Below are 121,896 nucleotides of genomic sequence, written 5' to 3' on the forward strand. Positions count from 1 at the left end.
GCCACCAAAGTATCCACAGTGGCCTTGCAGTGGAGGTGGGATCACCACTTAGTATCACGTCCAGCTCTTTGTAGAACCAGCAGCTCGTGGGTGCAGCACTGGAGCAGTGGTTTGCCTCCCACGCCTTGTGGTAGGCGTTCTGCAGCTCCTTCACTTTCACTCTGCACTGCAGTGTGTCCCGGTCATGGCCCTTTCTGTCATGCATCATGATATCTGCCCATAGGTATCATAATTCCTGTGGCTGGAGCGCAGCTGAGACTGGACAGCCTCCTCTCCCCAAATGCTGATGAAGTCCAGCAGCTCGGCATTGCTCCAAGTCGGAGATCACCTGGTGTGTGAAGCAGGCATGGCCACCTGGAAAGATGTGCTGAGACCACTCCTTGTGTCTCCGAACAAACAGGCAGGGGACTTTCAAAATTCCCAAGGAATTTAAGGGGTGGGACTCATGGTTGGTCACCTGAGGGCAGGGCAGTAGAGTTCAAACCGATGACTAGAGAGGCGAGAACAGGCATTGTGGGACACCTCCTGGAGGCCAATTGCAGCTCTGTAATCGAGCGGGGTGTCAACACTGGCACAGCGGTGCTGTAGCCCCGGCGCAGAAAGCTAAATGCCTCTCATCGGTGTGTTTTTTTACAGCACTGCAACTACCCAGTTTCTTTGCACTCAGTGGCTTGGCAGTGTGAACATCTCGGGAGTTACACCACAGAAACCTGCTTTACTGCGCAGAAACTAGCCAGGATAGACAAGGCCAGAGTTTTGCTGAGAAGCTGTAGTGAACAAGTCCTTAGAGTGCTTCCATCATTTAAACAGCAACATGAGATTTGCCCAGAGGCAACATGGGATGGGGGAGCTGTCAAGGCTGCTTCCACACTCTGAACTTTAGGGTACAAATGTGGGGGCCTGCATGAAAACTTCTAAGCTTAACTACCAACTTAGATCTGGTCCGCTGCCACCATCCCAAAGCTAATTCCCTTCCCTGGGAAGCCTTGAGAGATTCTTCACCAATTCCCTGGTGAATACAGATCCAAACCCCTTGGATTTTAAAACAAGGAGAAATTAACCATCCCCCCTCCTTCCTCCCACCAACTCCTGGTGGATCAAGATCCAACCCCCTTGGATCTAAAAACAAGGAAAAATCAATCAGGTTCTTAAAAAGAAGGCTTTTAATTAAAGAAAAAGGTAAAAATCCTCTCTGTAAAATCAGGATGGGAAAATAACTTTACAGGGTAATCAAACTTAAAGAGCCCAGAGGACCCCCCTCTAGCCTTAGGTTCAAAGTACAGCAAACAGAGATAAACACTCTAGTAAAAGGTACATTTACAAGTTGAGAAAACAAAGATAAACTAACACGTCTTGCCTGGCTGTTTACTTACAAGTTTGAAATATGAGAGACTTGTTCAGAAAGATTTGGAGAACCTGGATTGATGTCGTCCCTCTCAGTCCCAAGAGCGAACGACTTCCCAAACAAAGAGCACACAAACAAGCCTTCCCCCCCCACCCCCCAAGATTTGAAAGTATCTTGTCCCCTTATTGATCCTTTGGGTCAGGTGTCAGCCAGGTTACCTGAGCTTCTTAACCCTTTACAGGGAAAAGGATTTTGGAGTCTCTGGCCAGGAGGGATTTTATAATACTGTACACAGGAGAGCTGTTACCCTTCCCTTTATAGTTATGACAGGAGCAATGCGGGGTCTTGTGCTTCCCCAGATTTGCTGCTTGGCTTGTACTGAGCATGCTCACACGGACTGGGCATGCTCAGTAACACTGCTGAAGCAGGCTGCCCTCACTCTGCCCCCTCACTATCGGCAGACACAGATCGTCTCTGGGTTTGTCCCAACAAATCTTTCTTGAATTTAAATGATAGGAACTGCTTTAGCTCAATGCCAGAATAATTGCTGTAAACCAAAGCTTAATATTCGCTAAGATTTCTTTTTTCTGACTGCTCAGCCACAGAACTGAAGTTAAATCCTGTTAGTTAACACGTGGAAAAATGTACCTTTTTTCCTAGTGTGGACATGGCCTAGGAGTCCAATCCTGCATTCATGACAGACCCAAAAGTCCCACCAAAGTCAGCTAGCTTTGGGTGTGCATGAAATGCAATGCCAGGCCTCTAGGTGGAGTCTAGTTATTACCACATCCTTTCATATAAAGGAATGTGAAAGAAATTGCCCAACAAGAGAATTGTGAGTAAAGAAAGTGTGTGATCCACCTCCATATTTTATTGCTCTGCTATAAAAGTCGAAGAGTAATATACCCTATCATAAACACTGATTAGCAGAGGCCAACAAAATGAGTAATCAATCCAGGTACACCTCATAGGATATTCTCATCCCCTCAGTCTGACAAAGTGAAGCCAACCAAAGAGCAACAGAGGGTCCTGTGGCACCTTTGAGACTAACAGAAGTACCGGGAGCATAAGCTTTCGTGGGTAAGAACCTCACTTCTTCAGATGCAAGACCAAAGAGTCGTCTGCAACAACAAGGTAATTCAGAAATTTACAGAATTTCCTCATGTTCTTTTCTAGTTACTAGTTTCCACGTTAAACTGATTTTCCTTTGAAATAAAGAGCCACCAGCCTGATCCTGAGAGGTGCCTCTCCAATTAATGTCAATGTTATAGTATGAAAAAAAAAGCTTGTTCAGTACGTGACAAGCAGACATGGTTCATATTGTGAGTTCAGTCAGAAGGGCAGGGGATCAGCAGCTCTCAGGATCAGGTCCTTAGTTCTGCTCTTCTAACTCACATAAGTATGTCTCAAAGGAGTCCAGGGAATTTCTCATGTGAGTAAGGCAAGTGAGATCTGGTCCAACATTTCTTTCTTTAGGTACACACACACATCCTCCCAGTGAAGCCATGGGAATAAGTGGTGTGTCTGAGAGAAGAATTAGAAGACCAATCTGGTTCACTGTGCAAATGTTCTTTATGCTTTTCCTGTTCAATCTTTTTTTTTAAAGGGTGTGGGGCTTTTTTCACTCTCTTTCCCAGGTTTTGCGGATTCTGGCTCATGCTATACACAGTATTACAGTATGAACAGGGCTCTTCATTCCAGGTTTCAAACCTGGTATTGCATTTCATATAAATCTGAGAGAGGGTTGTTGTTTGGGGGGTGGTGGTGTTTTTCTCCTGTGGGGTTTTATTTTCCTCAATCACTTGTTTCTTCATATGCAACCTGTGGCGAATGGATTTTTCACAATAAATCTATTTTAACTTAAGTTTATTGTTGCAGAGAGAATATTATTTAAAGTGCTACTTACGTAACACTAGGTACAAGCTCTTCTGATACCTGAGGACATACTGCAGTCACTTGATTAACATATTTATTAAATGTTGGATACACATTCTATAAATCTGCATCTCATTTATATTCTGAATAATGGGCTGCATAAACACTGGATGGAAACCAGTACACCTTTACCCCGATATAACGCTGTCCTCGGGAGCCAAAAAATCTTACCACATTATAGGTGAAACCGCGTTATATCGAACTTGCTTTGATCCACCGGAGTGCCCAGCCCCTTCTCCCCTCCCACCCCACCCCCGGAGCACTGCTTTACCGCGTTATAACCGAATTCGTGTTATATCGGGTTGCGTTATATTGGGGTAGAGGTGTATATTAATAACACAAGGAAAAATATATGTGCAAGACAGAAGCCCTGGGATCAGTAAATGGGGGGAAATGGGGCTTTACAGCCAGAGGATTTAATGGAGGATCATACCTGAGTCTGACTTGGGAATTATTTTCTATAACTCTTATCTGATGTTTTGTCAAATGTATTTTCCCAGTAACAAAATGTTATTTTTACCCATACTTTGAGAGAGGGAGGGATGGTCCTGTGGTTAAGGTATGGAACTGGGAGCAGGGAGATTGGGATTTAGTTCCAGGCTCTACCACAGACTCCCAGTAAGACCTTGGGCAAATCACTAATAGCTCTGTGCCTCCGTTTCCCCATCTAGAAAACAGGGGTAATATTGGTTCCCTACTCACAGGGGTACTGTGACAGTAACTTCAATAATGCGTTTGAGCTTCTCATATCTTGGTGAGGGTCATGATGGCAAACAGATTAATTGGAAGAAATGGTATTTTGTTATTCTGCTGCAAAGCAAGAAATTGCACCTTGTATATCACATTATCTCCAATGTCTAATCATTCCCACTTAGAGTCTCTCCCATGATGGCTGAGCCTTGCCTACATTGCAGAGTTTTGTCGACAAATGTTATGTCGACACTCAAAAAGTGCTATAATAAAAATCGGTATTGCATGTTCACACTCGCTCCCTCTGTCAGCAGAGCATGCCCACACTTGGTGCACTAGCATCAACCATGTGCGGGTACCTATCCCACAGTCCAGCTCAACACCTTCTGCCGCTAGGTCTTTTGGGAAGGCGGAGCGGATCGTGATGCATCTTGGGTCCAGGCTACAATGTCCCATGATGCTTTGCTTTCTGTCCCAGCATTCCATAGGCTTCAGCTTTCTTTCGAGGCATTTTTCAACAGCTCTTGTTTGCTGTGCACCTGAGCATCTTTGTGAGAAGGGATGGATCCCACATTGCTCTCCTATGCTCTGATAACTGTCATTAAGACATCGCAGATGTTAATCGCTAAGTTCCCAACTGAAGAAGACTCCCAGTTGCCTGACATGCTGTATTATATGGATAGGAGCAACTTTAGATTGCTTTTGGCATTCACAGAACAGCTGCAGAGGGTGGACCATCTCGGGAAAGAAGCACTGAATGGTGGGATCGTATAATCATGCAGGCGTGTGATGATGAGCAGTGGCTACAGAACTTTTGGATGTGGAAAGCTACCTTCCTGGAACTGTGTGTGGAGCTCACCCCAGCATTGTGGCACAAGGACACCAGAATGAGAGCTGCCCTATCAGTAGAGAAGCATGTGGCAATCACTGTGTGGAAGCTGGCGACTCCAGACTGCTACCAGTCAGTCGCGAATCAATTTGGAGTCAGGAATAGGGTGACCAGATGAGAGGGAGAAAATATCAGGACACATGGTGGGGCGGGGGTCCGCCAGCAGAGGGGAAAAAAAAAAAAAAGCCGAGTGCTGCCGGTGGAGCAAAATATCAGGACAAATTGCGTTCCGACCAAAGATCAGTCAGGATGTGGAACAAACACCTAAATATTGGGACGGTCCCAATTTTATCAGGACAGCTGGTCACACTAGTCAGGAAGTCAACCGTTGGGGCTGCGTTAATGCAAGTGTGCAATTAATCGCATCCTGCTACGAAGGACTGTGACTGTGGGAAATGTGCATGAAATAGTGAATGGCTTTGCAGAAATGGGTTTCACGAATAGTGTAGGGGTGATAGATAGTACACATATTCCAATTTTGGCATCAGACCACCTTGCGATGGAGTATGTCAATAGGAACGGGTATTTCTCCATGGTATTGCAGGTGCTTGTGGATCACCATGGGCGTTTCACTGACATCAACACGGGGTGATCCAGGAAGGTGCATCATGCAAGCATCTTCAGGAATACTGGCCTGTATAGAAAGCTACAAGCAGGGACCTTCTTTCCAGACCAGAAGATTACAGTGGAGGATATTGAAATGCCAACAATGATCCTGGGAGACCCGGCGTACCCCTTACAGCTGTGACTCATGAAACCTTACACGGGAAACCTGGACAGCAGTAAGGAGCAGTTCAACAGGCTGAGTAGATGCCTTCGGCAGATTAAAGGCACGCTGGTGATGCCTTTATGGCAGGTTAGACCTCAATGAGGATAATATTCCCATGGTCAAAGCTGTGTGTTGTACGTTGCATAATCTTTGTGAAGCTAAGTGTGAAAGGTCTGCTCAGGAGTGGAGTATTGAGGCAGATCACTTGGCTGTTTATTTTGAGAAGCCAGATACAAGAGCTATCAGAGGGGCCCAGATGGGGGCAATTCAAATCAAGGAGGCTTTGAGGCAACACTTTGAAAATGAGAACCAGTAATGTATATCTCTGTGATTGGTGCTGCAATGTTATATTACATGTAGTTTTCCTAGGAAGCAATGGTGACATTTGGGGCCTTACATTCCAGTGAACATATGATTAAACTGCCTGTGTATGTATTGGTAGTGTCTGCTATCTCAATTTGTAGGAAACAAATAAAGATGAGTTACCATTCAAAAACTTTTATTGTTTTTATTGTTTTTATTGCACAAGAAACAACTCTCTCACACACAAAGATGCTTGGTGGGAAAGAGGCACCAGGCAAGGGCAGACTTTCAGAGCTGTGTGTAGGTCCTGGTATCATTGTGAAAGTTGTCCAAGGGGGTGGAGTGAAGGTGAAACCGAGAAGTCCCGGCAAGTGGAAAGGACTGTGCAGGTGGAGTTGGGAGGGGCATGGAAAAGAGTTCTGAATGTGCTGCAGGGGAGGGCAGGCAGGCATCTGCTGAGTCGATAGCATTATTAAGGACTTCAGCATCTGCGTTTGCTCCTCCATTACTTTAATCATCCACTCAGTAGTGTCCTTAACAAACTCCTGATTTTCTTTTCTGTCCTGCCTTTCGGATTCCCTCCACTCCTTGCGTTCCCTTTTCTCTGGATTGGAAAAGTGCAGTACCTCCCAGAACATGTCTTCTTTGCTCCATCTTGGGCACTTTCTTATCTAGTGGAGACACTTGGCCGGTGTTCCTGAAGGCCACATCTGCTGAAGCACAAGGAACAATGCACAGAAGCACGATTGTTAAATTCATGCATAGCACTGAAACATTTCAGTAAAATACACCTTTTGTAACATAACAATCACTTTCTCATTGACCCTTGGCAAGCACACATCTCTGCGAACACCCAAAGCATGGTGAGTGTTGACTGGAGGGAGGGGCGCTCTACATGGGGACAAGTGCACTCTGCATGGGTTGCGGTGCAGCCGACTAGGGAAAAAATTATAAAATTCTCCCACACTTTTCCATACGTGGGGGTCATTGTAGCAGACATCTCACTGCTGAGGGTAAGCAGGGAAGTGAGGGTACATCTACTACATGCTTGTGGCTTCCACCCTAGACCCTATGCTGCTGCTCGCCTGTGTGCCGCTTTGGTACCTGCATAAGTATTGCCGAATGGCATGGGAAAGTTTCATGTAATGGGGGAAGGAACAAAGCAGCTCTGCCCAGGAACCTTTGGCAGAGGATTACCGAGTACCTCCAGAAAACTTTCCTAGAGATCTCTCTGGAGGATTCCTGTGAGATCTCGGCCTGCATCAAAACCCTGTTCTGCTGTACTGATTAGCTACACAGGGAAATGTCCAGCTCACAGAAAGACAGCCAGCCTTCCACATTTCTGTGCCCTGAACCCACCTCCGCACTACACAGACCACAGACACTTATCAGGCATCTCCTCTTGCTCTCTGGAGAGCAACTGTTGAGACTGGCTAAACACCTCCAGAGTGGTGAACAGTTCCTGGCTGCCTGCCCCATCGGGCAACCCAGCCGGGAGCCCCACGTTGTCATCTAACTCCACCTCTTCATCAATGACTTTGTCCTCTGGGTTGGGTCCTCTTTCCACTGCCTCCAGGCCCACCAAAGTATTCACGGGGCTCTTGGCGGTGGAGGTGGGGTCTCCACTGAAGATAGCGTCCAGCTCCTTACAGAACTGGCATGTCATAGGCGCAGCACCGGCGCGACGGTTTGCCTCCCTCGCCTTATGGTATGCCTGCCTCAGCTCCTTTATCCCCGCTCTGCACTGCAGCATGTCCCGATCATAGCCCTTTTCGCACAAGCCTCGAGAGAAATCTGCCTGTAGGTATCAAAATTCCTATGGTTCAAGTGCAGCTGGGACTGCAGAGCCTCCCCTCCCCATATACTGAGCAGATCCAGCAGCTCTGCAGTGGTCCAAGCAGAAAAGCATTTATAACCTGCCATGGTCACCTGGGAAGAGGCAATGAGACCTCTCCATGCCGAGCCAGCAGGAAATGGAATTTCAAAAATTCCCAAGGCTTCTAAGGGGGAGGGGCGGATGGTCGTTTAATCTGGCTGCAGGGCAGTGGAGTTCAAACTGCTCACCAGAACCGTCAGACTGGGCATTATGGGACACCTCCTGGAGGCCAATTAAAGCGATAAAATCAAGCGTGGTGTCTACACTGGCACTTTGTCGACAAAAATTTTGCACAAAAAGCTTTATGTCTCTCGTCAGGGCGGTTTTATTTTGTCACCAAAATAGGGCTTTTGCCACCAAAAGTCCCGTTGCAGTGTGTACGCATCCATTGTTTTGTCAACAAAAGCTGCCTTTTGTCAACAAAACTTTGTAGTGTAGACAAGGCCTGAGATTGTTAAAGGAGCCTAAAGGAGTTAGGCATCAACTACGGGGGAGTTAACAAAAGAGATGGCCCAGTGTTGGGTGATAGCTTAGGCCTCAAGAGAACAGGATTCAATTCCCTTCTCTACCACAGACTTCCTGTGTGACTGTGGGCAAGTCACATAGCCTCTCTGTGCCTCAGTTCCCCATCTGTAAAATGGGAAGAGCAATACTTCCCTGTCACACATGGGTGTTATGAGGATAAATACGTTAAGGCTGGTGGTGTGCTCAGATGCTGTATAATTACCTAGGACAGATGGACTGAATTTCAACAATAGCGCATGGTCTGACTCTCCTGTTTGATTTTGTTTTGCAGCATGGCCAGTGATGGTGACAAGACACTTCATGGCACAATGGTTCTCAAGCATGCAGGTGCCTTACTTTTCTAAGCTGTTCTCATAAGACCTTCCAATTATTATTATGCATTAGTATTGCTCAAAGGCTGCAGTCACTATTTGTATATGGGACCACTCAGTGTAACAAAAATAAGTCCACTCACAGGACTGCAGGCTGGAAATTTGCTGCTTTATTTAACTGCATCACAAAAGAGTGTGTGGGAGGGGGGACACTCCCACTGACTAAAATGGGAAGTAAAGAAAGGGTGAACCAGGGCTCCGTCACATAATACGTTGGGAAGCCCAGTTAACCCTCCCATGACCGCTTTACTAAAAGTATCAGGGCCCCATTGAGTTAGATGTTGAACAAACACGTAGACAGGCATGGTCTCTGCCCCAAAGGGCTTGAAATTTAAATAGACAAAAGGGATACAACGTGTGGGCGGAGTGATTGGCGAGACAGGCACTCGGCACCTTAGCCCCAGGTCTTTTGGGATTTTTATGGGATGGGTGGGAGAGAAGAAGGGATTGTTGGAACGGGAGGAGCAGGGAACAGGATAAGGAAGAAGACCAGGGGCCTGATTCAAAGCCCATTGAAGTAAATGGAAACACTCCCATTGATTTCAGTGAGCTTTGGATGAGGCCCAAAGAGCCAAATGGGCGGAAAGTGAGGTTGAAGAGCTATGGTCTGTAGTGGCAGAAGAGGATCAGGATGAAAGGGGTCCAACAACCAATGGCAATACAGCAAATATGGAGGGAAGGGAGAATTCCAGAGACCACTTGTCAGAGCTGAATGAGTGATATCAGGAAGCTGCAACAGCTCTTCCCTGTGGAGAGAGGGGGAGAGGAGGTCACCAGCCTGGTGCCCCAGCTCTCAGACCCAAGAGGAGAGGCTCATGGAGATGATATACACTGTGAGACCTCAACCATAGCTGGTGCTGGTTGGCTGCTCCTGGGGAAAGAGCCCCTAGGGCCTGGGCATGCCACCATCTGCTCTCTGCAATTTCCTCCTAGCTACTGCTGTTGTACAAGAAGAGGCCGCTTGGTCCACTGGGTTTTTACTTCTCTCTATGACTAACCATCCTCTAAACAGAAGCATGTTTGGTTCTCTATGGTACCTTTCATACTCACAAAGAAATGAGTTAACAATGAAGGGAGCTGATACTTAGATTGATAAACCAAGGCTGAAATTACCCAGTAATGCACATGTGAAGAGGCTGCATGGTCTGATGGTTAGAATATAATCTGGGAAGCTGGGTTACTCCCAGCTCTGCAACTGACTTTCTGTCTGACCCTGGGCAGGTCACTTCACTGCTCTATGACAACTGTAAAAAACAGATATTGAACTACTTATTTCAGTAGTGAAGTAATTCATTCAGCTGTAAAGCACTTTGAGATCTTGAATGAAAGGTGGCACAAATCGGCAAAGTATGCTTTTAAATGCCCGCCTTACCCTCTGAAATTATGAGCCCTTCAATCCATGGGCTGCAATGTTGTTAAAATCCCAGCTCCACAATAAACTGGAGAATTTCCCATTTAAAATAATAATCAATAATAATAAATTAATAATAAACGTAATCATCCTGGGACCATGACACAAAGAGCTGCACATTTTAAGGCTTTTGTTTGGTTGCAAAACTCATCCATGCTTTTTATACGCTGCCAGGTCCTTCTAACGCAATATATGAGATCATCATGGTGTCTATCAGTGGAAGTATGTTACTGTTGGCTGTGATTGTTTTTGCAGTGAAAGTTCTCAGAAAGTAAGTATTACCACTTTATCCAGTCAGTGTTACTAAGGATGTTTAAGGACACCAGTTAAAGTCCTGCAGATATAAAATGCAATGCTCCACTATGCACTGGGCAAAGGCAGGATTTGGGGAGCCCATGCTCAGACTTTGCTAACACTCTGTAGTCCATGGAGCATAACTTTATAGAGCCTCCTATGCCCCCATGCAACAGTGTATGAACAAAAGCTGGTTGAAAAACTTTGTGTGTGAAAATTTTTAATTAAAGTATTTTTAATTGTTTTTATTTGTTTTTGTTTTCTCATTTTTGTTGATTTTTTTTCTCGGAAATGTATTGGGTTTTTATTGTTGAATAACAGAAAACCCAGAAAACAATTTTGTTGTATATAGCTGAATTTTTTTGGTGTTTTCGGGGGTTTTTTTATTTTCCACAGAAATGTGCATTTACATATATTTTTAAAAAGCTGTTTTCTTTCTAGAAAAACAAAACAAAACAAAAAAATCAGCTCTTTCGAACCAAAAACTTTGACCATCTTTAAGTTGGATAGGAGAGGGGTGGAGCCAGTGGGTCTGTTATTATACTATGAGGTAGAAAAATAAAAGAGAAACAGCATTGTTGATGGTCATGTCCAGAATTATATGTAAGCCAGAGATGTCTCAAGATTCTTCCTTTCCTAAAACGTGCATTTCACAGTTGCATGTTCTTATTCACTGAAGTTAGAAAATATTATGAATTAGATTGTGGAAGTGTCCAAGCCCAACACTTATCTAGTAGCTAATGTTTGTTTTCTTCTATTTTTATTGTTCCAGGCAAGGTAAATGTTGCTGTTCTTCCAACGATCCTAGTACAACAGAAGTGGTTCTGGCAAATGTTACAATGAAGCACAATAGTTGTGACAAGATTTCAACAGTGGATTTTACTGGTCCTGCGTATATAAACTACTTCTCAGAACAGGAAACTCTACCCAAGGAGCTTTCCCAACTCTGAAAATAAATTGTCCAGTTGAGTGCTACCTTACTCTTCATTCACATCCTCTAGTACACCCCCCGACACCTCGCCAAAGCAATGGTGACACCAAGGTTTCTCCCAACAGCGAAGTTTTCATTCGGAGAGGAAAATGCCTGGAAAGCTCTGGGATATACATGAGCAAAGTGAAGTCTGTTCGTTGCTTAACACAAGCCATCTTCATTTCCTTTGTCGTAAGGGCAAAATGTTGAGACATTGGAATGCGAACTTGCAACATTGCAGGATTGAAAAATGCAGATTCTTTCCAGTGATGAAGAACAGATTCCAACTTTCTTTGTGATATATATGTATGTATGTACAGTATCTCTGTCAATAGCTGTATAAATAGAAGTATAAAAATATTATTGAAGGAAACCCAAGGATGGATCATTCCCTCCACAAATGTAAATGCAAGCTCTCCTTTGCTGAACTGTCCCCCACTCTCTAGAGGTGTCTACTAGGGTTCAACTTGTCGCAGTGCTAGAGAGTTTTGGGATCTGGGAGCCTGGCTCCACTTTGTAGTATCAATTCTTGTAGGATTAGTGCACAGAACTCTGCCTTGGAGTTAATACAGTATTCACACTAGCTAGTTAGCCACCAGAGCTGCACCTGAGCTGCCACAGAGGGACCCAGCCAATGGCAGCAGGTCTTCTTCAGGACACCAGTACTGCTGGAGGCAGAAGGAGGATAGGAACTAAGCAGATGTCTCCTGCACCTTAGAGCTTGAATATCACTTCCCTCTGGTCCCAGTCTGAAGGCCTTAGCTCTGGCTGGCAAATTCTGCTGAGATCTATTCCCTTCCCCCTTCAGCGGGACATTTCACAGGAAAATATGCAAAGGGAACTTTTTGAAATTTTCCTGACCCTCCCCAAAGGCTTCTCCTTCCTTCTGACTCTAATGCATTATTCCCACACTTTTGAGCCACATTCTAAATCTCCTATGTATGGTTTCTCATTGAGCATAGCTGGGCCAATCTGTTGTTGTGCTCTCAGGCATCAGCACCTCCATGCATTGCCTTAGTACAGTCAGGCATTGCCAGACCGTCTATTTTTTTAATCTATCTGTCTATATTTATGATTCTAATATGCTCTATTAATCTTTAAACTGATCCCTGTGACCTCCAGTGTACAAATGAACTATGCTCCCAGTTAATAAAGCTTTGTCTGAGACGGTATGACACCAGCTTGTTAAGGATGAAATATCCATGAGGTCTTCTCTATCCGGGTGGTAGTTACAAGGAGCTAGATTAATTCCTGAGCTGACACAGAGACTTTTGTGGTCAAGTGGGGCCCTTGGCCCAGGCTAGGGTAGTCCTATCTTGTGTTCCTGTCTCACTGGCTTCTCTGTGTGTCACTGCAGGGGCACAGGATGCCCCTGGCACATCCCTTCCCACTATGGCCTGCTCTGGATAGCCTGCAACACATACCCTGGGACTGGGAAGGTGGGCTCTTGAGGAGGTGGCACAGAGAACCTCTGCAGAAGTATTCGCAGGAAGGATCTTATCATGCCCAGTGGCTCTGTTGCACCAACACTCCTCAGGATCCCGAAGGCCTGTGCATACTCAGAGAAAAGTATTAATTACTAATTGACAGCAGCTCGCCCTTTATGTGGCTGTAATCATCAGTGTCAGTGACCTTTGTCTTTGACCATTTCCTTGGCTCGAATTCAATGTGTGGAACTGGTGACACCAGGGTACATTGCTTTCTCCAAATGGGAGGCCTCATCCCCAGCATGATCACCTCATGGAAGAAACTAACAAAACGTTTTCAAATTGTGCATTTCCACACATCCCAGCCCCTGTGGAAATCAAGGTGGATAGTAACAAAACCTGGGGTTTAGTTTACCTTTCCGTGCCCTCATCTCCATGGTGTGAAGCCCCCATTTGGGGGTGTTGCTGTGGGCAGCCATTAGCTGGAGAAGCCCTCACAACATGGCTCCAGTGGAACCATTCTACCAGGAGGGCACTGGAGATCCAGAACTTGCTCATAGATGTAGGGCTTCCATAATGAAATCCCCACACATTGTGGGAGGTTTCCAGGTTTGAGTGCAGACCCATTGCGTGCCCCATAAGGGCTAAGTCAAACCCTACATTAGATCACTGTTGTGTCCCCTCTCTATTTATCCCTCAGAAACTGAGGCCCAGATCCTCAAAGGTATTTTGGTGCCTAACTCCTATTGATTTCAATCAAAAGGGAGGTGAACTATGTCTGACTTAGTTTCTAAAGAGACATTCTATCCCAGCAGCATGGCACACACTATGGTGTGGACTCAGACACAGCTTAGGCGGTTTAAAAACTCAGCCATATTGCCCCACACACAAACGCACACTTGAGCCCATTCAAAATATTGCTGCTGGGATCATTTTCCAGGGTCGTTGCTCTGAGCACATCACTCCCGTCTTTGCATCTCCACTGCACCACACACAAACTTCTCGTCTTTGCCTTTAAGACCTTTCACATTTACCCAGCTTCATCTCTCAGATCTCCTGACTTATTGAGCTGTTCCTTGCTTTCGCTCTGCCAGTCTCAATCACCCCACCACCACCATCTGCTTTTCTCCCAAGCGCCTCTGTTCTTTCTCCCAGGCTGCCCACTATGCATGGGAAAAGCTCCCTGCCAAAATTTGTAAAGCCACCACTATATCCTCCTTAAAACCCACTGCTGCTGTGATGCCTTCAAATCCCTGCTGTTTGTCATTGGCTAGGCAAGTATGAGCTGAGACTTCCACTTCTCTGATAAACTCGGTTCATATTGCTATCTCATCCTCCCCACTTTTTCACCCCATTTGTCTGCTTTGTTCGTCGGTTGTAACATCCCTCACACCAAGACTGGGAAAGAGACTGTCTAGTCTGCAAAGTGTCTGTACAGTACCTGGCACAAGGGGGCCCTGGACTGGGGTACCTGTAGGCACTACCATAATACAAATAAATAACAATAGCATGTGGGGTAGTAGATAAACTTACATATATAGTATACACAAAAATGGCATTAAAAGAATGTTAAGGTTGCAAAGTCAAGCACACACCAACTAGGAAATGCCAGACATATCAGTTTAAAATATTTAACTCTGTTTATTTTTTTCCTTTACTCTTAAATTTCCAATGTCCTTTCTTTAATAATCTAAGTTAATTTTTTTTAACTATTATAACTGAGGAAGTCTAGTAGCCAGTGTTTTTGAAGGGAATGGATCTATGGTCTTTTGGAGACAGCAGGACAAGGCATAAGTGACAGCCTGTCTACAGCTTGTGGGCACAGAGATGGCAAAGGTCTTTCATCCATAGAATTAACAAAGGGGAACCTCCCAGGCACTAGTTAATTTGAAGGTACGAGGCATTATCACATATACAGAACCGGAGAGTTTGGTTCAGTACTTGAAACAATTAACTCAGAGTCAGAGCTTCTGGTTACTAATTTTGGCTCTGCAACAGACACATTGTGTGACCCAGGGAAGGCTCTGTGACTCTATTTACCCATCTGTAAAATGGACATAAGAATACTTCTCTACCTTGCAGGAGTGTGGTAAGGCTCAGCCAATTAAATATTAAAAACATGTTTCGCAGTCCTTGGATGAAATTACTTAAATGTGTCTAGTGTGTGTACCATTACCATTTACTGGCAAGACAGTACGGTTCATCTGTGTGCCAGGGGCCCTATACTAAAGAAGATTCTCCTTTATGGCAAGTAGTCAAGGCCTGTGCTTTTAGAGCAGGAGAATCTGAGTGCTATATCCATTGTCACTCTGAAGTGCTATATGGCCGTGTTACACAGTGTAAGTGGTAACAGCAGAATTAGAGATATGCAGCAACGTGTACTGTCCATCTAACATTGGCATCTGGACATTTGGTTGCTATTCTCAGCACAATTTTTTTAGAAAAAGTAAAGCTTTAAATCATAAAATTTGACTGATCTTTTCAATCTTTCTGCTATCATATTTTCTGGATGGATCTAGCCTTTCCTAGGGGTTTGGTCTCTCCTCGATGCATGCATTTAACTTCCATTAACACTAATGGGAGTTGCACGTGTGTATCAATGGAAGTGTAGCTTGCCTTTATTATATTTACTGCTTTGCATTATATTCAGCAGTAATGCAAGAAACCTACAGGCCTGTATCCTGTAAGACATTAGTTTCAGCAAGTTAGCATAAGGCTTGAGGCCTATAAACTTTGAATAGATAAACTTTGTACAGATAAACAGCCCAATGAAAAACCCCAAGTATTTGGGGAGCTGAAAATAGAATTTAAGGGGAAATTCTGACCACAGGTACATGAATGAACCACAGACGTGCCCTGGCAACGAAATTACGTACATAAGATACATCTAAGGCTACCCTGCTTGCTTGCCTATATATCTTTTCTTATGTTTCTTATTTTCTTATGGGTTTCATTATTGGTTTTATTATAATAGATTTATAAGTTTATATTAGAGTATATTTTGGCTGTAACACAAGGGACCTGCAGGCCACATCCTGTATGTTGAGCTAAGGCAAAGTTAGCATACATATGTTTGGGACCTTTCACCTAAATAGATGGTGATGAGCAAAAGCATAAGGTCTATGTTAATATGTTGATTTAGTTGGGGATTTTGATTTAGTTGGGGATTGGTCCTGCTTTGAGCAGGGGGTTGGACTAGATGACCTCCTGAGGTCCCTTCCAACACTGATATTCTATGATTCTATGTATGGCTGCGACCTTTAACATAGAGGGTGCATTAAAGCAGGCTGGCATAGGGGCTTTCCTAAATTCATTCCCTTTTAAACTTAACAGGTACACCACAACTTGGAACTTGAAAAGAACTGAAATAACCAGTTAGGACAGAAATAACAAATGTGATATCTAATCACAAAAGGGCCATGGTAACGAATTAACTTATATGATAATAAGTTGAGATCATTGATATACTAACCGACAGGAAAAAGACACTCCAACGTTAGTAAGTGAGGAAATACAAATAAGGAAAAGGGGGGAAATCCCCTACTGAATATGCATGAAACATAGCGGCATCAGCATAAAATTTTATAAAAGTGGCATCCCAGCCTAGGAGCGGTAGGAGAGAGAGATGTAGTCCTTGGGAGGTGCCAGAATGATGGCCACTGGTGATGATGGGAAAGGTGATGGTGATGAGGAAGGTGATGGCTAACATTTCAGGTTGTTCTACAGGAGATGGTGTGAGTATATGGACGTGCAGATGTACATTCTGTAGTATTTCTATCTATCGTACTAAGTTGGGGTGTTTGTGACTGTGCTAAATGTATTAATAAACTATAGTTGTAAATATAAAAGAATTCCTATAATGTGGGTGTTGCAACTGTCCACATTGGGGTTCCCAGCTATATAATAATTTGAATAGTACTGGGCCTGATCTTGGGGCAAGAACCTGGCAACCCTCAAAGTGATAACTAGGGATTCTTAAGTAATCAATATAATTAATACATAATCTAAAGATCAGGCAACAGAAGGATATATGACTCAACTCTTTTATCCTTAAGCCTCCATGTCTACGTGACTTAATTCTCCAGTCACCTTTCATGTTTTTCTGTTACATCTGGCTGCACTTTGACCTCTTGTATTCACCCAGCTATTCTTGTAGCTTTCCCTTGCCAGTTATGCTATTGTGGTGCATGTATATTATATACATGATTCACTACAGTAGTATATGCTGTAATGAACAATCTCTTGTTAATGTTGCCCAGTGTGCTTTAATGTAGTACGGTTTCAAACAGCACTATGTTAAAACACATTAGAGAAGTTTTAGTGCACACCAACAAGGGTTTCCATGGGCCTATGAGTGTGCAATACATTAGCGTGCATTAGAAATCACACTCCTGAAGTCCGCATTACTGCTCGGTGTAGATAAGCCTACAGATACAAGTAACCATTTCCAGTTCTTTTCCGGTGTTTACTAGATAAACAATTTTGTATGGGGGGTGTTTTATCAATGTTTATCAGTTAAAATGTGAAATCAGAAGCCCTCAAAATAATGTACTACATTTTGATCTCTATTACACTTGTTAACTCCCATTGATTTTAATATCTTACCAGGTGTTGTGAAGACAAATACATTAAAGACGCTGATGGACTCAAATACTACAGTAATGGTGAGGGATTTATAGATACCTACAACTACAGTAATCAAGAACATAATAGGGCTGTCAATGTCTCTGACATACACAGTATTCAAATAAAAATAACGATTTTTCTACTTGAGGTTTTTCTCCTACATACATTTGGCAAAATATTGAAAATTCTGCACATTCCAAATCCCCATTAACTTCAATGGGGAAAAGGCTGTGAAACTTTCAAAATATGTACTGTATTTTTAACTTTATTAATAATGCAGTCCAATAGGTGTGAATAGCTAAGTGACAATAAAAGCTTTAGCTAGTGAAACACAGTTAAAATGTTATCTGCAGTACAAAATGGAACCATGGAACCTGGTTCTTCTCACACATATACCAATTTAACTCCATTGACTCAAGTGCAGTTACTCCTGACTTACGTTAGTGTAAGTGAGAGGAGAATCAGGCCTCAGGTTTGGAACTGTGGCCCTGATCCTGTACCGTACTCTGCAACAGGGCAAATATCCATTTGTAAGGATCCGACTGTAGGATCAGATCCTAGGTTAGAGAACAAGCATTTTGAACCAGGTTCCCTGACATAACTGTACATCTAGGGTGGACAATTTGCAGGCTGATTAGCTCTGGACTATAGAGTTTCTAAACTTCACTGGCAAAGCAGGTGTGGAAGAATCATGTCCATTAACAAACTGTAGGTTTAAAGAAATAAAAAAGTGTTGGGTTTTGTTAGAATATCTTTCCATTGACTGAAACGGGCTTTGGATCAGGGCAGAAAAGTTACCACAAATGTGTAATAAATTCGTAGAGTCATAGAAAAATAGAAATGTAGGGCTGGAAGGGATCTCAAAGGGTCATCTAGTCCTGTGCTGAGGAAGGACCAAGTAAATCTAGAACATCCCTGACCGGTGTTTGTCCAACCTGTTCTTAAAAGCCTCCAATGATGGGGATTCCACAACCTCCCTTGGCAGCCTATTGCAGTACTTAACTATCCATAAAGTTAGAAAAAATTTCTAATATCTAACCCAGTAGTAGGAGCCTAATAGTAGGAGCATTGCCAGCAGATCGAGAGAAGTGATTATTCCCCTCTATTCAGCACAGGTGAGGCCACATCTGGATTATGGAGTCCAGTTTGGGGCCCCCCACTACAGGAAGGATGTGGACAAATTGGAGAGAGTCCAGGGGAGGACAACAAAAATGGTTGGGGGCTGAGGCACATGACTTACAAGGAGAGGCTGAGGGAACTGGGCTTGTTTAGTCTGCAGAAGAGAAGAGTGGGGAGGAGGGGGTTTGATAGCAGCCTGCAACTACCCGAATGGGGGGAAGGGGGATTTCCAAAGAGGATGGAGCTCAGCTGTTTTCAGTGGTGGGAGATGACAGAACAAGGAGCAATGGTCTCAAGTTGCAGTGGGAGAAGTCTAGGTTGGATATTAGGAACACTATTTCACTAAGAGGGTGGTGAAGCACTGGAATGGGTTGCCTATGGAGGTGGTGGAATCTCCATCCTTAGAGGTTTTTAAGGCCCAGCTTGACAAAGTCCTGGCTGGGATGATTTAGTTGGGGTTGGTCCTTCTTTGAGCAGGGGGTTGGACTAGATGACCTCCTGAAGTCTCTTCCAACCCTAATCTTCTATGATTCTATGAACCTAACTCTCCCATGCTGCAGACTGTGCTGATTATTTCTAGTCCCACCTTCACAGACATGGAGAACAATTGATCGCCACCATCTTCTTTATAACATCCATTAACATTTTTGCAGCCTCTTATCAGGTCTTCTTTAGGTATTATATCACAAATTCCAAACCTTCCTGTGAAGTGGGTTCTAGCCCACGAAAGCTTTTGCCCAAATAAATTGGTTAGTCTCTAAGGTGCCACAAGGACTCCTCATTGTTTTTGCTGATACAGACTAACACGGCTACCACTCTGAAACCTGATAAAATGGATGCTGTCAAAGGACCCAATCCTGAAAGGTGCTGAGTGCCTCCTGAAAGATGCTAACACCATCAATGCCCAGTGCATTGTATTCTGTAAACTTCTGACACTACAGAATAATAATAAATGAACGAGAGCAAAGCTAAAATCATGGAAAAGTATCAGGACTTCAAAATACTTCTCCAGCCGGAGTGGTAAGCCTTTGGCATTTGTAAAGTGGTCTCAAACTCTCCTTTATGATGATTGACTACACTCTTCAGATTGTACCACAGAAATCTACTGTGATGAAAGGTAACATTCCCATTGAGTCAAAAATATGTTTTCCTCTTTAATGCAAGCAACTCTGGTTTTCTTTTCAACCACGGTAATGTGATGATTCAAATATAAGACTTGTGTGGTTGTTAAGTTGCCATAATGGATTTTAGAAAGATGAAAATCATGTCAAATTTATGTGAGCTTTATAGCAGCTGCTCTGTGGAAATACATCTTATTTATGGGGTAAAAATATCAAGCTATAACTTGTATTCTTATTTTTAAAAAACTATTTTTGTAGTACCATACTTCAATGGGGTTAGTATTTATTTATAAGTTGGGTTTCACAGGGATATAACACAGGAAATGGTTCTTGTTGACAGTGGTTATTAGAAAATGCTTTTGACCCTTGATATTTATCTGTATTTCATTATAGAATTGTTACCAGGATGCTATAAGTTATAGCTGAATACAGAAGGCACTCCCATTCTAGACCACTATATTCCAGCACTTGTGATTATATGAAAAATAGTAATGACTTTTGGATGAATTTTTTTCTGCCTAAAGTTGATTTTTTGTTTTTAGTGGAAAGTTTGGCAAAATTAAGATTGGCTATATTTTATTTACAGAAACATGGGAAATAGCTGTTTTTCATGCTTAAAAATATTCAAAAACTTTTGTTTTGCCTTGGATAACTAAAATTGTTTTGTTTTAAAATTTTAAACTTGCAGTTCTCAGTGAGGATGCTGGTGAACCAAGTTTAAAAAATCTAGCTGAAAAATAAAGAAGTTATACACCTCTACTCCAATATAACGCGACCCGATATAACACGAATTCGGATATAAAACGGTAAAGCAGTGCTCCGGGGGGGTGGGGGGGTGGGACTGCACACTCCGGTGGATCAAAGCAAGTTCGATATAACCCAGTTTCACTATAACGCGGTAAGATTTTTTGGCTCCCAAGGACAGTGTTATATCGAGGTAGAGGTGTATTTAAGGCCTTAGTCCTGCAAACTTGCTTATGTTTACTCAATTGAATAATCACATTGACTTCAATGAGATTGTTAATGTGTACAATTAAACACATCCAAAAGTTGTTTGCAGGAGCAGGGCCGAAATTTGGGAAGATTTTAGGCTGTGAGACAGGAAAAACCCATGCTTAAAATTAAAGCATGGATTTAAATCCCATTGACATCAATAGGAGTAAAGCACATGCTTAATTGTTTTTCTGAATTGGAATTATTTATGATCCAGGGCTTTAACTGGCAAACATTTGCATTACTGATTTATTTCTGCAACCCACACCTCATCCTCCCATTCCCCCACTCCAAATGTGACAAATTTTCCATTGTTAATACAAAGAATTTACAGAAAGGAAAAGTTAATAACTTATGATATTCTACACTTTTAGACAAATAGTGATCTCTTTTGTTTTCAGTTCCATCTGGCAATCAATTAATATTAAATTAATATCACGATTATTTAAATCCACAAAACTATACCTTGGACTAAAGTGCTGTACCAAAGACTGAGGTGTTTTCAGGAAATAAAGCTGAGGGAACTCAGAAATAGTCTTTGTGGCAGGCATACAGTTAGAAAATTCTGTAAGTATCTATTGACCATACCTGTACTGGCTCCATCCCTGTAGTAACTGATCACCTCACAACCATTAATGAATATATCCTCACAATGTATCTGTAAGACAGGGATGTACTTGCCTCTATTATATAGAGATGCAAGTGACTTGCCCACGATCACATCGAAAATCTATGATAGGGAAAATAATGGAATCCGTGTTGCCTGAGTCCCAGTCAAATATGTTAAGCACAAACCCACTATATCTATCAAAGCAAAATGACTCTAGCAACTATCAAAATGCAGTGATTATGCAAATCATTGTGCTCTGATTGGGTAATAAAAGCTATCAACCATTCAGACTTAAGGGGTTGGCATACTGTATGATTACTGAGAAATAAAAGTACTGTGATTATGCAAACAGAACTCCTCAGCCAATAAGACTGAAGGATGCAAGAGAGAAAAATTTGTACATTTACACATCAATAACTATACAGTATCCCTGAGCACCAGTTAATATTATTTTTGCTATTTGCATTACAGTCGTGCCCAGAGGCCCCAATCAGTATAATATAAAATATAATTGTTTTATTTTGGAATCTATTAGAAATCTTGACTCCTGCGGACATTATATTTTGGCTAGACAACAATTAGGATCTGAGTTGATTTTTTTATTTCCTTCTAGTGCAAACATTTAAATAAACAAAAATTAAAATTAAATAAATAAATCCACAGATATTATGCATCAAATTAAATATAAATAGCATGATTACTATATTTAGCATTTATACACTATTTAATATTTTCATAGGACTTCACTAAAATGTATTGATTAATGCATGAACACTAATTAAGGCATACTTTCTCTAACCAATTTAAGTGCACTCTAAGGCCCATTCTTGCATTCCTTGCACACCCAGAATTGCCATTGGCTACAACAGGATGTAAAAGGAATGCAGAATTTTCCCTCTACTACCTTTATCCAGTTCTCTAGAACAGCTGAGGCCTCATCAGGATGGTGCTGCGTGTGCAGCTTGCCCATAAGGCCAGGCTGGGTCAGACCAAAGATCAATCTAGCCCAGTATACTGTCTTCCGACAGCGGTCAATATAGGGTGACAAGGTGTCCGGTTTTTGACTGGAACACCAGGTCAAAAAGGGATCCTGGTGGCTCTGGTCAGCGCCGCTGACTGGGCTGTTGACTGTCCAGTTGGCGGCACCGCACAGAGTGGCTGGCAGGCTCCCTGATAGCCTTTGTGCCGCGCAGCTCCCAGGAAGCAGATGGCATGTCCCCCCACAGCTCCTACTCATTGGGGCAGTCTGGGGGTGCCGCACCCTGCCGCCGCCCGAAGCACTGCCACTGCAGCTCCCATTGGCTGGGAACCGCGGCCAATGGGAGTTGCAGGGGTGGCGCCTGTGGACAGGGCAGCGCGCAGAGACACCTGGCCGTGCCTCCGCGTAGGAGCCGGAGTGGGGACATGCTGCTGCTTCCAGGAGCTGCTTGAGGTAAACGCCGCCCAGAGTTTGCACCCCTGACCCCCTCCCTGGCCCCAACCCCCTGCCCTGATCCCCCTTCTGCCCTCCAAACACCTCGATCCCAGCCTGGAGCACCCTCCTGTACCCCAACCCCCTCATTTCCAGCCACACCACAGAGCCCACACTCCAGCCAGAGCCCTTACACACCCCTGCGCCCCAACCCCCACTTCAGCCCTGACCCTCTCCTGCACTCTGAACCCCTCAGCCCCAGCCCAGAGCCTCCTTCTGCACCTCAAATCCCTCATCTCTGGCCACCCCCAGCCGGGGCCCTCATGCCCTCCGGCAACCTAACCCCCTGAGCCAGCCCGGTGAAAATGAGCAAGTGAGTGAGAGTGAGCAACAGAGGGAGAAGGGGATGGAGTGGGCGGGGGACAGGGCCTCGGAGGCGGGGTGGGGCATGGGCAGGGGCCTCGGAGAAGGGGCGGGGCAGGGGGCAGGGGGCAGGGCAAGGGTGTTTGGTTTTGTGCCAGTAGAAAGTTGGCAACCCAAGGCCAATGCCAGGTGCTTCAGAGGGAATGAGCAGAACAGATAATCATCAAGTGATCCACACCCTGTCGCCCATTCCCAGCATCTATCAAACAGAGGCTAGGGACACTTCAGAGATGTGGTTCTCAACCAGCAGCCCGTGGGCTGCTTGTGGCCCAATCAGCACTCAACCATGGGCAGCGCATGAACTGCCTGCTGAGGGAGGCTAGCCCCAGCCCTGCCCCTTTCCCCTCACCAGAGCCCAGCCCCCCCCACCATGGCCACCAGCCCACTGCCCAGTCCCGCAGCTAGCCCCCCAGCCCCAAAGGAGTGCTGTGAGGGCGGCCCCAGCTCCAGAGCACAGGAGGGCAGGCGGCCCCAGTCCCGGAGGCAGGAGGGAGGGCGGTGTGCGGCCCCAGCCTCCCCAGCTCCAGAGCACGGGAAGGCAGGTGGCGAATGGCCCCAGCCTAGAGCACTGTGGGGCTGCCGCTGGCCTCGGAGCCGGGAGAACTACTGGAGTTGCAGCAGCACGCAGGGAATGTCATGGCAGGGGGTGGGGTCACGCCTGACTGTTTGGGGAGGCAACGCCTCCCCCTGCCTATGCAACCCGCTGCCCATGCACACAACTGTGGCCCATGTGACATCCTCAGAGCCAGACAGGTAGTATATATATTGTGTGTCTGTGGCCCACATAACACACACACAGAGCTGCATATGCGGCCCATAATGGTAACTAGGTTGAGAACCACTGCTTCAGAGCATGGTTTTGCATCCCTGCCCATCCTGGCTAATAGCCATTGATGGACCTATCCTCCATGAACTTACCTAGTTTTTTTTAACCCTGTTATAGTCTTGGCCTTCACATCATCTGGCAAGGAGTTCCACAGGTTGACTGTGCATTGTGTGAGGAAATACGTCCTTTTGTTTGTTTTAAACCTGCTGCCTATTAATTTCATTTGGTGACCCCTAGTTCTTGTGTTCTGAGGAGTAAATAACACTTCCTTATTTACTTTCTCCACACCAGTCATGATTATATAGACCTCTAACATATGCCCCCTTGGTTGTCTCTTTTCCAAGTTGAAAAGTCCCAGTCTTATTAATCTCTCCTCATATGGAAGTTGTTCCATACCCCTAATCATTTTTGTTGCCCTTTTCTGTTCCTTTTCCAATTCCAATATATCTTTTTTGAGATGGGGAGACCAGATCTGCACACAGTATTCAAGATTTGGGTGTACCATGGATTTATATAGAAGCAATATATTATTTTCTGTCTTATTATCTATCCCTTTCCTAATGATTCCCAATATTCTGTTATCACATTCCATTCCATCACTGGAAATTTTTAAGAGCAGGTTAGACAAACACCTGTCAGAGACGGTCTAGAGATAATACTTAGTAATGCCATGAGTGCAGGGGACTGGACTAGATGACCTCTCAAGGTCCCTTCCAGTTCTATGATTCTATGTCATAATGTTGGTATGTTGCTTAAATATATCTACTTACAGTGTATGTGAATACTACATAAGTAGCATGTGTTTTAATATTAAAATTATGAGAATTACTGACTCATGCATAACAGCTATAAAATGTAATCTTTGCAGAATTTGATTTATAAATAATTTCAACAGATATTGATGTTTATTTTTAAGTTTTTTATTTTATCAATTTAAATATTCACAGTTGTGCAAAATTATAGGTTTTAAGTATTTTTAAAATTTTCATCCATTTAAATTTTCACAGTTGTGGGATGTCAGACAATGGCAGAGGCAGAAAATAACTATTTAATGACAGTCGATATTGAGATTCAAAACGTCAAAGCTTTATAACCTTAAAACACAAACTGTCAACATCACACACCAAAGTATACAAAGTAAATAGCCTTAAATCACACGCAAATACGTTCTCAAACAGCATTTTTCTTACTTTGCCAATCTGTAAATTTGGATGATTATGGGTGGAAATATTTTTTCATGAGTTTATGTCTGTGGTGAAATTGACAGTCATCGACACTGATGAAAATCTCTATGGACACTTGGGAAGAAAAGCAGGAGGGCTGCACCTTTTCATTCTACTGAAACATTAGACTAACAAGAGAGCTTTTAATAGGGGAAGAATGGGATTTGCTGGGAAACGGACGGTCCCACCTAAAAGGGGTCTGCGGACACGAATGGTGCTTTGCAACCCCCCCCCCCCGCCCTTGCCAAAGTGTTTATGGGGTATCGGAGCATTCCCATTGCAATGGATTAGACCAGAGCACCCCATGGGCTTCGGTGGTGTCATAGTGTGGGGAGACAGATGGACCGACCGACCGACCCAAGCCGGGACACCAAACTGGAGAGGAAAAGCCTCCCTGACAGAGTAGGGCAGTGGCTCTCGAACTTTTTTTTACTGGTGAGCCCTTTCACATAGGAAGCCTCTGAGTGTGACCCCCCCCCTTATGAATAAAAAACACTTTTTTTATATATTTAACACCATTATAAATGCTGGAAGCAAAACAGGGTTTGGGTTGGAGGCTGACAGCTCGCGACCCTCCCATGTAATAACCTCGCAACCCCCTGAGGGGGTCCTGACCCCCAGTTTGAGAGCCCCTGGACTAGGGTGACCAGACAGCAAGTGTGAAAAATCAAGGCTGGGGGTAATAGGCAGCTAGCTAAGACAAAGCCCCAGGACTGTCCCTATAAAACCAGGACAGCTGGTCACCCGCTGACAGAGACGTGGCAAGTCGCCGTCTCCCTGCCATGAGGGAGCCTTGGAGCCAGAGCCAGGCTCGGTTTGTCCCTCCCCAAGCATAGCGGGGCCTTTCCCCGGAGCAACGCGGGTTTCTCCTGCCCCCGGGCGTGGGATCCACCCGAGCCAGACGCCCAGCGTCACCCTCCCCTCAGCCCGGGGCGGGCCTGCCCCAGGCTCCCGGCCCCGCTCCGCCCCCGCGCGCGGCGCGGCGCGCTCCCCGCCCAGCCCTGCCACGTCCCGGCCCCGCCCCGGCGGCGGGCTGAGCGCGCGCGGAGGCCGCGGCGGGCGGGTGGCGGCGGCGGCCATGGCCTTCACCCTGTACGCGCTGCTGCAGGCCGCGCTGCTTTGCGTCAACGCCATCGCCGTGCTGCACGAGGAGCGCTTCCTCCGCAACGGTGAGCGGCGCCGCAGCCCGGCTCGCGGTAACCCCCCCCCCCCCCGCTCAGGGCCGCCCCCCGCCGCCCGTGGGGGGCCGAGAGGGGTCGCTGCCTCCCCCCGGGGCTGGCGGGCGCCTCCCTTGCTCGCCCCTGGGGACTCTGCCCAGGCCTGCGCTGCACGGGAGGCCGGGGATCGTTTCCTCCCCCAGCGGGCGCTAGGGCATCGCCGGCGCCGTGCCGAGCCCGCGGGGGAGCTCCCGGCCGGGCCGTCCCTGGCGGCTCTTGAAGCGGGGTGAGGCGGCAGGACAGGCCCCACCGGAGCCGGCGGGTCCCTTTGCCCGGGTGCTACTGCCGGTGTTCGCCCGCCCGCTCGCCAGGCGGGCCGGGAAGGCGTTGGCACGCTGGGGGGGCGGGCACCGCACCGCACCGCGGCTCACCTGTGGGCATGTCCCTGCCGGGAAACGCTGTTGTGTGTTATACCGTGCAGGGGAGCTGCAGCGCGGCCAGCCCCCAGCCTGTTAGCGAGATAGGGTGAGTGCCGTGATCTCTTTTATTGAATATTGAATATCACTGAATTGTGTAATTAAGGCTAGGATTATGTCAGGGAGGTTTTGCAGAAGTCATGGCATCCGCGACTTGCAGAGATCTCCGTGATATTGGGGCATCGCACCAGCCCAGCCACCGCCGGCTGCGGGGGACCCTCCCGAAGCAGCCCAGCCACCAGGGGCGGAGGTGGGGGGACCCTGCCAGTGGGGCCCCTCAAGCTATCCAGGGTGGCAGGGACACCCTGGAGCTCCCAGACACCATGGGTGGTGGTTGGACCTGGACCTCTTCAGACGCGATGGGCGGCGGGAGGTCCCTCCCCAGCACCCGATTCCCCCAACTCCCCAGCAGCAGGGGGACCCAGAACTCTCCAGCCGCCACAGGTGGCTGAGGGACGCTGGAGTTACCCAGCTGGGGTGGTGGGGCCCCTGCAGCTCCCAGCCCCACAGATGGTGGAGGATCCTCCCAGCTCCCACCTGCCAGCAGCGGCAGAGGGACCCCACCAGCTGCTCAGCTGCGGCAGGGGGTTCCCACTTCAGCTGCTCGGCCCTGGCAGGTGGGGGGATCCCACTCCAGCTGCTCGGCCACTGGGCGGGGTGGGGGCACAGCTCCCAGCCACTGGGACAGAATGCTGAATCCTCCTCCCTCCCCATTTTGTCAAGGATGTTTTTAGTAAAAGTCAGGGACAGGTCATGGCTTCCGTGAATTTTTATTTATTGCTTGTGACCTGTTCCTGGCTTTTACTAAAAATATCCATGACAAAATTGTAGCTTTATGTATAATGCGTTATAGTGTGTGTTAACTAGTGCTGTGTCAGACTGGATCTAGCTCTCGACACGTGTCTAGATTAAGAAAATAGGTCAAATTTAAAAAGCATGTTCGCTACCATGCGCTGAATCATTAGTGTACAAGGGTTTAACACCTTTAAAAATGTTAACTGGTCATGGTTAACCGTAGAGAAGGAATAATAGGTTTTTAAACAGGATCTGTTGGTCTACTCTAGATGGGGCCACGATGTAAACACGGCCTGTTGTGTTTAAAGTTGTCAGATGGTATGCCTGACCAGCTAACACAATTGTAAATACAGCAGACCTGTCTACACTGAATGCTAAATTACATATAAACAAGTGTTTTAAAAAAATAAGCCTTAACTATAAATCATGTTAAGGAAACCTGTTGTACAAATGGAAACCAAGACTGTAGTCTTGTTAAGGGATGTTATGCCCTCCCGCTCCCCAATACTCAGTCTCTCTTGTTGAACAAAATATTCCTGATAAATATTTTGACATCCTGCATTGTGAAAGCTTCAAGTTATTCAAGGTTAAGGCATGCAAGCAATAAAAACATCATGATACCTTTTATAGCTATTAAAGGGAATTGATATAAAAGGTCTGGGAGGCATCATGAATCTAAGCAACTTCAGATATATTGCTACTTTGCATTTGGTCATGTGATTGCCTCTCCTCATGCTCTTTGAGTGATGGAGAGTGGAATGTGTACACGAGTCTTTTAGCCATGTATGATTATGAATTGGTTTCTTCTTTTAAATGGTCAGTAATATTGAAGTATCCAGCAAACTAGGTAGTTTTGTTTGACTCCAGGAATGATCTGAAATTAAATGGTATATTTCTCTTAGATAAATTCTGAGATTCCTGAAGTGCTGGAATGTTGTGTACAGTAAACTTAGTTTATCAGATCTTCCAGTTTCTCACCCAATCCAAAGGCCAGAGCCTCCATTCCTGCTATAGGTGGAATTCCTATTGAAATCTGTTGGAGTTCTCTGTACAGGGGATTTGTGGGATTGATATAATCCCTTGTAATTATCTGGCAGTGGGCAGCATTACAGGTTCTGTAAATAATATGAAATGTAGCCTTTGTACTTTCAAACTGTTCATGTATCCAAGCATGTGTTTCTTATCATGTATTTGGTATAATAAAAGTATGTAACCATTAGGAAGAACCCATTGTTAGTAATTCCCAACCTTGGTGTGTTGGAGATGCACCTGGCCTTCTCTCTCCCTCTGTTTTGTCTTGTCTCTCTTCTTATATTTATTTTTGCAATTTTGTGTTTATTTTTATTTTTGTTCCCAGTATCTTGCTCCCAGATTTCTCCTCCATTTCTCTGCCTCTGTCTCTCCTTTGCCTCTCTGTAAAACCCAAGTCTCTAAATTGCAACTTAGATTTGTACTGTACTAGACAAAAGAGCATCCATCCCAAGCTCTGAACGCCCTTGACAAACGTTTGCCATATATCTCATAAAATAAATAGACTCCAGGAATTTGTTGGGTATAGCATTTCCCTGTGATGGGCCAAACTGGGATTATTGGTAGGAATGCTGGTGGCTTCCCTTCTCTGCTCTTCCCCAGTGGATTCATGCAGGGGACACAATCGATTGGGGCCACTTTGTGCTCTGCTGGGATCATGGAACAAGCATTCTGAGTAGGTCCTTGCTCAAAGAGAAGAAGCCAGGCATAGCAATTTCCAGACTGGATCAGATCAGTTGTCTGTCTAGTCCAGTATCCCAGACAGTGAACAGACCAGATTTGTGACCCTTCTTATAAAGGAAGCCTCTTATGGATAATTCTGTAATAACCAGCCCCTAAAGGGAAAGTTTCTTCCAAACCCCCATCAGTGTTTGGTTTAGATCCTGAAGCATAAGGGGATTCCTTAGTAAGAAAAGAGTCCTGTCCTTTATAATTTAACTGTGGATCTTCTCATCTATATAGCTGTTTAATCCTTAAAAATAAATGAATAACTCTTGCTAAGACCTTGACCTCAAGGATTTCTTGTGGCAATGGGTTCCAATGGTTGTGATGTGTATTTTTAAATCCTTTTATAAGTTTTAAAGTTGTTGCCTGTTAATTTTATTCATTCACCCCTTGTTTTTGTATTGCATGAAATGGTAAATCTGAACAACCAGTTTAACTTTCTTTTTGCAACTGATTGTTTTGTGTAATTCAGAGGTGCCTCCTTTTATTTGTCTCTTCTCCAAACTAAGGAGACCCATTCTTTTCAAACTTTGTTCATATGGAAGTATTTCATACCTCAGTCATTTATGTCAAATGTCTCAACCCTCTCTGTTTCTGCTGTATCTTTTTTCTTTGTGAGTGACTGATTCCAGGTCAGGGTATACCATTTATTTATATAATAGTAGTATTATAGTTTCAGTATTTTTTTCTGTTGCATTCTTGATATGTTGTAACACCTTGTTTGTTTTTTAAATACTACTGCATGTTGAGCAGGGTTTTTTATTATGCTATCCCCAATGATACACAGAACTTTTTCCTGAGTGGCTAGTTCATTTAGAATCCAGCTATAAGAGCAGTTCAAATTATTCCTTCCAATGGGCACTGCTTTGCATTTGTCAACACTTAATTTAATCTGTCATTGTGCTATGCATTTGTCTAACTCTGTTGAGTCCCTCATGGACATTTGTAGTCCTGAGTAATTGAGCCTTGTCCTCTGAAAATGTGGCTGTCTCGCTCTTCACCCTTTTCTCCAGTTCATTAATAAATGTATTATAAAATACTAGTCCTACTGTGGAATCTTGGGATACAATTATTCCTCCTCTTTGTTTTCTATCTCCTAGCCAGTTGAGTCCTTGATGGGACTTCATCGCTCACCCCATGATTACTCAGTTTCCTCAATAGCCTCTTGTGAGGTTTGTCAAAGGGTTTTTTTGAAGTCCTAATACATTGTCAATCAGTTTTCCTTTATCAACTTCTGACACGCTCTGTGAATTGACGTAGTTAAATAGGCACACTTTTCCTCTACTATTATGTTCATTTAGATGTTTTATAATTCTCTTTCCACTCAGCATTTCAACAGATTTACCTGGTCCTGAAGTAAGGCTTACTGGTCTGAAATCTGATTTCATCATAATGTTAGGACTTTACTAGTTGCTGAAAGTAATCTTTTTTCAAGATAGATCACTTTCTAATATTGCTAATAACATAAGTGTGTGATTTTTTTTTTTTTTTCCAATACGGTTTAACCATCTTTGTGTTATACAGTTGGCTGGGGAACAGACCAAGGTATTGGCGGATTCGGAGAAGAACCAGGAATTAAAGCACAGCTAATGAATCTTATTCGATCTGTACGAACAGTCATGAGAGGTAAGATGAAAAGAACAGTTTAGTTAGGTACTTACTGTGTGTTTTTAATGAACCAGGCCCAGGCACCTGAATGAGGACTCTTGCCTCTTTAATACAGACTTCATTTGACCCCTGTTCCATCTTTACCATCAGACCTCACCCCCTGGCTATCATTTTTACTCATTATTTTCAACCTGGTCTCTCCGATCCTCTCTCTGAGCTACTTGATGAAAAATGCATGGATCATTCTTCTGATTGACTCTTAAGAGGGAAGCTGCAGGTCACATGATTAATGGCCATGTGTGGCACCCAAGGCTTGATACAGCAGAAAATACTCACTGCCTTCCAAGCCACACAGACTTGTAATGTTGGCTCTGCAGCAGGCCATCCTATCCATATGAGTGCTCAGCCTATCATAAAAGCAATCTCTCCCCGTCCCCCCCTCCCCTCCCCAAAACTCAAAAAACCCAACAGCTCTGTGATGGAAAGCTGTGCAACTCTCAGGGAAAGGAGAGCTTATGTAATTTTTTTACCTTCCATACTTCATAAACTGTGACCATCCAGCCACCCTTCATTGTGATAGCTGGAATTATTGTATCTCCATCCCCTGTATAAAATTACCTTAAAAAAGGGGTGTGGTAGGAGGAGCCCCAGTTACTCACCGACTGCAAGAGCTGACCCCACCATGAGTTGGACTCTTCATTTCCTCCTTCTCCCCCTGCCCCCTCCAATTCTCTTCTCACCTTCCTCAGATCTGCTTTAGGAGTCAGGGGGTCAATAGGCAACAAAAAGGGCTGTGTGACTGACTTCAGCTCTTTCAATGACTTTTCAGTCATTGGGAAAAGAAGCTGCCTGGCTGTTAGTGTCATGAGTTTTGTTTAAACACATATATTTCAACAAGATGACATCAGCTAGTTCCTAGAAAGAGGCCATTTGTAGAATTCTGGGCTAGTAAGGGGATACTTACTCCTCCAAATAGAAAGTAGCCTATATCACTAGACCACAAAAGACCTGGAAATTTTTTGTAGGCCAGCATCCACTGAGATTGTATTCTGCATGGTCACACAGGAATCTTGATATTCCAGAATAGTAGCAGTGAGAATTAGCAATTCATCACTGACCTGACTCTCTATTCTTACTTAAAGCATCATAATTCAGTTGATTTACATACAAAGTGTGAGTGGTGAGTGAAACCACAATAATTCCTAGTAGTCTTAAATGTAAGTGGGGCCGGGACGGCTCAGGAGAATGTTAATGAAAATACAGGACTCCTTCACTTCTAGTTTACTGATACGTGTCCAGTCCATGTTGATAGTAGCTAGAGGCTATCATCTGATGGCTGTTAGGCAGCATACCTTAAATACAGCTTGTATTTCTGTTTCGTATTTTGTTCTTTGTATCTTGGGTTGTTGGCCCCGGAACATTTCACAGACTTTCAATTTGCATAACCAAATTAAATTTGAAAAAAGCAATAATGGGTATTTTCCAGGCTCAATGGGCATATGCCATTCTGTCTCTGTCCAGTATAAAAAGAGAATGTCCTTCATTTTCTGTTTTTGTTTTTTTCCCCACAGTGCCATTAATAGCAGTGAACTCGATTACAATTGTGTTGCTCTTGCTATTTGGTTGAAGACCATCTGTTGAAAATGAGTTTTTGAACATCTGAAGTGGAGAGGCCGTCCACCACCACCACCATGAGTTTATTGGATCCAACATGGCTTAGCTGTCAAACTTGACATTCAATTTAAAATAATAAAAACACAATTTCTATTTATCTTATTTCTTAATGTTCACTTGCAGTTTCATTGCACAAGATAACGTGATCAATGCAACAGTGCTGTAAATACATTGGACTGCAAAAAGTTTTACTGCTGATGGTTAATAGCGCCAACTGTTACAGTGTGTTGTAACATATTGTACTGATTAGAAAACTGCACCCTTTTAACAAATGTCTTGTCACTCAGGGATGAATTTCCTTCTAGTACGCTTCGGTTTATTTTTATTTAAAAAATAAGTTGTTGAGTTTTCTGTTTTATAGTTATTAACACAGTATTATTAAATAGACACTAATTTGGCTATTAAGATGTGTTACAATTTTGGGAACAGATATTTTTTATTTTTTGGTGGATGATGGTGGGTGAAATCTTTGCTCTGTTGAAGACAGGAAGAGTTTGTCATAACCAGGATTTCACCTATGGTATATATTTTCTCAAACCAATGACATTTAAGCTAATGGCAAACAAAGTGTTTTGAAAATATGTGCAATCGCTATGCAAAATCAGAACTGTTTGTACCTAAGGCCAGGAAACCATGTAACTGAGTGTTAAAATTTAGATTAGCAAGTGAAGTGCTCATTAGTATTTCTCATTGTTTTGTCAAGGATCTCTTAAAGTATTTGCTAAATATATGTGTAGTAAATAGTATGTCTGCAGTGGTGATCTGTAGCAGTGTTTGTATTCTAAACTGTTTTGGATAATATTGGAAAAAATACTGCAACCTTTTTTCAAATGCAGTTTAGTTTAAAAAAACAAACAAACCACAGAACAGCAACAAACTTCAGACTCAGTTATGTTACATCTGCGTGGTTGTTTTTTTAAATACTCTCTTATTCAAAGTGAAACACTGTAGTCCTTACTCAGGCAAAATTCCTAATTCAGTATAGATCTTGTCTAGACTAAGACTGCAGGATCAGGCCTGGTGTTATGTAGTAAATTTGAATTCAAGAAGACTGATTCTTGTGTATCTTTTTAGAGAAGCCAAACTTCTGTTTAGCTTTTCCCATTTGCTAGAGTGTGACCCAAATTCTTTTAGCTTATTTTTAAAGTGGGGAAGAAAAGAAGACTGGAGAAAGCTGGTAGTTATATTATTGTTTTTAGAACAGTTTACTTTTAGTTTATCACCTCTTCTTCTGTCATTGACTCAAGATAAAATATTTTTTTTATACAAGGATAAATCTGCAAAACAGCATGTGAATGAGTTTGGTGATCTTCAGTTGCAGGATCTTACAGAAGTCGAGTTTATTTAGGAGGAAAAGATTTTTTTAGTGAACATTTGTAAATAAATTTGAATGTCTAAACTAAGCACTCTCTTTCATAACTCAGTCTTCATAAAGTGGAAGGATCTCAAACCAACCTGTAGCCTGTTTTGGGTACTGAAAAAAATTATTTTGTATATACTGTCATCCATCCTGAAGGTTCACAAAGCACTTGCTTCTACCACCACTGAAATACAAAAAGAACGAGGAGTATTTGTGGCACCTTAGAGACAATAAATTTGTTAGTCTCTAAAGTGCCACAACTACTCCCTTTTTCTTTTTGCTGATACAGACTAACACGGCTACCACTCTGAACATTGAAATACAGTTTCCTCTGTGTGAGGGCAGTAGCCAATCCAATGCCAGCCTGGTGCACGACAGTAGGGGACTAGAATTTTTGACCAGAGTGGGATCAGTTCCTATTGGAGTATCTTGGAAATTCCAGAGTAGGGAGAATATAATTTTTTAAAGAGATCAGCTGAGACCTTAAACAATTACACAAATGTATCAAGGAGCTAAGTGAGGTTCTTTGAACTTGGATTTAAAAAAAAAAAAAAATACAGCATTTCCTCCTCCCTCTTCTGTTTCCTGATAAGAAATTGATCTTCCTGAAATGTCACATGTATTCTCTTATCCCACAGTAGAGCTTTTCTGAAAAGTTAGGGAGTTTTGAAAATTGTTTACAAAGAGCAATGTTTAAGCTATCACTATACACATTTATAAACACAGACTTGCTGCTGAGTACAGCTGGATGTTACAGCAACTGTTGGATTGAGCCAGAAATGGGGGTTCATTTGGGGACTGTGAAATAAGGAAATTATTCAAGACAGAAGGATATAGATGAAGGGGTGATGGGTTGGGAGGGATATGGACTTGGGTGCACGAGGCCCAGTCTGTGAATTGAGGGGTTTTGGGGGAGGAAGGAGAAAGGGAGGTGGTGGTGCAGACAAACAAGGCGGTATTGGAGGAAGTTGTAGTGTACTAAGTATATCAAAGGAGGTGGCAGGGTCCTGGGAGGCATAAGGAGTTATGGAAATAAGACATGGAAGAGGGTTCAAAAGAGTGGGGGTTGTTTGGTAGGGTGCCAGGGTGAGACATTATGGAGGTATACTCCAGGTATAACTATACTATGCACACCCACAAGGCTGCGGTAGTTTGGCCATGCCATCAGGCTATTCAGTGGCAGAAGCACAAGGTATGGCTTAGATTGGATTCCACCTGCAGGGAAGAGAAAGCATGGAGGACAAAGAATGACAAACTGCAGGATGATTGAAAAGGATGCTGTCATCATGGAAACAACTTACGACAGAATCAAACAAGACAGCAATGGGAAAAGGGGTTGCCTCATGCCACTAGACACAGGAGATTCTAAGTACAGTACATATACAGATTTGAGCAACTCTGCAGGAGGCCCACTTTCATAGGTCCCATAAGATCTATTGATGCAAAGATCCCCTCTTGCAGATTTTACAGGCCAACCCAATTTAAACTTCTGATGCTTATTCAAAAACCAAACCAAACCACCAGGGGAAGTGCTAAACTAAATACTTTGTTGAAGAGAATGCTGAAACTGTGTTTTAGAGGAGTTCAGCTAGCCCTGAAAAATAACCATATGTAAAATGCAACAGAGGGTCCTGTGGCACCTTTGAGACTAACAGAAGTACTGGGAGCATAAGCTTCAGATATACTTGCATCTGAAGAAGTGAGGTTCTTACCCACGAAAGCTTATGCTCCCAGTACTTCTGTTAGTCTCAAAGGTGCCACAGGACCCTCTGTTGCTTTTTACAGATTCAGACTAACACGGCTACCCCTCTGATACATATGTAAAATGGAACAGATTGTTATAATGGGGACAGTGCTTAATTGTTCTCCATGTCCACTGAGGGTAGGACAAGAAGTAATCAGCTTAGTTTGCAGCAAGGAAGAATTAGGTTAGATATTAGGAAAATCTAGCTATACAGGTAGTTAAGCACTGGAACAGGTTATTTAGGGAAATTGTGGAAGCCTTGTTATTGAAGGCTTTTAAGAACAGGTTAGACAAACATGTATCAGGCATGGTCTAGGTATACTTACCCTGCCTCAGTATAGACTCGATGACCTCTTGAGGTCCCTTCCAGCCCTAAATTTCTATGATTAAAGTGCTCATGAAAACGGAGACTGCTATTTCCCAGGCAGACCCATTGAACATGTGAAAGCACAAAGTCAACAGAGAGCCAGGCATGATGGAACCTGGTGCTCATATGGTCCTGGGCTGGCACAGTAGCCCTGCAAGGTAGGGCCTGTTGTCTCTTCTGGCCACAATGCTATATGAGAGTGCTCTAAATGGTACAGCATGATCAGCTGTGACCTGTCATATTTGCAGATTGCACCGCCACCACATGAGATTGCCCTTAGCAATGCAGCCTGGCATGCTGTCCCGTCTATACCCTCCATAGGTTGCGCCCCACCTGAGACAGGTATTGGCAGTGCAGCACGCCATCCTCGGACCCATGATTCCCTGGCCAGGTTGCACTTCTCCTATACCGGAACGTAAGGCTGTCTCTCAGAGTGCCTGTCTGTAATGCCAAATTCCTTCGGGGGAGGCTGCATTTTTTAATACAGGAATATCAGTCACGGAGCCACAAAACGGCAAGCTGCGAAAATATCGCACATAGCTTTGGTCTTTGGGGAAAAAACAGGCGTTTGGAGTGGGCAGCCGCTCAGAGCCCACGAGGACCCCATAGCGCAGGGACAGGTAGGTCCCGGGCACAGCACGGTTCGCTCTCCCCTCCCCCTCCCGGACAGGTGCTCGGCTGGAGTCAGGTGAGTTGGGCAGTTGTGTGCGAAGGGAGCTAAGATGGGGATACCCTGAGAAACCTGTCCTCCCCCACTCCCGAGAATGGACCGGTCCAAATCCCGCTGTCTCTACGGAGAAGGCGGGACCAACTGCATGGTAAAGGGTGAGGAGGAGAGAGCCACAGTCGCACCTCACATTCTCTGTGTGTCACCCGCCGCGGGAGAATGGACCCTCTGCGGTGAGAGGACGGTACCATTTCCATGGCGAGGAGGGGAGTCCTCACGCTGCCACTTTTCACTTGGTGCATATGGGAGAGGCTGATCCATTTCCCTCCTGCCTTTCCCTAGTATCCGGGGTGTCTGTCAGGCCGGGGAGGGGGCACTGAGGGGGGTGGGGTTTGTCAGTGCCCACCCCTCGGGGGCGGGGCACAACCACAGGGCCCCGCCCAGGAGTCCTAAAGGGGTGACCTTGTCTCCTCCCATGTGGGGAGTTTAGGTGAGGGCCTTGACTTCCCACAATGCATTGGTAAGCCCCATTGGGGGTCCCATGGTAACACACCCCATGGGAGCTGCCTCTTGGGCACAGACCCATAGCCTGTCTAGCCTGTGACAGGTCCCGTAGTGGACAGTTATGGACTCACCTGCCCATAGCATCACTTCCTTCCTCACCCCAGGTGGTGAGTGGGTGGCTCATACCCTGGAGTGGATTCATCACTCGCTCCCTGTTCCTGGGATTTATCTTCTGTAATGTAACCCTTGTCCGCACAAGTTGACCTATGTGATCAATGGTGACCCCCTGCAATCCAAGGAGAGAAAGGACATGTGGTTGGTAAAATAAATGCAGCTTAGAGCTTATTGCACCATGTGGTGTTTTAATTGCAGTACAAGATCGTTACTAGCATAATACACACTGGTATCAGAGGGTATTGTCCTTTGCAGAATCATTGCTGAAATATATGGGATAAAGTAGCTCCTGTATTGACTTGATGCAGAACAATAGGCATCAAGTAAGGGACATATTTTAAAATAAAGGGTGCGTAGTCAAACTACAGGGGTTGGCAACGTTCAGCACGCGGCTTGCCAGGGTAAGCACCCTAGTGGGCCGGGCCAGTTTATTTACCTGCTGATGCGGCAGGTTCGGCCGATCGCGGCCCACACTGGCCGCGGTTCGCTGTCCCGGGCCAATGGGGGCGGCGGGAAGCCGCGGCCAACACATCCCTCGACCCGCGCTGCTTCCCGCCGCCCCCATTGGCCCAGAACGGCGAACCGCGGCCAGTGGGGGCCACGATCGGCCGAATCTGCCGCGTCAGCAGGTAAATAAACTGGCCCGGCCCGCCAGGGTGCTTACCCTGGCGAGCCGCGTGCCGAACGTTGCCGACCCCTGTAATACTATATTGTTTTAACCATCTGCTTTATTTACGGCACTATACCACACATGGGTGTCACAGTGTACAATCCCTTGTATGATTATTACAAAATGGGGGCAGGAGAGCCCAGCTTACAGTGTATTGATACACAATGTGGGATGTTAGGTAGCAAATAATGGAGAGTGGTCAGCCCAAAATGATAGTTATGAATCACCCTAGAACTGTAGCTGACACTGTACAATATATTGAGTTCCTCATTGACAGTATGCTGCAGTGAATGGTTGCTGTATTAAAACTGAAGCTGGCCAGATAGGAATTTAGCAGAGAAATTTTTATTGATGAATGAAATGCCTCAGCATTGACCCAATGTAATGCTGAGTGGTCTACTCAACTTTGAGGCAGTTGCAGAACTGTGTTTAGTTTTACTTATTTAATATATGTTTTATTTGTTTGATGCTTATATCATTAGGCGTTTCTGTGTGTTTGACATATGAAGCTGAACAGTGCTCTGTTATATCTAAAGTAAGGTGGAAAGGGTGGTCTTTTGCACAGTGCTCTTCAAGAGCACTAAAATATCCATCAAATCCTGTGACAGGCATAGAGTTACATACTCACGCATTACATATTTTACTGATCTAAATGGGAGAACAGGGGAGAAACCATGTTTTATCCCCTAGTCTCTGACATAGCAGGTTGTCTTTAGAGAGGCAGAACATGAATAAGGTTCACAGGGTAGATACTGAAAAGGGAGAGGGAAGGATCTCTCTCTCTAACGTTCTCCAGTCTATTACATTAAGCCACTTACTGTATAAGAAAGTGAGCATTGAATCCTGGATTTCAAAGTACTATAGGATTGACTGGATTTTGAATTTTATTCTTCAATCACTCCACTTTTAGGCTACATTGAAAGGAGTTCTGTATATAACCAAGTTTCAGAGTAGCAGCCGTGTTAGTCTGTATCCGCAAAAAGAACAGGGGTACTTGTGGCACCTGAGAGACTAACAAATGTATTTGAGCATGTTAATTATGGGGAAAGCTTGCTCTTTGAGCACAGCCTGAGTAAATGGGCTGCTTACAGAGGAGTCAGCGGGGCTCAGAGGTGGGGGGTAAGGTATTCCCTCCCACCCATCAGGCCTTGGAGCGGCAGCATAGTCACCGCCTCAGCTGCTGCAGCTATTCATATGGACGCTACATGCTTGCTGTGCAGGCGTGAGGTTTGGCTGATGAATTCAGGTAAGCAGGACTGGCGGATCTGCTTTTCTGTCGCCCCTCATCCCTTAAAACCTCTTGTGTTAGGGTTGAAGGGCCTCACGGAAAACAACTCTGTGGCATTTAGGTAGTGTGAAGCCATGCTGGTTCCATTGCATTCAGGGACATCAGTGGCCTTAATGTGGGCCAGAAGATTTGACCCTTGGAGAAGGTCTTGAATTACCCCCAGATGCCCTTTTTATAAAGAAATTGCCAAAGATCCCGAACTAACTCTGCCAATATAGTCATTTGTTATCAGCTTTTTATCATAGAAGTTCAGCCTTGGCCTTCATCGTATCAGACTTATTTTTAAAATATGCTTAATCTTCCTTGATACCATCTACCAGTATGTATTAAAGAAAACTTAGGCAGATCATAAAGTCATAAAGTCATCTGTAGAATTTTCCTAGTACCTGAGACATCAGGTTCATGACTGATTTGATCTCAGTTAAAGATAAATGTTCCTTCATAGGAATTGATCAAAATGTTCTGATAAAAGATTTAAAGATACCAGTCACACCGTTCAATACTGCGCCAACTTTCTTATGTACTGTGATCAAAACAGAACAACAGAAAATACTGCTTAAAATCTAGAGATGGCAGACTGTGCCATTAGGCAATTGGGGACAACTGGCTGAGCAAAGTTGTTCAAGAAGCAGGAGACACAGTTCAAAAGGGTATCTGAACTAGGGATATATTAATGACTAGTACTAGTTTCTGCAGATGATTCTTCTGTCGCCACGTGTGACTTGCCGACAGGCCTGAAAAACAGAATCCTTGTTCCTCCACCCTTCCATGTACCCCTGGAATGCCGTTTTCTATGTTAGGCCGAGTGTTCTGCACTTGTTTGTATAGCACAGAAGTGTTCTGATGTAAGATTGTTTGACTGTTGCCTCACAAAATGAGGGTCCTGACCCTGCTGGGTGCTGAGTACACTCAGCTTTCATTGACTTCCAGATTGGCACGCTGCAAGCCTGTTTTTTGCCAGTTGTTTTGGGACCCAATCCTGTCAGTCTTCACTTGCTTTGTGTCTTGGCATGCTAGACAGACTTTGGGACTAGGAATTAGGCAATCTGGATTCTATTGTTGGCTCAGTCACTGATTCACTGTCTGACCTTAGGCAGATCCCTTAGCCTGTTTGTGCCTGTGTTTCCCCATCTGCAAAATGGGAATAATACCCCTTTTTGTAAAACATTTTGAGCTCTATAGAGTTGAAAGTGTTACATAATTGCTGAGTACTGTGTATTTTCATGTGAGTAATGCACTAAAGTCAGTGAGACTACTTAAACGAGCAAAGATTTGCAAGATGAGGCCTCCATCCAGCAATATCATACCTAAAAATCTCCTTCCCTATGGTCTTAGTTGCTTAGAAAATTTTTAGTCACTCAGATAAAAGCCCTTAAAAACAAATAGCCCCTGATTTCCATATATAGCGTCTTTGAGAAAATACCACCCCATCAATTATGTATTTTTTTTTAACACTGCTGTTTATTTCTCTATCTAAAGGGGCCCATTCAATACTATGAGTAATGTTCTGAGGAATACCAGGCTTGGCACAAATGAGACGCTTAACAGGGTTCCTCATTTTTATCGTCCATTGTCTCCTAACCAGTTTTTTGTTTCATTTATTTTTTTTCCCCTGGGGAATGAAGGATGGCAGCTCGGCGCGTGCTGAAAGCAGTCTTGGTGGATCTCAGTGGCACACTTCACGTTGAGGACTCAGCTGTGCCGGGCGCACAGGAAGCTCTTAAAAGGCAAGTTATCCCTCCCATGTTCCTCTGAAAGACAAAAATGCATGTAAGTGCTGTTTTTATACAGATACCTCATTAGCTGAATGGCTTTCCTGGAGCTTGTACCTCATACTCCTGATGTACATAAGCAAATATACACATGTGGCCCTATTCCACTCTGTTACATTGGACTGACTCCATAGTAACTTCACTGACGCCAGTGGAGTTACAGTGGTATAAATTTAGAGTAACTGGGGGAAGATTTTGGCTCAGAGGGTATTCTTTGGGGAGCCTACATTTAATTTGGCCTTTCTGCTTAGTTTTTGCTTCATTTTATTATCTCTCTTTTTTTAAAACTTCTTCTGCGAAGCAAAAAGCCCAACTTTCGAGCACATTAATTTACCATGCTTTGGAAATGTTCTATAATATAGCCCCTCTTTTCTGAGAATGTCAGAATGTTAATTAATCCTCCCAGCACTCCTGGTAGGCAGTGTCATTATCTCCAACCACTCAGATGAGTGAGATATAAATACCTGTCCTACATTAATGACCTGGAGGTAGGAATGCAACCCAGGGGTCTTGTTGACATCTGCTAACTGCTAGAGAATGCTTCCTCCTGGAAAACAGATCCTATAAAATATGGGGAGAAACCACCAAAGTTAAGCAAATGATCAAATTGATTAAGAGATGACCTCTCAAATGATGCAGAAGTAGTGACCCGAGTAGGAGGAAGATTTAAGGCCCTGATTCTGCCAGGACTTGTACATATGCTTAACTTTATGCATAACTTTGTGAATAGTCCCATTGTTTTCAGTGGGATTACTTGTAAAGTGTAAGGTTAAGCATGGGTCTTTGCAGGATCAGGGCCTATATACGTAACTGTGGTTTCCGAATTAGACACTTGTAGTGCTAAACCACTAGTTGGAGGGAAAACTCACATAGGGATCAGGAAACGCCTGAGTTTCTTTCCACTAACACTGGTGGAGACAGTTGCCTCCTAAACCTATAGAATGAAAAGGGAGTGAGAACCACCAATCCCCTGGAAATCCTGTGGCAACATGGGTCCTGGTTGGCCACTGCTCCATTCTGCACCTGTGCTCAGGGAAAACCTGTGGAAGATGATATCAGGGGGGTCAGTATTATCTTCTATGGGGAAATCCCTATAGATTGGAAGGGGGGAGATGCCATAGAGATCATCTAGGCTCCTCCCAGGTTCCGTGTATACCTCCAGATCTTCAATCCCTGAGAGGGAGAGTGTTGAAGGAGCTTGTGTGGGATAAGGAGATGGGGAGCTATTTTACCACACAGCCACTGATTCTCTCCTACTTTCTGTACTATCTCCACCTGGTTTCTACTGGGATTTGCTCAGCCAGGTACTGTACTCGCCTGGGTCAGTGTGAGAAAGGGGGAGGTGGGAGGGGAAGAAGGTGTATTGCTCCTATAAATCATATTTAGTGCAGGGCTTGGCAACCTTTCAGAAGTGGTGTGCCAAGTCTTCATTTATTCTCTCTAATTTAAGGTTTCACGTGCCAGTAATACATTTACACGTTTTTAGAAGGTCTCTTTCTATAAGTCTATAATATATAACTAAACTATTGTTGTATGTAAAGTAAATAAAGTTTTTAAAATGTTTAGGAAGCTTCATTTAAAATTAAATTAAAATACAGAGCCCCCCGGACCGGTGGCCAGGACCTGGGCTGTGTGACTGCCACTGAAAAAACGCGTGCCATAGGTTGCCTACCCCTGTTCTAGTGCATGCCCTGCCTGTACCTGGGATAGCAGCCCTGGAAAGAAGGCTAGTCATTTTCACTGCAAAGAAGAGCCAGGTTTTTTTACTTGGAGGCTTAAAGAAATATCCCCAAGTAATTGCTCTTCCTAAAAGAAGCTGTAGCAATTGGCACGTGGCTCATTCTGTGAACAAGTGAGTAGTGAGTGAAAAAGCAGGGCACAAACCCCAAATTGGTTGTGAGTTCTAAGCTTAGATTTCACCAAATCCTGAAGCACTATAACAGCCTAATCATGGAGTCACAGACAGTCCCCATGGCCATTCTGAGCTACCTTGCCACCTAGGCCTGCCTTTGTGATAGATGGTCCCTTACACCAAAAATATTTAGGTCACTTCCAGTCACAAAGGAGCAGTCACTTATCTCAGGTCAGTTATACCTCAGATCTCAACCCGAAGGCAACACGTGTAGCCAATCCTATAATAAACTAACTAAAGAAGTATTAAGAAAAATAAATGAGTTATTTATTACTCCTGGGGGAAATCTGCACCATACAATTAAAAATTCGGCACACAAGATTTTAAAATTCTGCATATTTTATTTGTCAAAGTAACATCAAAATAATTGAAACTGCTGTGATTATATTGTAATTTATTACCTGTCAGCAAGTATGTCTGTAACAATAAAGACCAAAAAAAAAAAGATTCAGGAAATGATTTTTTGACAAATAGATTCCTTACTAGGCATATTCATACAGAACTTTGAGTAATAATTCATTTAAACTACAATACAGAAATGTATTTCCTGCATCCCTCAAAAGAAGTGCAAAGGCTTAGGGGAGTCCGGCGTAACAGAGGAGCTGAGGAAGAGGGAAGTAATTGCTGGGAAGAAGACTGGGTGTGAACCTGGAGGGTTGTTGAGTGTGGGTGGGAGAAGTTGGGAGCAGGTTGTTTTAGAGGGGGGAATGTTAGGGAGTCGGGGAGCCCCCCCTCTCATGCAGACCCTGGCGGACTCTTAGCCTCTCTCATTCAGTCAGACACGTCTGCCCCTGTTCCCATGTATCCCTGGACCCCTACTCAGCCATCCTCTCCCTCCATCCCTGTGTGCCCCTGCCCTCTCACTCAGCCACCCCTGCTCCCCCATCCCTATGTGTCTCCGCACCCCTCCCCCGTCCCCATGTGTCCCTGTACCCTCTCAGCCACTCCGCTTTTACCCATCCCCATATGTCCCTACACCCTCCACTCCCATTCAGTTTCTGTCCTAGTCCCACTAGCTCTTCTGAACCCCAGTCTGTGATCCCCCCAGCAGCCCCATGTGCCCCATGCTGTCTGTTGCATGTTTCCCCCTCCCCCCCCCCCGCCATCCCATGCCTCCTCACCTTGCCCCACTTGTCTGCCAGCGTCACAGATGCAATACTCTGGCCATGTGACACGTCCTGCTTTAGTGGCTGCTCCACATAGAGAATGCTGTTGCTACTGGCACATTATTCCTTTAGCTCCAGTGGAAGAAGTTCTCTTCCTATTGAGGACTCTGACTGCTTTTGTTGGACAATGGGCCTTAAGACTGATTATTGACTCAACTGATTGAAAAACAAAAAATAAACAAGCTAAATGGTCAGGAGTTCATCAGCTGTTTACAGTTCTTCTTGGCATCTGTAATCTAAGGTGCAGCAAGGGAAGGGGATTGTCTTTTCAGAGGTTGCTTATATACCGAGAGTTCCTTTAAAATAGAAAGAAAATGAGTGAAAGGTGCATTAAAAATGTATGTTGTATGTAACAAAATTCTCTAGTCAACTCGGCTTTGCTTTCCCTGGATTAGATTACGCAATGCTCCAGTTGCCATTAGATTTGTGACCAACACAACCAAAGAGAGCAAGAGAGACCTTCTGGAGAGGCTGAAGACACTGGAATTTGACATTGCAGAAGATGAGATCTTCACATCTCTGACTGCGGCCAGAAACCTCCTGGAGCAAAAGCAGGTCCGGCCCCTGCTGCTGGTGGACGACAATGCTTTGCAAGATTTCAGAGGTAAGGTGGTGATCAGCTGAACCTGGGAGCAGCCTTGGTGAGCCTTCTATTAGTTGATGGAACTTTTACAATTGTCTGTCCCATGTAAATAGGTGAGATCCCATCCCTGTCATTTAAGATGTGAAGCTGAGATTCTCAGACATTAAAAGGCCCCTAGCACTTATCAGAGGAGTAATTAATTCCATTGTTATTTTGACCACTTGTCTATTTGGGTAATTGCATTCCGCCTACTTAAACTCATCTATAGATTATTGTATCCCATTGATTTGCTTCCTGTCCTGTAGTGTTGCTGAGCCCTTAACAGCTGTTGTGTCCCCTCCAGAGTGCCCATTTCTTCTCGATTCAGATACATGACCATCTTTGCCCAACGCTGTAAATTGACTGAATGGTACTTTCATGTGTCATTTGTGTCTGTTCACCTTGAGATGTTACCAGCCTCCACTACCAGAGGCAGACTAGCTTGATATTTTGTTTCAGAGCTGTCAAGGATTGGGAACATAGTAGGGGATGAAGGGTGGTAGTGGGAGAGGTGGTATGATAAGTCCTACATAGGATGAAGGACTGCTTGCAATGTTCCCTTGCACAAATTCAGGACCGAGATTGGACCTTTGGCCCCAGTTGCTTCCTGCTGTCTTCTGCCAAAAGGACAGGTGTGACCTCTACACTACTTACAGGCCCTGTATGATTAAAATGAAAATAAGATCACAGGCACTGATTTACAGCTTCCCCCGGGGGTGCTCCACCCCTTCCCCCAAGGCCCCACCCTTGTTCTGCCTCTTCTAGCCCCTGCTCCACCCCTCCCCTGAGGCTATGCCCATGCCCTACCTCTTCCCACCCCTTCCCCCAAGCGTGTCCCACCCTTGCTCCGCCTCTTCCCACCCCCGCTACTCCCCCTTCCCCCCAGCACCTCCCGCCTGCCACCAAAGAGCTGATTGGCGGCGGATGGGAGGCACTGGAGGGGGGGGAGAGAGAGGAGCTGATCGGTGGGGCCTGCCGAACAGGTGATTGGCAGGTGGGTTGTGGCTGCTGCAGCCCTGGAATGCTCACGGAGTCAGCACCTATGATAAGGCTGCAGGATCGTTAGTGCTCCAAGAAGTGTTCAGAGGACCCCACCTCTGGGGAATAAACTGGCTGGTTTTATGAATTACTATAGGTACCCAGCTACAGTGTTGTAATGTGTTTTTTGCTGATTTTAATTCAACTTCAGCACCATGAACTATGCTATATTCTGCATGCTTAATGGACTATTCGTGTAGGTTAGCAAAATCATCACAATCCATAAGCTACAACAATGATGAATGCTTGAGACCTGGACTGCTGTACAGTCATCAGTAGGAGTGTTTCTTTACTTGAAAGAAAGTTAGTTTTCAGAAACCTCCTGAAGTCACTCTTTTGTTCATCTAGAGCTAAACTCTGATTATCTGTGTGTCTTGGGGGTGTGTGGGAAGGGACAGCCAAAACCTTTGGATAAGCTGATAAAATGCCATTCCTCTATGCATTTCAGATTTGGAGGACAGTTAAACTAATTTGATCTGAAATTCGGATCATTGGGGTATACTCTATCTGTAAATGTCAACACGTTTTATAGAATGTGTGTACCAAAGTGTAGGGAAACTGAGGTTTTCTTGTAAGATTTTTATGGGGACCTTGTCTATACTGAGAACACTCATAGCAGTTCTCCCAGTTCTTGGTCTGACACTGGTGCAGTGCATTTTTTTACCACTGTATCTGGCCCTACTTTGAGCAAGGTTAGACAACAGAGTAGAATACTTGGATGCTAATATCTAAACTGTATTCTTAAATTTATTCATCTAAATTTGGGTTATTTCTGATTATGTACTCTATGTATCATATGACTTTTAAAAACAAACTCTGTATTTGTGGATAATCTAAGCACTATATTCAGATGTACAGACACTCTTCTCTCAACCTATGTATTACATATTTTTTTTAACATCAGCTTTAATAAAAAAAATTTAAATCTCTCAAAAAAAAAATGTCCTGCACGCATTTCTAGATGAGTGTTGGGAAGAACTGCTGAAAATTTTCAGTATAGACTCAACCAGAAAGCTACTGCAGTGGATTTGATATTATCACATATCAGTTTTGTGATTATCAAATGTAAAAACCTAAGGTATTTTACTGTCATTTATCATGAATTAATAAACATTTATTGTATTACCATTAAGTCTTTATATTGAGAAAAATTAAAATATCCAGATTCTAAATTAACCAGATTTGCAAACAATCAGAATGTTAATATCCCTTAATTTTAACTCAAAGGGTGACAAAGTTGTGGATCATTTGGTATTGTTCCCTCTCCCGCCCCCGTCCAAACACATATGCCAAAAATTTAAGTCCTAACAGGTTTATGATTTCAGTAGGTTCTTATCCTTTCATGCTAGGAGCTGGGAATTTTCTTTTTAATTTCGTCCAACATTCTATTCAGTATTCTTCAAAAAAGTCTCAATGGGCTATGGGCAGTGAAACTATAATCTATTCTTTCTGGTTTTTAAATCAGATCCCTATTGCTGGGGACAGGTGTATCCATACTCTCAACAACCCTTATCTAGGCTAGGATCTGCAGTTTGTTTCTAAATCAGTTTAGTTAAATCAGTGTCATGTCTGTGCATTGATTAGACTCAACATGGACTGCATTGGGTATTTTGGGGTCTTTTCCATATGCAGAGTCTCTCATACGTACTCTCAGTAGCATTCCTGAAACAGTTAAGTAAAATGGAGAATGTTTTAAATTTCTGTTAGTAACTACTGTTGGATTGTTCTTGGATAATTTTCCCCACATCAGATTGGTCACAGATGGATGAGTGTAATCCATTCTTTAGTTAATGGACCCAGATGATTTCAGAGAGTGTCTTATATCTACAGGGTGTCTCTGAGTGCTACATTCTGTATTTGGCTCTCTGGGTTAGCTGAGAGATGTGCAGTATGAGACACAGGACAGTAATCTGTTTGACTTCAGGCCTGTTGAGGCACAGAAGTGCAAGTTATTCCAGCAAGGGTGGCAGTGCAAAAACACCAGCATGTGCATGATGCTGCTGCCTGCCTCACCCTTGTGCTCCTGTCCCAACACTGGCTCCAACTCTGCTACCACTGCTGGTTCTATGACTTGATCCTGTTCTGCAAAGGTATTAGTGGGCCACGTCCTAGCTACGTTAGAGATGACATCACCATCTGAGAACTGCCAAAAAAGTTGTGCTCCTCTAGAACAGTGCAGGATAAAGCATGTGAGAACTGGAGATAAGGTATTCTCAAGGGCACCTGGCTGTGTAACGAACTTGTAGAAGAGACTAATCCAAAGTGTGATGGCCTTAAGGTCCTGCTGCAAGGCCTTCCTCTCTGGATAGAGCTTTTCCATCATAACCAGAACAACATTTACAACCATGCCTGCCAAAAAGAAATCTCACCCCAAGCAGAACTTTTCATAACCAGAGGAGAGCAAAACACTCGCTGAAATTCACTATCCCAGTCTAATTAACATGCAAAGCACCTGGAAACTAACCGTGTAAATTAAGCATTCAGAGATTTCTATTTCAGAAGATGGTGATAAAAGTGAAGAATTTGTATACTCTGTCCCTACACTAGCTAAATCTTTCAATATATGTGGTTGGGTGGATCTGTCATCACAATTACTGGATCTGGAGTTGCATGCGTTGTGGAGAACAGCAGATTCCTGACACATCAACCCCTTTATCTGTTGTCAGTGCTGAAAGACATAAATTAATCCCTTTTATGTGCATGTACTTATGGATCTGAGGACAGAACTAAAAGTGTTTTATCAGGAAATGCTGACTTCTGTTGTCCAATGTCTAACTGTACTCACAGTCTACTTTTAAAATGAAAGGGCGTCAGTGTGTTAAACCAAAGAAGATAACACTTCTTCTGAAAACCAAAAATTAATACTTGCCTCCATGTTCGACAGGAAAGTGTTAACCCCAAGTGTTATCAACTAATGAATCCAATCTTATCTGCCTCTGGGATCTTGAGACCCTCTTCCATCAGTTGCTATTGATCTGATTGCCTACTTTCCTCCTCACAGTGGTCCTTGTGGATTGTAATCAGCAAGGATCATGGAAGTTAGAACTGCTCCATGTTTCAGAGGGTTATAATTTCCTGTTCAGATTTCCTAGTTTGTGCATTTGTGCAGGAAGAGAGAAGCCATTCATTTTTTGACTCCTCTTCTTCTACAGGGCACTGGGAACAGTGCAGTCCTTTTACCTTTTATTCATAGTGGTCACCATTAAAATGTCCGCATGTGTCCCTACAGGTTCTACAAAGGACTGCTTCCTGAGATGCTGTAGTTTTCCCTTATACTTAGAATGGTAACTGGTCAATGTTGACGCTTTATTTAATGGCTTCTGCCATATTTAGATTGTGTGGGCCAGATGATCCGTCCTCCCTCAGCTTCTAGAAGTCCTGGCACAGTGGAACTACTGCTGTGCTGCTGGGTGAAGGGATAAGCTGAGAAGTAGCTGCATGCTAGGACTGTATTCCCTGCAGGCATGCTGTGATAAATCTCTCTGGAGCAGCTTGGAGGGAAGGAAGTTGGGGTTGCACTGGAGACAGTCACCATATGGATCCAGAAGTTTCTGATTCCCCTATTTAGGGAGCCTCTGTGGATCTTGTCTGCTAATAGAGCCCTGGGCTGTAGAAGTGGCATGTCTGAGCAGCCTCTCCACAAGCTATGCGGGTTGTAGGGAATGATTCCATTTCCCCCTGCCAATTCTTCTTAGCTGCCCTGCACGAAGCCCTTCTGCTCTAACTTTGTATCAGAGGTCCAGGGAGGCATTTAGTCACATGGAAGGCTGAACGTATATTGTTAGGTATAAACTAATTCGCTCACTGGTCATAAGACAAAAATTGTTGTTTACAAATGTTTTTTAGAATAAGTAAATCTGAGGGATTGTGTTTTGATTTTCATTTTCCAGGGATACCTACAAATGATCCCAATGCCGTGGTGGTAGGACTAGCTCCTGAGCACTTTAACTATCAGATGATGAATAAAGCATTTCGGTAAGTCGTGAGAAGATAAGAGCTACCTTACTGGCTCAGACCCTGGTCCATCTTGCCCAGTATCCTGTCTCCGACAGTGGCCTGTACCAGAGCGTCAGGAGGAGTGTACAGAACGGGGCAGTTATGGAGTGATCCACCCCTGTCTTCCACTCCCGTCTTCAGATAACCAGAGGTTTAAAGTATTATGTATTATTTGTATTGTCATAGCACACAAGACCCCAGTCAGGATCTGATTAGTGCTTGGGTCTGTACAAACATATAAGAGACACTGTCCCTGCCCTGAAGAGGTTACAATCTAATTTACAACTAGACACAACCAGTGTGAGAATAGACAGGAGGGGGAATGAGAGGTAACAGTAGCAAGAACACTTGGTTACTTAGGTGAGGCTCCAAGTGTCTGTTTCCGATGCCATAGGTGTAATGCTGGATCTGGAGGCTTCACTGCATATTTATCTTAAGGTGGTTTAACATGAAATTAAATGGGTTCCACAACCTGTCATTAAACTGTAGAACTATTGCCGTGGGATGTTGTAGCGGACAAGAAGTGAGCAAGATTCCAAAAGGGATTGGACATTTGTTACAAGAATGTCCAGAATTAATACACTTTGGAATCTCAAGATTCAGGATTTAAAACAACCTCTAATTGTTAGGGATTGGGAGACCTAATGTGGGGGGCAGATTCTCTCTCTTCCTCCCGCCCCCCACCCCCCCAGCCCTCTTGCATCTGCCTAATGTGGGATTTCTTGCATCTGCCTCTGAAATATCTGCTGCTAGCCACAGTTGAAGACAGAATACTGGAAAAGCTGGGTCCTTGTGTCTGATCCAGTCTGGTTGTTCTTGTGCTCCATTGAGAAACAGTATTTAGTCTATTTTGTCTCTAGATTGCTGAAATGATAACATGGTTAAAACAAGTGACTGCATTTGTGCCTGTTTTTCAGTGGCTTGTGCAGTGCCATTTTACCTACCCTTGTGCAATGTATGCAGCCACACACCGCTCTTCTACTAGTTTTGAGGCTTAGGATCTGTTTAACTTGGACTTATTGTTGGTCCGATGAGATAAAGTGGGTTTTATCCCACGAAAGCTTACGTTCAAATAAATTTGTTAGTCTCTAAGGTGCCACAAGTACTCCTGTTCTTTTTGCTGATACAGACTAACACGGCTGCTACTCTGAAACCTGTGTAAATAATGGTTTCATTCTCTCTCTTTTGGCTTGATACTGCCACCCATCAGCATAGTATCTGAGTGCCTTCTCTTAATGAGAGAGTTTGGGATTCACAGTGCTTATACCAACATACTGAGGACCACATAACCCAGGAGGTGAGATGCAAGGTAGGTGGGGCTAGATATTGCATTCTCTATACACCAAAACTTGTGTATTGAACTTGTAAATACTTTTTTTTTTTAATACATGTGGTTCTGAAGTACCATCTAGAAGAATCCTATAGGGCAGTGTTCTCAAACATATTTGATCACGCCCCCCCTTCTTTGCGTCTGTAGTAGTTTGTCCCGCTCTCCCACCACACAAGTACATATACCAGTAAAAAAAAAAATCAACATGCAACTCTCCCTGAATATTAAAAACAGTAAGGCATTGATTCAAACAGAGCCATTTAAATATATAGTAATGTAGATTTTAAGTGAGATACTGCTTACTTGCATCACACTGTTGTTACTAGTCTAATGGGATTCACCTGTTTTTTGGAGCAGAGCAATTCCATCATTTGAGTAGCCTTTGTTTGCTGTTGCACAAATGAGCCAATGATCCATTGTAAAAAGAGCAAAAGCAAAACTGTGATTGTGGTTGAAACGTGCACACCGCATCATAGCAAACGGATTAACGTGCAGACAGCACCAACTTTGCATAATGTTATGCAAACTTAACAGAAATCCGTCAAAATGCGCAGTGCCATCTAGAGTCAAATGCATAGCACTATCTGATGACCTGATATGTCTGGAGGAATCAGCTTTGCTAGTTATTTGTTACTGTGGGTAAAATGTGTGCAGTAAGATTTTTTTTTTTTTTCCCTAAAGTTTCTCACATTTTCCCCCCACTCCCCAGAATACATTCTGGGGCGTGCCCCCACAGTTTGAGAACCTCTGCTATAGAGTGATATTCTTCCACCTAACTATTGAATGTAAGTATCTTTGTGCTTCTGCAATATTAAATACTTCCATATCCCAATTGTGTGCTCCCACTGTGTGCAGATCTGGCTGTAGCAGAGGTTTGCAGATCCATGTCTGAAACACACGGTCAGGTGAATACATCTGAAAAGCTAATTGTACATATTGTTAAGGGTGTCTCATTCTCCATGTGCTTCCTAATAATGACTATGTCTACCCATGTGCCAGCGGCTAGAACTCCAAAATAAATAGGTAGATATGGATTTATGCAGTTTAAACATGGGTTAAAACTGTGGATCTTCAATTGAGTTTCTGCCCCAAACAAGCTTCATGTCAGATTTCGGTGATGCATATCTGAGGAAGTAGCAGGCAATTTTTACCCATGTTGAGCAGACCAGTGATGGGTGCTTTATTCTTGTTGAATCTGTTTTGGATTAAATTGATTCAGTGTAAGTGTTTTTTGTTTTTTTTTCTTGTACTAATGAAATGGAATGAAATGTTATCGTTTTTATAATACTGCAGGTGCCTGTGGCGCTTTGCAAACACATATGAAGAGAGAGACTTGCTCAAAGAAGCATATTTTCTAACCTAGACCAGGATGGATTGATTTAAATCGCCAATTTTAATCATGATTTAAATCAGCAAGCAGAAAACCTTGATTTAAATCATCGATTTGAATTGTGTTTTTCATTTGTACTTTTTAGTTATTTTCCTAAAGAAAGGTTTGTTTTTCACTGATAGGTAACCATTAAAACCTTTTACACTGAATTTGGGGCTTTTTTTTTTTTTGCTCACCAGGAGGATACACATTTTTAAGCAATTACATAGCTTAATGTAAATTTATTCAGATTCTTAATTTTTATATTTTTATTATGTTAGAAAATGGTGAATGGTGCATTTCTTATTTACTAGATTACTTTTTTTTTTTTTTTTTACTTGTGACTTGTGTCAAGCTCTGTGTGGAAACTCACATTCAATTTAAAATGCACAAAAACAGCATTTACATTTTATTAAATAAAGCCACTTCAGATATGCTGGATACATAAACTTTTTGATAAACATTTTTTCTTAGCAAAATATGTTTTGCATTTAAAACAAACTGATTTATTAAAGCAAGGAAGAATGATTTGTCATTAGTGAATTGATTTGTTTCTGGTCACCATGTCCTTCCAGATTTAAAATTAGTAGATCTCCTCTCAAACCTAGTTTTTATTCATAGACTGGAAAAGGAAAACAAGTTTTAGTTGTTTTTTCCCTTACTTTGAATGATCTAGTCATTGAACCAAACTAGTTGAATAAACTGAAATGAGGAAAATATTGGAACTGCTGGCAAAAGTTGATTTAGCACTTCAACAGACTGGTTCTAGGTGCCTAGCCAGTGACCCAAACTACTGAACTAGTAGAATTTACTTTAAAACTTGGCAGCAAACGTACTGCTTCTATTATATTTTGTATTTAATTTAAATGATTTTAATTGATTATAATAAGTTTACAACTTAACAGGTCAACAATTTTAAATTTAATTTCAAATAATCTGTATTCAATTTTAAATTGTATTTAAATAAAAAATCCAATTTTAAATTTAAAAAAGCATTTATATTTATTCACCCTGATCTAGACAGATCCAGTTCTTTGGGTTGAGTTACAGCAGAGTGCCAGACGGAGATTAGCGTTGAAAGAATGTGAAGGGTCAATAGGCGGTTGCTCTGCGCACTGGATTTTTCTGGAAGGCTTCTATGCAAGATAAGTGGGACTAAAAGGAGAAAAAGTCCTCCTTTCCCAGTCCAAGGAAACTGTCAAAGGGCCCCTATTGATTCCTGAGCTGTACTACTTCGTGGTTGTGTTTTCCACTGTACTGGTTACATTTCTACCCATTGTGATAAAGACTTAGAATTGGCTGTGGTATATGAAGAATTTGCTGCCCAGTCAAATGGGAAGCACTCAACGATCATTACCTCAGCTTTTATAGATACAATCTAGAGGGCTTTTATTGCAGTGAAACTAAAACTGGTGAGAGGATTGTAACAGCTGAGCACTGCTTGGTAGTACCAGGACCCTTCCTTCAGCTAAGCAATTAAGCAGACTTTCCCGTGTTACTGATTATGCTTTCAGTGTTTATGGAGCTGCTGTATCCATTGTAGAGAAGAACTATAATACAGGTGATGGCAAAATGTAAACAAAGAACCTGATTGTGAGAGGGGTGGAGGTCCCTTAACTCCTAGGACATTCACAGTCACACCCAGTATTAGTTTAAGGAAACCCTCTTAACTGCTAATGCCCCAAATTACAAACATTCATGTTTAATTTATTATTATTTTGTGTTGCACTGATTCCTAGAGCTCCCCATTGGGGCCCGTTGTGGTAGGCATCATACACACACATAAAACAGACAGATGGTCCCTGCTCCAGGGAGCTTACACGTACAAGACAACAGGTGGCTACAAAAAGCATGTGGTGGAGCACAGGGTAACAGTGAGATTATGATGATTGTTGTAGTAAACAGTATTCAAAATACTATTCCATTCATGTTTGTCTGGATCTTTCCAGACGATGCTGTGCTAGTGGCAGCTTTCTTCTAGGCTTCTTAGCACGCCGGTTGTTTTGGCAGGAAGAATGAAAAACTCATTTCATTCTTGCTCGCAGAAACCCCAGGTAGAGTTTTAAATTTTATACTGACCTCTACAGCATGCATTGCTGGAGAATCGGAATAATAATAATGGGGCTAAAGAAATGTGAGAACAGTCTAAATTTGTGGGGGGAAGAAATAGCTCCTACTCTCTCAAAACATTTCTAGATCCACTTTCTGAAGCCCCCAGCAGCTGTGGACAGCTGAGAGCTTCAGTGGAAGGATTTCCACTCATTAGTCTCCCATTATTGTAATCAGAGGTGTTACGTATGTGTTGATCGGACATTTCGACTAATCCTCCAGTCTGAATTTTCTCTCCCTATAACAAGGAGACTGTACAACTTTGTTCCTAAAATGTAACTTCTGATAGCACCAGCCATACCAAGAATCAACAGCTACTTGAGTGTTCACTGGTGTGTGTATGTGTAGGCCTGTGGAAGTGCTGATCTTCCCTTGTAACTAGTGCTTACCTTTGTTTTAACATGCTTTCGTTTTCTTAATTCCATTTTGGATGCTTTCTGCCTGGAGTTCATCCTAGCCCCCATCAAAACTTGGGCATGCTGGAATTGGAATGTGGGAGTTGAACTGTGCAGACATTGTGTGTAGTTGGAAGATGGAACAGGCAGTACCAAGATTTGCTCTGCTGAGTAATCTGTATTGCAGAATTCCTATGCAGAGTAATTTTGGAAGCACTGAAATATTAATCCACCCAGCAAAGGCCTTGGAAGATTAGCAGGAAATTAAATGTGTGCATCCATCAAAATCACCAGCACTATCTACAGTTAATATCTAATAAAATATTTACAAGGCTAAATCAAATGAGTTCGTACTTCAGCCATAGACAAGGGAAAGTGACTTTGAGGTTCTGTTAGATAAAGGAATTAATTCCATCACTGAGTGAATAGAAATATATACCTATCTTTTGAAAAAATCTTCTCTGGCTCTTGCAGTCCTTTTAAGACATTGGCTTCATTAGGTTTTTTTTATTAGCTGGTTCTGATGACTGGAAGGAGGAGGGAAGTAACTTTATTTATGTAACTCGCTCAGTAAAACACTAGTTTAATTCTAAACCCTGCTACAGTTTGGGGCTTGATCCTGTTTCTATTAAAGCTAGTGGGAGTTTTTGGCATTTACATCACTGGAAGCAGGATCAGGCCCATAGTAGCACATATCTGTGAATCCAAGGCAAAACATGTTTTTTTTTCCTCTTCCCTTGGCTCTCTAGGTTGATCCTGGATGGTGCCCCTCTTATAGCTATACACAAAGCTAGATATTACAAGAGGAAAGATGGCTTAGCTCTGGGCCCTGGACCTTTTGTAACTGGACTGGAATATGCTACAGACACCAAAGCAACAGTGGTGGGGAAACCAGAGACAACCTTCTTTCTAGAAGCCTTATCGGGGACTGGCTGCAAGCCGGAGGAGACGGTTATGATTGGCGATGTAAGTGTAACGGCTGAGTAAGAGTATTATCATCTACCTCCCTAGGTGGCCCCCATGTCCATGGTATCTGAGCACTTTGAAGAGTATATCCTTCCAGCATCCTTGTGAGATAGGGAAATGTTGGAATCATAGAAATGTAGGGCTGGAAAGGACCTCAAACAGTCATCAAATTCATCACCCTGTGCTGAGGCAGGACCAACTAAACCTAGACCATCCCTGACAGGTGTTTGCCCAACATGTTCTTAAAAATCTCCAGTGATGCAGATTCCACAAACTCCCGTAAACCTCGTCCAGAGCTTAACTTAAAAGTTTTTCCTAATATCTAACCTAAATCTCCCTTGCTGCCCATTATTTCTTGTCCTATCTTCAGTGGACATGGAGAACAATTGATCACCATCCTCTTTATAACAACACTTAACATATCTGAAGACCTATTAGATCCCCCCCTTGTCAACCCCATTTTAGAGATGGGGGAACTTAGACATAGAAACACTTGGGGCCTAATCCAAAACCCATTTAGTCAATCCCATAACCTCACTGATCTTGCCCAAGCTCACACAAGTCTGTAGCCAGGAATAGAAATCACCCCTCCTGAGTTCCAGCTCAATGCCTTAACTATAGGACCATTTTCCCCCTGTACAGCTATGCCACAGATTGCCAGCTCCAAATAAGCATTTCCATGATCCTGCACCTATCTCATAACTAATTTAAAAAAAAATTAAAATATTTACCCCAAACAAGGAAAACAGTAGCTCTTTAAAGGGACACTGCCAACTTACTTGCTTATTGTGAGGGAACAAGTTTCCTCAGCTCTGTTACTAAGATCACGTAATTACACTAACAAATTTTTAAACTCCAAAAGCTTGTTCTTACAAAATATACCCTTGGGCCAGATTGGAGTGGAGTCCCTTTAAAGACCATGATTCTTGAATGTTTGGCTCCTGAATACTCTACTGAAGGTGAGGTTGAAATATTCCACATTTAAAAAAGTAATTACCTTAAGATTGTTAGAGCTGTAGTAACCAAACATTGCATATTGTCAGGAGAAAACTGGGGCCTGATCCTGAAAATCACTGCCCATGGGAACTCTACCTCCAGCCCAGGATGCCATTGAATTCAGCAGGTCTCATTGCAGGAATAAGGGTCTGTGAATAATGGATCCTTCTGCAGGATCAGACCTTTACATTGTAACAGATGTTAATTCAGAGTACTTGATTCATGTTTCAGAATGGCTTTCATCTTGCATTATATTATAGGCAAGGCTGGTAGCACCACCTTTTAAGGTTGTCCAACACTTCCCATTAAAAGACCCTGTTTTCAATTCCTTAGAACTTTGCCAAGATTGGGCTGGAATTTTCCATGCTGGGTGTTGCCTCAGGCTGATTTTTGGGGAGGAAATTTCAGCTAAAACGGTTCAGCTGTTTCTGAGAATGACAAGGGAAAAATACATTGTTTTCCCCCAAGTTAAAAATTCTGGTGACATTTTCTTTGAACTGTGCTAGCACCCCATCCTTTGGAGCAGGAACTTGAAATTTGGCAGATGGGTGGCCTCTGAGTCGAGTATGTGCCTTTTGCTGGGTCTGTAAACATCTGCCCAAATTTGGGGGACAGTTATAATTAAGATTCTGTCCGCACTGAGGATGCTCAAGCCTTTCACAGCTGCTAGCGCTGACCAGATTTTTCATGTGCCATCCCCGCAGCGCGACTGAAGCCAGGGCTTCCCTGTAATGGCTGCTCCAGCTACTCCGGGCCTGGGTGGGCTAAGGCAGCAGAACTGAGAGTAGTGAGCCTGTTTCTCCTTTGCTTTCAATGATTTGCTGATGGCGCCAAGGCTGCATGGAGGAGGAAGCCATGTGATTTGAATATAGAGGGGACTAAAGCCAGACCACAAGGCAGGGAAAGAAGTGGGTTAGTACAAGGAGTCAGATGAGATGCAGGTGTGGGGAGAAACTGGGACTGACTGGGTAAAGAAACTAGGAATGGAACTGGGACAAGAAGCCTGAGTGCAGAGTGGGAGAAGGAAGCAGGCATGGGAAAGTGGCAGGACTTAGCCAAGGACAGACTGGAATGGACAGAGAAGAAGGGGTCAAGGCTGGGAGAAACTGGCAGAAGGATCTCTGCCCACTGGAGCACACTCCCTTCCAGAGCCTGAACGGAACCCCAGTTTTTTCAGTTTTTTTTTTTTAAACCTAAGTACATTAAAAGAACAGTATTAACGTTGCAAAGTCAAGCACTCAGGCAGCCTGAATTCTGTTATTTCCTGAGTTTTGAGTGCACCTGAAGATGCAGATGGCACACAGGCATTTAGTGGGACTTCCAAAAGTGCCTAACTCCCACTGATCTTGGTGTTTCTGAAAACCCCACTAGGCAACGCTCTGCATCTTTAGGCACATAAGTACTTTTAAAAGCTGGTCCTTAATGTTTAGAGTATTTAAACCATATTAGTTTTAGCTTAAATCTTGCAGTTCTGTCTCAAGCAAATCTCCCACATGGGCAAAATTCTCACTGAAGTTACTTAAGTGCTAATTTCAGGATATGGCCTATTATTGTTTTGATTAGACTGGGTCGTCACGTGGTGGTGAACACCACAGAATGCCCATAAACAAATTGTTTCTGTAACTCTAGATTAATCTTGTTTCCTCTTCTGTCTGCCAGGATTGCAGGGATGATGTGGGTGGAGCCCAGAATGCTGGCATGCTAGGTATTTTAGTGAAGACTGGTAAGTACTGCATGGATTTTGATATCTTGTGATATATTTTTTCACTGCAATAGAGCCATATTGGAACAACTCCAGCACGTATCTGAACAAATGCAAAACTGGGTCTGGGTTTTGGTCAAACTGTCCCTGGTGGGGGATCTCAACTGAGTCTTAAGGCACAAAATGAGCTCAAACTAGCTACAGGAATAAAGAGAAACAAGAAGACTTTTTATCAATACATTAGAAGCAAGAGGAAGACCAAAGACAGAGTAGGCCCACTGCTTAGTGAAGAGGGAGAAACGGTAACAGGAAACTTGGAAATGGCAGAGATGCTTAATGACTTCTTTGTTTCAGTCTTCACCGAGAAGTCTGAAGGAATGCCTAACATAGTGAATGCTAATGGGAAGGGGGTAGGTTTAGCAGATAATAAAAAAAGAACAAGTTAAAAATCACTTAGAAAAGTTAGATGCCTGCAAGTCACCAGGGCCTGATGAAATGCATCCTAGAATACTCAAGGAGCTAATAAAGGAGGTATCTGAGCCTCTAGCTATTATCTTTGGAAAATCATGGGAGACGGGAGAGATTCCAGAAGACTGGAAAAGGGCAAATATAGTGCCCATCTATAAAAAGGGAAATAAAAACAACCCGGTAAATTACAGACCAGTTAGTTTAACTTCTGTGCCGGGGAAGATAATGGAGCAAGTAATTAAGGAAATCATCTGCAAACACTTGGAAGGTGGTAAGGTGATAGGGAACAGCCAGCATGGATTTGTAAAGAACAAATCATGTCAAACCAATCTGATAGCTTTCTTCGATAGGATAACGAGTCTTGTGGATAAGGGAGAAGCTGTGGATGTGGTATACCTAGACTTTAGTAAGGCATTTGATACGGTCTCGCATGATATTCTTATCGATAAACTAGGCAAATACAATTTAGATGGGGCTACTATAAGGTGGGTGCATAACTGGCTGGATAACCATATTCAGAGTTGTTATTAATGGTTCCCAATCCTGCTGGAAAGGCATAATGAGTGGAGTTCCGCAGGGGTCTGTTTTGGGACCGGCTCTGTTCAATATCTTCATCAATGACTTAGATATTGGCATAGAAAGTACGCTTATTAAGTTTGCGGATGATACCAAACTGGGAGGGATTGCAACTACTTTGGAGGACAGGGTCATAATTCAAAATGATCTGGACAAATTGGAGAAATGGTCTGAGTTAAACAGGATGAAGTTTAACAAAGACAAATGCAAAGTGCTCCACTTAGGAAGAAAAAATCAGTTTCACACATACAGAATGGGAAGAGACTGTCTAGGAAGGAGTACGGCAGAAAGGGATCTAGGGGTTATAGTGGACCACAAGCTAAATATGAGTCAACAGTGTGATGCTGTTGCAAAAAAAGCAAACATGATTCTGGGATGTATTAACAGGTGTGTTGTGAGCAAGACACGAGAAGTCATTCTTCCGCTCTACTCTGCTCTGGTTAGGCCTCTGGAGTATTGTGTCCAGTTCTGGGCACCGCATTTCAAGAAAGATGTGGAGAAATTGGAAAGGGTCCAGAGAAGAGCAACAAGAATGATTAAAGGTCTTGAGAGCATGACCTCTGAAGGAATTGGGTTTGTTTAGTTTGGAAAAGAGAAGACTGAGAGGGGACATGATAGCAGTTTTCAGGTATCTAAAAGGGTGTCATAAGGAGGAGGGAGAAAACTTGTTCACCTTAGCCTCGAAGGATAGAACAAGAAGCAATGGGCTTAAACTGCAGTAAGGGAGGTCTAGGTTGGACATTAGGAAAAAGTTCCTAACTGTCAGGGTGGTTAAACACTGGAATAAATTGCCTAGGGAGGTTGTGGAATCTCCATCTCTGGAGATATTTAAGAGTAGGTTAGATAAATGTCTATCAGGGATGGTCTAGACAGTATTTGGTCCTGCCATACGGGCAGGGGACTGGACTCAATGACCTCTCGAGGTCCCTTCCAGTCCTAGAATCTATGAATTAAATGAATCTCAGCCTACCTCTGTGAAGACCATCGGTGATGCATTAGGTCAAGAAGAATGCCAAGTGAGGACCCCTTTTACAGTGCCTTGTTGTTTGTGAAGTACAAGTGATTGGAGCATTGGACAAAATCTCTCTGTAGCGGGGTAGTCCCCCGCTCCTGCCCTGAAGGGCTTAAAACAGCCAGGGAGGAGGGCTGCGGCTCTAAAAGCTGGGCTGATTAGGGAAGCGGCCGCAGCTGGGCCATGCCCCACTCAGGCCACAGCTGGCCTGTATAAAAAGGCTGGGAGCCAGAGGGTCCCTCTCTCCGCCTTCAGAGGGAGAAGGGCCTGGCTGTAGCAAGCTTGAGACAGAGTACCTGAGTGGAGCAGGGCTGGGGAAAGGCTGAGGAGCTGGGGAGTTCCAGCCTGGAAAGCCCCAGGCTGTGGCCTAGTAGAAGGCAAAAGGGTACTGGGGGTTGCAGAGGGCAGCCCAGGGCTAGGCCAAGGCAGCAGGTCCAAACCCTCCTTGCCTGTGATGAGTGGCCTATGCTGCAGTCTGCCCCAGGGAGCGGGGGCTAGTTAGTGACTGGCAGTGGCCTTATTCTGAAGTGAGGTAGGGATAGTGGGTGGGGGTTCCCTGGGGAGGGGAGGCCCTAGTACTGAGGGGTACTGCCAGGGGGCAGCACCCCAGATACAAGGGCACCGGGGTCCGGGAGGGACACGGGGGCCAGAGGACAGGTGGATCACTGGCCTGCAGAGGGTACTCCAGGATGCTGGAAGAGCTAATTCCCAGGAGTCACCAGCAGGAGGTGCTGCAGGGGTGAGTCCGCTCCTCTACACTCTCCTAGCTCCAGGGAAGACTTCAGGTTGGCAGGGCAGCTAAAGCAGCTTTTAAAAAAGCACCTTTTTTGTTCTTTTATTTCAGGTAAATATCGAGCAGCAGATGAAGACAAAATTAATCCTGCTCCTTACCTCATCTGTGAGAGCTTCCCACAAGCAGTAGACCATATCCTACACCATCTGCTATGAGAGAAGCATTTAGTTTGGAGAAACTTGGCTGTTTTGACATTGTTGTCTCCCTTCCGCCTCACAAAATAAAACTCAGAGCACAGTGTGTGCATCACACCTGCAATCAGGCAATGAACATGTCTCACTGCAGAGCACTGAAAGGAAATGATATGGATGTGCAACCCCGTGGCAAATCATCGGTAAACTCTCTTACTTCCCTCAAGATGGAACACAGAGAGTGGAAAAGTAGGTCTCCCAAGTGTTCATCAGGTCAGATGGCAGGTGGAGAGAAACCAACCACCAGATGAAACAATTTGTTTTCTTGTATCTTGTAGGGAAAGGAGAGAAATTCACATAGTCTTTGTCTTTGACTGTTCAGGAAGTAACTATTTAAGAAGCCCATCTGAAATGTGCCAAGTTAGTTAAACTATAAAACCTACGAGAAATGTGCCAAGATAATAAACCTCAACAAAGCATAATAGCCATTTTTAGTCTAAATGATGATAGCTTTGTTGGTTCTTGTATGTTTGTTTTAGTTACCATGTGGCTTCTCTCTGCTGTAATCTGACTAATTTAAATGTAGAGATGGTACCCATTAGGAATATCTTACAATTTACGATATTACCATTACGAATACCAGTCACTGCTGATTTCTCTCCCTCTATTCAAACAGGTAACAATTGTTTTTTCAAGTTTTATGTAAAATTCAAACAATCAGTATTTTACAGATGTTTTAATTAGATGCTGTTATTAACAGGAATGGTGCAGAAACAAAAATCTGGTCCTTAATGGCTTTATAGGCCATGCATTTTTGAAGTTAGACTTCAGCAGGGTCCTATTAACTCTATATTTGCAAGATTTCATTTTTTTTTTCTCTTTCTAATGCTATGAGAAAAAACCTTCAAAACCCATGGGACTGATTCAAGCTTTTAAGCAGTTGGTTAATACAGCTGTAAAATGAAATCTCATCCTGCATGTGTTAAATCCACCAAAATGAACTAACTTTGTAATGATGGTCAATAGCTTTCCTGGGCCGTTTGCAAGTGTAATAATCAAAGTCCTTTCCAGTTGTTTTACAGTGCTCCTGCGTGTTAAGTTATTAGACTGTAATTGTACATCATTGTAGTACTCCTTATTGAAAATATAGTTTTGAGTTAATAAGCCACACTGCTTCTTGGTAAGAAAAAATATAATGAATATGTAGCAGGCGCTATCTAAAGGAAAGAAGGTTGATCTATAATCTTTCTGGGTGGTTTACATCTCACATGGAGCGAATTTCTGCAAATGACAGAAAGGGAAGCATGAATGTATGTGTGGGCTGTGCAAGCTGCGTATTGGGCATGCAAGAAATAATGGAAGCTCTTTGGCTGTGAGGCTGTCTGTTTGATGTGTGTTTGGCAAGGCCCAGCCCAATGGGATCCTGGTCCATGAGTGGGCTCCTAGGTGCTACTGCTATACAAGTATCAGAGGGGTAGCTGGGTTAGTCTGGATCTGTAAAAAGCAACAGAGTGTCCTAGGGCACCTTTAAGACTAACAGATTTATTGGAGCATAAGCTTTCGTGGGTGAATGCCCACTTCATCTGATGCATGTCACATACATCTGACGAAGTGGGTATACACCCACAAAAGTTCATGCTCCAATACATCTTAGTCTGAAAGGTGCCCCGGGACTCTCTGCTTTTTACTGCTATACAAATAAGCAACAATAAGTGAATGTCCAGTGCTTTAAAAAAAAAAAAAACAGTGCACAATCTTTCTCCATCCCTCCCCAGCAGGACTTAAAGTTACTCTTGCAAATGTGGTTGAGTTTAGTGACTCCAACCTAACTTCCCACATCCTCTTCCCAGCATCCTGTGAAAGTCAAAGGCTATGTAAGATAATGGAGCCCTTCCTTAGGCCACTTAAAGGATCTGTCTCCCTTACCCAACTAACTAATACACACAGTGCTAAGTAAATTCACTCAGCCAACCAATCCCTGTATAGCATCTATGACAAATATAAGCCAGCAGAAGGCTCAGGGATGTTATGTACCATGTAAGTGTGACACAAATGTAGAGCTGGTGTGAGGAGAGACAAGAGTGAGCAGAAGGAAAGAAAATGCTGTGCTTGGGAGATTTTCTAAGAGTGTTTTGAAAATGTAATTGAGGCAGGAGTAAGGAGGGGTTGTTCATCTGAGAGGGAAGTAGGTGTGGGTACTTTGTAGCAGATCATGGGACATTTATACATATGGGCAACTACACCTGAGACCCAAAAAGAGGACATCTGGAAAAGATTAAAAGGGAAGGGGCATCTACTGCTAGTAAAGCAGTGAGGATTAGAGGAGGTATATAAAAGGACTGAGACCTTTAAGAGGTAGTTCATTAGAAATATATGGTTCCTAAAAGGGAATGCAGTCATTTAAAGGGTACAGGGCAGTGACTTAGCTCCAAGTTACTTTCCCATTTTCAGAATGGGAGGAAAGGTCTCCATATTCAGATCTTGGATTTCATACCCTACTCCAATACAAAGACCTGATTAGCTACCACATTTGGCTGTGCAAATCCCAGAACGTTGTATGCTTTTTTTGCAACAGTGGTATACTGTTGACTCATATTTAGCTTGTTGTCCATTCTGACCCCTCAGATACCTTTCCGCAGTCCTCTTCCCAGGCAGTCATTTCCTATTTTGTATGTGTGCAATTGATTGTTCCTTTGGAAATGCAGTACTTTTCATTTGTCCTTATTGAATTTCATCCTATTTACTTCAGACCATTTCTCCACTTTGTCCAGAACATTTTGAATTTTAATCCTATCCTCCAAAGCACTTGCAACCCCTCCCAGCTTGGTATCATCCACAGACTTTATCAGTGTACTCTGTATACCAGGGGACAGCAACCTGTGGCTCCAGAGCTGCATATGGGTCTTTGGCTGCCACCTTGGGGGCAGCCGTTTTTGATGGGGTGCCAAGTGCAGGCTCTGTCCAGGAGGCGCTTACCACAGGCAGCTCCTGGCTGGTGGCGCAGCAGGGCTCGGGCAGGCTGCCTGCCTGCCCTGGCCCCACACCACTCCCAGAAGCAGCTGGCTGCTGGCACATCTCTGCCCACCCCTTGGGGGGAGAGGGGCAGCGGGTCTCCCTGTGCTGCCCGCGTCCACAAGCACCACCCCCGCAGCGCCCATTGCCCAGGAACCGGACAATGGAAGCTGTGAGGACAATGCTGGGGGAGGGGGCAGTGCGCGGAGTTGCCTACCCCCCACCAGGGGCACGCAGACATGTACCAGCAGTTTCCAGGAGCGGCATGGGGCCAGGGCAGGCAGGCAGGCGCCTGCCTGAGCCCTGCTCCGCCGCCGGCCTGGGAGCTGCCTGTGGTAAGCACCTCCCGGCCAGAGCCTGCACCTCGCACCGCCTCCTGCACCCCAACCCCCTGCCCCAGTTCAGAACTCCCTCCCAGATCCCCCACCCCCTCCTGCATCCCAATCCTCTGCCCCACCCAGGAGCACCCTCCTGTCTATATTCAAATGGCTCATTACCAAGGCAACTGTTGTCTACCACTAAAACTCTTGGAATTTCTTGTGATAAGGAAGCGTCTGTGCTGTCTTTACTAGTATATTCAGATGTCCAACAGTTTGAAAAAGTCTAAAGTCAGAAATAAAATAGATCAGATAAATACCTTCAATCAAAAAAATGACAACCAAAAAGAGAGAGAGAGAAGACGAACTTCAAGAATTTAAAAATGATTGGACTGAGTCTTGCGCTTTTATAGCGAGTTCAGCCAGACTCCCGTTGTCTCATTTCCAACAATAAGAAATCAAACCTAGAAAGACATTTTGAAAAGAAATATTGGACATTTGCTGAAACCTATCCAGCTGGTGAGGTGAGGAAAAAAGCAGTAGAGGATCTCTGACATAAAGCAGAGCAAACAAGATGTACGTTTGCTAAATGGATGAAGGCACCACCCAGAACCACTACTGCTAGTTTTGTGGCAGCTCAAGAAATCAAACGAGGGAAGCCATTCACAGATGGAGAATATGTGAAAGAATGTTTCATTAAAACATCTGAGCACCTCTTCAACGATTTTAAAAACAAAGCTGAAATAGTTTAGGAAAATTAGAGAAATGCCATTATCTGCAAAGACTGTAAAGGACAGAACTATTAAGATATCCATAGACGTAGCCAGCAGATTAGTGACATTAGATCAGCCCCAGGTTTTTCTATTGCCTGCGATGAGACATGCGATGTGGATAACATCGCTCAGGTTGCCTTACTCTGCAGATACGTTAATGATCAAGCTCCTCAAGAAGAGTTGATCATGTTATTGCCACTCAGAGGACAAACTCTACAAGTAGCTTTGCTGTCATGCGGCTCTCAAAATATTTTGGTCAAAGACAAAAACAGAAAAGTCTCTTCTTTGAAAGGTTGCTGACCCCTGCTCTATACTATTATCTAAATCATTGATGAAGATATTGAACAGAACCGGACCCAGAGCTGATCCCCACGGGACCCCACTCGTTATGCCCTTCCAGCATGACTGTGAACCACTGATAATTACTCCCTGGGAACGGTTTTCCAACCAGTTTTGCACTCACCTTAAAGTACACCTCTACGCCGATATAACGCTGTCCTCGGGAGCCAAAAAAAAAAATCTTACCACGTTCTAGGTGAAACCGCGTTATATTGAACTTGCTTTGATCCGCCGGAGTGCGCAGTCCCCCCCACCCCCCGGAGCACTGCTTTATCCAAATTCATGTTATAGCGGGTCGCGTTATATCAGGGTAGAGGTATAGCTCTGTGATGAAAGAATTTTGCCTCAGTTGCCTAGGATGCCTTATTAAGCTTTAAACTGAAAATCTAATAAATAAGTACATAAGAACGGCCGTACCGGGTCAGACCAAAGGTACATCTAGCCCAGTATCCTGTCTACCGACAGTGGCCAATGCCAGGTCCCCCAGAGGGAGTGGACCAACAGGCAATGATCAAGTGATCTCTCTCCTTCCATCCATCTCCATCCTCTGACAAACAGAGGCTAGGGACACCATTCCTTACCCATCCTGGCTAATAGCCATTAATGGACTTAACCACCATGAATTTATCCAGTTCTCTTTTAAACGCTGTTATAATAGTAACAGACCATAAAATTCTTCATCCTCCTTATAAAAGTGTCGCTAGCTTCACAAATATTCCTAACCCCATACATCACCTCAGCTGTCATCCACTTACAATTCCACTTCAGCATGTGCATCTTCCATCTTGGTAAACACCTAAAAAAGCCTGGCATCTAAAGATACCAGTTAGCAGTTCATGAACAGCAAAAAAGAAAGAAAAGGGAGGATGAAAAACTATTAAGAACAGAATAAATGCTGTTTCACTGGAGCTCAGCTACATGTGCTAATAAGTAAGTAATAATAATTTAAATTAGGCGCTGATTCCTCAACAGTAATATACTGATGAGCACTACAGCACCCTATTAAAAGCAAATGACATTGGTGCTAGTTGGGTAAAAAATAATCCAAAATCAAATTGAATGGGATGGATAAAACACATCAGGACATCGATACATGAACAAAATATAGCCTGGACCAAAACTGCACCAAGTTGACCATGACTATCAGGCAATAATAAAATGTTGAATTTAATCCCAGATGGGGATTAAAAAAAAAGTCTCTTTGCCAATGAAGCATATCACACAGGTCCTTGCTAGTAAATGCCAGACTGGTTGTGATGCACTTCTTGCTATTCCTGACATAAGCTTTCTACTCTTGCTCCTCTTCCACTAAGAAATGAAAATCATTTGCAATGAATAAAGATTGTGCAAGACTGATCAATTTATAAGGCTTTATGCATAAAATTAGTGCTAGAATCTTCATTGCATAGTCACTGTAGACATTACTTTTCCATGAAGAACAACAATTTCTAATTGTCATTGAACATGGTAAATTAAAAATGCACCTGGCAGATTTGGAAGTACAGATTCTCTTATTCAGTTTTCTGAAGGAAAAAAAAAGTAATTCCTTTTCCATCATCGTTCACTCCCTCTATCTGTAGCTGAACCCCAATCGCAGATGCCATTTTGGATAGTGGGTATCTGATTTCAAACAGATTCAAAATCTCTCTGCCAGGCTATGTACTTCTGACTTAAATTCTTGGCTGATGGCTTGGTGTGAGCGATCACATCCAGGAAATCTGCTGTTGTGACCGTGTCCAGCCGGAGTTCGGGTAAATTACTGCTACCTGGAGAGAGAAAATGGACCAAATGCTGAAAGTGAATGAGATGCAGATCAGTGCTAAGAGATGCTCTTTTTAAGCCAGTACATAAGTATGTTGCATTAACAGTTAATACACTAAGCAGAAGATTGGATATAGCAGGAGAGAACATGGCTCTTATTGTATTCAGTGCACAGAGATTGACAGCTTCAACAGATGACCTGAGTTATGGAAACGTTGGCTTAATTAGGTTTTTACAAACATACAGTTTAAAACTTTTCTAAGCTAACAAGAGAGCTCCACCTACTGGTACGTGAATATATAATGCCTAGTGTTACAATGACAGATCAGCATTTGTCACATAGGTTTCTCTATGAGAGCTATTGTACCTGGCTGATGATTTTCAAGAGCACTGAAGATTTTCCTCACTGGCCGCATAGCTGCTTCCTTGCAGACCAGTTTAACGTCAGAGCCAGAGTATCCTTCTGTCTCCTAATACAAGATCACAATTCACAGGATTACGAATCATTGAACGTGATGTACATACTCTCATGTTACTTCATTCTTGCTTTGAATGCAGAGTTGCTTTATGCAGGTGTTAGCAAATCAGGCATTTGTTTTTTTAAGGACTGTTTTCTACAGGTAAAATAAAATGTTCCTCTCTCTGTGCCTGTTTCCCACCCTTTCTGTCTTACCTATTTTGACTGTAAACTCATTCTGGACCTGACCCAAAGCCCTCTGAAGTCAATGGGAGTCTTTTCACTGGCTTTAATGGGCTCTAGTTTAGGCTCTATGTTTCTGTCCAGTGCCTAGTACAATTGGCCTCTAGGCCCGACTGTGATACAAACACCACCAATGGGACAGATTTTCAACATTAGGGCTGCTCTGCAAAAAAACCTGCGCCCCAAATAACTGTTTTGCAAGTCTGAATGTGGATACTCTTATTTTGGGTTAAGAACATCCTGTTTCCATTTAGCTAGGCCACTCTTAATCCGAAATAAAGAGTGTCCACACACAAAAATAACAAGAGTGAAATAAAAGCAGTTTTGGTGCCGGTTTGTGTGAAGACAAGTCCTTAGGCATGCGCAACCGCACACCTCCTTCAATGCACCTCTACTTCACACACATACATAGTAAAAGCACAAATCTGATATCTATGTGCACCCTAGGCACTCAAATGGCAAAGCATGTGCCCAAATAACCAATTGGCCCAGGCACAAATGAATGGCTATATACAAATATGTGTGAGCAAATGCTTGCCTTTAACTTAAAAATCCTGGCCCTGTGTAATCATCTTTAAATGAAAACCCAACCATCCTGAGTGCATAGCATAGCTTGTACCAAGCTGTACATAATGAGGTCTAGTTCTAGCCAGTGATTGAGCTGATAATCATGCCACATTTAGATAAGAACGGGACTAGCTGTAACACAGGTAGCACTGTTCTGTCCAGTGTGGACAGGGCCAAAGGCTCACAAGAATCAACAGCTGGTACTACAACCTTATGGTTGCAGTTCTAGTGCATTGTATTTGTTAAAGATTAAGAATTAGGTTTCAATTTCATAGACAAAATGGTTTTTGAAATAGAAGCTGAACTATTCTGTATGTCTCTATGAACAGAACTAAACCATGGTCAGCTGAGCAAGTATGAGCTACTCTCGGCAGAGGTTATAGGTGACGACAGCCTGAATTCAGGCTCTGTAAGGAAAATATCTGAGCTCTTGGAGATTGATGTCCTGGTGAGCCTTTTCACTTTATTGATGCTCTTTCATGCTGCACTAGCGTCCATGACAAATTCTTCCCACTCAGCAGAGTGCTGTACCATGCTCATCTCTGCTATAAACCGAAAGACCCCACTGTGGTGTTAGAAAGGGCTGGAGGTATACAGTTGTAAGTTTTTTCTGTGTTTATGTCTGAAGCAGTGAAAGTTGACCCAATACCAGCATCAAAATACACCTTTGACTTCCAAGTTGAGTCATGCAAAACTGGTGATTTCACCTAGTGAGACAAGTTCAATACCTTCAGCTCTCATTGATCTCCCCTTGGAGGAAGACTCCCTAAGCCTCCCATCTTACCCACATTCAGTCATTCACCTTCATAACTTGAGCTTTATTCTCTTTCCCCCGGCTACCATGTTTACAGATGCTACTTGTAGCATGTATAGTTCACACCTGTTTCAATGAGAGCAGAATCAGGCTCATCACATTCCCACAATTCCCTCGCTGAAAAACGTCAGGAATCTGAGTTGCCATTGGTGAATTGCACCCGCTTTGCTGTCTTCTCACCTGACCCAGCAAGCTGTACTCCAGCTCCGTTCTCAGCTCCACTCCTCCACTGTTGCTCACTGGGGGCAGCCAGTGCTGAATCATAGCCTGTCGGGCCTCTTTATTTGGAAGGTCAACCAAAATCCTCTTCTCCAGCCGTCGCAACATGGCATAATCTAATTCCCTAAAGAGAGAGAAAACGGGGATAAGTCTTCTCAGCAAGGTTGTGTGTTTGTACGGATGCTGGACTTCTGAAAACTAAGCTGCTTGTTGCCGGAAGCCACTTTGCATTTTCAAAGCTACTGGTGATCCTTTCAACCTGGTTATAAAATAGTAATTCATCATCATCACACATTGTTGCCAATTAACTCTATCTGTATGGTTACTGAGTCATGATCTAGGGACCTGGAATATGGAATCAAGAGTTGTAGGTTCTTTTTTTGGCTCTGATACTGGTTCACTGTCTGGCCTTGAGCAGGTCACTTCACCTCTGTGTCTTGGTTGACCCCATTTTGTAAAATGGAGACACTGCAACTCATCTCGGAGGCGTGTTGTGAGGATTAACTAATTGCTCAGAGATCTTCAAATGAAAGGTGCAATAAGTGCAAAACTAGATGATAATCACTTTGAGGCACATGCCATTTTTTTTAAAATGTGTTTTCACCTAGCACAAAACTGTCCTGATTCATGACCAGGACTCCTAGGTGCTATGGGAATACAAATAAATAGTAATAATATTCCCACAGGGCCGAGCATTCTTATTAAAAGCTGCAAAGAATGGGCAAACCGTTGAAAGAGAAAGGTGCCAAGGTGCTGAAAACACTAGTAGTCAGATTATTAAAGATGATTTGCAAAGACAAAAATTGATATTTGTATTTTTGCTTCTATGTGATGCATAAAAAAAGGCATGAAAGAGTTTTTTACCCTTAAAATATTTTTTTTTCTTTCTGCTTCTTTTTTCCTACAAAATATCAATACTGTCAAGTCTTGTCTTCCCTGGTTATTCTGGAGGATTCCTTGGAAGTCTCATATATCCTGCATGTGAGGTTTTCTCAGCCCTTAATCCAAAGGCTGTGGGTGTAAATCTATTTTAAAAGACCTCTTTTCTCCTAATTGTTTTTCAAGCATTTGAGCTTAACAAGTATTAACAAAAACAACTCGTCTAAATAAAAATCAATTCACATCTCAGTTAATCAGGTGTCACTTGCATATAATAAACCTACAAGTTCTCCAATCTTCTACTGAGTATTCCATTCCTGTAGAATTCAAGTGTTCATTTTAAAACATTTTCTAGTCCTTATGCTTGCAACGAAAACCTTTTAAATGTGAAATTGACTTAGAGGTCCCTTGTTCAGACAGGCTGAGTGTTAGAAAAGCACTGTGAATAACTGCACATTCCTGACCCTGAACCCTAATTATAGCAACCTGTACCACCACACCAGTAACTATTTCATGCTTATCATTTTAGCAGAGACAGCAAGCTATTCCAGGATGTTGGTGGAATTTGGGATAGTAGGCAGGGATTAAACAAAGCACCATGCGTTTGCTCTTCCCTTTCTGACCCCTACGGTGAAATCCTGCCCCATGGAAGTCAATAGGAATCTTGCCATTGACTTCAATGGAACCAGGGTCCCTTCACCACATGCAAGATTAACACATTCATGCTAATAGCAGATTTTGGTCCTTGGCTAGCAGTGTAAATGGGATGCTGTGGAATTTTGCACTGATGGCTATGGTACTATGTATGGAAAACACCCAGTGAAGTTACTGTGAGCTGGAAATGCTTATCTACAACAAACTTTTGACCTAACAGTGAATCCTACTTCCGTCACTATTGGAGATTGTTCATGTAATTTGTTTAATAAATAGCATTTCCCACTGATACATAATATTTTAAGGGCTGTCAAGCAATTAAACAAATTAATCGCGATTAATCGTGCTGTTAAACAAAAATAGAATACCATTTATTTAAATATTTTTGGATGTTTTCTACATTTTCAAATATATTGATTTCAATTACAACACAGAATACAAAGCATACAGTGCTCATTTCATATTTATTTTTTATTATAAATATTTCCACTGTAAAAATAAAGGTATTTTAGTTCACCTCATACAAGTACTGTAGTGCAATCTCTAGATCATGAAAGTTGAACTTACGAGTGTAGAATTATGTACAAAAAAAAGTATTCAAAAATTAAACAATGTAAAACTTTAGAGCCTACCAGTCCTCTCATTCCTACTTCTTGTTTAGCCAATCGCTCAGACAAACAAGTTTGTTTACATTTGCAGGAGATAATGCTGCCTGCTTCTTATTTATAAGATCACCTGAAAGTGAGAACAGGCGTTCACATGGCACTGCTGTAGTTGGCGTTGCAAGATATTTAGGTGCCAGATGCGGTAAAGATTCATATGTCCCTTCATGTTTCGACCACTGTCCCAGAGGACATGCGTCCATGTTGATAATGGGTTCTGCTCGATAACCATCCAAAGCAGTGTGGACCAACACATATTCATTTTCATCATCTGAGTCAGATGCCACAAGCAGACAGTTGATTTTCTTTTTTGGTGGTTCGGGTTCTGAAAGCATGCTCATCCCTCTCAGATTTTGGAAGCCAGTTCAGCTTCGAGTGCTGTAGCTATCTTTTGAAATCTCACATTGGTACCTTTTTTGCATTCGTCAAATCTGCAGTGAGTGTTCTTAAAATGAACAACTTGTGCTGGGTCATCATCCGAGACTGCTATAACATGAATATATGGCAGAATGCGGGTAAAACAGAGCAGAAGATATACAATTCTCCCCCAAGGAGTTCAGTCCCAAATTTAATTAAACACACTATTTTTTTTAAACGAGTGTCATCAGCATGGAAGCATGTCCTCTGGAATGGTGGCCAAAGCATGAAAGGGCATATCTGGCACGTAAATACCTTGCAATGCCAGCTACAAAAGTGCCATGTGAACACCTGTTCTCCCTTTCAGGTGACATAGTAAATAAGAAGCGGGCAGCATTATGTCCCATAAATGTGAACAAACTTGTTTCTCTGAGCGATTGGTGGAACAAGAAGTAAGACTGAGTGGACTTGTAGGCACTAAAGTTTAACATTGTTACATAACTGCAGTTAAAAACAAAACAAACAAAATCTACATTTGTAAATTGCACTTTCACAACAGAGATGCACTACAGTACTTGTATGAGGTGAACTGAAAAATACTATTTCTTTGGTTTATCATTTTTACTGTGCCAATATTTGTAATCAAAAATAATATAAAGTGAGCACTGTACACTTTGTATTCTGTGTTGTAATTGAAATCAATATATTTGAAAATGTAGAAATATATCCAAACATATTGAATAAATTTCAATTGGTATTCTATTGTTTAACAGTGAGATTAAAACTACGATTAATCGCAATTTTTTAAAATTGTGATTAATTTTTTTGAGTTAATTGCGTGAGTTAACTGCCATTAATTAACAGTCCTAAATTTTTTTAAACGGGGGCCTACATTAAGCCCCTACGTACACATTTAAGTGCTTTACCAAGTGAATGTTCAAAAATACTTAGCACCCGGCAGCTCCCACTGAAGTCACTGGGAGCAGTAGTACGCAGCACCTTAGAAAGAACTTATCAGGTTCACGAGATGTGATTGCAGGCAAAGACTGAGGAAGTACAGATTTAAAACAAATACCCAGTCAATTCAGATCTTAAAGAAGAACTGGAAAATTCATTTAAATACACTCTACTCGAGGACTGATAAATAAATAAGAGAACTTTAAAATCAATGCATATTTTTATTGATACTTGTCGCCAGTTTGAGTTATGTTTATTGTATATGACTGCAATAGCGAGCCAACAAATAACTAGGCCTTAAGTGGTTCCTAGGCCTTGCATATTTCTTTTGCTCGGGTGAATTTCACCCACCACAAGGACTTTTTTGGAACAGATACCAAAGCAGAAAGAGAAATCTTGTGTTCCCCCCACCCCCCATACCAATACATCGCCTCACAAGGGACGTACTTGGGTAGGAATTCAAAATGGATGTCTAAGCAAACTCGCATTTAATTCTCTCTTATTCTGACATGTCCTACTTCCCAATATAAGGGGTTTACGTCACCGACCTCAAGCTGAGTTTATCTGAGAAATGTTTAAGAAACAAAGAAAGGAGCCACATGTCATGCAGGGATGCCCCCTCAGCCGGGTGCTTTCTCATGTTGTGACTTTGTTTTGGAAAGTCAACTGTCCACATTTGGCCTGAGAAAGCAGAGCTGTGGATGCTAGAAATCCTGTTGGTGCAGATCCTCAGCTGGTGTAAGTTATGATAGCCCTACTGAATACAATTTACACCAGCTGCCGATCTGCCCCTTCACCTGCAAGGACAGTCCTTTAGCTTGGCTACATCTAGGTTCTCAAGTACATGTCTAGCGTCCAAGCCCGCATTTAGGATAAGTCTTCACTGCAGAATTAACTCAGGTTCTTATTTGGGTGTTGCTCCTAACCCCTCTCCACATGGGAAAACCTCTCAAGCTGTGTGAGGTTCTTTTACCCATGCTAGCAGGCTAAAGCCCGATTGTCACTTTCACTTTGGACTGGTAACATCTTGTGGTGGGGCAGATATCCCTGTCCCAGTCAACCAGAGGTTAAAGAGCTCCTGTGGTCACAATCAGCCCCAACCCCTGCTGCACCTGTGCAACTTGTCAGGCCTGGGGGCGGGCTCTTAAAAGGGAGGAACTCAGGCCAGTGGGGGAGGCAGTCTGAAAGAGGCAGAGGGAGAGCTCCCAGCCCAGGGCAGGGGGTTAGGTCCTGGAAAACAGCTTAAGAGCACTGCCAGCCTGAGCCCTCTGAGATCAGACACGCTGGCATACGCCTCCATGTTTGAAATCCACATAGGGACCATCCCTCAAAGAAGAGCTATCTTCCTTTGTGTTTGGACTGTGTTATGTCCCCTGGGTGGGGTGGAATTGCTATGACAGCCAGCCAGAGGGCCAGCCCCAGAGCCAGACCAGGGGCCTACTGTTGCCTAGGGAATGATGTCTGAGGTCAGTGAGGTGCCTGCATTCATCTCAAGGGGGTGATGTTCAGACATAACCTTTGATGTGCCCACTTTGCAGTGAGGATGCAGGCCAAACCTCTGGACTGCTGATAGTCCTATAATTTCCCCTGTGTGTCCCAAAGAAAAGACAAGTTCTGAATTCTCCCACAATTCACTGGGAAAGAATCGTAAAGCACCTCAGCTTACTGCAGCACAAAGAACCATGGGATACGCCCCCAGATGTCCTAACGACACACATTGAGGGCAGGGGTTGCAGCACCAAGAAGGGCACAGTAACTCAGGCATGTTGGTCTCACCTGGGCTAGACTAACCTGGTGTTCGGACCAGGTTGCTGATCACCAGTTACTTCTGCAGTGAAGCCACACCCATAGAGTCTCAAAATATGTCCCACAGTCTGTGCAGAACAGTTGGCTGGCAGCAGAACATCTAGCCACAGCATTTCCAACTAGGCTGAGTGATATTCCCATACTTGACAACAAGATTTAAGGATAACAAAGAGAAAACCCTAAAGTGACTTTGCAGGGGCTGAATGGATGTCTCGTAACTTATCCAGACTCTTAGAATCAAACTATAAAACACTAGGCAAACACCCACATGGCCTCAGAACTCTATGTGTTCCCTCCTTTACAGATGTGAAAAATGTCACCTACCCTTCTCATGTCAAGGCAGATATTCTAAATCATTGGTCTTGCAGCCAAGGGGCAGCCAAATTCCCTGAAAACCCTTGGGGATCTACTAAGTTTGGAAGCTGTGTTTGTATTTCCCTTGTAATAATTCTGAGCAAAAAATTGTAACTCCACATGTAAGAAAGCTTATGAAGTGTCACAATAACCAATGATAAATTTTGATGGGAAAAGACGCAGAAGAGAGACAGTTCAAACAAAAAGTCGTACTGATATAAGGATTATGTTAAGATCATGCCTGGTAAACAAGAGACTTATGGGACCAGAAATCAATGGACCAAAACTGGTGTGTTAGAAATTAGGCCTACTTGATGGACTAAATAATGAGGGGATGGGCTATTCTGCCCATCACTCCCCTTTTCAGGTCCTCAGAAATAGATTTTGAGGGGAAAGGCTGGCTGTGTTGCTGGTTGACTGAAAGATGGAAAAGGAGCAAGCTTCACCACCACTGCTGCTACCACCACCTCCTAGGACCCCAGGCCTTCATCGTCCTAATCTGAGAGATGTCCTGATCAGACCGGGCCAGAGAGCGGGCACCAAATGACACTGCAACCTCTGCATCCTCTGGCTAAATCCCAACTACCACGGGGGATGTGAGAGTCTGTCACATCCCTCTCCATGTGTGTTCTCTTCCTTCTTATCACTTGCCTTGTTCCTGATCTCTAATAAGAGTCTGGCTTAGCTGGCAAAACTGCGTATTTTGCAACACTGCTGTAAGCCTGTGACCAGAAAAGGGAGGCTAAATGCAATGCCTTAAACAACCTGATGCTGCTACAAGTTTGCCAGGTCTCAGAGTGGCTGATCAGACTGTGCACTGTGCCTGTGTTTCTCAGCAGTGAGTTTGCAAATGAGAATCAACACCAGAGACAGAAGCTGCATTTTCTATCTTCACGGTTCTTTTCTTTCTTCTTCTGCCTGTGTCTTTTTTGCCTTCTAGGAAACGGGACCATGATTTAACAACTGCTCTAGCCCCTCTGAACAAAATTCTTATCTCTTCCCCAAACAGCACAGTTATGACCATCTAAAAGACTGGTAAACACCCTGGTTTCCTTCTACAAATTCTCTTCAGCTAAAAGGCACCAGAGATGTTTTTAAAATGAAAGCCTGACAATCCTTTACATTTTAAGTACTTCAACTGTTTTTCCTTTTCTGTATCTCTAATCTTGTGTATTGAGTCTTTAACAAAAGGTTTACAAGGATTTTTAATGCTGTGGTTGCAAGCTAAGGTCTCTGTATACCAACCCTCCCCCCGAATCTTGTTATACAACTGTTTAAACTTGGACAGTTGGAGTTGTGTTAACACCTTTGACTCTTTGGGCCCTTTATTCCATCTAAATACATATAACACTTCTTATTGAGGAGAGCACTAGCTGGGGACTACTTGAGGGGAACACAGAATCCTCTGCCCATAGTTTTTTTTCCCCCTACAGGAGGATATGGTGCTTGGTTAATAATAGTAATGTCGCAAAAGCAGTGCTCTGTGGAGTACTAGCTCCTACTGCGCTTGCTGGTAGTATCCCCACTGTTTTGGGAAGGGAATGCAACAAAGAGTAAGGGTTCTCCAACCTTCCGAAACACAGCTCCAGGGCTGTGAAGTCCTGACCATGCACAACTGGCTTGAGGTGTTTCTGGGGAGAGACAGTACCTGCTTTGTTGGTGTTGCACACCCATATCTGCTACTGTGGGGTCTTTTCTACCTGGTTTTACTTTTATTTGCTTCCATCCATGGGTTACATAGGGAGTTGGTGGAATCTCCTTCCTTAGAGGTTTTTAAGGTCAGGCTTGACAAAGCCCTGGCTGGGATGATTTAGTTGGGGATTGGTCCTACTTTGAGCAGGGGGTTGAACTAGATACCTCCTGAGGTCCCTTCCAACCCTGATAGTCTAGGAGTCTATGACCTATCTCTCACAGCAGAAAGGAGCTTAGGGCCCTGCAATCTACCGAAGGCAAGGACCTTATTAGCAGAGGGCAATTCCGGGCCTGACTTAGATTCTGTGGTCTAGCTGTCCTTGACCCCATCTTTGTCAGCACACTTATGGAAGAGAAAATACTTCTCAATGTACCATTAGTACTTTGGCTTCTTCCCTCAGAACGGTTTGTTAATCAATGCTATGTCCCCGCACCTACATTTTGACCATTGCCTGGGTGGGAAGGAAAGGGCAAATGATCCTATTCTATGCTAGTAAATTAAACTAATCAATGAGTTAGGAAAACAGCATAGTTAAGGATCACTTTATCTTTTAGTTAACAAGGCCTTTATTTTATTTAATTATGTTTAATCATTTCAACAAGTAACTTGTCAATAAACCACACTGCTTTGTGATGAGTAACAGGAAGCCAGGCTGGGCAGCAAGGAGGGGATTGTTGAATGGAATGGAAAGATCAATAAGCTTTCTAACAAATAAAGCGCTTTATGCACTCTTATCTACATTGCAGTGTTTTCACTTCTTTTCCAGTCAACTAAAAGCATCTTGGTATTAATTTTTCATCGGATCAACAACCATCCAAGATAAACAAATCTTTTAAAATCTAGTTCAGTACAAGGCTGAAAAAATGAGGCATAAAAAATATTTAAAATAACACTTAGGGCTGTATCCTATTTTTTTTTTTTTTTTTTTGAGACACACAGTGTAACGTGGCATTAGCCAGGTATCTCCTGCACTACAAATCCCAAGAGCAAATTAGGACAAGTGCTCAGGATACTGTCCCAAAGGGAAGAGCTGCTGCTGAATTAAACAACTCTCCTCAGGAGAGACGACCGTGGTCTAGTAGGAGGAGCATGGGGCGGTGACTCAGGAAACCTAGCTTCGCCTCCTAACGCTGCAAATGACTCTGCATGACCTTGGGAAAGTAACAATCTTTCTGTGCTTCAGTCACCTCCAGCTGTAAAATGGGGGATAAAGGTAACCCCCTCTTGCTAAGCCATTTTACTCACCTTTGTGATCAACCGCTGACCAAATCGCACTACAGAAGTACAAATCATTGTCATCAGCCTTCTTCACCACCAACAAATATATGTAGGGTCAAATACGGGAAATAAATACAACTCACTAAATGCACTGCTGGGTAATACATTCTTCAATTACATAACTAAGGGAAATCAACAGGCATACAAGAGCTAATGAATAATACTTCACACTTATATAATGCTTTAACTCTTCAAGGCCTTCTCCACACCTCAACTAGTTTACCATGTGTATGTGTGCAGCATCACCTGCTTAACACGTGATGTGGCTAGTATTATTCCCAAATGTATAGATTTGTTGGGAGGGCAGGGAAGGAAAGGGAGCACAGAGATGTGCTGAGTGACTTCCCAAAGTTACAGAAGGAGTCAATATGATCACGGATTAGTACTCGGCCATTCCTGGTTCCACAAACCTTCCCCCTCAATGTATAAAAATAAATATGAATCCAATGAAAATGAGTAAGAACAATGCTCCAATTCCTTCCCAAATATACCACCTCCTGTTTGCCCTGTTCTACTACTTTGTTCACATTCTTTCCACTCCATCTCCCTTCTACACTCCACTACCTCCTAGGGCCAAAAGCCCAATTCACATGCAAAACTATTCATATATAAATTCAGCTCTGATATTAGTAAGCCTAACTCAACTGAAGTCAGTGGTCTTACATTAGGACTGAACATAGCCCAACAAGTATTTAAGAAAAATAAGAAAAGACTAGTATACACAGTGCTGGTGTGAGCAGGTACACTGATTTCAATTGGGTTTTATCCACTTAAAAAAGGTTTCTAAATTAAATTTATTTATTCATATTTACAGAAGTCTCCATCTAGTGCTCTAGGCCCAGTTCTTCCCTCATTTGTACCCACACAAGCCAATGAGATTATACCCAGGAAGCTTGGGTGTAATGGAGGGCAAAATCTGACCAATTTAAAAATTAAAATTAAACTTTAGTTTTTTAATTTAATTTTTTAATTAAAAAGGTGTTTAAAAATTCTGAAATGAAATTCTAAAATTTCAAAGGCAAGACTTTCAAAACTGGGGGACAGATTCTGAGAAAACATCAGCTCCCAAAATAAGTTGCCATGTTCTCACAAGATTTCAGTCCTCCGATTGCTGAGTGCTTTTGCAGACCTGGCTGCAAAGGGTCTCGTTGGCAACTGCTGGGTGCTGAGATTTTTTTAAAATCTGGTCCTGGGTGCCTAAAGTTAGAGGGTGAAATCCTGACCCCAGTGAAGTCAGTGAGAACTTTGCCACTGACTTCAGTGGAACCAGATTTCACACAGACTTTTAAAATCCTTATTTATGTCCCAGTCCTCCAAACATCTATGCATGAGTTATTTGACACACAAGTAGTCCCATTAAAAATGTCTTGGTATTTTATTTAATCTTTTAGAATACTGTGTAATTTCTTGAAATTTCAGGGGTTTCTGCTTGAAATTAGGACCATTTCAGATGAAAATGCCTGTAGTCTTTTATATATATACATATACACACATACATATACACACACTGAAAAATTCAAGTATTTCAAAATTCCAAGTTTCTAAATCCACTTTGAATGTAAATTAATTTTAGATTCAAAATGTGCAATTTTGAATTTTACGTTTTTAATTTGTGCAAACTTTGCAGCATATCTGGATTGTGAAGTGATCCAAAATTAAATGCTGAAATAGTCAAAACTGTATTGTCACTGTAGCACAACTATTCCCATAACGAGATTATAAATCACATACAAAGATCAGACGCATATGATGATCTTTTTATCTAGAAAACACACTGAGAGGTCAGCCTCATGGTTGCCTCAACGGAGGCCTGTAAGGTCCAGATCCTCAGGCATCCTGCTATCTCTAGACTCCATCTTACAGTTGTTACGGGTTCGGCCACAGAGATCACCTTGGAACTGTCACCTAATGTGCTAAAATTACCTCTGAGCCCGTTTTACCTGCCAGCTTGGGACTCCAGAACCCTGCCTTGTTGAGCCAGACACACTAGCCTGCTGCAGCACAGACCCAGGGTCTGGGCCACGCTCCTGAAGCTGCAGACTTAACTAAAAACAGCTCAGCAGGTTATCTGTCTCCAGCACCCAGACCCCAATGGGATACAAACCCTAAATAAATCTGTTTTACTCTGTATAAAGCTTATACAGGGTAAATTCATAATTGTTCGCTCTCTATAACACTGATAGAGAGATATGCACAGCTGTTTGCTCCCCCAGGTATTAAATCACTTACTCTGGGCTTATTAATAAACAAACGTGATTTTATTAAGTATAAAAAGTAGGATTTAAATGGTTTCAAGTAATAACAGCCAGAACAAAGTAAGTCACAAAGCAAAATAAAACAAAAACACGCAAGTCTAAGCCTAATACATTAAGAAACTGATTACAGGTAATATTTCACCCTCAAAGATGTTCCAAAAAGCTTCTTTAACAGACTAGACTCCTTCCTAGTCTGGACCTAATCCTTTCCCCAGTCCAGTCTTTGTTAGATCCAGCAGACATCTCAGGTGGTAAGCAGTGGTTTGCTCATAACTGGCAGCCCCCCCTTTGTCCTGCCCTACCCCCTTTTATGGCTTTGGCACAAAGTGGGAAGCTTTTGTCTGTGCTTGTCCCCACCCCTGCCTCATCAATGGAAAAGTACAAGGATTAAGATGGATTCCAATATCATGTGACATGGTCACTGTAAGACCCCTAGTCTCCATTTTTCCTGGGTTGGCCCACACCTACACAGGAAAGCTTGCAAGTAAATAAACCATTTACAACCATTTGTCCTAGTCAATGGGAGCCATCAAGATTCTAAACCACCATTAATGGCCCACATTTTGCATAATTACAATAGGACCTCAGAGTTATACTTCATATTTCTAGCTTCAGATACAAGAATGATACATGCATACAAATAGGAGGAATATATTCAGTAGTTTATAACCTTTGTTATGATACCTTACAAGAGGCATTTTGCATAAAGCATATTCCAGTTACATCATATTCACACTCATACGCATATTTCCATAAAACATATGGAGTGCAATGTCACAACGGCTTCTGACAGTCCCAAATTCTCCCTTTGCACTAGTGTGCATGGGCATGAAGACTTGACTTTTCTAAAGAGACTGAACACCCTTTAATATTGTACTGCTGCATGAAGCTTAGCTACCTCAAGGACTACTTCAGCAATTGAGCATGAAAAGGAACTATGCATTGTTCAAAGCCTCTCTTTTTAAAGGGTAATGATGCTGTAATAAATTACCATTTTTATAGTACATTACCAATGAACCACATCAGGAGAAGTGGGTTATTAATATATTCACCGTTCACCTCAACAGATAATTATTTGCATGTGCAATAGCTACTTATGTTGAAGTATTTTGTTAAACAATTGGATATTAGTGGTTTTAGAATGGAATTAATCCTATTCTGATCTATTTTTCTTGTATATATTGTAATACAAAACAGGCCAGATTCTGCACTGATTTAAATCTACAGGATTGCCCAAATAGTAAGTCAGCACAGAATGTGCCATAATAAGTATTGCAATTAAATGCATAAAAGGCAGATGATGGCTTTGATTTTTATTTTCATTGTGCACATAACCACAGAATCACCAACCACTATATATAAGGATGAAAGGAGAATGCAGAGACCTTTATGTTAATTGATGTGTTCATTTTTTATTGTTGATTTAATGCTCACAAAAGGTGTTGTTATGAGATTGAAGTTGTCTACTTATCCCACAACAGGTAAAACATGCAGGATAAAATCTTTAAGAGCACCTAAGGGCTCTTAAATTCCTAAGTCCCACTGAGTTTCAATCAGATTTAAGCTTCTAAATGCCTATGTCACTTCTGAAAACTGGTCAGGCACCTAAGAAATTTAGGTGCATTTGAAAACTCTACCTGCTTCAATCCTGACTTGGAGAAACCACTTATAGGTTAAGAGGGGAGTTCATTCTCTATATCCACTCTGTCCTTGGCCTTTTTGATGTAAGTGCCTACAAAAGGATCAATTAGTTCCAACTCTGGTGGGGAATAAAGTATTAGTGAAGACCCATTTTATAGCCTCTTGGAAAGTTATGATCGAGATGATGTAACACACAGATTTGTACATGTGTATTAAATTATGCATTGTAATTAAAGGCTTTTTCACATACATTTGAATGAAAGCTGTTGTGGATACACTGACTGCAATTGTTCAGACAAACTAAATGCTGCAATATAAATGACAACTCACCAGTCGTAGACCAAGGATCTCCAGTCACAGAATGAGGCTCTTCCAACAAATGCCCCTAGGGTGTCCTTGTGAAAATCAGCCAGAGAACCACCAATCAAAATAAAAAACCCAGCAACAAAACATGTGGTTCTTGTGGATGTGGAGCCCTCCCTCATCTTGAGCCACTTTCAGATGGCATCATTATGTGGTTGTCACAATGCATAGCTAAGTAAGTGCTACAGAAATGGATGTTCTTGTCAGTCAGATTCTGTACGCTGCCACTATTATGTAAAACGGAAGAGTCATTTATTAATACGATACTTTTTTGTGAACATCTGTTGAGTAGAAACAGAAGTTTTTTGTTTGGCTAAGGGGTCCTCAACTTTTTCATACTGTGCACCATAGTTTAATACAGATGGTCTTGACCTTCCCTTTTATTCCTGACCCCATGTGGACCACCTCTCCTTCAATTCATGATCACATATCAACTACAGCACTTGCTCAAAGAGGAAAGTAATGCTAGGGAAGTATTCAATATATTTGCCATCTTTTAAATTCATTTTAGTAGTAAGAAATAAAGAAGGAACCAACACCATGTGATCTGCCAGCTCTCTGCAAACTTCCAGCAAGTGCTTCACAGACCACAATTTGAGAACCACTATTCTAGTGCATGGCTACAACAGCTTTCTCCCTGCATCCTCTTCTATCATTAGACTTGGCATATAAAGCAATACAGATAGTTCATCAAATGCAGTGTAACTACTGCAGGAAAACTATATTGGTATTCACAAGAAAAATATTGTACTGAACTGGTTTGTACGTGTGCGGAGTGGAATCAGAACACTTCAACTATACATCATCTTTCTCTTTGGCTGAGGCCAGATCGGTCCTCTTCTGCTTATATGATCTGAAGCAACCCAATTCAGGCTAAATGCATTGGGGGCATAGGAGTGGGGAAAATACTACCTCTGCTTCCATTTTCCCCATGTGTTCACTGGGAATTTACAAAAGAGACCTTATATAGGTGCACCACAGGAATTGGGATCATGATGGCTGGGTGCAGGAAGATGTATGGAGTTAGGAATCAGCCCCTTTCTGTGGCACTGTTCCCCAGCTTGTCCTGAATGTATCCCGTTAGGAATGGATGCTGCTTCCTAGACTATAGATGCTATGGTGATGGGCACAATATAAGAACACAGATAGACACACTCCTGCATTGGCTGCTACTTCACAACTGCAGGGGACTTAAATGGCATCACATTTCCCCTGCTGAGGTCATGCTGCTAGGGGAAAGCAGCACCCCCCTTAGCTATTTCCTACCTCCATCCATCTCTTCCTTGCAGAACCCTACTCGATGCCCCACAAGGGCTTTCCCAGCTGCATGGATGGTTTCTAAAATATCCATCTTACGGAGTTTCCTACCGTCTACCCTCATCCCACAGGTTTTTCTGAAGGAAAGGATCTTCTAGCTTCATAGCATTTAATTTATTCTCTCCCTCTGCTATTCTTTCTGAACTCTAGATATTTGAGGATACAGTTTGTATGAGAGACACTCAATGATGCTATATTGTATTTTCCATTAACAGACCATTTATTCTTCTAGAGCTAAATGAAATTAAAGAAACTGAAGGGTTTTATCCCCCAACTTTTAAAAGTCACGTATTAATACCAATAAAATCCAACCTATTTATAGAGTATCTTTCTAAGCACTGGATGTTTTAAGCACCTTACAGTTCTATGCCGAAGCCCTTCTTAGCTTAAACATAGTAAATAACTTGGGTATAAAGTCAAATACTCCATTTTAAATATTAGCAGCTGGTCACACCAGCATATGTCGACTTGATTATGGATTATTCTCATGTGGCACAAATAGCAAGAATTGTAGAATTTAAAAGTGAAAGCTCCAAATTAATCTTTAAATGCTTTAACCAAATATCAAGGCTTTTTCTGCAAGAGTCTAAATAAAATCTTTATCTGTGCTTAGAGGCTCATGCAAATGTATTCAAAATGTACTCTCTGGATCTCTTACCATGGCAGATTGGAAGCTGCTAAAACAAATACAAGATCATCAGATCGGGCCAAGCCATCCATCTGCACCAATAATTCTGTTTTCATCCGCCGACTTCCTTCGTGTTCACCACTACCAAGATTCAGAGAAATGTTGTTTGCTCAGTGCTTTAATGCAATCACCTTTATTTAGACTGTCATTCAGAGCAGCTGACCCCTAGTCACAGTTTTGTCCCAATTCAAAGCATGATTAAGTACCCTTAGCTAACATCCAAGCATTAAGTCAAGCTTCCTGATGATTACTTAAATGTGCTCACTTCAGTGCATTAGCTTGGAGTAAATCCACTATTAATGGAGTAAAAGAAAATATATATTTTGTTTTATCTTTGCATAAAGATTAGTACAAAAAAACGAGTAAATACCAGAGTTGGTATTTAGAGGGAAATGTTGCTAAGCCTTGGGTTAGCATTATGTAGGAGAATTTATAGAGAAGTAAAGGTTGCAGTTAACATACTAACATTGTCGATGTATTCAGTGCAACTAGTGTAAAGAGAAAGAGTTTGTGAGAGAATTTAAATTGGCACAGAAAGACATATTTACTACGGAATTTAGTACACTTCATGTCTTTTTTGTTTGCTCCCGAGAAAACAGACCGTGAAGAACTGAAACAGTAAAAGCCAAACACATTCTTCTTTCTTTGAGATGGAGGGTTAGGAATCCCACCTAAGAAAAGATGAGGTTTAAGGGCTTGCTCCTGCAATGTGCTAAGAACTCTGACCTCAATACAGTAAAATATTTTAGCAAGTGCATAAGTGCTTTGCTGGACTGAGGCCTGGGGTCCGAAGTGCTCAGCACCTAGCAAGATCAAGCCCTAAGAAAACCTAGAGTGTATGCTCTGCAGTTCAGGTATCGGGTCCTTTTTCTGTAAAGTGTCATCTTGACATATGGTGCTATATCAATATTTAATAAAATAACCTCATTCTTGGAGATGTACCCCACTTCGATCCATCACTCACTGGAGTCAGGGAGAATTATAAAAGAAAGTATGAGGGCAAAAGCTGGCCTATAATTTATAGCCATTAATTGGCAATGATTACAATTTGCATCTTTATAATGCAGTGTACTGTATACATTCTTTATGAGGACATATAAACACCTGGGCATGGTATGCAAAGCATCTAGAAACCTCTGTAAAGGGCACCCTATGCATATACTGTAATAAAAACGACATCTATAAGTTGTTTTTGCCTCCAATCCCATCAGTTTTCTGATTTTTCTTAAACTTTAACTGTATGTATTGTCATGGATGGCAGTATTAATGTTGCTTCATTCTCGCTGCTACAAACCCTGCCCATAGTAATTCCTTTACACAGTAATGCAACTGCCTCCTCTCTGGCCTTACTGTCTCTCACCCAGTCACCCCCAATTAGTCCATCCAAAAGGTTGCTGTCAAAGGTCATCTTCTCATTTTCCTCTGTGAATCCTTTCACTGTTTCCCCATCCTCCAGTCCAAGCTTCTTATTTTAAAGGACATTCATAACTGCATTCTTGTACCCCTCTCCTACTCATATTCTTCCTGGGCCAACATATCCCAGTTAACCCCACTCTGCTCGTCATGCGTTCTTCTGTGCCACCCCTTATGCTAATATCTATGGATTCATAGTGGATTATTGTTGGAATTATTCAGGCATGAGCCTTACAGGTTGAAAATGGGCTTAAAGAAAAGTTATTTTAAAAAAATTAAATCTAAAAAAAAATTATTACAGTTAAAATACAACTCAAAATAGTTATTCCGTCAATGGGATCTAAATTATAGGTCTTTCTAGGGGCCCAATCATGCATCTATTGAAGTTCACGGAGTAGGTGCAGGCCTTATTTGAACTAATGGTAACAGGCTCAGTGCACTGGTAAGTGTTGATTGGCACCCAATCAAAGCACTTATTGAATATAAATTAGTTTTTAAAAAAGTATTATTTTGAAGCTTCACAAGCTAAGTCGTCAATTACCCAGGATGATTGCCTCTCTGACTCATTACCGACTCCAGCTCATCCAAGAAAATTGTGGAGGGAGCATGATATCGGGCAAGTTCAAATAACACCTGTTCAAAGAAAAGAATCCACAAAACAGAATTAACAACTGTGGCAAGCAAAAAGGCGATAAGGGCTATTGATACAAAAGCTAGATAATGATACAAATCAGTGCACACATCACAAAAACCTTTTGGGGCAGGGGTGGGGTGGGGTGGGGAAATGGAATAAATGTTCTGACTTGGTAGAGGGGCCCAGAGTCCTTCCTTAATTCTGAAAGGTTTATAAAAGGAGAGATAAACACACACACACACACACACACACACTTTTCTGTCTTTACATTTAAATCTTTCCCTCTAAATCCTAGCCAAGTACATGGAGAATAATGGGATAGAAGAAAAGGATTCCATCGAAGGATTCTGGGGAAATCCTAAAATGTTACCAGAAATTAAATATTTTTCTTCTTTTATTGCTGCTCCATTTGTTCCCCCCCCCCCCGCTCAAATCCTTATTTAAAAAAAAAAATCAAAACAATTCCAATGAAGAAAACAAACAATATTCTCTTAATCAGAATAAAGTAATTCTTTTATTTTTCCTGATGAGAACATTATTCTAATCAACAGAATGGTGTTAGTTTCTTTCACTGGAATTTTTGTGATTTTTTTTTAAATAAGAATTTGAGAAAAAAAACAAATGGCGCAACAGTAAAAGAAGAAAAATATTTGCCAGTCCCTAATGCTAAATTTCTTGTCGGAATCCTGAATTGCTGTAATGAATCTGCCTCCACATTTCCTGTTTTTGTTACCCCATGACTGTGTTAGGTCTAATTTAGGCTTACGATTGTAGGGACTTTTATGTGCCAGTAAAGTGCCACAAGCAACTGTAGTGATGGCTGTGATACTTCCCAGAGGTACCCAGGGTGGTAAGGCACCTTGCTACCACATGCCCTTAGCATGAGGAAGTTTTGTCTGTGACGGTTATGGATCAACACGACTCCCCCATCCTCTGGCAACACGAGCACTAACTTCCAGACCTCCCTCTCAACGTGCAGGTTAGTGATAGGCACACACAAACTGCCTCTGGAGTCCCCAGTCCCTGATCTACTGAACAGTCACTAAGCTTTCAGATTCTCTATTCCCAAAGAAACAGCACACCAGCTTATTAGATTCCTCGAAGGATCACCAATCCGCTTAACATACAGCACTTAGATATATTTATAGTGAAATAGGAATAAGTTTATCATCAAAAAACAGAGATTCAAGTGATAGAGTGAGAATATTGGAAACAAATGCTTACATTTAAAACATAAGAACGGTCATACTGGGTCAGACCAATGGTCCATCTTGCCAGTATCCTGTCTTCCGACAGTGACCAATGCCAGGTGCCCCAGAGGGAATGAACAGAACAAGTATCATCAAGTGATCCATTCCCTGTCGCCCATTCCCAGCTTCTGGCAAATAAAGGCTGACAAATCATAACATTCTTTCTAGAGCCTAAACTAACTCACAAGACATTCCCCAGTCTCCTATAGAATAGCTTACCCCAGTCCTTTTCCTAGCATTTTCAAACAGGAAGGCTGAGTTCCCCCTTTCATAAGATCAAGGCTGCTGGCAGATTGTCTTCACAGTCTGAAGCATGCCAAGGCTCCTCTCTGCACCCTCAGACAGACAAGACCAGACCTGAAAACAGGTTGTCCCCCACTCTTGTGGTTTAACTCTTCCTGTTAATTTCCTCTGAAGCTTCCACAAGCTCTTTGTTAGCATTTGACTCAATATGCTAATACACTTCTATTTTAAGACACACAATAAGCAGTGGTCCATCAGGAAGATAAGTCTGTCTCACCTACTGGCAGGAGAAGTTTATCTCAAGGCATACTACCTTAGAGCAGTGGCTCTCAACTTTTCCAAACTACTATACCCTTTTCAAGAATCTGATTTGTCTTGTGTACCCCCAAGTTTCACCTTACTTAAAAACTTACAAAATCAGATATAAAAATACAAAAGAGTCTCAGCACACTATTACTGAGAATTGCATCCTTTCTCATTTTTACCATAGAATTATAAAATAAATCAAATTGGAATATAAATATTGTACTTACATTTCAGTATACTGTATACAGAGCAATACAAAACAAATCACTGTCTATGAAATTTTAGTTTGTACTGTCTTCGCTAGTGCTTTTTATTAGGGCTGTCGATTAATTGCCGTTAACTCACGTGATTAACTCCAAAAAAATTAATCATGATTAATCACAGTTTTAATCGCACTGTTAAACAGTAGAATACCAACTGAAATGTATTAAATATTTTGGATGCTTTTCTACATTTTCAAATATTTGATTTCAATTTACAACACATAATACAAACTGTACAGTGCTCACTTTATTTTATTTTTATTACAAATATTTGTCCCGTAAAAATGATAAATGAAAGAAATAGTATTTTTCAATTCACCTCATACAAGTAACTGTATTGCAATCTCTATTGTGAAAGTGCAACTTACAAATGTAGATTTTTTTTGTTACATAACTGCACTCAAAAACAAAACCATGTTAAAAACTTTAGGGCCTACAAGTCCACTCAGTCCTACTTCTTGTTCAGCCAATCACTAAGACAAACAAGTTTGTTTACATTTACAGGAGATAATGCTGCCTGCTTCTTATTTACTGTTATGGGTTGGACCCCTTGGGAAGTCATCTGATGTGCTGTGATACCACTGAGTCTATCTGTTCTGCCAGCATGGACCCCCTTTAACCTGTCTTGCTGAGCCAGGCTTTTAAAACCTCCTCTAACACACACACAGGCAGGGCCACACCCAGCTGCAGATCACCTCTGGGAAGACTCAGCTTAGGGGACTTGCTCCAGCACTCAGACGTCCATCTCCCTTGGAGTACAGACCCAAAGATATATTATGAAATTCGCTTCTTCTCTCAATGTGGAGGAGGTTGTACACAACTTCTCACTCCCCCAGTTAGAAATCACATAAACTGGGTTATGTGTAACCCAGTTGTAAATCAGAAATAAATTTATTAACAGGTGTATTTTCAGTAGTTAAGGGGGTAGCAGACAGAACAAGGCAGATTACTAAGAAAATAAAACAGAACAGGCAAACTAAATTTAATACACTAAAGAAACTGGTTACATGCAAGTTCTCACCTAAATATGGTTCTAATAATCTTCTTTACTGGCCAGACGCCCTTCCAGCCTCGGCCCAGTTCTTTCCCCCAGTTCAGTCTTAGTTGTTTCCAGCAGTCATCTTGGGTGAGGTAGCAGGGGAGAACTGATGACCTGGATTACCTCACTCCCCACGCTTAAATAGGATTTGCATAAGGCGGGAGCCTTTGTTTCCTAGTTTGACCACCCCTAGCTTCTTGTGGAAAAGTACAAAATTCAAGATGGGTTCCAGTCTCGGGTGACATGATTACATGCCTCTGTAGGGCCCTTGTAGCCATCCTTCACAGGCTAATCCACACATTCACAGGAAGACTAAGCTCTTTTACAGTCCATTGTCCTTGTTGATGAGCCATCCGCCCTGTCTGGCTTTTCCATGGTTGTACCTGAAGCGTTAGCAGTAGGCGTCACCCAAAGTAGCATAGTTGAAATACAGATACATAGTCAATATTCCTAATTTCGGATACAGAAATTATACATGCACACAAATAGGATAATCACATTTAGTAAATCATAACCTTTCCAATGATATCTGACATGAGCCATTTGCATAAAGTATATCTCATTTATGTCATATGAATATCATAAGCATATTTTCATAAAGAATATGGAATGACACCTCACAACGTCACCTGAAAATGAGAACAGGTGTTCGCATGACACTGTTGTAGCCGGGATTGCATGGTATTTATGTGCCAGATATGCTAAACATTCGTATGTGCCTTCATGCTTTGGCTACCATTCCAGAAGACATGCTTCCATGCTGATGACGCTCGTTAAAAAAATAATGCATTAATTAAATTTGTGATTAAACTCCTTGGGAGAACTGTACATCTCCTGCTCTGTTTTAACTGCATTCTGCCATATATTTTGTGTTATGGCCAGGGCCGGCTCCAGCTTCTCTGCTGCCCCAAGCGGCGAAAAAAAAAACCCACAAAAAAACAAACAAAAAACGATCGGCAGCAGCTCATTCGTGCTGCTCCATTCTTCAGCGGCAGTTCAGCGGTGGGTCCTTCGCTCCCTCTCTTCCACATCGGCGGCACTTCGGTGGCAACTCAAAGAGGAAGAGAGGGACTGAAGGAACCGCCGCTGAATTCCAGCCAAAGACCTGGATGTGCCGCCCCAATAGCGGACGGGGTGCTGCCCCTTTGTATTGGCCGCCCCAACCACCTGCTTCCTTAGCTGGTGCCTGGAGCTGGCTCTGGTTATGGCAGTCTCAGATGACAACCCAGCACATGTTGTTCGTTTTAAGAACACTTTCAAAGTAGATTTGACAAAATGCAAAGAAGGTACCAAAGTGAGATTTCTAAAGATAGCTACAGCACTCGACTCAAGGTTTAAGAATCTGAAGTGCCGTCCAAAATCTGAAAGGGACGAGGTGTGGAGCATGTTTTCAGAAGTCTTAAAAGAGCAACACTCCGATGCGGAAACTACAGAACCTGAACCACCAAAAAAGAAAATCAACCTTTTGTTGGTGGCATCTGACTCAGATGATGAAAATGAACGTGCGTCAGTCCACTCTGCTTTGGATTGTTATCGAGCAGAACCCATCATCAGCGTGGAAGCATGTCCTCTGGAATGGTGGGTGAAGCATGAAGGGACATAAGCATCTTTACTGCATCAGGCACGTAAATATCTTGCGTCGCTGGCTACAACAGTGCCATGTGAATGCCTGTTCTCCCTTTCAGGTAAACAAGAAGCGGGCAGCATTATCTCCTGCAAATGTGAACACATTTGTTTGTCTGAGCGATTGGCTGAACTAGAAGTAGGATTGAGTGGACTTGTAGACTCTAAAGTTTTGCATTGTTTTATTTTTAAATGCAGTTATTTTTTTTTACATAATTCTATATTTGTAGTTCAACTTTCATGATAAAGAGATTGCCCTACAGTACTTGTATTAGGTGAATTGAAAAATACTATTTATTTTTTCTTTTTTACAGTACAAATATTTGTAGTAAAAAATAAATATAAAGCGAGCACTGTAAACTTTGTATTCTGTGTTGTAATTGAAATCAATATATTTGAAAATGTAGAAAACATCCAAAAATATTTAAATAAATGGTTTTCTATTATTGTTTAATCACGCAATTAATCATGATTAATTTTTTTAATCGCGTGATTAATCACACTTAATTTTTTTATTTGCTAGACAACCCTACTTTTTATGTAGCATATTGCAAAATTTGGCAAATATCTAGATGAGTTGATGTTCCCCCTGGAAGACGTCTGAGTAACCCCAAGGGTACACATAGCCCTGGTTGAAAACCACTGCCTTAGGGTGACCTGCCTTTAACTATAAGGTCTAGAGAACATATTTTTCAGCATATACACATAACTCCTCACATATTTTCTATACATACAACTCACAATGGTTATGATGATCAGTGTGACGCAGGCTTTCAGTACATAACCTTACATGACCCCTTTTGGTGAACCCAGGAGATCTCTTTATCCTGATGTACCTCTGTGCCCTATGCCAGCTGGCATCAAGCGGTCTTTGGGTCACAGTGGCAGAGTCTGGAACAGACCATGACAGCTGCCATTCCCAGAGGGAGCTCCTCAGCTGATCGCAATCAGAAAGGAATTGAAACCCGAACATTGTAGGGGGTGGGGCGCACTGAGGTCTTACTGCCAGTAGATCTCAAAATTTAGTATGCCTGCCTGGGATCTAATGTGTCAAAAATCTTTGAGTGCTGGGGAGATCTGGTTCATCTTACTTTACAGAGCTGAAACATACCCACAAATCCAGTCAATACAACAACTTCATAAAAGTAATAATATTCCCATTTGACAGAAGGGGAAATTGGAACAGAGAATGAAATCACTTGCCCAAGATTTCAGAGGGTATCAATATCAGAGGAACCACTCAGCATTTCCTGGCTCACAGTTCAGTGCTCAATCCATTAAAAAACACCTATTCTCCAGCTAGTTACATGACACCTGTTAGAGTACAAAGAATATGAAGATGATAATTCTTACCCGGACAAGTTTTTCTGAATCACCACGCCATTTGCTGACAATAGTGGACGCTGAAATGTTGAAGAAAGTTGTATTGCACTCAGTGGCAACAGCCTTAGCAAGCAGAGTCTTTCCAGTACCTACAAGCAACAGGGATGAGGAAATCCACTCTGACTAAATAAAATGTAAACGTAGGAATAACTCCCTTCATCATCTTACTAGTCAGAAAATGAACATGGACAGCAAGAGTGGAAATCGCAACAGAGAGTCCTGTGGCACCTTTAAGACTAACAGATGTATTGGAGCATGAGCTGTCGTGGATGAATACCCACTTGGTCAGACTCATGAAGAGTGGAAATGCAATTAGAACTATTTGGAGAAAAGCAGGTAAAGCAGGACTTCAAGTCACAGCACTATTGACAAATACATTCAAACAGTTTCTGAGGTACTATACATTGAGATGATCAGAGCACCTCAATGGGCTGTCTTGTGGCAAATAAATGCAAGCACATACAAGACCAGATCCAACACTGTTTCACTGGGGGCAGGTAGCAGCTTGTCTAACACACTAATAGTTCTACAGACTCCCCAGATGCTCTCAGGTTATGTCTACACTAAAAACACTACAGTGTAGACACTTGCTACAGCAATGGGAGGAGTTCTCCTGTTGCTGTAATTAATTCCTCTCCCTGAGAGGCGATAGCTAGGTCTATGGAAAAAAATCTTCCTAGTATTATCTATACCAGAGGTTAGGTCAGCATAACTGTCTCTCTCAGGGCTGTGGATTTTGCATGCGGATGAAAGTTTTCAGTGTAGACCAGCCATCGGTGTCTAGGCAACTTTCCAGTGGTGCCTGTGAGGGTGACAGAGATCGTGTGGAGAGCAGTCTAGACAGTCAGAGCATTTGAAGAGACTGCAGAAGTGTTGTGGTGCAGGACAGCCTCCATCCCTGCTAGCAGGAGACCAACAACATTTTCAAAACTAACTCCTAAATGAAGAAGAGAGGCAGCTGGGACATTTTTCCAGGAAGGGATAGTCCAAGCCAGATTTCTTTGAAGGTCAGTTCCAGCCAAATTAGGACTATTGGCAACTATGGCAAATGGAGCAACAATACAAAATTGACATGACCTCCGAAGCATACGACTGCTCTGATTACACTTGGAGTCAAGAGTGTTGGTTGGAGGGAGGATTTAGGTGTAGAAATATCCTAGAGTTGTAGGAACTCTGGATGTGGCAAGAGGTAGATCGAAGGGCTAAACTCGATGTCACCAAGTAAATTTGTTATATTAGTATATTGGATCAAATCAGCATGAAGCTCTTATAAAAATGCATTTATAATTCATGTTTGGATAGAAACAAAAATAGCAATATATGTAGATACACCTTTATTTATAGTATAAAACTATACCTACCTGGAGGACCATATAGTAATAATCCTTTCCAAGGGGAGAGAATCCCTGTAAACAGCTGTGGGTACTATGGAAACAAAAGAGCAATTCAAAGATTAAAAATATAAAATCTGAGTAAAAATGCCATTTTTTGCAACAATCCTGTACATGCAGGAAATCTAGCAAACTAGAAGAGAGGAAAAATAAAAGAATTACACAATAGATTTTACCATACAAAATGCTACATTTAACCAGATGAAATCTATTTTAAATGTATTTTTCATGTTTTTACTTTGTATAAATGGATATAGGTTGCTATTCTCTTCAGTAATTCATTTTCCTATAGCATGATGTGTCTGGCAGCTTTTCTTTAGTCAAAATTCCCACAGAATAAGTACTAACGGACTGGGTTTTTTCTATCCAGCAGCGGCGTATTTGTATATGAAAAGTTACATGAGGTGTCAACTTAAATTCCATTTGCTGACTAGGAATTGCATTCAGAAAAGGACAGATACAATCAGAGGTATGGGACAGCACTTTACAAGGAAAATGTTAACTAGCTGGTGATATTTTGACCATGATAATGTACAGAAATGGTGTCCAGTACTAGTTTTCTCAAAGCTATTTAGAGCCTTACCCTTATAGGATACACAACTGCTTCCTTGACTAACCGCTTGGCTGCATCAAGTCCAATAATGTCATCCCACTTTATGTTTGGATTATGAAGATAAATGTCCTGCAATGCACATTTGATCTTTTTTAGAAAAAATAATGTTTTCCTGTACAAATATAATAAACCCGGAAGTAGCAAAACAGCCCACTTATACCAAGATGTGAAGTACTAGTGATATTAAGTGATACAAACTGTTTAATGTACAGTATAGGCTCGTAACTGTTAGCTCACAAAAGGGAAGCACTGGAGACACACAATAGTAATTCCCAGGAAAAACACTATTGATGGCTGGCTCTCATTGAAGCCAATGGAGATTTGCCATTGGCTTTAAGGGGAGCACAGGAATGGCCATAGTGGATGAGACCAATGATCCATCTCTTCAACAGTGGCTAGTATCAGATAATTCAGAGCAAGGTGTAAGAAACTCTTAATGGATAATTATGGAATAATCTACCCAGGGAGAACATTCTATATAATAATTAGTCTGTGCCCTGAAGAGTTCATTCAGATAATTTCATTCAATTCATCAAATTATCTAATCCATTTAAATCCTTCTAAGATCTGGGCCTCAATAATATTTTGTGGCAGTGCGTTCCACAGATGAATTTTTGCGTAAAAAGGAAAATCGCATCCTTAATATAATTCGTTGGGGACTTAATTGGGACCACATTGCTGAATCAGAGTCTTAATCCATGTCACTGACTTCTTCAGCCATCTTGGTAATATATTAAAGGTTTTCCTTACAGCTGACTAATGTGCGGTTTCTATAGAAAGGACATAGGGAAACACAATGCTGGTCTTGTCAGTACAGCTCCAACAGCATGGAGTGGTCAGTATACCCCTCAGCCCCATGAGGATGAGTGATCTAAATTATTTCTGTGTGTTCTAGGCCAGGAAAAAAGCTTTTCTAGCATCATTACATGCGAGAAAGGGAAACACATTGGGTCTAATTTATCATTGATAAAATTTTAATGGAGATACACCAGGAAAAAAAAAAACTGGCCTGGTACCTTACCAACAAAAAGAAACCAACAGCATTCTCAGATACCTACAGTAACCATACTCTCTAAATGACTGAAATGAAGATCCAATCTTACTCTGCTTATAACTGTTGCAAGTTCTCTCATCTCACCACTCATGCCAATAAAAGCACTCAGAGGTTTTAACAATCGTTCCTAAAAAGACAGAAGTAGTAAGTGGATGTCAACAATTTATTTCAGTAAATTTTTAATACAAATTATGAAGCAGTTTCAAAACAGTAACACGGTGAGGCAAAAAATGTTAAAGGTACAAATAATAACAATGACACTGAATTAAGTCATATTTTAGATGCCCCCATAGCTCTTCTAAGAGTAAGCCATTATAGGAGATCTCCCTAAGTCCTAATGGGTGAAGTTATGACTCAGGGCTGGATTCTGCCACCCTTACGCACAGCAGGTAGCTCCCTTACTCCACAAACAGTTCTATTTATCTCAGCATAAGGATGGCAGAACCTGACTTGCAGGGATTAAGGCCCTTGAGGAATATAAACGACTGTTATCACACTTTCTCATGTGCTGTTTTAAAGGATGAAGTTCCTTTCAAGTGTAACAGGCAGCCCCAGACTGGGTGAGAAGGGGTGATTTTGCTGGTGGCTTTGGCTTGTGGCAGGCAGCGGTGGCCTTGACCGAAAACCTCTACCCCAAAGATTTTAGTGTCCTGGGGAAGGGCTAAGATAGAGAGACATCAGTACCTTGCCATAAATTTGGAGACAGAAGAAACTGCTGGCTGGAACGTGAACACAGAGGGAAATAGTCTGTCCCTACTGAAGTCAGGGGCAAGGATTTCACCCAGATCTGTTTTGTGGAGCTCTGAAAATTGTGCTACATTTGTGAATTATAAGATGTGATTTGTATTTGCCACAAACATCCCTGTTCGGGAAGTAAATAATGTCAACAGATTAGACTAGTGTTGGTGTCAATTCATTGATTTTTCAGCAAGGACATAAGCTACTTCAGAAATTCAAACCCTTCTTTACTAACTTGGAAGTTGGGACCACGTCAATTATGGTATTTTATTTTACTTTTGTTCCCCATTGCACAGTTCAATACGTAGTTACTTCTAAAGTTAATTTTGTTAGATGGAAATAATAATCCCTTACTGAAGGATCTGGATCACAATTAAGGCTGTTGGAGGCTACTTCATTTGATGCGCCTTTGATAGCATCTTGGATCATCCCACGGAAGTCAATTATTTGGCCCTGAAAGAAAAAAGAATGATGTAATAGGCTTTATCCTATCTAAATAAAGTATCTGATTCTACAGTTAAAACTTCAGGAATTACATAGTACAAAGCAAGCTTAACAGGATGACAGCTCTCCAACTACAAAAGGCAACAGCCCAAATTCTGCCCAAGAATCCCCATTGACAATTGCCCAAGAAGTCAATGGTAGCAGTGGGGAAAGAACCCAGGTGTCTCAACTCTCAGTGCTGTGCTTTAACTACAAAACGATCTGTCCACCACTTTCAAGCAGCAGAAAAAAAATTATACATTCAGCTTCCATTTTTACTATTAGGAGTTGGACTTTTCTAGTCTATTTCTACATTGTTCCTTAGTTCTATACAGAGTACACTAACTATGCAAAATAATGGGCTAAGGATAAAAGTTACAGTCCACCAGCAAACACATGGGAGACCTCAGACAGCCACACAGAAGAAGTAAATGTACAGAAGAGTCATCTCAAACCTTCGTGTACAACTTCTTTGTTTTTCTTCATACACGTAGATGTGTTTTGTGCATAGAAAGTTTCTACTGACCCTTCTTGGGTGAGTGCTTTCTCCTCCACCACCTCTGTTGATTGCTGACACATTTAAACCAAAATCAGCTTGCTCCCGAGTAACTGTATTGTCATTCTCCTAAAGAAAAATCAGTTTTAGAAAAACATAATTTCTTTCCAAGCAGTTGAGTGTTAGACTTTCCTGTAGTCCTTCACACATGCCCAGATGGTAAGATTTTTCAGCTGACCTTTTATATTCCACTGAACTTGTACCAATAATGCCTGATGTTAGTATGTAACATTATTATGTGCGTCTTTAGGTCTCAATCTGGCTAGCTGTTGAAAGCAATTCAGAGCCACAGCTCTAGCACTTAGCATTCACTCGTTTCCTCTGCAGAGAGTTTTCTATGTAGTATGGAGAAATCAGCATAGTGCTCAGCAATGAGAAGAAACCTCTATGAGCACCATGAACTGAGCACTGGGGTACAGAAGGTATAACAGATGTGACTGGAAGAGGAGGTAGAGAATGAGCAGTGCATCTGTTTAAATGCAAATGATGGGCCATTTTAGGATTTTAAGTTACTCCAACATCTATCCATGACTAGTGCTACTGCTGTGTACTAAATTGCTGCACTTACAAAAAAGTGACAGCAGGGTCAGGCATGAGATCCAGCCCTTAACACAGAAACGTGTCCAAGGATTTTAAGAAAACAATCTCTGCCACCTACTCAATGCCTCAAGAATCATGCTAGGCACAGAGTTCTGCCTGGCCACCAGTCTGGTGTTCCTGCTTCCCTTGACTTACTTCACCTTAACACATAGTTAATAGCAAAGCATCATGGTCAGCAGCCCTGCCAGACTCGATCCCAAAGAGCAAAAGACCACAGTGACAAATTACACTTACAAACTCAAAACTCAAATGTGTTAGACTGGGTTGTGTGAATGTGTTTATGACTGAGACTGGACATCTTATTTGACCTTCCTTGGTCTGTAAACTTCCTTATCTCTAGCACTATGGGACCAATCCTTAAGCCCACTGAAATTAATGGAAAGATACCGGTTGACTTCATTTGCTGATGGATTAGGTCCAATGTGAGATGTTCTTTTCCTCTATTTCCTCGCTGTGCCTTCCCCCCCACCCCCCGCTACCATCTTACCCAGATAGCATCTCCCACTGGACTCCTGTGTTGTTATACTTACATAAGCAATAAAACTCTTTACTCACAAACCTCCAAAAGTTTTCTCAGCCTCTTATTGACTATATCATAAGAACATAAGAACGGCCATACTGGGTCAGACCAAAGGTCCATCTAGTCCAGTATCCTGTCTTCCGACAGTGGCAATGCCAGGTGCCCCAGAGGGAATGAACAGAACAGGTAATCATCAAGTGATCCATCTTCTGTCACCCATTCCCAACTTCTGGCAAACAGAGGCTAGGGACACCATCCCTGTCCATCCTGGCTAATAGCCATTGATGGACCTATCCTCCATGAATGTATCTAGTTCTTTTTTGAAAACTGTTATAGTCTTGTCCTTCACAACACCCTCTGGCAAGGAGTTCCACAGGTTGATTGTGCATTGTGTGAAAAAATACTTCCTTTTGTTTGTTTTAAACCTGCTGCCTATTCATTTCATTTGGTGGCCCCTAGTTCTTGTGTTATGAGAAGGAGTAAATAAGGGCTTGTCTACACTTACTGGGGGATCGCCACATGGCTATCGATGCATCAGTGGTCAATTTAGCGGGTCTAGTGAAGACCTGCTAAATTGACCGCAGATCGCTCTCCCGTCAACTCCTGTACTCCACCCAAACGAGAAGCGCAAGGGGAGTCAACAGGAGAGCATCTCCCGTGGACATAGCGTAGTGTGGACCCCGCGGTAAGTAGATCGAAGCACGTCGACTTCAGCTACGTTATTCACGTAGCTGAAGTTGCGTAACTTAGATCGATCTCCCCCCATAGTATAGATAAGGCCTAATGTTTCCTTATTGATTTTCTCCACACCAGTCATGATTTTATAGACCTCTATCATATTTCCGCTTACTAGTCTCTTTTCCAAGATGAAGTCCCAGTCTTTTTAACCTCTCCTGATATGGCAGCGGTTCCATACCCCTAATCATTTTTGTTGCCCTTTTCTGAACCTTTCCCAACCTTTTGAGATGAGGTGACCACATCTGCACGCAATATTCAAGATGTGGGCATACCATGGATTTATATAGAGGCAATATGATATTTTCTGTCTTATTATCTCTCTCTTTCTTAATGATTCCCAACATTCTGTTTGCTTTTTTGACTGCCACTGCACATTGAGTGGATGTTTTCAGAGAACCATCCACAGTGACTCCAAGGTCTCTTTCTTGAGTGGTAACAGCTAATTTACACACCATCCTGGTCCAAAATAAAATAAAATCAATCCCAATTGCAATGTAACATAGTCAACACATTTGAACCTGTTTGGGGCTGTCCTTGCTAGATGGTTTAGGCTCTGTTGTCCTCCCAGATGAGGTTTTTGATAATGGCCGCTGCATAGTTTGATGCTGGTTGATCCTAGGAAGATTATGAGAAGAGCTACTTGCCGTCCTAGGATACAAAAAGCCTTTCAGGGTGTAATTTTTAACTTTTCGTTTTGTTTCCAGCATATCTCACAAAACAGAAGGATTAATGGTGGGATTTTCCAGAAAATACAGCGTTGTTCTAACTTTGGTCCCACTGAAGTCAATGAATTGAGGTCAATGCTGAATGCTTTTAAAAAATCCCACCCTAACCCTTTATATGTGATAATAGAGGGGATATTTCAGATACTTTAGCAATCTATGAATCAGGTTGAAAAATAAAATAAAAAAGTCTTACCTAAAATTTTGTTAGCTTTTTAAAAGAAACTGAAATTCCACCATTTAGTTTGCAGAGTGCTCACTGGTATGTTAGTTTAGTACCTCCAGGGTATCAGAGCATTAGTGTAACAGTACCATGTTTTACTCTTAGGGGAAAATCTTCTGCCCAGTGCCCAGCCCAAATGACTTTTGCCTTACCTTCTTGGTTTTCCTCCATTTCTTGGTTGCTGTTTATTTTCTGCTGTGGCAAAATAAATATTGAAATTAGAAATAAATAAGAGTGGGATGCCATGGCCAAGGAAGAAAGAAAATTTCATTTTTTTCTTTTAAAAACATTTTTGAGTGAACCTTGTGCTTGTGAAAGTTGCGAGGTTATGAAGCTCAGAAATTAAAGTCACCTTATAAAGCAGGTACAACACCAGCAGTAACAGAGTAAACCTGCCAAAGTGCCTCAATCCTGACATGACTAGTGGAGAAAGTAGTTCAGGCTTATTAAGTCTTTAGTTCCATTCAGTCTTTGGTCTCTCTCCTGAGACTTCAAACAAGGTGCCAAATCGACATTGGTTACTGTGATATGGACCTTTCTTCACTAGGAATTGGATTGAGCCCACTAACCTCATTTCACATACAGTATTGTAACTTTTACCCATTGCCAAATTAGGACAGATTGAGGGTTGCAACCAATAACACTTAAGAGTCCATCCTTAGGACAAAGTGCTGTCTCACACCATTTTAATCACTCTGCCTTAAAGCTGCCAAGCTGCAACATGCCATCACAACAAAAATGTCACAACCTGATGATGCTCCATCAACCCTCAAGTTATTTTCCAAGAATGCCTGACATAAGATTTACACACACACACACACACACACACACACACACAAGAATGTGAGGTCACTCAAAAGCCTGGATTAGATCCAGTGATCCAGAGATTAAAGGTTCTGTACCTCATTAGCATTCTCCCCCTAGTATCTATAGATAGAATATTACAAGGGACAGATTCTGATACTCCTCAAGGCACTGATTCAGTGAGACTGTTTGGGAACTTAGGCATTACTGAGTCTGAGTAAGGCAATCACAATCTGGCTGTAAATATGATCTAACAAATGCTCTGCAATGGGACCATTATCCCTGATTTACAATTAAGTCCATCATTTATACATTGTAGGACTGACTTTTTTTAAACTAACTTCAAACACTAGACCCTGTTTGTAAATCTCTCTCCGATGCACACACTACTTGCTTCCAGCCACTACTGATCTTTTACATCATTGTGAATGTCAATCTGACTGGTGGGTTTTAAAAGCATTTAATCCATGTAGGCACTATTATTTTTATATACACTTCAGTTGCGTCCCATTTACCTGGGATCTTCAAACTTCCTAATAAGCTTTTGAAGCAACTGAAACTGCTTGGAGATATTCTCTGCCCACTCATCCCCTTCTCGAACAATCAACACTCCATAACTTTGCATCTGCTTGTATTGTTGTTCTTATTGCCTTCTGTAACCCACCAGTTGCACACAAGTTCAAGAACACTCAAGATCTCACGGTCCGATCTCAATAGGTCTGTTCTGACTTGCCTCATACAGTATTGCCTTTGCTTGTGCCTCTGGAGTGCATGTCTTTTGGAGCAAGGACCTGTTATTTGCTTGGTAGATACCATTTAGTGTAAAGCATTGTGCTACATTAAATTGAATAATAATAATGGTGGGAATAAACTTTGAAGAATGGTCTTAGATGACCTCTAGGCTACAATGTTTCCCTTTAGTTATTCATTTTGTATTTGAAAATAAAATCAGAAGTAGAGCATTCTTAATATTGTTACCCAAAGAGGAAAAAAAATGAGAAAATATCTATATAATATTTTGCACTTAGATATTTTTTTACCTGTAGATCTCAAAGTTGTTTAAAAAAGATGGATAAACATCATCATACCCATTCCTACAGATAGGAAAACTGAAGCACAGAGAAGTGAGAGGCAGAAAAGGAAACAGATCCCAGGTCTCCTGAATCCCAGTCCCATATTCTAACCACTAGACTTTTATCTCTATAATCATTTGAGAGCCTGGGGACAGAGAAAATAACATTAAATAAGGATAAGTCTGAGAAGTGTTGGGTATTTTAGTGCTCACATATTTTTAAAATTATGAGAAACAGAAGTTCAAAAGCTTTCTTTTTGGAACACAGCCACGTACCAGTGTCTAGGGCCTTTTTGGTAATTTTAGGGTATTTTTGGAATTTTACATAGTAATAGCTTTCATATTCCATCAAAATAGTCTCAAGATCAATGTTGTCACAAACTTCAAAGCGGCGTATAGCTAATTGGGTTTCTTGTTCCAAAGCATTTGCAGCATCAACATACCTGGTCATTTCAAAAGAGCAAAGAACATAAAACTGAATGTCATTATTTTATAAAATTCTTTGAGAGAAATAGCATACAAGGAAATGTGTTATAGTTCAAACTGTGGCAACCCCACATAACTAATAACCAGTAACAATTATAAGCACTTTTCATTCACAGGCCTCAAAGTGCTTCCCAAAAGTTCAACGTAAAATCACATTGCAAATTAGTAACACAGCTGTGACTAGAGTACCCAGTTCTGTTGACATCCAGAATTGAATCCTGTCCACCTAACCATCCTGCCTCATTATTATTATTATTAGCTTATATCAATTAATTTAAAAACAAATAAGAATATCCAGGGTGGTATATTTGGCCCTTTATCTTCAAATCTTGTGCAAATATTAACCAATTAATCCTCATAATGCCTCTGAGAGAGACTTGTCCTCTCTCCGTTTCCCCATCGGTAAAATGCAGGCCAGATTCTGATGTCAGTTACATCAGTATAAACCTAAAGTAACACTATTTGAATAAATTCCTAGCTATAAAGATTCACACTGTTGTAACCGAGATCACAATCAGGCCTGCAGAGATGAAGGGGTAAATATTCAAAATGGCTGTGTCTCGGGCTGGCAAATTTGTACCTTCCCTTTTGCACCCATAAAATCAAATCCAGGTGCAAATCATACAATCTATACTACTTATTACCTCACTTCAATGCAAATCACAGAGTTAAAAGCTGAAGAACCAAGATTTGCACCTTCGATTCAAATACAAATGTAAAAATGCAGGGGGCAATTTTTTGCAACTGCAAATTACACCAGAAAAAGGAAGGCCAGATCTTTAGAAAATTTTACCCAATTGCTTGTTCAAAGTTACACAATAAATTGGTGGAAGTCAGGATAATCATAGAATCATAGAATCCTGATTCCCAGTCCCAAATTTACTCCATTATATCATTACGCTTTCATACTAAATACATCTATACCCTTTTAAAACCCATATATGTACCTCCTTCTGTGTTACTGTAACTTCCATTAAAAGTAATGGAAATTGTGCATGTGTGCAACAAATCTCATGCTACAAAACAATTACAGAATCTGACAGCTCAATGCTGACATACCTGATGGAAGCCCACCCTTAGCCTCCCCTGTTGTCCTTGTCCTCTCCAGCAAAACCAAAAGACCTAACTTGATATGCCTAGTATTAGTAGCAAACACATGGAGGAAGATTTTTTAAAAACCTTTCAGTTCTTTGTTACATATCATAAAGGGCAAAACCCCAATTCAGGTAAAAAAAAGCCTTTACAGATGATTGTAAAAAATTTCTGAGTAACACCAGATACAAGCTTTTTATTTTTATTCCATAAATTGAAATAAATAAAATGAATTTAAAAGTAAAATATCCATGTTATATGCTAGTATTAGAGCAGGGGTCGGCAACATTTGGCACGCGGCTCGCCAGGGTAAGCACCCTGGCGGGCCGGGCCAGTTTTATTTACCTGCTGACGCGGCAGGTTCGGCCGATCGCAGCCCCCACTGGCCGCGGTTCGCCGTCCCGAGCCAATGGGGGCGGTGAGAAGCGGCGCGAGCGAGCGATGTGCTGGCTGCGGCTTCTCGCCGCCCACATTGGCCCGGGACGGCGAACCGCGGCCAGTGGGGGCTGCGATCGGCCGAACCTGCCGCGTCAGCAGGTAAATAAAACTGGCCCGGCCCGCCAGGGTGCTTACCCTGGCGAGCCGCGTGCCAAACGTTGCCGACCCCTGTATTAGAGACACTTCAGAGCAATATAATTAGCAGGGCAGGCCTTACATTGCATCCACTAGAGGGCAGAAGTGCATATTACCATGAAAGACCAGAAAACACACATAAATAAACAACTGTAGTGTATTTTTGTTTAGATAACATACCCTTCCTCTGTTAAATAATGGAAAATTAGAATGAGAAGATTTTTTCGACGAGCTTCTGTCCGCATCTCATCCTGTGAGGGAAGATAGAATTCTAGATCAAACGTAATAATAGGATTCTATGTATAGCTACAAACAGCATCAAAATGTAGTCTGGCCAAATAAAGCCAATTAAATAAAGACAACAGTATGTAAGAACTATAAAACAGCTTGCAGTCAAAAAACAGAAGTAAAATGGTTTTCCACTGTAATTTTTTGAACACTATGAGGCATCCTGGATGGATAAAAGCTTTTTCATAGAAACAATAGTTTGAATTAGAAATTCCTTTTACTGTTTGTACTTTTGTGAAATTTTGGGGTTCAGCTAGGCCAGTAAGGGGTTTGGTTACCATCTGGTAACCCTGGGTGTCTTGTGGTTGTGCAGCTTTCATCCAGAACTCTGACCCTAACAGATTATCAGCACCCCACAAGCCTCACCCTGGCTTTACCCAACCTGGTTACTCCTTGAAGGCTGACTTTGGGTATGATTCCAGCCACGAATTCGTCTCAAACTCATCCGACAGCAAGGACCAGTCCCTCTGATTGGACCCTCACAGAAGAAGTGTTAGGTTCACTACCTTTACAGACAGTCAATCACTCCAACCTGTTAGCTTTCTAGAAGCACACACTTCTCTGAACTTGTATAGCACACACTGATGATTTATAATGAAAGCAAAACAAGTTTATTAGCAAAAGAACATGGATTAAGTGATACCAAGTAAAAGGGATAAAGATTACAGAAGCCTGGTTTGTACTCCAAATCGGAAAAAATGGCGTACAAACTGGCTCATCATTGAATTTTTGGAGTACATCATTTCCGCAGAGTGAATCCAGATGGATCCACAGACTTTACTGTGGAACTCGCAGCATCTGACGGCCAAACATTTGTGGACTTCCTGATCCAAATGGCCCATTTCATCCACAGCAACCAGCTACTCTCTGCTGAGACTACCGCTCACCTCCTACTGCACAATGTGATATGGTTCCATGGGTTTACCAACCACATAATTTCTGACCAAGGCTCACAGTTCACCATAAGGGTTCTGGGCTGCTGACCCCTTTGCATCACCACTGAAGGTTTAGGGTGGGCTCCCACGGGAGGACCCTGTGAGATGAGGCTCAGCAGGAAGTACTGCCCAGCATGACCAAGTGGTGGCTCCTCACAGTCCACCAAGTGGTCAGTACCAGTACTTAAACCAGGAAGCCACGAACAACACAGACTGCCTGCCTGTCTCTGCTGCAGACACTGCTTGCAATAGACCCTAGATTCCAGCTTCTGACCCTGGTTTGGTTTGTCCTCAACTTTGCTCTTCAATTGCTCTCTGTAACTAACTTCGTGCCTGACCCTGCCCACCTCCCGATACCTGGCTCTCAGATTGCCATCTGGCCTGTCTCGGACTCTGTCCTCCCAGTAACCTGACCCTGCCTGCCTCTTAATGCCTGAACCTCTGTCTGCCATCTGACCACCCGGTGCCTGACTCCCAACTCCTGCTCTGGCCACTAGGTCCGACCACCCTCATTCCAGTTGTAACACAGTCTTCTTTCCACTTTTACTGGCCAGGACCCATCATGGAGATCAACTCACTTGGCTTCTTTGTCTCCTAAGATGAAAGATAAAGATGGGAGTCATATCACCAAAGGGCTGTCTTTGTCTTACAAAACAGGAATGCCTTCTGGGGTTTCAGTTTCCTGCGTCACTCTGGGGCACAGGAGTCATGTTAATTCTGTCTCTTGAATTCAGGATCAGGAGAACCCCAGCTGCTTTAGGTCAAAGGTTTTGTTTACTGCTAATATGTAAACTGAGGTAAACTCACATTCCTTTGTCTAGGATGGACCTGTTTATGACCTTTACTTAGGCTAGGCTCTATGGTCTTAAACATGTTCTAGTAACATTATACATAGGGAATTCATAACTTCACCTATAATGTTAACACATGCATTTTACAATGAGATTAATAAAGTGTATTAGCTTTTATATCATACCTCACAAGGCATATTTTGTATAATTATTGCAGCAGTGAGAATACAAAGGTGCCTAAGGTCACAACTTTGTATTGGAAACACTAGCTTATGCTGTCATGCAAGAAATTGCTACTTAAGAAAATAAACCATTTTGAACCACTGCAAGACCAGACAACTCCTAAAGCAGGGTGACCAAAGTAAGGTTTCCCTATAACTCGGGCAAGGCGTCAGTTCCATATTTACAAATGTTCCTCAGCACAGATACATACAAAAGGCCTGAGTAGTATTAATACTTCACAATAAATATTTAAATGGTCCCGCTTATCCTAATGTGCACTACAAAATATTTACATACATAATCTTCTGTGTGGAGGAGCACTACACAGCATATAGCATAATGCACACTAGTGAGAGGGGAAAGTTCAGCAAAGACATTCACATTTTTTTTTCCTGCTGCGAAGTGTCACAAGGTCTTCAATGCCCAAACAGACCAAATATGTCCTCAGTTTTTAAGATCTTACTGTCGCAAGATATTACATGCCAGATGCACTAAAGATTCAAATGCCTCTTCATGCTTCAGCTATCGTTCCAGAGGACATGCTTCCATGCTGATGATGCTTATTAAAAAAAATAATGCATTAATTAAACTTGTAAGTGAACTCCTTGAGGGAGAATTGTATGTCTCCTGCTCTGTGTTTTACCCGCATTCTGCCATATATTTCATGTTATAATAGTCTCAGGTGATGACCCAGCACATGTTGTTCGTTTTAAGAACACTTTCACTGCAAATGTGACAAAATGCAAAGATACCAATGTGAAATTTCTAAAGATAGCTACAGCACTCAACCCAAGATTTAAGAATCTGAAGTGCCTTCTAAAATCTAAGAGGGACAAGCTGTGGTGCATGCTTTCAGAAGTCTTAAAAGAGCAACACTCCAATGCAGAAACTACAGAACCCGAACCACCAAAAAAGAAAATCAACCTTCTGCTGGTGGCATCTGACTCAGATGATGAAAATGAACATGCGTCAGTCCACACTGCTTTGGATTGTTATCGAGCAGAACCCATCATCAGCATGGATGCATGTCCTCTGGAATGGTGGTTGAAGCATGAAGGGACATATGAATCTTTAGCACATCCGGCACATAAATATCTTGTGACGCCGGATACAACAGTGCCATGCGAATGCCTGTTCTTCCTTTCAGGTGACATTGTAAACAAAAAGTGGGCAGCATTATCTCCTGCAAATGTAAACAAACTTTTTTGTCTGAGCGATTGGCTGAACAAGAAGTAGGACTGAGTGGACTTGTAGGCTCTAAAGTTTTAGACTGTTTTATTTTTGAATGTAGGGTTTTTTTTGCACATAATTCTATATTTGTAAGTTCAACTTTCATGATAAAGAGATTGCACTAAAGTACTTGTACACCTCTACCTGGATATAACGCGACCCGATATAACACGAATTCGGATATAATGCAGTAAAGCAGTGCTCCGGGGGTGGGAGGGGCGCACTCTGGTGGATCAATGCAAGTTTGATATAATGCGGTTTCACCTATAACACAGTAAGATTTTTTGGCTCCCGATGACAGCGTTATATCGAGGTAGAGGTGTTTTTGTTTTTTACAGTGCAAATATTTGTAATACGAAATAAATAAAAAGTGAGCACTCTACACTTTGTATTCTGTTGTAATTGAAATCAATATCTTTGAAAATGTAGAAAACTTCCAAAAATATTTAAATAAATGGAATTCTATTGTTGTTTAGCAGCACGATTAATCGCGTTTAATTTTTTAAATCGCTTGACAACCCTAGTATTTCCACATGGAAATTAGGTTTGTGTAAAGGTTAATCTTTGAAATCAGGTACAAAATTTGAACCAATTGTATACAAAACCTGGGGATATGTGAAAGTATTCACTTAAAATGGGGCTGCATATTAGAGATGACTCTCAGTGCAGGTTTCACTGTATAACATTTACTATAAATAAAATACCAGTGCTACGATACCTTAGGGACTAATCCTCCCCCTTGTTCCTTAAAAGGCAAAAGGACAGGATAAAACCATGACTTCTAGCACATTGCCACATTGTTCCCCCAAGAGGTGGGCCCTGTGGCAGAATGGATCCGGAAGAGGAAGTGTCCAGCCAAAGTGGTAGAGAATAGATCCTTGGCCTATCCACGATAGAACCCGCCCCTGCGTCCTTTAGTGCCACAGCACTAATTTCTGCTGCATCTGTCCATCTGGAGCTCACAGACAAGCCACAGAGTTACCACTGTTCATAACTACTTTAGCATTTTAAGTCCCAATAGACATAAAAAAGGAATATGTATGTAGAAGGATAGTTCCCCTTTGTCTCCATTGTCTCTTAGAATTGTGCTCTATCACAGCAACCACAGAAAGAAGAAAGGTACCAAAATGTGGCTTGGGTGGTCAAACATAGTGCATAGCCAACCTTCCTCTTCTTGGTCAGATGAGAATTATTCTGCTCCTCTCTCCGCTCTGCAGTATGGAGGGTACCATATGCCTGTAGCAGGAAGAGAGCCTGAGACATAAGCCCTTTTATCTGGGCTAAAGTAGTGGTCAAAGCTTTGCTAATATAAAGCAAAGTCAGCAAGGCTGTAAAAACAGGAGTCAGGCTCTGCCTGCGTACATGCTCACAGAGCCTGGCAAGAACAGGGCTGGTATTGCAAAAAAATACACACATTCCTAAGAAAGGCTAGGCGCTGCGCACTCAAACAAACACATTCCAGAAGGATGGTACCAGAACACCCCGATACCAAGTATGGTACAAACACCCCCCCCCAAAAAATAAAAGGAACACGCTCTTAAAGATGAGGTCAGGATGACAATATAATGGATAGAGATGTTTTGATCGAACCAACATGTACAAGGTAATGAGCGGTAACAATCCACGTCAGGGGGCAGTAACTAACCACGTCAGAGGGGCAATACATAACTTGTTTGTATTGGTATATAAAACTGAGTCTCAGAGGGAGTGTCTTTGGCCAGCAGAGGGGGCAATGGAAAGTCCCGCCATTCACTGAGCTACATCCATTGTCACGGGCATACATGTGTTAGTGTAACTGTAGACATTGATTTGGGGAGCTAAGACCATGCTTCGCCGACAATAAACTTAGCCGGGTGCCTTTGTACCTTAACGGCTCTTGTAGTCATTGGGCAGTTCGCTCGAGGTTTGCCATGCCAGTTACCTGCACAGAGCAGGGATGCCACACAGAGAGAGAACACACACGCAGCCAAACATCTAACGACAATGCCATTCATCTTCTGACTTACGTATTTGAGATAATATGGTCAGTTACTTTATTTTAAAGCTGGTGACTATCCCTTTGTTTGTTCCAGAAGGCTTTTATTAATCTGTAGAAAAACTGGGAGGCTAGGCAGGGGGTCATCACAGCTATCATACTCTTTTCCCTTGGAAGTTTGATTTAAGTGCAGAGCCATCTAGTGGAAAAGAGGGACATTTTTTTACATGAAATTTTCCCAGGATTTGAAAATGTACTTGTTTCTCATTTTACTTAAGTGATGGTGTATACGCTTAATTTCAGATTTCTAAAGGGAGAAAGATGAGGCAGTTCAAGAAAGAGGTATTAAATTTGCAACCTGAGCTCTAACATGCCCTACTTCTGTTGCCTTGGGAAAGTTACAACTCCCTCTGCCTTAGTTTCCCTGTCCTTAATACAAGTACAATAATACTTTCCTATCTCCAAGTGGCATTGTGAAGATTAATATTTTATAAAGCACTTTGAGGATGAAAAGTGCAGATTATTATTATTAAGCTCTGGTCTGGGTAATTTGCTTGTACAACCACAAGTGCATTGGCAGGGATGCTGAAAGAGAAGATGGATTAACTTTGTGGCATGTTCTCAGCAAATTAAAACAAACCTTGGCACAGGTGGGATGAGGGATTCTCTCATAGACAGAGTTTTGAAAATAATCTTAAAATTGGGACTTTTTACAATTCATCCTTGAAGACTTGTCTCTCTGTAATTACAGCTTGAGGGGTAGGAAAGGGGTTGGAGTTATTACTACTGGAGATGATTGTGGTGCCCCCTTATATCCATTAGCCCAATGGATAGAGCACTTACCCAGGCTGTAGGAGACTCAGATTCAAATCTCCACTCTATCTGACCCCAGGACTCCCCACCTCCCAGGATAGTGCCTTAACCACAGAGCTGTAGGGTATTCTGGGGGGATTTAGACTCAGACTCTAAGGTCAGAAGGGACCATTATGATCTAGTCTGACCTCCCGCATGATGTCCCAGTCTCTCCTGTTCAAGTGGTTCCACTTTATATACACATTTAAATATTCACTGAGCCAGAGACAGCATGAACGACTCTACAACCTAGTGGTTAGCACATTCACATTGGAGACCTAAGTTCCCTTCCCATTCCAGTGGCAGCGCCACCTCCTCCACTGTGTCTTGTGCGGGGTCCGATCTGGTAGGCATGCTCTAAGGCTGTTTACATCACTGTTGCGCCCACTGTTGATAGCGACGGTAGGCCTTTTTGCCAAAAATTCCCCCATGAAGAAGCCTCCTAAAAAATGAAAGGTTAGTTTAGTCTCCATGGCCCATTCACTGTTTGTCGTCTGGTGAAACTGACACCAAGACTGCCACTTGTGACGATTAATATTGTGGTGTAGAAACCTGTCCACTGAGATCTCAACTAAGGGCTTCCCTACACGAACAATTAATTTTGCAAGATGGATTGTGAATCTACCCAGCACAAGCCTGCTATGGAGCAACCGCCCATGTGGACCCTCCTGAGGCACATTAATGTGCTCTGACCTAGTCCCATTTCAATGATGACTAGATCAAAGCACATGAATGAACTATTAATGCATGTCAGCAGGGTCCTCACAGACAGTCCACAACAGGCAATTGAGGGGTAGATTCACCCCCCAGCTTCCCACAAAACTAAATGTTTGTGTGGACAAGCCCTAAGAGTTAAGACTACCGAATCATCTCACATAGGGCACCAATGAGCCAATCAGATGATAGCAACTTTCATTCACAATCAACCGAGGTTGGATTGGAACCAAAAATATAGAGATATAAGCCTCTGATCCCAATCCTGTGATGTGCTGATGAGCCACGCTGAAGTCAAGAGGAGTTGAAGCCGTTGAAAACCTTACAGGATGGATCTTCTATTGCATAACAAATCTAATGAACCACTCAGTCACCCCGCCCAGTCCATTCCATACAGGCAGACAGCCTGAAAGCAAACTACTATCACACCAGGGACTTCAGCTCTGGTTAGCAAGGAAGTGGTAAATCTTATACGTGTGTGAAAGAAAAGGAGCACTTACAAGTAAAAAGTTATTTAAAATTCAGTTTAGCTTTATAGTGATTTAGCCTTGCTATTTAATTAGTATGGTATTTAGAATGGCATGTTGTTTATAGTCATTGGTATTTCAATAGATGTTTAAGTGTTTAAAGTTTAATAAGCTCCTATTCTTAGCTGAACAAAAAATGTGCGTAATTACATTTTCAATTACTATAGAGAATTTTTTGGGTCCATGCAATTAATAAAAGCTTAAGGCATTTAAACATGATCTTGTTTTAAAAGCTAAATAGTTGAGCACTTCACTAATTAGCTCCAACTTAGTGTTTTTTTCCTAAATTAACAGAATAAAAATGTCATGTATTCATTTCCTTGTAGCTGATGGAGATACATGAATTTGTAAACCAGTTTAATTTTAAAACTGAACTGTTCCCATATTTAATTCCAAATCTTTTTTTTTTTTTTTAAAAAGGTACAGGTTATGGGTCAAATTAGTTTCTTGTGTAGCTCTACTGATTTCAGGGACTTCAGTGTAACTCCACATACACCAGGGATTAATTTAACTAGAATTCTTCATTATTATTTGATCCTAATTTTCTACATTATAATGTAGAATACATATAAAAAATTAAAAGTACTAGTTGCAAAGTACTTCATTCAAAAGACAGAAAGTGCCAGATATACATTTGCCCTTGCCACTTTAATTCCGTGCCTGTGTGCACGCAACCTGTGCACCTGTGCGCTGAATAAGGCAAGGGTCTGGGGGGAAAAATAGTATGTGACCTTGTAATTAAAGATTGTATTATAATCCATATACACAAAGAACCTGAATTAAAGTCGCATGGCCAACAATAAACCTGACATTTCCTAACTTTCTAAATAAGACAATCTAAATAACTTTCTTGTACCAGTCTCTTTGTATGTAATTTCCTGTTTTTTAAAAGGAAAAGGGTAAAAACAAATTATATTATGTAACAACCCCCCCGATCATATATCAGCAGGGTGTGATCCAGAAACTTTAGGACTGTAGCACAACCTCAACCACTTGAGCTACAGGACTTACTAAGGCCGTGGTCCCCAAACTGTGGGGCGTGAGCCCCTAGGGGGGAATGGAAGAACATTTGGGGGGGCGCAATGGGGCCTGGACCAGCCCCTATGGGGGGCAGGGAAGGAGCGCCACTCAGCACCGCTCTGCCCCCAGCTCTGCTCCAGCCCTGTCCCTAGCCACAGCTCTGGCCCTGGCCTCAGCCCCCGGCTCTACTCCCGGCCATGGCACCCATCTGTGGCTCCAGCCCCCACTCCTGGCCCTGTGCTCTCAGCCCCGCAACTATGTCCCCAGCCCTCAATCACAGCTTCCGGGGGGGCAGGAACAAGTTAAGGCGAGGGCGTGACCATAAAAGTTTGGGGGTCACTGAGCTAAGGGTATGTGTACACTGTAGCTGGTGGTATAATTTCCAACTCAGGTAGAGGTACACATGCTAGTTTTGATCAAGCTAGAGCGCTAAAAATGGCAGCATTGCTGTGAACAAGCTGCTTGATTATTTACCAAGGACTTGACTGTACCTGGCTGGCTATCCCATGCCACCGCTTATACTACTGCAGCTACACTGCTATTTTTAGCACTTTACTTTGATCAAAAGCTAGTTCATGTACATCTACCGGAGATGGAAATTACACCTCCGGCTGCAGGATACCTTTCATTAGCTGGTAGCAGGACAAAGCTGTTATTCCAGAGGCAGGACAGGCCACTAAGGACATCTTTGCCTGGCTCCTTTTCTGTTCTCTCCCTTCAGCAGTAGGGGAATCCTATCCCATATGGTGCCTAAGGGTGGGGAGGGCGCTTGGCCCAGTTCTCTCCCCTCCTCCACCTTCAGGAATTGTGAAAGCTTCTGCCCCATCTGGTGCCCCCAGAGGTGGGGGATGGTATGCTAAGGCCATGTGTCAGTGTAGTCAGGGGGCAGCATGGCCTCCACTTCACACGCCACCTCCCCACTGATACAGCTGCTCCCAGGCATTCCCAGTACAGTATGGGCTGCTGCTTTGTCAGCAGCATGTGCCCGGCCTTTTAAGCTACTATTCAGTTCTTTCAGCACACTGACAAAATTTTCCTGAAAAACACAAGCAAGAGAAGGGGAAAGGCAAATGTTAAACAGTTTGTAACAGCTAAACCTTAACAGAATTTCATGGGGCAAAGAAAAGGCACTTCTCTAGCCCAAGAACTTTCTCTCTGCCAAATTGAAAAGGCCTGCTGGAAACAATGGCGGTATTAGAATTTCTCAAAAAAAAGGTTGCAAATATCTTTTATAATGGAAAAAATGTAAGACAACCTAAATACAGGAGTCACTGCCAGCTTCCCCAGTAATAATGGCATAATGCCATGTAATAATAATGATGATGATAAGAATACCTAGCTCTGATATTGCATTTTTCATCAGTAGTTCTCAAAGAGTTTTACAAAGGAGGTCAATATCAAGATTCCCATTTTACAGATGAGGAAACTGAAGCAGAGAGAGAAAACATGTGCATGGCAGTTCATTTACAGATTAAAGATCAATATAATGTATATGATAGTTTTCTGATTTGATACTACAAATGCTGCACAAGACACTAGGACCATTCTGATTTTGAAATGTAAAATTACAAATATGAGTTATGATCTCTAATATAAATAGAACCTTACTAATTCTCACTTCACTAATCCAGACACTCCACAATGGGCACTCACAAAACATTGATCTCTTCCCCTTCTCAGTAAAGATATGATCAATTTTGCTGAAGACATGTCTTACATTACTAAGGCTTCATTAATTTCACAAAATATACTACGATATATATATTATTGTGCTATGAACTGTCACATCTTTAAAACTGAACTTATACTTAAAGTATAGTACATTCTGTGACTCAGTATCCTTGATCTTATTGTATTTGTCCACTTGCTCACTAATTTACAAATTAATTAATAAGCAATAATTCTCCCAGTCATATATGTGAATTAGCAAAGTATTACTGCACAATTTGCACTAAAGCTGTAGGGTAGACATAGCTTATGTCAGCGTAATTTATGTTACTCCGGGCTGTGAATAAACCACCCCCCGAGTGACATAAGTTACACCAACGTAAATACAGGCTTGGACAGCACAGTATGTCGGCAGGAGAGCTTCTCCCGCCGACATAGTTTCTGCTATTCGTGGCGTGGTTTTATAATGCCGACAGGAGAGCTGTCTCCCGTCAGTATAGAGTGTCTTCACTAGACTTGCTCCAGCGGCGCAACTGCAGCGCTGTACGTGTAGACAAGCCCTTAAACATCACCCTTTACAGGGTGATTTGCAGATCAAACACTGGAAACATTCAAAGATTAATAACAGTGAAAAGCAACAACATATTTCATTAACTTTATGAAATGGACTGAGCAATGTGAATAGTTATAGGAAGCACATTCTATATCTGGGGCATCATTACAAAACACATGCAGAGAAATCTTGGCCTTATTGAAGTAAATGGGAGTTATGTCACTGTCTCCAGCGGGGCCAGGATTTCACCCTTTGCCCTGACTGATACAAATGAGACTGTGGCATGGAAGTTGTATCAAATATTCAATTGATTTAAAATTTTTATTAAAGCTAATGTTAAAAAATTTATATAATACAGAGGTTGGGAAAAGAGTGTCTGTACATCTGGGTATAGTGCTTAGATGATCCACACACATAAAGTTAGTTTTTAAAAGTCATATGATACATAGAGTACATAATCAGCAACAACCCAAAGCAATCGTCCTGCTCGCCCGCCCCTAAGGCTGGCCCTGCAGGAACACCTGTGTTGTAACTTTGACTCTGAGATCCCACGGCTTTGGTCAAAACTCTAAGGGACAGATTTTCAAAGGTATTTAGACACCTTCAATTAATTCGGGGTTAAAATTCAAAATAAAATGATATGGACAAACTGGAGAAATGGTCTGAAGTAAACAGTTTGAAATTCAATAATGACAAATGCAAAGTACCCCACTTAGGAAGGAACAATCAGTTGCACACAGACAAAATGGGAAATGACTGCCTAGGAAGGAGTACTGTGGAAAGGGATCTGGGGGTCATAGTGGATCACAAGCTAAATATGAGTCAACAGTGTAACGCTGTTGCAAAAAAAAAAAAAAGGCAAACATCCTTCTGTGATATTTTAGCAGGAGTGTTGTAAGCATGAGAAGTAATTCTTCCGCTCTACGCCGTGCTGATTAGGCCTCAACTTGAGAACTGTATCCAGTTCTGGGCGCCACATTTCAGGAAAGATGTGGACATATCGGAGAAAGTCCAGGGAAGAGCAACAAAAATGATTAAAGGTCTAGAGAGACAAGATTGAAAAAAATTAGGTTTATTTAGTCTGGAGAAGAGAAGACTGAGAGGGGCCATGATAACAATTTTCAAGTACATAACTGTTACAAGGAAGGAGAAAAATTGTTCTTCTTAACCTCTGAAGATAGGACAAGAAGTAAGGGGCTTAAATTGCAGCAAGGACAGTTTACGTTGGACATTAGGAAAAACTTCCCGTCAGAGTGGTTAAGCACTGGACTAACTTGCTTAGGGAGGTTGTGGAATCTCCATCATTGGGGATTTTTAAGAACAGGTTTAAAGGGTGACCAGATGTCCCGATTTTATAGGGACAGTCCTGATTTTGGGGTCTTTTTCTTATATAGGCTCCTATTACCCCCCATCCCCTGTCCTGATTTTTCACACTTCCTGTCTGGTCACCCTAAGCAGGTTGGACAAACACCTGTCAGGGATGGAGAATACCTAGTCCTGCCATGAGGGCAGGGGACTGGACTAGATGGCCTCTCAAGGTCCCTTCCAGTCCTATGAGTCTAAAGCTAGAGAGAGGTGCCTAGTGAAATTTTCAAAAGCTCCTAGGCACTTAACTCCCATGGTCCCTCCCCCTTTAGTGTCCTGGGGGTGTGTGTAGGACGGTGGGTCCCCCCGCCATTTGTCTGCGGGGTGGGGGGAGGAGATCAAAGGGCGAAGTGGGGGGGGGTCTCTGCTTTAGCAGGAGGATGGATGCCCACAAGTGAAGGGAGATAGGGGATTTCCCCCGTGCATGGGCGGTGAGACCAGACACTGCCCACGCCCCAGGACTGGGGAGACTCCCCCTTACTGAGGCTGCTGGGTCTCTGCCCCGCCCGAAACGGACAACCCGCAGCGAGGAGCTCAGACCACCCCGCGCCTGCGCACTGCCTGAGACCTCCCTCTGCGGAGCCCTCCTCCTGCCGGTCTCTCTTGCCCATGCGCGGTAATGGCGCCTCCAGCCGCCCGGTCTCCATGGTAACGGAGAAGCGCAGCGGCCTCTCTGTAGCACTCACCGCCTCCTTGGCCTGGTGGGTGGTCTTCAGCGTCTGGTAGGAAAGCTCCATGGGTGCGGGCTATGCGGGGAGAGGCCCACCTCGCTCACGGCACGGGCGGGAGAGTATAACCCGTTCGAGGACGCGGGACAGCCACCCCACAGCGTCTCATCTGCACACCGCACAGGGGGAGGGGCTGTCTGAAGAACGGACCAATCCGCGGGCGCTGTCCGCAGCCCTAACCCGTCAGAGCACCGGGAGGTGGGAGGGAACGATCTTGAGAACTGTCCAATCAAAAGATGGGGCTGCTTGACTAACTGGCCAATCGTCATATAGGAAGCCAGAGCCCGCCTGTAAAACTGACCAATCACCACATAGGGTAGTGGCAAGCCCCCCCCCTTTTTTTTTTTACTCCTGAGGAAGTGAGCAGGTGGTTGTATGCTGAGCACGTGGTGCGCGGAAGGTCCCAGCTGCTCTGAGCAGCGCCGCCTGGCCGGCCATCCCCCGCTGCTCCGACCCTGGCCACCCCCTGCTCCGATTCGCCCCCTTTGCCACTTTTTAACCCCTGTCACAAGCAGTCCGCAGAATCTTACGGGCGTAAGGGCAGGGTGAAGGGCAGTGGAGTCAGCAGATGTACTGAGCATGCTCAGTACACACATTACTACACAGAGTTGTATCCTACACCACGCCGGCTGCTGCTCTTGCCCCCGCTGCTGGGGCGGGACCCGGCGACCCGCCCTCTGGAGGGTTTGGTAAGCACCTAGCGGGCACTGCCAGGAAAAAGTAACCCGCTAGTTCCCTTCCTCGCCGGGCACGTTCCGACTGGCCTGGGGCACCGGTCTGAGTGTGCCCAGCGCCCTCCCCCTGGCTTTTAGCTCCGTGTCCAGCTCTACAATGCCATTAGCTCCGTGCCCGGCTCTACAATGCCATTAGCTCTGTGCCTGGCCCCACATCATGGCACGGGCTGAGCAGTGTAGGACCCATGTCAACATGTTCCCACCCTGCCTTTAGCTCCCCTTGTGGCAGGACATGTTCTGATGGCTATGGAACACAACTCAGAATGTGCTCACCCCATGTTTTCATCCTCTGTCCATAGCAGGGTGTATTCAGAAGGAGATGGGACACCTCTCAGAACATGCCCACCCTTACAAACCACCACTTGCACCTGATACACCAGCTGTTGTTTGCCATCTGAGGAGGTGTGGAGCCAGAGAGATTAGTGGGTCAGGGAGGTATTTCTGATGGGAGGTAATATGGGGGATGTGGCTGAGGCAGGTAGGAGTGGGGCAGAGGATAATATGAGGGACATAAATGGGGGGTGGTGGGAGGGTGCCCCCAATAGACGATACCTAGGGGGCACCGCAGCTGAATTGGTTTAGGACAGTGCAAGTACAGATGACATGATGTTATCCAAAGATAATTGAGCCTGGTGGGTGTGGATGCACTGAACCAATTGAATTTAAAACAAGGTCAATACAACTGGTGGCTTAATTAAAAATGTTTCAGGTCACTAGCATAGACAAGGCCCTAATGGTAAAGCCAATCCTAAATCTCTAGTTTGCATCAGATAAGCCTGCTGCTAGTTGAAAATCAAAACCACTATTTATAGAAAGACCTGGAGTTCTACTCACTGAATGAAGATTCTGAAACAATGACAGGTATTCCCAACAACTTTTTAAAAAGGAATCTTCAAAATACATTGTAGCTATAATTATACTGAAAGCTATAGGTAAGATTGCAAAATGGTTTCAATTATGCCATTTCCATTAGATTCTGAAAAGTTTTCCTTTTAGGATGAAACTGCTCATATTTGGCCTCAGGCTAAAGGTTGGTTTTGTTTGTTCAGTAAGAGGTAAAAACTATATTCTCTTCCCATTAAAAAACATGAATCATAATAAAAAAAACATTAGCCAGAGCTACAGCAAAAAACTTCTATAGTGTGAAAAATTGCATGTATAAAATAGTACCTATTAAATAGTGCCTTTACAAGTTGTAGAAGACAATGTTTGAAAAAGAATAAGATACCATATAGACAACTAAGAAGAAATGGGCATTTAAGACTGGCTTGTTGATTTTAACAGTGCCTGAGCAGGCCTGTTTGCTTCTTTGTAATATCACTTTTGTATATTTTTCTCTCCATCCAGCTGGACAGGTGTAGGGCTGATAATAGGATTAAACTATACAAGATTGAGAATAGACTGCTAAGTGGTTTCAAACCCCCACTCCCCTCCTCAAAAAAACAAACCTTGACAACTGGGATAGGAAAAATGTCAGGAGTGAAAGTATTGTGGCGCTAGTAATTTTATTGGTTTGGGTGTAACCGTACCTCTACAAATTCTGATTTTTTTTAAAGGCCCTGATCCTTTAAGCACATGAATAGTCCCATTTACGCTAATGGAACTGTATGGTTGCTTAAAGTAAAGCACATATGTAAATATTTACAGGATTGTGGCATCTATTTCTTTCTCCTTCCATCATGAGAATAGGAGTCCCAATGAAAATATATTACTGTCCCTTTAATTCAGCCTAACAGAAAATATCTCCAATCAGGCAAACCTGGGAACTCAACATCTTCTCTCATTTCACGCTAATGGGATGTGAGCCTGGAAGCATAATTGGAATCCCATGAATACTAACATTATACATAGGAATTTCTCTTTAAGAATGATGAAAATAAAAAACTCAAAAGGTAACAAACTTACTCTGCTGCAACATTAAGGTTGTAAAGTTGAACTCCATACAGAAGTTAACATTAACGTGGTCCACATTGCACACCAGGTATGTTTTATTGTCTAAATAGATATGCATTAAACTACACACTTAGCAGGAATGAAAATACACTGCAATGTAACTGAGTTAATATTCCTGGAGGGTTAACTTCTACATTTCCTTATTTTTAATTTTAGCTCTGAAGTCATAACCATTACTTTGCATTAAAATATTTTTTGCATTTAATATAGCTTGCTCAATATATGTTTTAGATATGATATTAAAACTAAGCATATCCCTCCTCTTAACTCACCAAGTAAAAGACTGTTTCTAAAGAAGCCAAAGCTAATGAGTGGTGTTTTGTAATTGGTGTATTGATCATGTCATTTCTATGCATGCAGGTTAAAATGCCATCTTATAAATTTTGTTCCTTTAATGGTCAAAAATGGACTGCCACTAGAGCTATTTGCTATTCCATTTGGTCCCCAGCAGGTGTATTTACTTGGTGCAGAGACCATGCATCTTGGGGTGCCTCACTGGGAAAAATGTGCGACTCCCTCTGCAGGGTGGCCACCAGCATGACCACATCAGCTATCTTATTCTGAGCAGCAGTCTGGCCGTCCTGCTTAGAATGCAAAGCAGTAAAGATCTATCACATCCTGTGCAGCTCATTTCATATGTACAGTCCACGTGCCCCAGTGAAGCAGTGAGCCTCTATATGCTGCCTTTGTAACCCCGCTATCTGCCACACCATGGCCTTGTTCTGGTTCACCAAGACCTTGATGCATTCCTAGGGATTTTACTCCTGAGAGTCCTGGCCACCCATCATCAGGATTAGGTGTGGGATCCGCTAGCCTACCAGATCCTCCTTAGGGGCGGCATGGGACAAGCACAGGTGGGTGGCTGTGGAACTGCTCTAGTGACAGATTTCAGAGATGCCATTAGACAAATTTAGTCCTAGGGTGTCAGAGCCTTCCTCTGATGACAGGTATCTCTATTGCTGCTTGAGGATAATGATAGCTGGTTGGGTGGCGGGAGCAGGTCATCTGGTGTGGTGTTTGGCATACTTCTAAGGGAGCTCAATGATCAGGGGGTGGGGATGGTGAGATGGCTGCAAGAGAGTAAACATACTTTGCTAAGTCTGTGCTTGATTTCATTGGTGCAAAATCAGCCCCAACACCTAGTGATTCAGGATCCATGGACCCATGCAGTAATGACATACAGCTAGGACTATCCTTAGGCTGCTTTCCTGGGATGGGAGAAGGGGACATGCCCTGGAGTACTGGACAGTATATTACAATAGTGCTGTTGTCCATGCACAGGCAGTGGGACATATAACGGGTGCATCCATGGCCTGGAAACTGGGTTGATGTGACTACTCACCATTAAAGTGCATGATTGGCAGAAT

General features: G+C 42.6%; 3 protein-coding genes across 9 annotated transcripts; 2 read left to right on the top strand and 1 right to left on the bottom strand.

Moving 5' to 3' along the window:
* The first annotated feature begins 26,167 nt into the window (after positions 1–26,167).
* IER3IP1 (immediate early response 3 interacting protein 1) lies at positions 26,168–33,368 on the top strand. The gene is made up of 3 exons (XM_054031797.1): positions 26,168–26,326; positions 30,865–30,966; positions 32,520–33,368. The coding sequence occupies exons 1-3, from the start codon at positions 26,236–26,238 to the stop codon at positions 32,573–32,575; spliced, it is 249 nt and encodes an 82-aa protein (XP_053887772.1). The 5' UTR covers positions 26,168–26,235; the 3' UTR covers positions 32,576–33,368.
* Positions 33,369–36,688: 3,320 nt separating this feature from the next.
* HDHD2 (haloacid dehalogenase like hydrolase domain containing 2) lies at positions 36,689–62,917 on the top strand. Of its 3 annotated transcripts, none has more exons than XM_054031796.1 (7): positions 36,689–36,713; positions 41,022–41,123; positions 44,642–44,850; positions 49,797–49,881; positions 55,855–56,071; positions 58,727–58,790; positions 61,670–62,917. In XM_054031796.1, exons 2-7 carry the CDS (start codon positions 41,023–41,025, stop codon positions 61,771–61,773), a joined length of 780 nt encoding a protein of 259 aa, XP_053887771.1. In that variant the 5' UTR covers positions 36,689–36,713; position 41,022; the 3' UTR covers positions 61,774–62,917. The 3 variants fall into 3 exon arrangements, with proteins under 3 accessions (XP_053887771.1, XP_053887770.1, XP_053887769.1); XM_054031795.1 differs by having other exon boundaries at positions 36,709–36,781; XM_054031794.1 differs by lacking the exon at positions 36,689–36,713 and adding an exon at positions 36,934–36,993.
* A 4,629-nt stretch (positions 62,918–67,546) lies between these two features.
* Positions 67,547–117,951, bottom strand: KATNAL2 (katanin catalytic subunit A1 like 2). Of its 5 annotated transcripts, none has more exons than XM_054031309.1 (16): positions 117,801–117,951; positions 105,155–105,225; positions 103,100–103,266; positions 101,100–101,139; positions 100,521–100,617; positions 98,115–98,213; positions 97,460–97,558; positions 96,417–96,494; positions 95,284–95,382; positions 94,671–94,734; positions 93,280–93,398; positions 87,110–87,201; positions 85,126–85,236; positions 70,213–70,375; positions 68,319–68,421; positions 67,547–67,956 (listed from the first exon to the last, which is right to left on the bottom strand). In XM_054031309.1, exons 1-16 carry the CDS (start codon positions 117,849–117,851, stop codon positions 67,817–67,819), a joined length of 1,593 nt encoding a protein of 530 aa, XP_053887284.1. In that variant the 5' UTR covers positions 117,852–117,951; the 3' UTR covers positions 67,547–67,816. The 5 variants fall into 5 exon arrangements, with proteins under 5 accessions (XP_053887284.1, XP_053887281.1, XP_053887283.1 ...); XM_054031306.1 differs by having other exon boundaries at positions 100,521–100,650; XM_054031308.1 differs by having other exon boundaries at positions 101,100–101,142.
* Between the last annotated feature and the right edge of the window lie 3,945 nt (positions 117,952–121,896).

This window comes from Malaclemys terrapin, chromosome 6, assembly GCF_027887155.1.
Source record: "Malaclemys terrapin pileata isolate rMalTer1 chromosome 6, rMalTer1.hap1, whole genome shotgun sequence".
NCBI classification, from domain to species: Eukaryota; Metazoa; Chordata; order Testudines; family Emydidae; genus Malaclemys; species Malaclemys terrapin.

Excerpts from the sequence above, each read along its gene's own strand:
- KATNAL2 (XM_054031305.1), bottom strand. The coding sequence starts at position 117,851 with ATGGAGCTTTCCTACCAGACGCTGAAGACCACCCACCAGGCCAAGGAG. Across the intron at positions 85,237-87,109 it reads CAGAGAGGCAATCATCCTGG|TGGTGAACACGAAGGAAGTC; the intron begins GTAATTGACGAC and ends GAATCTTGGTAG. Across the intron at positions 67,957-68,318 it reads TCTTGAAAATCATCAGCCAG|GTAGCAGTAATTTACCCGAA; the intron begins GTACAATAGCTC and ends TTCTCTCTCCAG.
- HDHD2 (XM_054031794.1), top strand. Across the intron at positions 44,851-49,796 it reads TGCTTTGCAAGATTTCAGAG|GGATACCTACAAATGATCCC; the intron begins GTAAGGTGGTGA and ends TTCATTTTCCAG. Across the intron at positions 56,072-58,726 it reads AGACGGTTATGATTGGCGAT|GATTGCAGGGATGATGTGGG; the intron begins GTAAGTGTAACG and ends TCTGTCTGCCAG.
- IER3IP1 (XM_054031797.1), top strand. The coding sequence starts at position 26,236 with ATGGCCTTCACCCTGTACGCGCTGCTGCAGGCCGCGCTGCTTTGCGTC. Across the intron at positions 26,327-30,864 it reads GGAGCGCTTCCTCCGCAACG|TTGGCTGGGGAACAGACCAA; the intron begins GTGAGCGGCGCC and ends TGTGTTATACAG. Across the intron at positions 30,967-32,519 it reads TGTACGAACAGTCATGAGAG|TGCCATTAATAGCAGTGAAC; the intron begins GTAAGATGAAAA and ends TTTTCCCCACAG.